General features: G+C 39.8%; 1 protein-coding gene and 1 pseudogene across 3 annotated transcripts; one reads left to right on the top strand and one right to left on the bottom strand.

Moving 5' to 3' along the window:
* Nucleotides 1–771: 771 nt before the first annotated feature.
* fnip1 (folliculin interacting protein 1) lies at nt 772–110,425 on the bottom strand. Of its 3 annotated transcripts, XM_041193263.1 has the most exons (19): nt 110,275–110,407; nt 65,886–66,113; nt 63,281–63,407; nt 49,814–49,954; nt 47,149–47,249; nt 45,565–45,639; nt 40,616–40,704; nt 38,044–38,133; nt 33,160–33,231; nt 32,040–32,175; nt 30,729–30,930; nt 28,886–28,971; nt 26,561–26,707; nt 20,931–21,100; nt 16,421–17,780; nt 6,991–7,159; nt 6,249–6,449; nt 3,520–3,635; nt 772–1,580 (listed from the first exon to the last, which is right to left on the bottom strand). In XM_041193263.1, exons 2-19 carry the CDS (start codon nt 65,900–65,902, stop codon nt 1,502–1,504), a joined length of 3,378 nt encoding a protein of 1,125 aa, XP_041049197.1. In that variant the 5' UTR covers nt 65,903–66,113; nt 110,275–110,407; the 3' UTR covers nt 772–1,501. The 3 variants fall into 3 exon arrangements, with proteins under 3 accessions (XP_041049197.1, XP_041049196.1, XP_041049199.1); XM_041193262.1 differs by lacking the exon at nt 65,886–66,113 and having other exon boundaries at nt 110,275–110,425; XM_041193265.1 differs by lacking the exons at nt 38,044–38,133; nt 65,886–66,113 and having other exon boundaries at nt 110,275–110,425.
* LOC121280957 lies at nt 97,244–97,521 on the top strand (annotated as a pseudogene).
* Nucleotides 110,426–111,020: the final 595 nt, after the last annotated feature.

Raw genomic sequence — 111,020 nt, 5'->3', positions numbered from 1 at the left:
AACAGATCTTAATTTTCAGAGGCAGATGGTTATTTTACTGGATTGCATTTACTTTGGTTTATTGCTTGAATTTCACCCTCTTATTCCAACTTTTCTCCCTTTTGCTCCTGAAAGATTTTACTTGTAGCATTGGTGGACTACTGAAATTCAAAACAGCCAAGACAGCCATTGCAACCTGCCAAATCATATCCCAATATCCCACCTTGGCCTCATTAGGCTGTGAAACCAGTGCTATCAAACTGGGGATATGAAAAAGTAAAAAACTGTAAAAAGTGTAAAATTAATATTATGTACCAAATGTGGACAAAAGAATAAGTTATCAGATTGTCTCATCACAATATCCTATCCGAGGCACATATTCAACAATCCAGACTCTGAACTGCATCTTAAAAGATCAAATGTCCTGTTCGCACCAGAAAGCAGAATTCCCACCCCAACCATCCCCAATGCTTCCTCTGTCATTAGTCCTGCTCGTTATTATGTGGCTCCAGTGCTTGAGCATGCTGTTACAATCAGCACCTTCAGTTGAATACCATACATAAAATTAGAAAACAAAGAGCAATAAAACAAAACTAAGTTAAATTAGAATTTAGGAAACAGAATTAGGAGCAGAATAAAGCCCTCGGTACAGTATTAACTGAGGTAGTACAGTATTGAATTGATTTCCCATCCCCATTAAAAACATTTTTCTTTGAATGATAGGTCAGGGTCAGATCTGCTGACTGAAGAACCGTTACTGATAGAAACAAATGAATGCATTGCGTCCGCGACTGAGGCTTTCCTATATGATTTTATTGACTATATTCCCCATATATTCATTGCTTCAATGCTTAAATGATAGCAACAGCAATCAGAGATAATGATTTCACCAATTAAAAGGCAATGATTAGCATTGTTTACCGCTTGTCAGTTACATCAATGTACTTCCTAAAACATTAAAAGACATTTTTGAAGTTTATTCTTAATAGGGCTTTTGTAAAAGTAAACGTACAAAACATTTCGTTCCAAATACTCTGTCCATAAGGGTACAAAAAAATAAAAACACGTAAATATATTTTCAGGTTCAGTAAGAACAGGAGAGGTTAGTCTGACTTCCCTGAAGTCAAAAAGTTTCCAAATGTGCAAGGTCATGGTTCTAGATTAATCAGAAGACAAAACAGTGATGTCATGCTCTTGGTTTCAAATTGTGGTTGTTCAAACACTCACTCTGAAGAACATTTCACTTTCCCTTTTGGTCTCCTCTTCCAAAATTCTCCATTGTTGTTTTGACCGTGGACAGTTTAAGAGTGTTGAGAAAGGTGACTGTTTTGCCTTGAAACAGAGCCTCTTTTCCCCTGCCATTGTGATTTTGTGTGTAGCATTTCCATGCAGCTAAAACAGATGCTTTGTCGCTTAAGCAAGATTTACAAAATTTGGAGAATGTAGAGAATTTGGTGCTGTCTTCCAGTCTGTGCAATCCTTTCCCTTGCAATGGTTTAACATGACTTGGCAATTGAGCAATTCAAAGCAGAATCTGGGCTACATACGGTGAATGAGTGCTTGCTATAGCTGCCAGCAAGGGCAGGTCACTGGATTCGATCCTAAGATAGGAGAAACAGAAGCAGTAGTTTCAAATTAGAGTTCCGTAAAGGAAAGTAGAAATGGCATCAGCACACTTTCACCTATTTTCTGTCTTCTAATTAAATTTTACTGACAGGCACATTTTGGTTGAAAGAAAATACATAACAACCAACAGCTGGGAAGTCATTATGGACACAGGCATATTTGGTGAGAAATATGTTGAATCTATCTCATGTTCTTTGGAAATCTTTTTTTTAAAGAGATGCCCTACTCTAGAAGTCTATTCAGTGTACACAAAGATCCCCTATTCAACTTCCAGTCTGTGCTGAATCAGACTGTTTTGGGCCATGATATTGAAAGGGACATTAAAATTAACCTCAGTATCTTGGGTTAGGGAGGAATAAAAAAAAAAATCAGCCACAACTTCTGCATGCTATAAATAAATCTGACAAATTTGTCAATTAACATTAGAAAATGACCATTGATTATGACATAAACTCTCACTGATGTCCTACAAGGATGTGAACCTGCCACCACTGCCTGATCTGACATACATGGGATTCCAATCCCACACCACATGGTAGACTTAGTGCCATTAGGCAATTATGGATGGATAATATATAGGTGCACATCCCAGAATCAAATGAATACAAAACTGTTGAAACTGTAATTATCATTTTAGCAAGTTACTGTTGGGTAATCAATGCCATGTAATTGTACCCTTTCATAGAAGGAAACTGTGAAAATACGAGAAAGAGAAACGTTTCTATGTATTTTTGGAAGCTTGCAAAATAAACTGGGGAGAATTTGTAAGCAGCTAAATAAAGGACATCTCAGAGAGCTGACTGAATGGTGATAAAACTGCCAAAAAGGTGGAACAATGTCATTCAAAAGGACTGTGTGGTATGGAACACTTAAGAGTTACTCCTCCAGAAAGGGTCTAGGATTCAGTCTTTGCCAGGCAGCAGAAAGGAAGCAATCTCTGCCAAACATTACCTGCTGGAAGGTGCATCTATGAACACAAAAGCACAGGTTTTAAGTGTGATGAGCTAGGTTGACTTGAATAAGGTACCAGAATAGTATGGCACCATGTTGTCAGACCCCAGCATGAATCAATGTCTTCAGGGGGAAAAGATTTTATTCAGTGCACTGGCTGCTATGTACAAATATGTGCAACCTCTTCTATCCACATCCCTGTCTAAAAGCAGTTGTCGTCATCTTGTGGTACAATTCAACAGGTGCCAGATGCCCTCCCTTACCTCAAAGCACCAATTATTCATGATCCTCGACAACAATGTTGGCAGGCTGTTTGGAGGGAGCATCACAGGGAAGCAGTCTCCTTTATTCTGCTGACATTCAGAAGAGATACCGAATAGTGAAAGGGACAGGCTGGCCTATTGCCCCTCCCTAACCCAGGGCAATGATGTGACTTGTAGCACCTTTGACATCCTCCAGACCAAGATCTACTAAATGAGCAGAGGCTAGGGACCAACTCTGGGGCCTTCCTGGCTTACATGGCTCACGTGAATTGGTGATAAATTTGGTTAAATGTGTTACCAAAGTCAATACACTAATAAATTCGCTTTGTGTTTTGCTGCTGAATTTGAGAATTTTATTCATATATAGACTCTATTTTTAGAGCTTTATTCATTACCCTTTTTTTTGGATATCACCAAAACATGCACCAAAACTCTCAGGTTTGACAGGTAAGTGACCTGGTCTTTGACCTTTGCTCTCACCATGAAGCAACATATAAAAGTGAGTTGGAGTGATGACATCACCATTCCCTACCCAATTATGGCACATCTGGAATTAGGAACTGGGTATTTGTTTGTAGGTGTGAAGCCATATTTCAAGGCTCTGAAGTTGCACTTCAACAAAGTGTACACCACAACATTACAAATTTAGCTTTATGGTCTTCATGAAAAGATTTACACAATCCAAAGATCAGATCCTTACCCCAATACCATGCCCAATTCCTTGACATGTACTCTCATTTGGCCCTTAAGGTATTCTGACAACATCTTGCTCTTGAAATACAGCTCCTGCAGCCGATCTTCAAGGTGCATTATACACTAAACAAAAGAAATTTTAAAAAGCAAAATCAGTTCAATATCTTGTGTAAGAAACCATACATCATCATCTGAATCAATATTTCTCAAGGTAAATTTGTATTCCATCTCCTGCTATACTGAAATATACAACAGCTTTAAAAGTGGGGGAGGGGATCAGCCTCTCTTTTCCATCTAGCCTCAAATCCGAAGGTAATTCAGGCGTAAAAGTAACAAAATTATTTTCTACTGATTAAGACTATATGTGCTGCAAAATGAACTTCAACATTTTCAATTCAGTGCTGTAAAGTTCACCTTACTTGGGGACCACAGTGGAGGAAAAAAAATTTACTGGTACAATCAGTGGTGTGGTGCAAGAAAGGGCAGTGTGGAGTAAAGGGAATTCCAGAATCAATTTCTCAAACCCCCTCAACACAGTCTTCACATGTTGCTCTGTACCCCTGACTCGGTATTATCTTGAAAAATGCTTGCTCTCTTGCAAACAGGGCCCTCCACATCTAGCACTTCATCCTGATAAGTGACATTTTAACTCGATTTGACTCACAACCAGCAACTATTTTCTATTCACCACAGAAGCCCCAATCTGACTACTTGTTACAGCACGTTTATAAACACCCTTATTGTTGTGTGCCACTCACCCACTGGTCTCATCTAAACCTACTCCTACATTTTACAACATCTTTTCTATTTTTAAACAACTCATTCACTTCCAAACTGTTCCTCTTTAGACCCCCATTGTTTAACACCACCTGTCGACACCGCAACTCTTCCTTTAATAAAAAATTATTTTCTTTATCTTATCGAGACACTACTCATCCTTCGTCATTTTACCTGAAATGCGCTGCAACCTTCTCAGCAAATTTTCTCCACACAGAATCATTCCCTTCTTCAGTGTATAAAGTTTTCACAGTTCAGAAATTTCCTGATCTTGGTGGGCTATTTTTCAAAATAACCCATTGAAATTTCTAGCATGAGAGGGAGCCCTTTGGCTCAACTCTACTGGAGCAATCCAAAACTAATCTTGCTACCTTATTTTCTGTGGCCCTGTAGCTTTCTCTGCTTTAAATACTTATCTACACTTCACTTAAAAAATGCAATAGCTTTATTTCAACTATTCCTTGTTGTAAGTATTCCATGCTTCAAACTCTCTAATATAACGACATTTCTCAATCTTCTCCTTCACCTGCAGCAACAATTTTAAAGTGATGATGTCTCATCATTGATTCAGAGGACATAATCTTTCACTATTCATACCTTGCATAATTACAAAACTTTTGGCCTTCTCTGTCAGGGGAAAGAATCCCAATAATTCAAATTTCCCATACAGCTATAATTTATCTGATACCTGCTATAATTCTGATTAATCTACGCTGCATTCTCTATAATATGGCAGCCAAAACTGATCAAAACACTCTAGCTGTGGCCTAGAAATTGTTACAAACAAATTTAAAGCATAGCTTTTTGTTTTTGTGCACTTATGGTCTTGTATATAAAAGCTAAAATGCCATTGTACATTTGCATCTTCGTTCCTCTATATGCGCCAGAATCTTTGAATTTATGTTCCCATTCCTTATTTTTCCTCCCAGCACCAATAGCTTCCCACCTCTCTTCACTGAATTACTTCTGCCTCTTGTCTGCTAACAAGCCTCCTGTGAAACTTTAAACACCTGCTAAACATCCAAATGTGCCACATATAATTTGTTCCTTTCATTTAGTCAATCAGTCCATTCATCAAACACGAAGCAACAGAGTTTTTCTGATCCTTTTTCACCCTTTCCTCTATATACTTTCAACTTAGCACCCCATCTTACACTTCCACAGTTTAATCCCATCTCCTGCTCTCTTGATTCGCTCCCACCTCAGCTTCTGTTAACCTAGTTTCCCCTTATTGATATTGGAAACAGCAGAGTCTCCATTCTTTGGTGCCTTCTCCTTTGCAAACTGGAATCACTGCCTTCTTACAAAATCCATCTCTGATCCCTTTTTTCCATAAGTACCATCCTATCAAGATCTTAATGCAATATTGCCACTCATTTAATATCAAAATGTGAGGATGGAGAATGTGAAGGAGGGAGGAGTGTGAAGTTGTTTCTATTCACCAGTATGATCCTGCAGTAACAGGAGGATTTGATTGCCAAGAAACAGATGGTCACATCAGGTTTGTCGGCAGACTGTAGGCAGGCTTTTCTGATAGGTGCTTTCTAATTTATGGATCACCCACTGGCTCATGAAATGGTCATCATGGGGATAAGTGACCAACCAAAATTTGTGGGGTCAAAGGGTGAAGCAATGCAGATATGAAGCAGGTCAACAGCAACGATGATGTTGATACAACAGTGCCAATCCCAAAGACATTAAAGTGGGATAAACAGGGTTGAGATGTTAGTAGGTAAGTGAAAATTTATTTGAACACATTGGTGCAGATTATGACAGCTGAATGCTAAAATTAAACGTTTCCAAAAATGCTCTCATTTTATGTACAATGGAAACTGATGCAAGGCAGAGCCATTTCCAACACCGTTAGCGTTCAAGTTTTATTTTCAGGAATTATCAGTAAATCTATCTGAAGAATTTTAGCCAGTGGACCCACCGATGCCTTAACAGTATTATACTCACAAAGTTTGGCGAGAGGTTTAGTTTGTAGAGCTGAAGAGTGGAATGAAGCAAGTTAGATACTAAACTGGATACAAGTACTTCTTTGCCAAGTTTGTTGCTGTCTGTAGTGCGTCTCTGGCTACTTGCAACCTGCACTGACCACTTATCCAAGTCCGCGATAATGCAGACAGCTTCTGCTATTGGTTCATCCAACACTGGATGCTGAACAGAAAGAATGTGACAGAAGTTAATGTATCTTCTGATTCAGAGCATTAAATATCAAACATTTTGTATTTCCAAAATAAATACCATCAGAGGATTTAGCAAATCTGCAATGGCTGGGGCCTAGGAACATGTCACCTGCTCTCACCCACAGAGCACAGCATGAAAAGGTTAGAAAAAATTCTAAATAAAGTAACATTTTAAATTTTCCAACATGCTCTTTACTCTAATAAATAATGATTTTTTTCTTGAGTTTTTAAGTCAATACGCTGTCAGTGTCAAGGTGCTTGACAAATATAATGCACAAGAGATATCCATTACACCTTAGTAAATTGTGATTTGATTCTAGTTATCAATAATGAAAAAGCTGGGGTTCAAAACAAACCCCAAAACAACTTCAACTCCCAAGAAATCTCCAATAGGTCAAGCAGATTTATAAATGTAAACTACACTGCAGAAGTTTGGTTACTGAGATAAAGTCGTTGAATTGAAATGCACTTCATGAAATGAACTGAGCAAAATTATAGAATGAGTGACCTACTTGTACAGCGTGCGTTAAATCTGATGCCAAACACTGCTTCAGCTTTTCGTCACTGCCTGTTCCATGCAGAACAAAGTCAGATACATAATAAGGGCAATAGCCACCAAAAAGGGACCTTCCAAAATTTGCCATACTGGGTTTATTGCAGCTTATTTCAACTACATATGACCTATAAAAGAAAGGTAAAAAGAGTGAAGTTAAATTTGAACCCATTAAAAAATTCACAGCTCTCCAAGGTTTTACTTGTCTTTTGATCGGTTGAGGCCAACATTGCAAGAATCAGGCTCCCATTGGCTGGAAAGTGTCTCTTTTATTTGCAGTTGAGCAAGGAAGGAAAGCACAAATTTCAACTCAGTATACAAAGTCACAACCAGATCAACTCTATGACTTTTACATTGGCTATCTTCTTTGGCAATCAAAAATCAGTGATTGGAACAGCCTAAACCCACTTTGACCAGATTGTTTTGTGGCACACCAGTGCTCAGTTGTCTTAGTTATTGCCAGCCCCAGCAAGTATCCATACATACAGTCATGCACTTTGGTAGGAAGAATAGAGGCATGGACCATTTTCTAAATGGGGATAGAATTCAGAAATCTGGAGCGCAAAGGGACTTGGGAGTCCTAGTCCAGGATTCTCTTAAGGTTAACTTGTTAGTTGGGAAGGCAAATGCAATGTTGGCATTTATTTCGCGTGGACTAGAATGTAAAAGCAGGGATGTGCTGCTGAGTCTTTATAAGGCGCTGGTCAGACCACATTTAGAATATTGTGAGCAATTTTGGGCCCCATATCTCAGGAAGGATGTGCTGGCCCTGGAGAGGGTCCAGAGGAGGTTCACGAGAATGATCCCAGGAATGAAAGGCTTAACATATGAGGAACGTTTGAGGACTCTGGGTCTATACTCAATGGAATTTAGAAGGATGAGGGGGGATCTGATTGAAACTTACAGAATACTGAAAGGCCTGGATAGAGTGCACATGGGGAAGATGTTTCCATTAGTAGGAGAGACTAGGACTCGAGGGCATAGCCTCAGAGTAAATGGAAGACCTTTTAGAACAGAGATGAGGAGAAACTTCTTTAGCCAGAGAGTGGTGAATCTATGGAATTCATTGCCACAGAAGGCTGTGGAGGCCAGATCATTGAGTGTATTTAAGACTGAGATAGATAGGTTCTTGATTGGTAAGGGGATCAAAGGTTACGGGGAGAAGGCGGGAGAATGGGGTTGAGAAACTTATCAGCTGTGATTGAATGGTGGAGCAGACTTGATGGGCCGAATGGCCTAATTTCTGCTCCTATGTCTTATGGTCTTATACTATTTGGGCATCCCTGTATAACTAAGCCTGAAGTATAAGTAAAATAATGGAATCCTATTAAAGGAGATAGTTGTAGGTTCGAGCTTGATCAAGTAGTTTGAATGGTTTATCATCTCCAGAATAAGGGACAATTAAAAGTAACGTACATAGGGATTCAGAATATACCACATATCACAAAATATATAATTAAGTTTTATTCAATTGTTAAGGCAACAACAGGTTCCCCATAACTGATGCAAGATAACTTCAAAGTTGACAAGACAAAGTCACACAACTGCAGCAAGGTTAGGGGGATAATTCCACAATTGGTGAACTGACATTTATCCTCCCTAAATTAAGTTCCTCTTTTTGTGTAACTTCCTTGTTTGGCACATAATTCAGAGAAACTGTGTGCAAATCATTAGCAGCATAACACTGTCACCACCTATTGGAATTTTAAACACACTACAGCCACTAAACAGGCTTCAGGGGCAGAATTTTACACTGGCGGGATTTTATGGTCCACCGAAGTCAATGGACTTTTGAATCGCTTGCTGCATTTTACAGCCCCAATGAGAGCAGCTGGGCTGTCGTGTAACCAGGAACTAGACAGAAACCATGGTTTTAAAGGAAAAAAAGTCAAAGTGTGACATCACAGGGAAGCAGGTAGATGATTGACAAGCAACTATTTTCTATTTCTCATCTTGGAAGCAGCAGGAAGAAGCAAGAGCTGCACGAGGCATAAAAAGCAGAAAGAGAGACTTCATTTGGACAGTGGCAGAGCAAGAGCTGGGTAAGGCACAAAAAGTAGCCGGGAGTGCAGGCAGACTTCAAAAGATGACATGAGGAATAAAAATTGTAGTTGGCACAGGGGAAGGAGCTGATTCGTGAGTAGCTGGCGAGAAATTCTACTTTTTAGTCTCCAGTTTATAATAATCTGAAAGTTAAGGCACAGCAGGACAGCTCAGCTGCATGGAATGCACATCTTGTGACGTGAGAGATTGTGGATGCTTCCTGTGGCCTAGGTGGCCACATGTGCAGGAAATGTCGCCAGCTGTAGAAACTGGAGGACTGGGTTTTGGAACTTGAGCAACATCTGAAGTCACTGTGGCGCATCCATGAGGCTCAGAACTAGGTGGATAGCACATTCAGGGAGGCAGTCACGTTGTAGATCAAGAGAGTATGGGCAGCAAAGGAATAGGTGACCATCAGAATGTCTAGGAGGATGAGGGAGATACTGCATGACTGTCAGGAACATACCGTTTAGAATGTAAGGTGTAAAAGGATTTTGCATTTTTAAATAAACTAGACCAGCTTGAAATATTACACCTAACCAGAAGTTAAGAAACACTGTTTATTTCTCCCAAAGATTACTGGTAAAATTGGTACTGTGATAAATTATGATCAGGGAGGTAAAGTCCAAAGAAAGTGAAGCAATGGGAATTTGCATTCAAAGGTGAAAAATATGTAGGAAGGAGAGAAGGCTGTGTGTAAAGGCAGACATTTTAAGATCTAATAAGTGTGAAAAGCCTTCAGCATCTGCGCCTCAAGCTGCTGTCTACAATGAACTGAAGTTAAGAAAACTCATTTTAAATTGGATTGTTCAGGGTAACATCTTTTTTTGCCTGGGTCTTTTAAAACATGTGTCTTACTGTTGCCTTAATGGAGGTGGTGTAACTGGGAGTCATTAATTAGGGGACTTAGAAGTTATTATAGTAGTAATTTGTAGACATATGTGCTTAAAATCATTTCTCTTATTAATAAATGTTTCATCCAGTTTTGTAAACACCTTTAAGGCTCGGTGGTCTTGTTACTACAGAATTCAAAGCCAGCATCTCGAAACATACAAATTGCAAAAATAGTTGTATCAGTTGTCTCAAATTTCCCTCTGGGATTTGAACAACTCAGCATTTACCATCAGCTGTGCAATAACAATGATTCCAAGTGAATCTTGCTCACTAACCTGTTTTCTGATTTGGATACTGGTCAGGGCAATGGTTCCTCAGAGGGATGCAGCCAGAGTTATTATGGGTGGCTCAGCTGCACAGAAGGGGAAGAAGAGAAATGAAAGGACCAGTCGTAGGGGATTCACTAGTTAGGGGAATAGAAGGCGTTTCTGCAATGGTGACGTGACTCCAGGATGGTAAGTTGCCTCCTTAGTGCCAGAGTCAAGATGTCACTGAGTGGCTGCAGCCCATCCTTATGGAGAATGGTGAACAGCCAGAGGTTGTGGTGCACATTGGTACCAACAATTTTAGAAAAAGGGATGAGGTTCTGAAAGCAGATTGGAGAGAGTTAGGAGGGTTAAAAAGCAGGACTTCAGTGGCATTAATCACAAGATTACCCCCAGTGCTATGTGCTAGTGAGTACAGAAATAGGAAGACAGAGCAAATGAGCGTATGGCTGGAGAGATGGTGCAGGAGGGAGGGCTTTAGATTTGAGGCATTGGGGCTGGTTCTAGGGCAGGTGGGGCCTCTATCAAGGAGGACACATTTAGCAGGATTGGGACCAATATCCTCACGGGGAGATTTGCTGGTGCTGTTGGGGAGGGTTTAAATTAGCTTCACAGGAGAATGCGAACCTGAGAGGGAACTCAGACAGGAGAGAAGCAAAGTTGGTAACGGTAGAAAGAAAAGTAATAAGCAAAACTGCAGTGCAAAATTGGAAGACAGCAGAAGCAAAGGCCAGCATCAAACAGGGTTAACAAACAGAATTTTTTTTTAAAAGGCAGTCTATCTGAATGAATGCAGCATTTGCAAGAAGGTAGATTAATTGATGGCACAAATAGAAGTGAATGTAATGACAATTAGAACATGCTCAGAGACTTGGCTGAAGGTGACCTGGAGAATTCAAGGATATTTGACATTTAGGAAGGATAGGGAAAAGGAGGTGCCTTAGCACTGTTAATAAAGGTGAGATCAGTACATCAGTGAGGGGATCTTAGATCAGAAGGTCAAGATGTAGAATCAGTTTGGGTGGAGCTAAGAAACAACAAGCGGCAGAAATCATGGTAGCAGTTGTTTATTGCCACCAAACAGCAGTGGTGACGTAGGGCACAGTATAAATCAGGAAATTATTGACTATAACTAGAGAAATAGAGTAGTCATGGGGGACCTCAATCTGCACACAGATTGGATAAACCAAATTAGCATAACTACTGTGGAAGAAAAATTACTAGAATGTATGTGAGGTAGTTTCTAGGACAGAATGTTCAGGAATCAACTAGGGAAGGGGCTATTTTAGATATACAGTATTATACAATGAGATAGGGCTAGTTAATAATCTTGTTGTAAAGAAGCCTGTTGGGAAGAGTAACCATAATATGATGGAATTTTATATTAAGTTTGAAAGCGATGTAGTTCAATCAGAAACTTGGGTCTTAAATCTAAACAAAGGAAACTATGAAGGTACAAGGGACAAGTTAGCTATGGTAGATTGGGAAACTACAATAAATGGTATGACAATGGACAAAGCAATGGCTAGCATTTAAATAATTTAAAAATGGTTTACAACAAATATACATTCCTTTGAGGCACAAAAACCCAACAGGAAAAGTGATCCAACCATGTTCAACAAAAGTAGTTAAGGATTGTATTAGATCAAAGGAAGAAACTTAAAAAGTTGCTAAAAAAAAAAGTCTGAGGATTGGGATTATTTTAGGACTCAGCAAAGGAGGATCAAGAAACTGATGAAAAATAGAATGTGAAAGTAAACTAGCGAGAAACAAAAAAAAGACGAAAACTTCAATAGGTAAGTAAAAAGGAAAAGTTACCAAAGACAAATGTGGGCCTATTATAGACAGACAGAGAAGAATTTATAATGGGGATAAGGAAATTGCAGAGAAACTAAACAAATACTTTGTGCCTGTCTTCACAGAGGAAGATAAAAATCCTCCCCAAAACGTCTGTCTTCACAGAGGAAGATAAAAATCCTCCCCGAAATACTAGAGAACCAAGGGGCCAGTAAGAATAATGAATGGAAAGGAATTAGTAAAAAGAAAAGTATTGGAGAAATTAATGGGACTCAAAGCTGGTAAATCCCCTGGGCCTGACAATCTACATCCCAGGGTGTTGAAAGAGGTAGCTGTAGGGGTAGTGGATGCATTTTGTCATCTTCCAAAATTCTACAGGTTCTGGAATTCCTGCAGATTGGAATGCAGCAAAATGTAAACCTATTTGAGAGAAAAAACAGGGAACTACAGACATGTTAGCCTGACATCAACAGTAGGGAAAATGCTAGAATCTATTCTAAAGTATGTGATAACTGAGCACTTAGAAAATAATGATAGGATTGGACAGAGTCAACATGGATTTATAGAAGAGAATTTATGCTTGAAAAACTGTTGGGAGTTTTTTTTTTGAGGATGTAACTGTCAGAATAGGTAAGGGGGAACCAGTGGGAGTGGTGTATTTGGATTTTTAGAAGGCTTTCAGTAAGATCCCACACAAGAGGTTAGTTAACAAAATTAGAGCACATGGGATTTGAGGTAATATACTAGCATAGATTGATAATTAGTTAACAGACAGGAAGCGGAGTGGGAATAAACAGGTCATTCTCAGGATGGCAGGCTGTGACTAGTGGGGTACTGCAAGGATCAATGCTTGGGCCCCAGCTATTCACAGTCTGTACCAGTGAATGTGGGGACAAAATGTAATATTTCCAAGTTTGCTGATGACATAAAACTAGGTGGGAATGAGAGTTGTGAGGAGGATGCAAGGAGGCCTCAAGGGGACTTGGACAGGCTAAGTGAATGAGCAAGAACATGGCAGATGGAATATAATATGAATAAATGTGAAGTTATCCAATTTGGTAGAAAAAAGATATTTCTTAAATGGAGAGAGATCAGGATGTGATGATGTCCAAAGGGACCTAAGTGTCCTTGTTCAAGAGTCACTGAAAGCTAATATGCAGGTGCAGCAAATAATGAAAGGCAAATAGTATAAAAACAAAAAAACTGCGGATGCTGGAAATCCACAACAAAAACAGAATTACCTGGAAAAACTCAGCAGGTCTGGCAGCATCGGCGGAGAAGAAAAGAGTTGACGTTTCGAGTCCTCATGACCCTTCGACAGCACTGTTCTGTCGAAGGGTCATGAGGACTCGAAACGTCAACTCTTTTCTTCTCCGCCGATGCTGCCAGACCTGCTGAGTTTTTCCAGGTAATTCTGTTTTTGTTAAGGCAAATAGTATGTTGGCTTTAATATGAACATACGAAGTCGAGGAGGACGATGACAAAGATGAAGACGAGGAGGAGGAGGACGAAGATGACAATGACGAAGAACAAGGACGAAGGATGAGGGCGACATTTGGTCCCTCAAGTCAGCTCTGCCATTAAATAACATCATGGCTGATCTGATTGCAGCCTCAATTCCACATTCCCTTCCCAGAAGCCTTAGCTTTTTGATTAACAAGGCAGTCAATCTATCTCTGCCTTAAAAATATACAATGACTGCCTCATTGTAACAAATTGTAAGAGGATTGAGTACAGAAGTAAAGAAGTCTTGCTGAAATTGTATAGAGCTTTGGTCAGACTTCATCTGGAGTAGTATAACAAGTTTGGTCTCCTTACTCAAGGATATACTTGTCATTGATAGAGTGCAATGAAGATTGACCAGACTAAAGCCTAGGATGGCAGGGTTATCCTATGAGGAGGAATTGAGCAAACTGGGCATATGTTCTCTAGAGTTTAGAAGAATGAGAAGTGATCTCATTGAAACATACAAATTTCTCACAGGGCTCAAGAGAGTAGGTGCAAAAAGGATGGTTCTAGACTCCCCAGCCAGGGAAACAAAGGACACAATCTCAGAATAAGGATTAGGTCATTTAGGATGGAGATGAAGGAGGGATTTCTTCAGAGGGTGGTGAATCTTTTGAATTCTCAACCCCAGAGGGCTGTGAAGGATCAGTCATTGAGTGTTCAAGACAGAGATTTGATACACTTCTGGATATAAAAGACATAATGGGATATGGGGATGGTGCAGGAAAATGGCATTGAGATAGATGATCAACCATGATTTAGTTGAAAAGCAAAGCAGAATCGATGGGCCAAATGCCTACTCCTGTTCCTATTTCCTGTGTTCCTAAATTGGTTGGTCAGCCCATTGGGAAATGTTTTGCCAATATAAATAATCCACTTGGAGTTTTGAGCAGGCATCCAATAAGCATTTCTTTTCACAAAGTAAATGGAGTGCTGATAGTTTCCTATAAGCAGAGCACACTAGGACATTTTGTACTTCAAAATCACAGAAACACACAGAATAAGTGTTTCCCCATGAAAATGCAGCAAAATAAATCTGAGTACCATTTCTGTCCAAATTACATGACTTCAATAAAATTGCAAAAATCTGAGTTGGTCGTGGGAACTAGCACGCTACACTTGGCAACACAAATGGAAATGGGAAACTATAAACAGAAAATGTTAAAATTCTCTATTATGCAGAATATAGTTCGAGTTCAAAATGCTGAAATAACTTGTGTCCAACACGTTTATGAATTCTCCTCTACTTCAAGGCAATAAATCTCAAATTATAAGCTGGTGTTATTCTAAAATACTGCGTTGCTTAGCACACCTGGCAGTATTTGTGGAGAGAGAAACAAAGATTACATTACTGGTCTGTGACCTTTTATCAGAACAGGCAGTTCTGAAAGGTCACAGACTTGAAACATTAACTCTTTCTCTCTCCACAAGTGCTGCCAGACCTGCTGAGAATTTCCATTTGTTAGATTTCCAGCATCAGTAGTATTTTGGTTTTTGTGTTACTTAGCACCAATGGTAATCGTGATCTTTTTCTGCATCTCAACTAGTCTATTGCTGTTCTATGTTCAACTGCATCTGCATAAATTAACCTATTTCTGATACCTGCTGAAATAAAAGCCACAGAAATTGCAATTTAAATTGTGTGAGGATCATTCACAGGAGCCCGTCATTATTCTTTTGCTAAAAAGTGGAGTATATGAAATTGAACATCTCATTCAATAAGGAAAGCTCTTACGTCTGCACATCTTGATCTTGTTGTTGCCACGATGACACAATTTTTTGCTCATTATTTCAAACTGAACAGAATGCACTGATAGTGACCCATCGCATATCTATTCAATTTTTAGTGTTACAACATTTTACTGACAGAGCTCACTTCCAATGTCTGCATTTATAGCAAATGTTGTTAAGCTATACAGTGAACTTCCTTCATATTCAGGGAAGCTTCAAACTCAGAATTCCTTTTCTACTCTGATTAAGCAAATGTTTCTGTGCTGTATATTCTACATAAAAATTCAAGAATTATTTTGAATTAATTGCTGCACAACATTTCTAGCACTGGCAACAGCAGATTGCAGTAGCCTAACTAAAAAGAGATAGCCGTACTCCTTCCTAGAAGGGCACCTTGTTCAAATATAAAGGCACTGTGGAGAAATTGGGAAGCTAGTCCATACTTAAATAGGTTCTGTGCTCTGTCAACACTATGCAGTGGATCACTATTTCTCTGTCATTGTTGCTTCCTGTTCAGTTTGATACAAGCAAGCAGTAATTAAAACAAGATTTTGGATGAGAAATGTTTTTACACAACTTTATTTATATTTTATATTTAATGTGACCCTACTTTCTTCATCTCTCTAACTTTTGCTTTTTTCTTCTAATTTCTTCTCTTTACCTCCATCTTCTGAAGGCAATGAGCCAATTTGAGCATGGTCAACATGAGCATTTTCTGCCGTCTTTTCCCATGCTTCCATTCTTCATGCAGTAAGTTAAAAGAGTAAGCACTGACAGGCTATTAGACATTGTGAGGTATCATCAAGTTCAGTCATGAACTTACTGACTAGTGCAGCAGGCTTGAGGGGGCATATAGCCCACTCCTACTCTTATTTCTTATAACGTGGTCTGACTTTGCTCTTATCTGACATGCATATTCCAGCAGGGGAGTTACTGAACAGCAATCGGGAATGGCCTCCCTGGTCAGTTATCTCCTCCACCTCCTTTACCAATTTCAGATTCTCAGAATATCCTGAAGCAAAGACAGCTGAAGTCAAGGATTAAGAAATCTCACCGTCTACATGGCTCAGCATTGTCCATGTGCCATGTAACATGTATCCCTAAATTCACTACAAGATTTTCTTGTTCAACATAGAGATATTGTGTCCTTACCCTGGGAAAGGTAGCTCCATCTGTTCCAGCCAGTCATCCTGCTCTGTACTGTAGTAACTATGTCTAGACAACTCATGAGCTGCATCTTCATTCTCACTGTCACCCAAGGCACTATCTGAGCTCTCATTTCGAGGGATGTCCCATTCAACTCCAAAGGGTGCTTTTTTCTGAAGACGGTCTTCTTCCCCACAGGGGTCATTAATAGAGACCTTGTCTCTATAGTCCTGCTCAGCAGAACTGAGTACATGTGAATCTAAATCTATTCCATATGCCTTACAAGTGCACATGCAACTGTTCCCATTCAAGTCACGTTGCTGTTCATTGTCCCGAATACAAAGTCCTACTTTTGAAATATCTTGTTGCCCAACTTTCTGCTGACCCTCTTTAGGAAGATCATCGATGGTCTTTGTTTCTATTAAATTATCCTCAGTAAAATACTCATCAAAAAGGCTCATACTTCCTTCAAGTGTAGGATCCCATTTAGAATTGGATGAATTGGTTAATGAGTCCTTTATCCTGCTAGTTTTGCTTTGGTCCAGAGTTATGGGCAATACCTCATCTATCTGTGTTCTTTTGAGCTCCTCAATGCCCTTCTGTAGTGCCTCATTGACCTCATTTCTCTTGGCTTCGGTATCAGAGTCAGGGGACAGTGAGTAACCAATCTGAAATGTAACTTTTTCCATTGAATTGGGACTTTTCTGGAGTTGATTTGCACTACAGGGTACAGAAGTAGACAGCTGTTTATCAGGAGGCAGTTTCTCGATTATAGGCTCTATGATGAGGTTTTGGTCTACAACAGCAGATTTGACAGAAAGCACTGTTTCGGTTTTAGCTTCCTGAAGGTAATTTGTGCTTTCTTTGTATTGCTTGATGGTACCTTCTCCGCTGAGAGCTGCAAGATTTGTACTACAACTGCTTGGACTGCAATTGGCTTTCCAAAACTTCCTGTGACATCGTATGAATGCATCATTTGTTTCTTCCTGCCTAGTAATATCATGTTGCTCTTTAGCAGTATGAAGGGGACACTTCTCACTCCGATAGATACTCGCAGCACTGTCCCGTGAAAGAGAGTTTTGATTTTGCAAAATGGTTGGAAAAAGTGAACTTTTATTCCTGTGAAGCGTAACCACAACATATTCTGACTCTTCCACCTCTCCTTTCTCCAGGGATGTGGTCATTACTGACTCACTCACTTCAGCTTCACCATCTCCTTCTACCACCAGTTGGGTTTCCTGGAGCTCAGAGCATCGAATGAAGTATGTGAGGAAATGAAGCAGCCGCTGAACCAATTCCTGTCGTTTACCAATCAGCACGGTCCGGGCTAATCTTACCGGAGAACCTATTGCACCATGTAGATCGACTATCAGAGAAAAAAATAATTAAAATCAGAAAAATATTTTTGACATGAAGTTATTTTGGTGGAGTGGGTGGGATGGCAATAGCTGAGAGAGGGGAGATGTTTTGTTCGAGGTAAACAAACTTCAATGCTTACAAACAGAGCTCTTTTTACTTTTAGCACAAGGCCCTTAGGTTTACCGTGACCAGATGCATTATTGGAAACAAAGCAACTTTACTCTTTCAGCCTGTTTTTAAATATCCCCACTACACCACTGTGAATTTTCCATTTCCCATCATGGTCTCCAGTCCAGTAGAGCTCAAACAGATTGAATAATAGTACCATATTATGGACAGCTTTGCTCTATGGACGCAAAGCAATGAAGCACACAATTAACCAAACCTATTTTACAGGGGCTTATTACAAGCAGAGATTTCATCCAAGTCTGACCTACTTGAAAACTAAGTCCCAGAAGCAGAAGAAAGTTTATGCTCATTGCAATGCCTTCCTCTTCAATTCTATTAAAATATCTTTAAGGTTCATTTGTGTTTTGGGGTTACAACACCAAGCTATCAGGCATTTAAAAAAAAAATAAAATTACGGTTAGTTTCTATTCAGGGCACACTTGTGTATAATAGTGCATATACAACAATTAATTCAGATCAGAACTGAGACCAACAGCAAAACAGTATCCATATGTAGACAGCTTAATCTTTTGGTCAATGATCAAAACCAGAACCATATAAATAATGACCTAATTTAGTTAACATTCCACGAGTTATAATGGGAATCTTCTTTCAATGGCAAGGGCTTCACAATTAAGAAGCATTAAATCAATAAATTTTAGCAATTATAGTGAGACATTAGATATTATTCACTAGCTCATGATCGACCTAAGGCGTTATTAAATTGAATAACTAAAGGTGTTTTATGTTTCCTTGATTATGGCTGAATGATGAGCAATTCACTCAAATTGACATCTTTCATCAAGCGGAGAGAAGGAAATGCACAGCCACTCGGATCATAGAACTGGAGAAGTAGCCAGCCACACCTAAGTTTTAACAACTTCTGTTCCTAATCGTATACTTGACTTTTTTTTTAAATTAAAAAAAAAATGGGATAGGGTTTCTGGTCTAGGAATATTCAGAAAATTGCACCCAAAATCTGCTTGGAATTGCACTGGTTAGAATGTACATTCAGCTTTCTACTAAAATACATTTGCATAGTCATAACCGTAAAACCTTCCACAAACCAGTGCAATCAGGCAGTGTAATAGAGCAAAATTATTATTTTTGTCTTTCCATTAAAATGTATCCCTTGCTATAATTAAAGGCAGTATACTGGTACGGTTTTATTAATACCCCTGGAAACAAGTTTGTCAGCAAAATTGTGCATTAAGTGTGTCCAGTCCTCCACTTGTGAGTAAGCTGATTTAAAAATCACTGAAAATAACTTTAAAAACTGAACCATTTAATTGTTTCATTGGTATAATCAGTTTCTTAGTAAATTAAATTATTATATACATGAAAAAGTTTTTAAAATTTGCTCACTAGTGCCAATGTATCTAAGAAAATGAACACAATTTGAAGAAACTTCCTGAATCAGTGTAATCGATAGAATCTTACAATTTTAACTGGGGTCATTGCTGGTTTTTCTAAACGGGGTTTGATTTGGGCAAATTAAGATCGTTAGAAATAGCAGGAGAAGGATGCCAGACCCCTCTTGCATGCTCCACCATTCAATAAGATCTTAGCTGATCTTTGACCTCAACTTCGCTTCCCCACCCTATTCCATTTCCCTGATTTCTTTAGCACCCAACAATCTTAATGATTTTATTCTTGAGTATACTAAACAACTGAGCATCCATAGACCTCTGGGGTAGAGAATTCAAAAGATCCACAATCCTCAGCAAAGACATTTCTCATCCTAGTCTGAAATGGCCAACCATGTCTAACCTTTAAATTTTTTTTAAAGTGCGTGACCGATTTGTTTAAGTGCATCGGCATTAACTGGTAACTTAAAGGGGCTGACTTGTTCACAGTCTGTGTGGGTTGCTGCATGGCTACATAATTTGGAGGGAACACTGTCCTTAACCTCTTACCCTGAGAGTGCTAGTGTCTCCAGCTAAAGGGAAGAGCCTCAACATCTACACTGTCGAGCCTTCTAATAATTTAATGTCTTTCAATGCGATCACCTCTCATTCTTCTAAATTCCAGAGAATTTAAGCCCGTTCTACTTGATCTGTCCTTATACGACAACCCTCTCTCAGGAATCAATCTAGTGAAGCTTTGTTGCACCACCTCCAAGACAAGTATATCCTTCTTTCAGTCAGGAGATCTAAACAGTACAGTAGGTGGGGTCTTGCCAAGCCAAAGATAAATGCTGTAAGACTTCATATCTGTGATCTTTCAACTTGTCTGTATTAAAGGCTAGCATACCATTTATCTTCCAAATTGGTTCCTGTATGTGCATGTTTATATTTCTGTGATTCGTGTATAAGTACATCCAGATGGCCCTATATAACATTTACTAGCCTCCTACTACTAGTTTTAAAAAAATTCTGCTTTTCCATTGTTCCATCAAAATAGGAAATTTCACAATTCCCCACATTATACATCATTTGCCACTTGCTTGACCAATCACTTAACCTATATTTCTTTGCAGGCTCTGTGCTCCTCAGTTTACTTTCCCACCTAAATTTGTATCATCAGCAAAGTTGGATGGATATGTTACACTCAGCCCCCCATCCAAGTTATTGACATAGACTAAGTAGCCGAGGCCCCAGCGCTGATCCTTGCAGAACCCAATATTTTGAACGGACAGTGAAAACATGAGCACAAGTAGTTTTGGTGTTAACTCACACTTAAATTCCCTAATCTCTTGCAGTTCTGGAAATTTTGCATCATACTGCAACATTTGTTTGCCACATTACAACCCCTTACCTACACTATAACAGTCACTGCACTTCAAAAAGTACTTAAATTGACTGTGCAGTGCTTTCAAATATCCTGTGGTTGTGAAAGGTACTATATCAATGTAATATTTCTTTATTTCATAAAAGTATTTCTTTACTGTGCCAAATTAATTGGCGAAACTAAATGTAAACTCAACCCCAATCTCTCCATATCACTCAAGGATGCTAAATTTGCACACATACTTTAGAGTAGGACTTACCTAACTGGGCCCATAGGGGGTTATAAGGGTTTGACTTTGATAGCATATCCACGCTTTGAGAGGAATGTTTTTCCAAGAAAATCTTAATAGGTGGTTGACCATTTGGCATTACTGTTGGGACCCAGGCAAGATGATTTGTGAGGACAGCAGTAATCAGGGCTGGCAGAAACCTGGTTAAAAACAACATCAACATTGAGCAATTCACATTCATCAATTCTACTTTCAAATGAAATTTGCACATTAAACAGCAAGTGCAATTTTTTTTATCTTGGAGCAAAGAGGAACAGCATTCCTGAGATACAAATGATGGCATTACAGCAGTGGAATAGAGGAAGTTCAAACCCCAATTTGCCAAGCTCTCTATTTCACTCTAGGGCACTCTATAGTCTCAAGAATTCCTACAAATACTTAAACACTACCTAGCAAGCCACAACTCAAAACTGCAATAAGAAAATCTATAATAAAATTGAATGGACCACCTGATATCAACCAAGGCAATGGATTCAGACAAGACAAAGCCACACCCAGCCTAGTCAATCATATCTGTGGATTTGTGCCAGAATTAGGAAAGTTGCCCAACAGACTAGTGCCCGACATAGTCGTACTCACAGAAATCACACCTTTCAGCCAACGTCTCAATCTTCCAAAACCATCTCTAGCTAGGTCCTGTTTCACTGCCAAGACAGACCCACCAGAGGTGACAATGACAGTGATATACAGCTGGCAGGGAGTGGCCATGATATTCCTCCCCATTGACTCCAAACCCCATTAAGTCTCATGACATCAGGTAAAACTGGCAAGGAAACCTCCTACTAATTAACACCTAGCCCCTATCCTAGTAGTAGGATAAAATCAGTACTCATCTATGTTGAGCACCACCTGGGGGAAGCACTGAGGGTGGCAAGGGCTCAATGTACTCTGGGTGGGAAAATTCAATATCTAACATCAAGAGTGGCTCGGATGCACCACTACTGACTGAGCCCTGAAGGCCATATCTGCCAGACTGGCCCTGTGTCAGATGGCGATAACACCAGGAGGGAAAAACCTCCTTGGCCTTATCCTCACCAATCTACCTGTCGCAGATGCATCCGTCCAAGATAGCATTGGTAGGAGTGACTATCGCAGGGTCCTTGTGAATATAAAGTCCCACCTTCACATTGAGGGTACTTTCCATTGCATTGTGACACTGCCTTTGTGCTAAATGGGACAAATTTAGAACATACCTAGCAATTCAAAACTGGGCATCCATGAGGTGGCGTCAGCAGCAGCATTTTATTCAACCATAATCTATAAACTCGTGGCCTGGAATATTCCTCACTCCGTTACTAGCAAGCCAGGGGATCAACCTTTTGCTCAATGGGGACTGTAGAAGAGCATGCTGGAAGCAGTAGCAGGCATACCTAAAAACGAGCTGCCAACGTTGTGAAGCTACAATACAGGACTACGTGCATGCTAAAACGCAGAAAGCAGCATGCTATAGACAGAGCTAAGCTATCCACAACCGCAGATCAAATCAAAGTTCTGAAGTCCTGCCGCATCTAAATCTTGAATGGTGACGAACAATTGAAACAATTAACAGGAATCATCACACCTCCTTTAACATCCTCATTCTCAATGATGGCCGAATCCAGTATGTGAATGCAAAGACAAGGCTGAAGCATTTGCAACAATCTTCAGCCAAAACTGCCAAGTGAATGATCCACCTTGGCCATCCTGATGTCCCCAGTATCACAGATGCCAATCATTTACATAGAGTCATTTAAGGCACAGAGACAGCCATTTGGCTCATTGAGTCCAGGCAATTTGGTTCACTCCACATGCTTTCAGCCATTTGATATCACTGGTTACAGTAAAAGACATCAACCCTGACAACATCCCAGTGGTAGTACTGAAAATATATTTCAGAATTAGCTGTGCCTCTAGCCAAGCTGTCCCAGTACAGCTACAATACTGGATCAACCTGACAAAGTGGATAAATGCCCAGGTATGCCCTGTCCATTAAAAGCAGGACAAATCCAAACTAGCCAATTACCGTCCCATCAGTACATACGAGCATAAGAACATAGGACTTAGGAGCAGGAGTGAGCCATTTGGACCAACTAACCTGCTCCATCATTCAATATGACCATGGCTGATCCGGTTGTGGTCTCAACTCCACCTTCCTGTCTACCCCCCATAACCTTAGGCCCCCTTGTCTATCAAAAATCTAATTCAGCCTTGAGTAAATTCAATGACCCAAATTCCACTGCCTTCTGGGGAAGAGAGTTCCACAGACTAATGATCCTCTGCAAGAAAGAATTTATCCTCATCTCTGTCTTAAAAGTAGGACTTCTTATTCTTAAACAATGCCCCCTAGTTCTAGTCTCCACCACTAGAGGAAACATCCTCCCGGCATCCACCCCATCAATTCCCCCCGGATCTTGTGTGTTTCACTAAGATCATCTCATCCTTCTAAACTCCAGTGGACACAGGTCTAACCTATTCAACCTTTCTTCATAAGATAAGCCCTTCATCCCAGGAAGGAGTGAGTCTACACTCAAATCACCAGCAAAGTGATGGAAAGGGTTGTCGACAGTACTATCAATCAGCACTTAACTTGATGCTCAGATTGGGTTCTGCAGGTCTATTTAGCTCCAGACCTAATTACAGCCTTGGTCCAAATATAGAAAAGAGAATTCAATTCCAGGGGTGAGGTGACAGTGACTGCTTTTGACGTCAAGGAAGGATTTGACCAACTATGGCATCATGGTGGCATAGCAAAATTGAAATCAATGGGAATCAGGAGAGAACTCTCCACTAGCTGGAGTCATACCTCGCACAAAGGAAAATAGCTGTGGTTCTTGGAGGTTAATCATTTCAAGCCCTGGACATCGTTGCTGAGTTCCTCAAGGTAGTGGGATCTTCAGCTGCCTTATCAATGATCTTCCCTCCAACATAAGATCAGGCACAGGAACATTTGCTGATGATTGCAGCGCTCAGTTCCACGCAACTTCTCAGAGATTGAAACAATCCATGCCCACTTGCAGCAAGATCTGAACTTAGATTTGGGCTCAAAATTGCAAGTAAGATTTATACCAGACAGTTGTCAGGCAATGACCATCTCCGACAAGACAGAGTCTAACAATCACCCCTTGACATTCAATGGCATAACCATTGTTGAATCCCACATCACTGACATTCTTACAGTTACTATGGATCAGAAACATAACTGTCAGCCACATAAATATTGCAGCTATAAGAATGGGTCACGAGTGACTCACCTCCTGACTTCCAAAACCTTTTCACAATTTGTAATGCACATGTCAGGAATGTGATGAATGCTCTTCATCTGCCTGGAAAAGTGCAGCTCCAAGACACTCAAGAAACTTAACAGGAGGACAAAGCTGCCTGTCTGAGTGACCCCATTTGTCACCAGTGCACAGTAGCCGCAGTGTTTACTATCTAAAAGTTGCAGCAACTCTCGAAAGGCTTCTTCAATAGCAACTCTCAAACTTGTGACCTCTACCAAGGAAAAGGGCAGCAAGTGCATTGGATCACTGCCACCTCCAAATTCCCTTCCAACTCACACACCATTATGAGTTGGAATGTATTGGTGTACCTTCGTCACTGGGTCAAAATCTTGGAACTGCCTCCCTAACAGAACTGTGGGAGTACCTTCACCACACGGACTGCAGTGGCTGAAGAACGGCACTCACCATCACCTCCTCAAGGGCAATTAGGGATGGACAGCAAATAATGACCTTGCCAGTGACACCCATATCACATGAATGAATAAAATTTCTGCGCCTGAAAGACAGGGTCAGCCATACAGATTTAATTGCATGATCAAGAAAGAAATTTTAATTCTTGCACAGTAACAGTAAATCACCAAATACAGAAATGAAATTTTTGGGATCGTCAGCATGTAACGTAGACGTTCACCCAGTTGAACATGAATCCAATGACTTTGCGGACCACCCAGGATCCAATCATGCATTGTGGTTTGAAAACCAATGCTCAAAGGAGCCACTCCCACATGAAGTCCATGCGCTCACCAACAAAGTGGAAGACTTCTACCCTGGGTTGTTGGATACCACATTGATTATCTCGAAAACAGGTCACTCATCCAGGTGCAGGAAATTAAGTTCTTCCGCCCTTTCACCCAAAAGGTGAAAAGGGGGCAGAGGTGGATAGAAAAGAGAGGAAGAGTGGAATTGTGGCCATAATTAAGTTAGCAAAAAATCAATTGTTACCCAGCATAATAAAGCAAAGAGAATAATTATTCACATCTGTGTATTACAAAGTTGCATTTCTAGACATAGATAATAAATACAAGATTAAAATAAATCCTTATCTATCTCAGAATTGTTACATCACAGTAGCCATTCAGCCCATTTCTGCACTGGCTCTCTGAACGAGCAATCCATTTAGTGCCATTCTCCCATCTTCTCCCCGTAACCCTGCACAGTCTTCTTTCCAGATAACAGTCTAACTCCCTTTTGAATACTTCAATTGAACCTGCCTCCACCATACTATCAGGCAGTGCAATCCATTTGCTTCATGGGAAAATTTTTTCTTGTCATTTTTGCATCTTTTACCAATTATTTTAAATCTGTGCCCTATCTTTCATGATCCTTTCATGAGTGAGAACAGTTTCTCCCCATCTACACTTTTCAGACCACTCATGATTTTGAATACTTCTATCAAATCTCCTCTCAACCTTCTCCTTTCCGGAGGGGGCGGGGGGAAAGAGTCTGAAATATTCCAATCTATCTTCTTAAAGTACCTCATCCCTGGAACCATTCTCGTGGATTCTACATGGCGAGTTCCCAAACCCAGCTGGCTCCAAGGAATCTGAGGCACTTTCATGGAAAGAAGTGAAGTGAAAATTAAAATGTATGGTTTTCCTCCTTTTGCCTCCTTACGATCAGGTTAAAAGTAGCAAGAAAAGGGGCCAAGTACAAGGGTGTTTCTAACTCCTCTGTCAGCAAACACTGTATAAAAAGCAGAACACCTATGGGGAGTGAGTTTAAGAACAATATAATGTCATTCTCTTTTGAATTCAGAAGAGAATATTTAAGGTTTTTACTTTCCCTCTCATGAATTTTCCCATTTCATTCTTTGGTTAAAAAAGGGAAAACAAGCAAGTGATTTTAGTTTTTAGGCCTTTGCAAATGCAATTCTATACTCCACCACTGGATGGTGCACAAGGGGCATCAGACTCCATTTTTGCCTATGCCTATTGAGAATTATCTGGCCTCCACTTTGTGCCTCCTCCATTATAAGACAAAGTGCAATACTGTAGCCTTTGCACATTATTGTATAACACATACAAATAAAGCATTTGTTATTTTGAAATCAAAATTGAAGTTTCCTGCAAGCAACTAAATATTAACAAATCAAATGTCAGAGAGAAGAAAATTTGACCAAAATATTTAAGAAGCAGTTGAAACCAATAATCTATTAACTGCTTCACATCTTCCCTGCAAACACCACATATAACAACTGAAATAAAAATGCTGGAAATACGCAGCAAGTCAGCCAGCTTCTGTGGAGAAAGAAACAGTTTACGTTTCAGGCCTATGATCTTTCACCAGTACATATTTACTCTTCTCCGTCCCAGCTTATGAAAAATCCTCTCAATACTCAACTGGTTCTTTGATGTTTGTTCCATAAGTAAAGCAAACTCCTTCATAAACTGTTGGCATAGAAAGTTTTTTTCAGGTGTTCCCGACATCATGGTTAACCATACAGGCTCCGTAATCCTTGGCATTGTGTAAAGATTATGTATCGCAGTCCTAATTTTGGGAAGGAGAGGGGGAGTGGGAAGAGAGAAAGAGGGAAAAAAAAATCAAGTTTTTTGGGCACAACAATTTTTCTTTAGAAAGTAGAAATTGTGCCAATGGAATAATATTACTTTTTCTCATATTAGCTATTAATCAGAAAACAAAGACAAAAAGGAAAAAAAAATCAGCCTCTTTGCTCCCTTCTGCTTTAGTTGGGTCGGCATCACAAGCTAATATCCATATTCCATCAACATTTATATGGGCGGCGCTGGCGAAACCAGACATAACCTGCTGAAATTGTTGTGCTAATGAGAACTTTTAAATGCAAATAATCTAAAGATGGGTCTTGAAGACTTATGATGGGTCTGTGACAGTTTCCTTTGGCAGCTTATTCCATCGTGGAACACCCCTGGAGTCACTTAACGTGAGCGGTTCCTGAACAATATCTTCTAAAATTACTTAAGTATACAACATATTAGAAGCATTTGTTGTGCTCAGAAAGCTGATTATATTTCATAGCAAGCAACATGCAACCTGCTATTCTTAACAGTCCCTGGCATAAGCTGCAACTGATACACGTTCCCCTGACAGTTATCAAATTCCACTGGCAGTGGGCCAGTAGACATGTGACTGGTAGAATGGAAAGCTGGATCTCAAACATTTTAAGTCTTCCATCCAAAAAAACCTCACTGGAAAAAAAAAATCAGCCCAGCTGCTGCAATTCAAGTTGTTTCAAAATGAAATATATGTAATAAATTTCTCCTGTTGACAAACATAATAACATAACAGCATTACAGGAAGTGAAAAAATCTTCCACTTAAATATAAATCCCTTTGCTCCAGTAGCTCGCCCAGATGCCAAAGCTCAGTATCTGAATGAAGACCCAGACATTAATTTTTTTAATGCAGCCCATACAGAATTCACAGAAATCCTTCCAGTTAAAAAGCTCGTTGGGAGTTGTAAAGAACTGCAGCAATACATTTCTGGCAATGCTATTTATAGACAAAGTAATAACAGACGTGGGATCTCAGTAGGCTGTGACAGTGGTAAGGTAACCTCTGACTGAAGGACAAAACCCTGAACAAGACCTCAACCAAAGTGTCTGTCCTTAGTTAACATAGACAGATACTTAAACACCCAAATCAGAGCTGTTTAAGGAGATTCCATTGAAGGTGCATGTGTGCTATGTGGTAGATACTGTGAAGAATTTTTCAGAAGCAGCCATTGGCTATAGCATGTTCACTTTTCCTGTAGCTGCTGAGTTATTAAATCCCAATAATTACAAACTTAAGGACTCTGTTCATAGTTGACCTGTAGCCATTAAATCCACCTTGATTTAGCTTTTATGGGAGACTTTAAGAAAACTCTTTCTGCTTTGCATTTACTTTGTGACTGAATCCAGCAGTACTATCAACCATCCCACAAAATTAGCTATCCTCAGTTGAATAAATAGTGCATTACATATATAGTACAAAAAGGATATGCTTCACCCCAGACTACTCTGAAACATCAACACCTACAGAATGACAGTAACAAAATCCTGACAGCAGCTTACTTGTTGAATATCTTGGGTTGCACATCATATGCAACCCAAGGCACAGGTGAAGGGGCAGAGCGCAAAGAGCAAGAGGGAACATTAACATCAAATGAACAAAACATGGCTGTTTTATAGCTTAGAAATTCTTTGAAAAAAGTGCTTGTATAGTATCTTTATCTGAGTCAGTTTACCAACATCTATGAGGCCAAACATCAGAATTTATCATTATGGCTTTCACAATTTACAATTTGCATTTTATCCATATGACAACTTTTTTGGTGGATTACTCTTGATTAAATAAACAAGATACCAGGTGTGGGCTATCATGCCTACACTATAAACATTATGTGGGATATTTCACCATCACAGATTGTTTTGGCCACATGCCAAAATAACTCACTGGCCTGGTGAGTAACCATGACATACCATCCCAATATACTGCCATTAGATGAGTAAGCAGATGTGAAATTTGCTAAAACAAGAGGTTAAAGGTCACAGAAGAGGGTGATCAGGATTCAAAAATTAATGTTTTCAGCATTACCAGGCATTTTACAACCAATTATGTGCGCCTAACAATCTGCAAGCTTTTCTTAAACAACAAAAAGCTTAATAAGACACATTTTCACTGCATATAAACATATCAAAATATTCACCTGAATTCATTTAAAGCATCTACAATTCTACTGTAACCCAGGACACGTTGGTTTGTCTCAGAAATTCTATTTCTCATTTTCATAGCCTAAAAAGAAGAATACAAAACTGTGTTCAGTAGGTGTGCCCAAACATGCTAAATTCCTACTCAAATGTGTCGGGAAGGTTATGGCTTTATTCACGATTGCAAAGTTCCAGAAAAGCCTACTTACATGGTTTTCAAATTAGAGATTTATGCAGTTCTTGAAGAAGGCAAGGGAACACATGTCCAAATCTTGGATTTTAACCAGATCTAAGGTCTGCGAAAGCGTAAGATGTTACGTAACAAAAGTGACTACATTTAGTTCATTGGTTGTGAAGCTTCTTAGGAATTTGAGACATGGCAAAGGATAAATGCCAAGCTCTTCCTTTAAGCTGAGACAGACTCAGCGTCGCTTGCTCTAAGATTTCAGAAATGTGTTGGAATACATCATTAGGATGATCTGGGAATGTGCTTCAGCCATTTCCGTGAAAAACTGTGGGGCTAATTTTGGTGGGTAATATTTTGTCAGCGGACTTAGCAAGGCATTAAGTTCACTACTTCAGCCTGGATACTTCAGGGGCATAATGAGAAGTGGCAAAGGACAATTTTGACTTATATTGATTGGCATTGGAGAAAGACACACACAATGCAAATTAATTTTGGATAAAGACGTGCAATGGATTTGAAGCCAAAGGGAAAAGAAAGTAGTTGAGAAGAAAAAGGGCACTTGCCTTTCAAATACCATGGAAAGAGCCAGGCAAGTACAGCTTTTAGCCAAAGGCACTTGCACCTAGACAGATGTTGCAAGCCAGGTCTTTTTGGAGTTATGTTGGTTCTGAGTTGAAATGCCTGACGGAAATTAGAAGTCTGCTACAAAATTGACAATTCGACATCTGAACTAGCATATTAACTGTCCACCAAGGCATTCTTGATAGACTAGTCAGCCCGGCTAATGGGAACTGGATGAGATAAATCTGTCACTGAAGACTAGAGTTCATCCCACTTTACCTCAGATAACCCTGCAAGCCAATTCACGATTTGGTAGGGCAGTCCTGCAGGAAGCTTTTCAGTGCTATGTTCGAATGGTAGACACGCATAGACAGGGTAAACAAAAACACAACCTTTGCAGATTTATCAGTAGCTGACAATGGTAATAAACCTCTGTGTATGGTAACAGCTGGCTGACTAAAATAATTTTTAAATCCAAGAACGGAGTGGGAAAGTAACAATATTAGCAAAGCTCATATACTTGCCTACTCCGCTCCAATACGTCCGAGATTCTTTACACAGCGAGAGCTGAATTCAGCTGTTTCAGGCAGACATTAGTTGCTTCTCATTCCACATGGAGGGATAGTCAATCTGACTGCTCACCTGCATTGGCTAGCAGCCAGTTCCAAAGCAAGACTGGCTGAGACATTAGAGTATAATGTCTGACTGTTCTCAACAGGGGTATAATGTGCAACAAAGCAGATCTAGAAGTGTGGGAACAGTGTAAACTGTGATTTATAACCCTCCCTTCCCACCCACACCACCTTCATCTCACTAGGCATTTTTTAAAGGATTGAACTATAAAAGGAAATAGCTTTCACTAGAGCACAGATACATTCCAATACAAAGCCACACATTTTACACTTGGAATTTTTTTGCCAATAATAAAAAAGGCTTTCTTTGTCACAGATGTACATACTAAAAAAAAAATCTCAGCATCTTAGCTATTACGGAGGCAACTTAACCAGCAAGTGGCACTCGGTCAGAAATGACTCAGACAAAACCATACCATACGGCATCACTTCCCAAGTAGCAGAAGGAGGAAGCGTGAGTACCTGCTCAATAGCAAACTTCAGTCTGTTGACGTGACTCTCAAAGAGTGGAAAATGAGCAAAGAAGAATTCATGAAACTTGTTATTCTCTTCTTCATCTAGCGACAGTGAAAATATAATGCCAATAGCAATCTTCTTTTTTCGAACAATGGAGGGATTCGAACTGCAGCTTTCATCAGACATATTAAAGCTCTCCTCTACTGACCTGAAAGACCAGAAAAACTTCTGTGAGCACAATAGCTAACAGATGCATGTATTGTATACAAAAAATCTTCAATGAATACTAACTTGAAGTGAAACATGGCTACACAGAAGAACTTAACTTAGTGAAATCTTTGGTGGCAAAAAGCAGGACAAGTGCTTTAAGACAGTAGCTGGCGCTGCCAGGATTGCTATTCCAGTTAAAGCATTAGTTTTTCTGCCAAGGGAAATCACCACTTTAGCTGGTGTGCAGGAAGGCACAGGAAAATGTAGATGATAGGCAAGCAGAATCCATAACATCTGGCTTCAAAACTGAAAATCAGCAGCTTCATAGGTGGTCAGCTGCCTTGATCAGGGATGGTGTATAGAATGTGACTCAGGAAAGAGTCAGGTGGGGTAAAAGGGAAAACAAAAAAATACAATGGATAAAGGGAGATTATTCCAAATAATCTCCTGCTCCCCACAAATTAATCAAAATAATCCTCTGTGACGTACAATAATGATCAACAGTACAATTCAATGCGGCATTTTCACTTTTAAACACCAAGACCAGGATTTATCCAGCTTTGCAGCATTTATTGAATGGGTGGAAGATCACAGGCTGGCTGGCAGGATGAGAAGTACAAAATCTTGACCTACGTTTGAATAATCTCAGTGGTGAGATTCAGTGGTCGAGCCACACCTGTCAGTAATAGTTCCCAACTCCACCTCCTCCAATGAAGTAACCGCAATTAACATAAAAGGTTCTGAAGAAGCGTCATACAGACTCAAAACGTTAACTGTGTTTCTCTCTCCAAGATGCTGCCAGACCTGCTGAGTTTTTCTATCATTTTCTATTTTTATTTCAGAATTTCAGCATCTGCAGTATTTTGCTCATCAGGCAGGAAACAAGAGGAGAAACTCTTCAAAGAATCTATGCTGTAGCATGGGGTGAAAATTCATTGGCTCAATTGGAGATCATTGGGTGTGATATGATGGTGGCTTTTGAGTTTCAGCATATTGGGTGGTGGAGGGGGCAAGACATACAATTTTGTGAAATGTCACTCAATACCTGCACATATAATATGCTGGAAGACAAGTTTTGCTTTTTTGTTTGAACAATTTTGGACTTACCATCTGGGAAAAACTCCATTTTCAAGACTAGTATTCTGACTGCGGCGCCAACGACGATGATAGCTGCTTGCACAACTATTTGGAAGCGAGGAGCTTGGTGAAGGGAATGGAGTGATAAGCAGGCTGCTCAAGGAAGCTGTAGACATTATCAGAAGAAATTTGTGAATTATCTGACAGCTGCTCATATAACTGAATTAAAAAGACAGCTTTGGTCATTTTAATTCACTGATACAACATGTAAAATATCACTATTCACTATTATAGTTACTCCAAAGAGTAAGCCTTTATAAAAAACAAGAATTCAACAACATAACAAGCTTGCTTCAAAATTAGAAAATTGTACTTATAAAATTAACTTATTGGCATTATTAAATTGGTACTATTACACAAATAAAAAAAGTCAGTCAAGTTGACCTACATGACCTGAAATGCAGAACTTTAATTTTGCACAGCGATTGTGTCATTTTATTAGACTTCTCTGAACTGATTCTGGACAATACATGGCACACCTGTGGCTTCAGATAGCCAGTTTACAGTAGTGATGGCTGTGTCCCCAAAGAAGTGGCCTAGTTACAACGTTTAATCTCAATAAAAGCAGTCATCTTGGAAATGTCAAATTACATTAAAACTCTATGGGATAGACATACATTTGCAGCACTGACACTGTTCAAAGCAAAAAAGAAAATTCTGTGGAATTTTTTTTCTCTTAAAATCAATAATAGTCAAGTACTTTAGGGCTCAAAAGGCTTTCTGCATTTTATAGGAAGCCATTTAAATTCGTTTGGGCTACATTTTAAATATTACAGCTAAATCAAGAACACAACTTTCCCATGTCACAAAGTGAAGGATGATTTGTCTGGAACTTGTGCGCTCAACAGAATACATTGTACTCATGGTTAACTTTCAATAACCAGTTGCTCAAATTATATTAGAATTTATTTTTGCTTATGTAGCAGCTATGAAAATTAATTGTGACAAGTGCTTTGAGACATTTCAATGTAATGAGGAGCTATATAAATGCAATTATGTAAAACACTTAAGGCTTGCTTCAGGTTGACAACCATAAGAATTCAATACAAATTATACAATCCAAGTAACTAGTGATGTATTCAATTCTCACCAGATCGTGTTATTCCACTGTCTCGATCTTCATTGATTCCTCTGCTGGGCATGTCCATTGGGGTGCTGTGAACTATAAATATTAGGAGAATGTGAGAATTTGCCCTCTAAACATGTTAACCAGGTCATGATGCAAATAAAATATCAATTTGTGGAACAGGGCAAGCCACTAACTACCACATAATCATACAGTGCCGAGCAGCATACATGCTGGAATCACTACGAAGGATCATGTGCGTGAGCATGCAATTTATCAGCCAACAACAACAATGGAATTTCCAATATTGTTAAATAACCACCACCACTACAATCGAAACAGAGTTGAACTAAATCAAGTTCAGTTATTTTGATAATTTGAGATGACAGAGTTGATAGCTTAAATGGACTGTCACTTGGCAAATTAACAGGCTAATTATGCTTTTGGTTACAAGAATTTTATAAAGCATAATAAAGATAAATCAATAATGACATTGTGCTAACTCCAAGGTTGAAATGCAATCTTCCCTGCTGGATTCCCCACTTTAATTAGCAAATAAAGTTTCCCACAGCAGAAAACAATTCTGCATAACTTGTCTCCTGCCAAATAATTGCAAAAAAAACTAACTTGTGCTTTCTGCTCATTAGTTGAAGGCAAGAAACATATTTGCTTCCCTTCTACTACCCCACAACAGGTTAGCTAACATGTGGCTAGAATACAAGGGAGATGGAGGCATAGGGTTAATGTCACTAGACTAGTAATCCAGGAGCCCAGGCTAATGCCCTGGGGGAATATGGGTTCATTTAAATACAATTAATAAATGTGGAATATAAAGCTAGCCTCAGTAATGGTAACCATGACAACCATCATCCATTGTTGGAAAAACCCATCTGGTGCACCTACGTTCTTGAGGGAAGAAAATCCGACACCCTTAACTGGTCTGGCAACATGCGAATCCACAGAAATGTAATTGACTCAACCGTTTTCTGAAATGGCCTAGCAATCCATTCAGTTTAAGGGCAATTACAGATGGGTAACAAATGTTGACTTGCCAGTGATGTCCACATCCCATGAAACATAGGTACATAGGAACAGGAGAAGGCCATTCAATACGATCATAGATGATCGAACACAAAGAATAACAAAAAAAAGATGCACTCATAGGGAAAGCAGCTGCCATCTTTAGCCGACTCACGAAACGTGCATAGAATATCAGGCTCACCTCTTCGGACCAAGATGTTGGTTTATGAGGCCTGTGTTCTCAGCACCTTGTTGTACAGCTGTGAAAAATAGATGACTTACAGATGTTAAGAAAGGGAGCTCAACAATTTTCTTCACTGTTTGTGGTGCATTCCAGAAGGTCAAAATCAAATACGGCAGTCCTCTCAAAAGGCAAACCTCCAAAGTGTGTTTGCACTCAAGGAGAGGTGACTTCGCTGGTTCAAGCATGTTCACAGGATGAAAGATTGTCACATAATTAAGGATTTTCTGTATGACAAGGTCACGAGAGCCAGACGACCGGTAGGACACCCAAAACTCCACTTCAAGGATACTTGTAAGTGTGGCATGAAGGCTCTAAAGAGATTTTTGCACCAAGGAAAATGGCGACACCATCTTTGGGCCAGCATGCGCCACCACGATAGGCAACAGGCACCGACGTCAAAAGCAACAATGATAACCACTTCACATGTGCACTTGTAGAAGAACCTGTCTCTCTCAGGTTGGTCTCTTCAGCCATCAGCAAAACTGCACCATATGAAGCTACCCCATCCCCAACAGATTTGTTGCATGTCCATCATGTGACATAGATGGAAAGCTGCAATGACCGATATCCACACAACACACTCAAAGACCGAAGATTGGTGACAAGATCTTAGGAAAAATCATTCACTGCACTGTGTAATGTACATAAATGCAGCAACTGCATTTTTTTCTGAAAAAGAGCTACCAGGCTCTGGAAAAAGAGATGAAAACCTAATCTGTAATTAGGTAGAAGTCCTTCAAATGAGCTTCTTCTATCCAAACTAAGTGTACGCAAGGATAAAAACAAATGATTTTGTTGCATGTCACTATCAAATAAATTTTGCTTTTTTCATGTGGGATGTTTCACATCAGATTTTGGACATGTCACCAAAGGAAGTTGGTGATTGGAGATCAAATTCTTGCCAATGAGGTTGGAGAGGGAGAGGCAGAAAGGTCCGATGTCAAAGAGCGAGTTACACTGAACATCCTAAAAGGTAATCCCAAAGAGTGCTGGCAAATCATGTGAATGGGCTGCTAGGATGACATCAGCAACAAAATGGATCATGACATCCAAAAAAGACAAAGAATGAATTGAATAATTGTTTCCATCTAATTATATTTTGTTATTGTGTATTTAAATGCTTAGATTGCAAATCAATATGGAATTGAACTGTTTTACTAGCTAAAATAGCTGGTGTTTAAAGCAATTTCTCTCCTTTTTTGGGACTTATTACTTTAACAGAGGAAGTGCCCAAGGCTTCCAACAATGTTGTTTAAAACCAGCCAGGGGAAAGTCTATCCCCAACATCTGCTAATCAGCCAGGTAACTTTTCACATTTTAAAGTCTCACCGTGCAACCTATCATTCTGGGCAAGTTCAAAGCAGTTCCATTGCTGGAAAGGATACCATGCACTGCAGTGCTGATTATCCATGGTAATCATGAAAAATAAAAGATATTAGGCTTTAAACACAGAGGTGCAAACTTTTTTAAACAATAACACTGGAATTTTCGAAGAGCAGCAATTGGAGCAGCCTTCCCATAAATTGGGTGCTTTCCTTTTCCAGTAGCTGTCGAGAACTATGCACTTGTGCTTGGAAAAGGGGTACAGCAATACATTATAACTGTTCAAACTTCTGTCAGTAGTTTTTCTATTACTATCAATTTTTCTTTCAACTTTCTTCCCTGTAAGCTATCGATTCTCGATGATGTATAGTTCCATGGGGAGCTTGCCCAAGTGACCACACTTAGTGTGTGGGCTTAAGACAGTTTGCATTGGAAGACTGTTCAACCCGTGAAGAATAACTAGCCAAATTTAGTTTATCCTCATCAGCCATCTACCCAGTTTTAAAAATAAAAAGCAGAAATCATGAGACATTATCCTACCCATTCTGAGCTAGTCCCAAAGTCATGGCTTTGAGCTTGGAACTTATATTAGGCAGCAATGTCAAATGCCACAAGGCTAAGCCATAATTAAGTTCCAGTCTGCCACTCTCTATGGTTGCTCATTGTGCTCGTTTCTCATTCAAAAAGTCTAGGATCCTGCTCATAGCAACTAGCATGAACTGCTCAGTAAAGCACAATTTCAGCCTTTTTGCATGATAACTTATCCTCAAAAGCCTTAAAACCAAAACGTATTGGGCCAAGGCTTACTATTCAAGGTGCCATATGCCAGCCTGCCATTACTCAACAGTTGTCAGGAGAAGCACCAGCCTCAAGAAAGAAAGCATGTGGGACTGGCAGACAATTACCACTACCAAATACCACTGCAATATTCTGAAAATTCTACCAGCCACCCTGAAGAAATCTCAGGTGTTTTGACATTTAAGATCTGGTAAATGAAGATTTTTAAAAATGGATTTTTAAAATTGTTTAATCCTTGAATAATATTTACATTCAAGACTGCATTTTCCAAACACTTGATTTGCATGAGAAAGAACAACCAGCACATGCAAAGATTTCCTACAGGTATCTTAAATTATTTATATAACCTATTCCATGTCTGTGGAAATGAGGTTTGCACAAAGCCTATCAAATCACAAGCCAGTTAAGGGCTCGTGGTGCCACATTAGACTTGCAAACACCAGAAAATCACAAGTTTGACATGAGACTAAGATTTCAATCCAGTATTAGTGCTTTACAACTTCTTAGCTGCTGCGCAAGAGAGATGGGTGAAAGGAGTACTCAGCTGTGTTCAAAGGAATGCAGGAAGGATAAAGGAGCAAGAAAACTGATGAAATCACCACCATCCTATTAAATTTCAGGTTGTATCAATTAGATGACACCAAACTGGGTGTATAACTGACATTGAGGAAGAATTCAACATAACATAAGAGGGCACTGGAAAACTTGCAGACTGGACAGTTAAGTGGCAAATTAACTTTAACATAGATAAATGAGGTTTTACATTCTGGTAGGAAACACAAATATCATTTGAACCTTTGAAAATAAGAAATTGAATGAGATAGAAGAGAAAGGAATCTAGGTGAACAAAATCACAAAGCAACATCGCAGGTCAACAAAATCATTAAAAATTATAATTAGCACTGGCATTTACTTCTAGTGATATAGAATTTAAAAACAGTGAATATATGTTAAACTTATACATGACCTTGGTCAGACATAGTTCTGATCTCCATACTACAGATAGAATCACTGAGAAAGTGCAAAATAAAGACAAGAATGGTACCAGAAGAGAGATTATATCTATCAGGATAGACTGAACAGGCTGGAGGGCTTTTCTTGAGAGGAGGAGACCTGGAAGAGGTGTTTATAATTACAAATAGGTATATGTGGAGACAATGTTTCCATTTTTAAATGAAGGGGGTAGGGTGGAAGAGTGTGAAACAAAATGGGGATGGGAGACAGAAGAGGGAAGGGGAGGGGAGACTCAGGGGGCCCAATGTGGTAGGAAGAGGGTAGGAGATACATTTACATATTAGGTGCCATAGAGCTGCACTGATTAAGTTATGAACATATGATCTCCTAACATCATCTTTTAGGAATAGTCGATGGATGATCAACTACTCTTTTTTGGAACTTGCAAAACATTTTTGTTTTGTCAACTTACAACAAGAACGAACCTCATTTCCACAGCTGAAAATAGTGTGCACGTTCAGCTAATGCACCCTGACACAGAGTCCAGAACCCAGAGACACTATGCAAACCTGCAAAGAAAGAAGCGCTCCGGATCAGGCGGAGCGGTGCTGGCTCAGAAACACCTGGTGCCCGCCTAGGGCTGCAAAGCTGCGAAAAACCTATGAAGCAAAATTGTAACAAAAATAGAAAAAAAACACAACACAAAAATGAGATTAGTAAAGCCATCATATATAAAAGCTAGACCACCACATGGAGTCCTTTTTGAAACCAAAAACAAAGCTAGAGTTAAAAAAAACAGAGTAGAATTATTTCTGGGTCAAAATATACTTTTTCCACTCACTCACTCATCCCTTGCCCTTCAAATTACTGGTATGAAAAGAAAAATGACTTGAAATGAAACAATATCTAAACAGGATACCCATTTATGACAGAAAAATAAATCTTTTGAGAAATAAAATTCATCAAGTTCAAATGAACACAGACTTTGGGAATTCCTTAAATACATGGAGAAAAGCAAATATTATGGGAAAAATACTTCATTATTTTCTGTTGAAAACTGATTCAATGGTTACAAGGAAAATGTATTTCATTATGGCCTGGGAACTATGTGAGACTGCTTTCATCAAATATAAAATTGCAATCATAAATTTAAAGTACAAAAAGGCCCTTCCCCCACTCCATCTCTATCCTCAAGATTCCAAGTCAACTGGAAACTACATTCTCCTTCCCCCTACACATCTTTAGCGGTTGTATTTTTTTCCCCAAGAAGATCAGATGGGTCAAGTGTAAAATCTAAGTACCTGACTAAAAGTGGGCATATACAACCAAATAATATTTTTCTTAATAACATTGTATTATTCATAACTCAAGATAAAATTCAGTATTTCTACTGTACTAATAGATAAATACAGTCAACATGTTAACAGAAATTTGGAACAAAAAGCTAGAAACAGGACAACAAATACAAAAGCAATATTCAAGTTACTGCTGTGTGAAATTGCATCCATGTTGATGATGTATTTTTACATTTTCATCCCTTCACTATCTCCAGCTTCAATGAGAAAATACACTAGATCTATCTATCTAGATTCCGGTCTGTACCCTACCCTTTTATTTTTTTGATTAAATTAGTACCAGTTCTCACTTCACATTAAATTTAAAAGTCAAGGTGCCACAGCACCCTGTAGGACCAATGCATGTCACTACACATCATCACTGACATCACTTAGTCTGAAATCTTGTATACTAGTCTTCTTAGCCCTGGCCACTCTAATGTGGAAATGGAGAACTAAGAAATTATAGAGGTGTTCATCCTTGGGCTGCTGTCTCTCAAGTATCAATGGTAAACTCAGAGCGACACAAAAGGCCTGGATAATGTGACTTATCTACCACAACAACCATAATGCCAAGGGCGAAAAAATGGTTCTTTTTTAAATTTGGAGGATAAAACTCAGATGCACCTGCAGCGTACCGTAGAATCTCAAAATTTTAGCACACAATTACCCCAATTAATTCATCTCGTCTGTACTGGCGCTTTGGAATACACACACACACTACTCACACAATGGTTGGATATAAGTGTGAGTGCAGTACCACATATTGGCGAACCAAAACTCTAAAAGCAGCAGAGGATCAGCCATACTCCCACAAGAAGGATGTGGAGGAAAACTAGGTCTTCATTGTGTGCCACTAAGTTTAAGTGTAGGTTGCCACCAGCTAAAGTCCATGGACATCTCTGTCCCCACCCTTTTTGTATAAGGATACTGTTAAGAGTTTAACCAACTAAGACTGTGCAGTTTATCAGAATAAAGAAACAAGTAAACTAGGATTACCTTACTAAACAAGCAATAAGATTCTTAGCAGTAGGACACTGGCTTCTAGGCTTATCTGAGTAGGAAGAATTTCAACCATCAGTGATATGTCCACCTCACCAAATCCTTTTGCTAAGTCAGGTTGCTTGGTCAAACAACAGTCTCTTAGAACACTAAGGACCTGCCTGGTTCAGATATCAGGCTGAAATGGTTCCATATTATAAAGGCATGTCATTTTACTGTAAATTACCCCACTAACTCCCACAGTTCCAGAAGATTATAATGGTTACCAGTCATTAAAAAAATAGAATAGCAAGCGATTCAGCACCTACAAAGCAAATAATAGCTATCAAGAACTGTTCAGGAGCATATTAACAAACAGAATCTTAAAATGCATCACAGACGACTGACTAAATGCCAGTTCCATCAGTTGAAGAAGCAGAATTTAACAGCAGCTGATTGTCAACCTGAAAATGATGATGGTAGCACTGCCCTTAAATATAGCAACGGCATGGACATCCCACCATCCAGGCAATACCTTCCAATAGCAGTCTTGCCAATCTTCAGAATTTTATCAGATATATGACATCTGCAACCATGGTGTATCAACATAATAGATCTACACAGGACTGCATATGATGTTCAGTCACATTAATGATTTAGATACCAAGTCCAGTGTTGTACAATCTTACTAGTTGCAAACTGCCTAGTTCAGGTCTTCAACTAGAACATTATCAGAGTCATAACTGTAATATTAACTCCCTCTAAAAGGAAAACATCTGAATGCATCAACTTTTATATACCTCAAAACAATCATAACTGAACTTACCTATAAGACTGTTCATCAAAACATTTTGATCTGGATAAGGCTTTGATGCAGTAGTGTCCTGATTAATAAATTCCAGGCTGTCTTGTAACCTTAAAATACAATCAAAAACACACACAAATCTTCAGCATCAAAAGACATTAAAATTCACATAAAAGCACAAAATGATAATTATTCCACACTGCTCAGTTGAAAAAGTAACTTATCCTTCTGAATAATTCCTCACCTATAAAGGGCTATTAAGGGAAATGTCAGTATACTTAAATAGGAGCAATATAGTGCAATTTTTCTCAATTTATGCTTTAAAATTGTTGCCTATAGGCAATGTGGGAGGAAGCAGTATGGTTGCATCTCTCCCTCTAACATTATCATGAGGTGCTGTATACAATCTATGAAGTCTAGGGAGATTCCTATGCAACATTTTTACTGCCAAACTGCCTCAAACAAGAAACATGAGATTAGAAAAATCTGAATTTATAAATTGTGGCCCATGCTTCGATGTCAGCTCAATTATGAAGATAGATATGAACATACGAATTAGGAGGAGTAGGCCATTCCGCCCCTCAAGCCTGCTCCACCATTTGGTACGACCATGGTTGATCTGATTGTAGACCATTCAGTTGATAAAAATCTCACCCTTAAGCGACAGTCATTCAGCTATTGCAGGAAACACATTAAATATGGTAATATGATTTATGGAATCTGAAATCTACTCTAAAATCCAGTGTAGAAACTGGAGCCCTTTTTAATGTATGAGTTATCCTCCTTTCCTCTTTATGTGGGAATATGCATGAGAAAGGGAAGTTCAAAAGGGAGTGTATATATTTATCTTAAATGACTTGAGTCTTCACATAGAGTGTGCAATATGAATCAAGGATCAGTCATGATAAGGGAACGTTAATTATCTCCATTTAGGAGACAAAGAGTACAGACCGCTCAGATTTTTTTTGCTCAATTATTCTGCTTCTCCTCTATAGATGTTTATTGTATTTCATTACTGGCCTTGACATGCCTCTGCCTAACTGTAGTACACGCCTCAATGAAACATTAAGTCATAATTATTTTTTGCTGTGTTGTCAGCTTAACGAGTAGAAATGTTAAACAATGTACAAACATCAAAATACAAATCAAGTATCTAAGTAAAAAAGGTGAAAGACTCAGCCATCTTTACAGAAGTTAACTAAGAGCACAAAGTGTCAGCATGATTTCACATTTGAAAAATATGAGAAGAAGGTGCCAAGTTCTGACCAGGCTATTTTTAGTGTTACTTAACTAGTTCACTAGTTACTTAAATATGCAGCTAAGCTCATTGGGTAAAATTAAAAATAAACAAGGCAACTATAGTGAGATTTATTCATTCAACAAGCGAAGGCTCATAGATTGAGATCCTTCTCTGGAGATGGAGGTAAAGGTGAAACCAACTGAAAGCGTTTCATCAAAATTCATGTGATATCTATACATCAAGAGCACTGGCTTCCAGGCTTAGCTGAGTAGGAAAAATGTTTAAATGTTGTCACTGGTTAGTCATTTCAATCAAATTGTCACAATGAAACTACTTGTGATTTTTTTTGAACTATTTGGAAAGAGAAAAGTAATAAGAACTAGAGCAGCAAGTCATATCTTGTAAAAGTCAGATAAATCCACTGAGCAAAATAGCATTACACCAAGGGGTGAATTTTCCCAGTCCCTTGGAGCAAATTTAGAGAGGGGGGGTGTGACTAGGAAAATCTTGAAAACGTGTGTCGGGCTGGCTCCCCAATGTTTTCCCACCTGCGGCTGCTTTTCCAAGGGGCGGGCTGCTGTCCAGATGGCAACCCGTCAAGCAATCAGGTTGGGGAAGGAAATTAAAGGCCTTTACAGCACAGATTAGCCAGCATTTCCCTAGGGCCCTGGCCGTTTATCAGAGATGCACAGGACTCCACGGTGTCTGCAGCTCATCTCCTCACAAGTGGTGACAGCACAGTGGGATGTCAGAGCACCATGAAATGATTATGCAGCTTGAGCTTTAAAGAGGCTTACTGATTTCCTTCAGCACCACAGGCAAATGCTCTCAAGTAGAAAAGTTTCCTTGCAGAATGGTCAACCCGACAGTTCTGGGTGTTGGAATTTTGTCTGCCAGATCCGCATTAGTAGTGTGTCTCCATCTTGTGGCACCCCCTCCTTCACCTGAACAGTCCACACTACTTTTAAACGGTGCTGCCAGCAACTCTTCTCTTTGGCTGCTCTGATTGGCATCCTGTGCATGCCCGCCATGTCTAATTGGACAAACTCACAGCGATGCCTTCTTAATCAGCCACTTCTGGGAAGATCAGATCAGAAGTGCACCACCTGAAAGAGCGGGGTCAAGATCAGGAAAGGGTCAACTCTAGAAAATTTTGAGAGGGGATTGTGTGTGTGTGTGTGTGTGTGTGTGTGTGTGTGTGTGTGTGTGTGTGTGTGTGTGTGTGTGTGTGTGTGTGTGTGGGTGTGTGGGGGGGGGGCGGGTGGGGTAATTTCAAGCCATGGGAAAAAAGTCAGCACTGGAGAACCAGATGGGGATGGCAAATAATGGAAAACAAAATCATAACTTCAACATATTATATAAATTCCGTTTAAAAAGGGTGCTTGCTGCATTGAGCACAGTAGCATAACACAACAGAACACAAATAATAGGATAGAGCAATGGGGCAACAGTCATAGTTTAATCAGCAACCAGAATTAACAAGGCAGTCCATGTGCAGAGTCTGCTGCTTACATTTAAGTAAAGCTTTAAATACTTTGCAATGGTTAATCGACACCATTGAAAAATAAAATGATTTTTAGCTTAAGGTAATAATTGTATTTTGATTCTAACTATTGTATTTTGAAGGATTAATCATAAGCTCCTTAAACAAAGAATCTCTTTTCTCCAGACCTCCTGCAAGGTTGGCTCACGACAGGATGCCCTTGAGATCAAGGCATCATTTGACCGAGTGTGGCATCAAGGAGCCCTGGTAAAACTGGAGTCAATGGGAATCAGGGGGAAAAACTCACTGCTGGTTGGAGTCATACCTAGCACAAAGGAAGATGGTTGCAGTTGTTGGAGGTCAGTCATCTCCGCTCCAGGGCATCAGTGTAATAGTTTCTCAGTGTCGTGTCCTTGGCCCAACCATTTTCAGCTGCTTCATCAATGTCCTTCCTTCCAACACAAGGTCAGAAGTGGAGATGTTCACTGATGATTGCATAATGCTCAGCACCATTCATAACTCATCAGGTACTGAAGCAATTTGTGCCCAAATGCAGCAAGACCTGAACAAGAGCCAGGCTTGGGCTGACAAGTGGCAATTTACATTCTCGCCACACAAGTGTCAGGCAATGACCATCTCCAACAAGAGAGATATGAACCATTTCCCCATGACATTCAATGGCATTACCATCACTGAATCCCCCACTAACAACATCCTGGGGGGTTACCATTGACTAAAAACTGAACTGGACTAGCCATATAAATACTGTGGTGACAAGAGCAGGTCAGAGGCTAGAAATCCTGCGATGAGTAACTCACCTCGACTCCCCGAAGTCTGTCCACCATCTACAAGGCACAAGTCAGGAGCGTGATGGAATACTCTCCACTTGCCTAGATGAGTGCAGCTCCAACAATATCCAAGAAGCTTGACACCATCCAGGACAAAGTAACCTGCTTGAGTGGCACCCCTTTGCAACCATTCACTCCCTCCACCACCAAACAGTGCAGCAGTGCGTACCATCTACAAGATGCATTGCAGAAATTCACCAAGTCTCCTCAGGCAGCACCTTCCAAACCCATGACACTACCATCCTGACGGACAAGGGCAGCAGATAGATAGGTACACTGCCATCTGGAAGTTCCCCTCCAAGCCACTCACCAAACTGACTTGAAAATATATCGCCATTCCTTCACTGTCGCTGGGTCAAAATCCTGGAACTCCCTCCCTAACAGCACTGAGCGCACCTACACTGCAGGGACTGCAGAGGTTCAAGAAGGCAGCTCACCACCACCTTCAAGGGCAATTAGGATGGGCAATAAACACTGGCCTACGTGGTGACACCCACATCCCATAAAATGAATTTAAAAATACATCAGTAGTATTGCCTATGTCCTAAGTAAAGAAGGTCCAAAAAGTGTTTAAGCAGCAAGTAACTTTAATTTCTTGAGTGTGATCAGCATAGTAAAATTCTACACCAAATAGTTGGAAGCAGGTTCAATTTTCTCATTTCTAAATACCTAATCTCTTTGCATATTATTGTCAGGAGGTAGCAAGCAGAAGTATTGTACTTTCCAGTGGGAGATAAAGGTGGGTGGGGACAGGGGAGAAGAGAATAAAAGTATTGGAGAGTAACTTCTAGAACATGTGTATGTCTCCTGAGGGATAGTTCACAGTAACGTTGCAGGCCAAGGAGCAAATGGCATTCAATTTTTCTTTTTAAAAGCTCATTTCTTTCTGGGACAATGAAGCCATTTGATAGAGATGCATAGCAGATCAGTGTCTGAAAATGAGGTTTGCTAATGTTGCAAGTGAAATGTTGCATCAATACTCATTCCAAATATTAACTGGCTTTACATTCAGATGGGAATGGCCCATGATGCATTTCTACCATAATATAAAAGCAAAAAACTGTGGATGCTGGAAATCCAAAACAAAAACAAAATTATCTGGAAAAACTCAGCAGGTCTGACAGCATCTGCGGAGAGGAACACAGTTAACGTTTCGAGTCATACGGACTCGAAACGTTAACTGTGTTTCTCTCCACAGATGCTGTTAGACCTGCTGAGTTTTTCCAGATAATTTTGTTTTTGTTATGCATTTCTACCACTTTGTTCTTGTAACAAATTTCTAGTATTGATTCTTTTCCCTTTTTTTAAGATGGCTTTTTAAAAAAAAAAGCTTAGATCTTGACATTGGGGACATAACATTTATTGTTAAAATGGTTTACTTAATAGAAACGGTACCCACGTATTGAGACTTCCAGTGACACTACCTCCAGTACGAGCTGTGAAAACTTTGCTAAGCATTAGTTGAGGTGGAGACCTGAAGAAAAAAAACAGTAAGATTATTTGGAAAATAACTCACCGAAAATCAAATATAATTTTCAACTAAACAAAGGTGATAAATCCCTTACAATATAGAAGAGGTACCACCATTCATATCAGGTATACAAATGGCAGACTTAATCACAATGAAGGCCGCTGAATACATTTGACAGTTCATTTCCTTGGACCACTAAAATTGAGAGTGGAGGTTACTGTATATGCAAAAACTTTTAACAAGGTTAAATTTTTACACCAAGTTGAATTGTTAGAAAGCAATATGTACTAAACACACAATTGCAAGAACAGTCACACATTTACAAGGAAGATAAGTTCTACTAAATGGCCTCAATTCCTAACTCTTATTAGGTGGAAAGCAAGACACAAGAGGCCTCAAAATTTCTGGGTTTCAGAAAGGCAGATAAAACTACCCCACTCCCACTTCCTCGAGGGAGGAAAGGGAGCAGTCAGATATTGAAGATTAAATCTGCTAGGTTTCTCTTGAGTTCGTAGTTTCCTCTAAATTCTGGGGAGCAAATTTTCCAATCATAATTGCTGCTCCTGACATATGGGACATGTCTGGGCGAGCTATTAGACACTAAGAAATTCCCCCCTGCCTTCCCCCATGTCAGTTGAAAACCTTAAAATATCCCAAATCTAGGGAAAATAGACCTATTCAAAGAGTATTAATTATTTTCACAAAGCCACCTCATTCAATTGAGAAAATATGACAAAGGCAACATTTCTTATCGGGCCCTTACCAAGCCCCTTCCTCAATGTCAGAGTGAATGGCATCACTCCAACATTCCAACTGACCTCTTAGAGCAAGTGCCATTTAAACATTCTTGTAGGTGCAATGTGCTCAGCTCCTCTAAGCACTGACCCTGTCCTTCCACAATTTGGGGTGGGTTCTGGGCCTTTGCACATAGCAGAACTCCTGTTGGTCTGCACTTGAGCTGCCAACAGCAATTTCAGGGCTAGACATTCTCAGTAGCTTCCTTATTCTTCAAATGGCATGGGGACAGTTCCATAATATCATGTGAAGCAGGAATTATGCCTAGGGCCAGTTCTCGCTGTTGTCATTCATGGCGTCACATAGACAGTAAGGGGTGAGGAGGATTGGAGGTTAGAAAAGAAAATTCATCAATATATATGTACACAAATATATGCTGACTGGTGGTTTCTAATCAGCAAATCTGAAGCATTGTAAGAATTGACTGAGGCACTGGCTGGAATGCACAAATCATCTTTTGTAGCATTTATGAATTAAGGGTCAACACAATGTACTATACAATTCCTATATGGAGCCAGTTAATAAACCCAAAGAAATGTTATAAAATGGGCTCAGCTGTGAGCATGAAAAACTCTAAGCTTTGGCTGGGTCAATCTTTTACCCAGTAAATCCAGCCAAATTTTTTTTTTCTTTTAGCTTAAAAGAGCTTCAGAAACTGAATGTGTACAGGTTACATAAAAGATTCAACAATTTTGTTAGAACGCAAAGTCCTCTCACCGTATCTGGTGGATTTTTAACGTGGAACCTTTGTAGCTCATTGCCACGGAGCCAAACATCATTTCACCAAGCATGTTGGCATCCGAGGATGGTCGAGAATTCTGGAAAGTCAAGTTATCAAAAATGAATACCCTGACATCTATTTGAAGATGCCTTAAAAACACAGACTACTGATTAAATATTATTTTAGGGCTGTATGTATTGTAAAATTTATAAGCATCGTGTAAATCAGAATAATGTGCGACTTTATAAGTTTCATGCTGAGAAACTGGAAAATATGTTTTAATAGGATGGTTTAATTTGTAACTCACTTCATGATTGCTCCTGCCTTTTTAAAACAAAAGCTATGTAAAACACAATACATACAGAGCATGGAGAGAAATCTGTAATAATTATTCAACCATTAACCTAACAAAGTTGAGTCAATGTGCACCATGTTCAAAATATCACATGTTGGCAGTCTGTTGGCTCACACATTACTGCAAAAACTAGCTCTTCCTCCCAATGGAGTCAATGCTTTTGGCAGTTAAAAGGAAGGAATATTAACTTGTGTAGTTTGTGTAGATGAAGACAAGTGTACCCAGTGCACAATGGATGGATACACAAGTCACAATGTAGATCAGAGGGAATATGTTTTTATTTGTGAGGATAACAAAATATAATTCAGTAAATATTGATTTAGTCAATAATCTTGGTGCTTAACCAGAATGCTCAGGACAGGTATCAGAATTTATTTTCCTTGTCCAAAAGTTAAATTCTTGCTTCCTTAAGGAACAAACTTATATAGGTTTTTTGCCTCATCGTCCCTTGTAATGATGAACATCAAATTACATCACACATAAAGGCCACTATTATCTTGCACTTTCGCAATGTTCAGCATGTATAGATATTTATAATCAGCAATCTTTGTTCACTTTGGCTGTAAGTAGCTTCATCTAAGCAATTAGCTGATCCTGATATGCCTAGAGACTACAATGGGGCGTGTACATGTTGTACAGCGGACTTGCTTATCATTTTTAAGTTTCTAATACCTGTTATGGGAGGTTAAGTGTCGAGGCTGTGTTTCTATTACTGGCACCGGAGTATAGAAAGAGGACACTAGATTTGTCAAAAATAAGTTAAATTCCCATTGCATATATGGGGCACACTTCAATTTGAGACCTGATGTACAAAGAGAAGCTCCGAACAGAGTTCATTTTATTGTGCCAAATGGGACGAGGGGTGTTAGTTTTGATGTGGCACTTTAGGCATTTAATGTTAACTTACAATGCACTTGAATGAATGACATGTCTTAACTCCAAACTAAGGACAATATCACTAATGGTTTATTCTATCTTTATATTATTTAACATGTGATTTTTAAAAAAATTGTACTATTTCTGTAACTTAATTGTTTCTGGTTTAATATCAAAACAGATTAAAGCAGCTGGTTGCCATTGTCATTTAAAATGTTAATCAGCTCCCTTGGGATATGCCACTGAAATTTAACTTTCTGCAGCTTGGAAACAATGGCCAGAATTTTTAGCTTGTTGGGCAGGCGCTCACCCGACCCGAAGGAACATAAAATGATGCGCGATGATGTCGGGCGAGTATCCCAACGTCATCGTGCAAATACGCGATATTTTGGTCGGTGGGCGCGCGCAGGAGTCGGCAGCATGACTGTCGACAATTAAAAGTTCATTAAAGTAATAATTGTATTAAATTTTGATGCCTGTCCAACCTTACAGTTGGCAGGCAGTTGAAAAGGCTAAGCGGCCTTTGGACCTTTTAGGAAACCTCATCCACCGGCGGGATGAGGTTTCCAACAGCAAGTAAAAATTAAATAGAAATTTTAATATTTCATTAATAACATGTCCCTTCTCATGTGGCAGGGTCACGTGAGGGGACACGTTTTGTAATATTTTAAAGTTCTTCATTTTTAAATGTTTTTAATCTTCATCTCCCCGAGGCAGCTCTGTGCCTCGAAGCTTTTCCTGTTTTACTGTGAGCAGCCACAAAGTTCCCCGCTCACCCTCCTTCCCCCACTGGCAGTGCTGAAGCACACGTTTCACGCTGGGTGAGCCTTAATTGGTCTGCCAGCGCAAAATCACAGTCAGCTTCCCGGCCGTTCCCACCTGCCTGACGAGTGCAAAATCCTGGCCAACAGAAAGAAAACTTCAGCATGTTAGTTCGTTAAAATGACCAGTCATTGACGAGCACTAAAAGGTTATCAGCATGGATTGTTTTTATTCAATGTTGATGGCTGGTGGGTAAACCATGGAAGATAAGTTGTCTTCCCATGGTGCTAAGAACTGGCCCAAAATGATTTACCAATATTATACTCTGTAATTATATAGCTTAGAATACCACTACTCCTGACATAATGATGGGCAAAATCTGATATTGTATTAAAAGGTATTTTTTTCTTTAAAAAAGTTCTATTAGACATAACTGAAAAGCTTCACATCTCCAATAGGATAGTTAGCTGCAATCTCAGTTGAAATGGCCACTATACATCAATAATAATACAAGCCTCATTACAAAAAACTTTGTAACCACCTTCGCAAAAATAAAAAGAATGAATCGAATGAACTAAATTACATTCAATAGAATTTTCAGATTGCAGTTTTCAAAGAATTAGAGAAACTTAAATACCAGGGTTAAAGTTCACATATTCAGGTCTCACCTGGCATTTAGAAGATTGATCCTTAGCATTTGGAGCTGAAGATGATGAGGAAGAGAGGCTGTCTGAAGAGCTGGTACATGTGCTACATTTTGTTTGACAGTATTTCTCAAGAATCTTCACTTGGATATCACTGCAAACTTTCTACAAGTAAGAAAGTTTTAAGAGTTAGCAGAGTTCGACTAAATCATTTAAAAAAAACAGCAAATGGGAGAAAGTGAAGGAAAATATCAAGCTGTATGCCAGAGGGCAGCGATTTAAGGTGTTTGGCAAAAGAACCAGAAATGACACAAAGAAAGGTTTTACACAACAACTTGGAGAAAATATCACAGGAATATGTGGCAAAAACAGGTAAATGGGGTTAACTGGATTGCTCTTTGAAAAGAGCCATGCACACATATGGGCCAAATGACATACTTCTGTGCTTTTATCAGTGATTAATATATATTGAGTATCAAAGACTCAGTATGCTAGTGGTACTCTAAAGGTAACATTAGATGAACATAAATAAGAGTAGACCATATAGTGCATTCAGTATGCTCCATCATTCAATGTGATCAAGGCTGATCTTCAACTCCACTTTCCTGCCCAGTCCACTTATCTCTTGGTTTCTCGAGACACCAGAAATCTGCCAATATCAGCCTTAAATTTATTCAATGATGGTGCATCCAAAACAGAGGTTAGAAAATTCCCAAGAAATTTCTCATCATCTCAGTGCTAAATGATCAAGCCTCTTAACTTGAAATTGTGCCCTCTTGTTCTAGATTTCCCAGCCAGGAGAAAACGATGTCTCAGTATCTACCCTATCAAGTCCCTTCATAATCTTGAATGTTTCAATGAGATCATCTCTCATTCTTCCAAACCCTAGAGAATGCAGACCCAAATTTACTCAGCCTTTCATCACAGGACAACCCTCTCATTTCAGGACCAATCTAGTGACCCTTCGCTATACTGTCTCCAAAGCTAGTATATTCTTGCTTAAATATGAAGACCAAAATGGCACACGGTGCTCCAGGCGGTCATCTCACTAAAGCTTAGTACAATTGTAGCAAGACTTCCTCATTCTTGTACCCCAATCCCTTTCCATTAAAGGCCAACATGCCATTTGCTTTTCTAATTGCTTGCTGCACCTACATGCTAAGGTTTGATGATCCATGAACAAGTACACTCAAGTCCCTCTGAACATTAATATTTACAAGTTTCACTCCTTTTAAAGAATGATCTGCTTTCCAATTCCTACAACCAAGTGAATAACCTCACATTTTCCACATTATATTCCATCTGCCACCTTGTTGCCCATTGACTTAAGCTGTCTATATTTCTTTACAGCCTGTGCCCTCCCAATAACCACCCAGCTTTGCACTATCAGCAAATTTAGAAACATTACTGCTTTGTCCAACTCATTGATGATTTAAATAGTTGAAGCCCCAGCATTGATTCGTACAGCACTCCACTCAGTCTGCCATCTTGAAAATGCCTCATCTACCCCTATTATCGGCTTCCTGTCCATTAACCAAACCTCCATTCATGTTAATATATCACCCCAACTCTTATCGTATATTAATTTTGTGTGTGGCACCTTATTGAATGCCTTTTGGAAATCCAAGTATACCCCATCTACTGGTTCCTACTTGTTACATCCTCAAAAAAAATGAGTTTATCAAACAGTTGCCTTTTTATAAAACAATGCTGACTTGTTCTATAATCATACTCTGTTTCTCGAAGTGTATTGTTAAGACTTGCCGAATAATATTCCAGAATTTTCCCAATGACGGATGTCAGGCGAACTGGCCCATGGTTCGCAGTTCTCTCTCCCCTCCTTTCTTGAATAATGATGCTACATTTGATGACTTCTAATCTACTGGGGCTGTTCCAGAATCCACCATTTCAGCAGTGATCTCTCTTAGAACCCTAGGATGTAGGCCATCAGATCCTGAGGATTTGTCAGAGTTTAGTCCAAGTTTCTCCAGTACTTTTTCCCTGCTGATATTAATCACCTTAATTTCCTCACTCTTTTTAGCCCATAGGTTACCCTCTGTTTCTGGTATGAAACTTGCATCTTCTTCTGCAAAGACAGACATATTTGTTCAATGTCTTTGCCAATTCCTCAGACCCCACGATATTGTTTTCTATCTCTGCTAAGGGACTAACATTTACTTCAGCTTTTATGTTTCTGGCTAGTTTACTCATTCTATTTTTTCCCATTTTCATCAAATTTTTGGTGGCCCTTTGTTGGTTCCTGGAACACTCACAATAAACCTCTTTTAATCTCATACTATCACTAGCCTCCTTCATAAGCCGTGGACGGATCTTTCTTGCTTGGAGTTTGTTTTTCCAATGGAATATATTTTTACTGAACATTTTGAATGGCTTCTTTAAATGTTTCTCACTATTTACTGCCATGCCTTCTTGTCTATCTACCCAATCAACCGTAGCCAGCTCTCTCCTCATACTTATGTAATTGGCTTTAAATTTAAGATTCTTGTTTGTGATTGGAGTATGTTGTTTGCAAACTTAAATATGGAATTCAACGTTATGATCACTATTCCCCAGTAAATCTCTTACTATGACGTTACTAATTAACCCTGCCTCCTTGCATAATACCAGATCTAAAATAACTTTATCCCTGGTTGGTCCAACAACATAATGCTCCAGGAAACAATCTCAAAATTATTCTATAAACTCATCTTCCAGAACACCTTTGCCAATTTGATTAATGCAGCCTATAAGATGATGATTAAAGTCTCCCACAACTAATAAATTGCCTTTGTTACAAGTGTTAGAATCACTTCTCTCAAGACTGAAGTCCTTTTACAAAATGGAAGAATTTGGCATGAACTGTACATGTGGATGTTAACCTGGGGATTTTTTTTTTTTTAAAAGTCAGAAGTTCACCTTGGAACCGTCAATAAGCAGGCCTCTTCCAAGAAATCATCCACATGGTACTTGAGAAGGAGTTGTTTATTTGTGTTGAACTGCAAAGAACTTTAATTAATGAAACTGGGGAAGGCAATCACATGGGAGAGGGGGGAAAAAACATTAGTTGTGAACCTGCTTGATTTGAAGTCAGTCTTGGAGAACAAGCTGAGAAAGGAAGGCTACCTTGACAGGCTCCCTCTCACTACCCTGCCTAAAATTGTGTGGCTATCAATCTGTAACCAGAGAACCCTCACCTGAGTGTAACTAGTCTGCATTTGGATCTGCAAAACAGAGACCAGTGGTGATAACTTCCAGGCATCCACTGGGACCAGGGGCTCGTCTTCACATTAGAGAGCTCCACGTCAACAGCATTGAGACTTTGTGGACTTCATCCATTATTTTATAAATGCCCATCCTCCAAAGCCCATCTGTGCAGAGAGTCTGTGTCTGTCTGTGTTTGTGTGCACATTGGGGAATTCTTTAGGAAGAAGTAGATAGTCATAATTCCCAATTATAATTGTGAGATAATCAGTACTTGCAACTTGTTAAAAGAAGTTTTGTTTCAAAATAAATTAATCATTGAGTTTTTGGAAGATGCCTGGTCAGTGTCTCTTCTGGGTACCAGAAGTACAGGTACACAATTGGCCATCTTGGTGAGAAAATTAAACATTTAAATTAATGTTACGGCCTGCAGAGTAGTGGGGCTTAATAAATTCATGCACTCCTCCCATCCCGGTCGTAACTCAAGCCCCAATAATTTGTTTAATTTTCTGACCAACAGTATAACTACAGTTGGGGGCATATAATCTTACTCCCAAGAGCATTTTCTGACCCTTGCTATTCCTTGTGCAGGTGAAGGAATCTAGCTGCAATAAGGAGTTATAAGATTAAAAAGTGATGCTATGAATTAAACAGTGATTCTATGAAGTAGGGAGCAAAAATTAAAGCAGAGTTCATCTGCTGGACAAGGGTTTGAAAGTTCATAATCATGCCTGGGCATAATTGCATGCTCATGTACACCAACATCCTATGGCACAGGATATGGAATATCCTCCAACACAATCAGGAACTAGCCTCTGTAAACCATGGATATATCACCTCAGTCAGGCATTGATAAATTGTAACCTATCAAAATCGAACAATGGATAACTTTCAATTTTAAGGATGCTGCTAAATCAACTGTCAACTAAATCTGGGAAAATGAGTTCTAATCTTAAGAGACAATTGTGTAGCAAGGAAGTTACCACCATCTGCTTCTCAGTATTCTGTTGGCTCAAAGGGTGTTGCCCAGCATGTGCGCTCAACATGCTTCCTGCTGGCTCAGCCCTTGTACAATACAAAATATTGGAATCTCAGAATAGGACTGAGATTTGTTGGATTCACTCCAGCATCTTTCAAGGTAAATATATTAGCTATTGTGGTGTAATGACAATATTTTTCCCATTAAATTGGGATCGAGGTATCTCATTCAGCTTTCTACTCTAGGTTTTAAGGTAAATAATATCTTAAATTTTGATGGATATCTTCAAGATCTCCCTGTAACATGAGAACAGCCTCTAATAGAAACAAGATTATACTTTCTTTTCCTAGGACTATCAATGTTGCAATTGATTTACCATCAAATGCAAATTGCGTGTTCGGTTCTTTCATAACACTTTTATATAATTTAGAAAAAAAGACATTGGACGGAATTTTCCAGCCCCACCCAAGTCAATAAGGATTTGAATGACCTTTGTGGTTCTGCTTTTTAATTTAGCCCCGAGCCACTCATACTTCCTCAGAAGAACTTTTATGGCATTGGACCACAACAACTGGATCCTCCCTTTCCCATTGCAAATTTCTCCCCAGCCTGGAGGACATTTCCTTTTAGCTCTGCCACCAGGCAGGCAGCACAGCCTTCAGGACTCAGGTTCTTGGCTGCAGAACAGTTTTCCCCCGACTATATGGTCTTCTACTACAACTATATTCCTTTTTATTCCCCTCACTTGAATGGCTCCCTGACAGTTTGCTCGCCCACCAAAGCTACAAGAAACTCAGTCCTGTTGGAAAATTGCAAGAGTTGAGGTTCCTCCATTGCTACCTTCTGGGTCCCCATACCTGCATCACTCAGTTAGACCCTCGTCACCCTGGACATTAACTATAAGGTGGCAGCATACAGTGTTACACCATAGCCTCAAGACAGCAGCTTCAGTAATGTCTAATATGCATTCAAATCTAAAATTCCCACTTATGGTGTCAGGTGAGTTGGCCAGGGTAAATACATCACAAGACACATCAAAATTGGTACTGCCAGTGTTTACCAAAACATTGAATGCACTTATAGACTTCAAGAAGTTTAGTTGGCAAACACACCAACCTTGAAACGTATCGAAAAGGTTTAGCGGCACGTGAAATACTAGCAGCCTGGGACAAAAATAGAGAAGGAAGTAATAAAACACAAGATCAAAGTAAAGCCAAGAATTCACCTACCACTAGTCCTGAAGCTTTCCCATTCACTACCTCAAAAGAACTCAGCACACTCTGAACACTTAAGCAGAAAGAGATCTCACCAACAGACTCTAGAATTACAGATTACATAAGTAGTAAGAAAGAAACCCTACATAGCTAGCCATCACAGACTGCCCTTTCCCTTCATCACATATCTGGTCAACGGCTTTTCATCTAGCCGAGAAAAGATTCAGACAATCACCCACAACACATGATTAAAACCTGCTGTCCCTCTGCACTGAGTAGAGATTGGACCCCCACTAACTCAGCATAAATCAAGACAATACCCCATTCCTGTAAAAGTCATAACCCACTGAGCTTATACCCACCACAAACAAGCAATGTTCAGGACAATTCTGCACCCCAACTAATTAGTCAATGACCAATTCAATATCAAGTATGAAAGCAGGAAATTATCAATATAAAAGTTGAAGTAATGACTCTAGGACTCTCTCAATGAACCATGGTAAGAAATGGAAAGAAAGGGTTAGCCAAAACCTTTAAAACCATACTGAACAGGCATCCCCATCCCCTCCACTGCAGAGAAAATAAGGCTTTATCACTCCTCCTTCTCAAACTTAGTAACAAGCCCCAGTGACCAGAATCTCAATAAACACCCAACCATCACAATGAACTAAAATCAGGGCTATCCCACCATAGGTGAATGAGCAAGCATGACCCCCACCCCCCCCCAACCAGTCCACTAAGAACTACAGATACGGATCTCCTCAGAGCGGAAATCGTCACATCAAGTCCCCATTCTTCCCCTGCAAAGAAATAAGTTGCATTCTTAACAATTATTTGCAATAGCCTTAAAACCTCAAACAAATCCTCACTTGACCTTCAATATTACAGGGCATACAAACCTAATTGATATCTCCTCATATTCTAACCCATGGAGTCCTGGGAACATCCTGAAGTTGCACCACAGTCCTTCCAAAGCCAGTGTATACTGAGTTCTGGCACTCAGAACTGTACACAATTCTCCTGATGTGATCTTACAAGGCTTTGGTTTGGCTATGGCAAAACCTTCTCTCTTTATAATTTTAGTCCTCTAGATATAAAGGCTAACATTCTATTGGCCTTCTTGATTTTTATGTCAACTGTCACATTTTAATGATAAAATAAATGCACTAAACACTCAGAACGTGCATACACATTGTAGATGTATTTACTTAAAACAGGCCGGGGGTGGGGGAGGGGTGGGGGGGATCATGGGTAGAAGGCTCGAAGGCATCAGCAGCAAAGATGTGTTCTGCTCACAGGCCAAAGTGAAATGGAAGCTGGATCACATGATAGTTCTCTAGTGCTTGCACACTGCTATCCCTTAAAAAGGCATATTACATCACCCCCTTTTTTTCTTAGAAGATATCTTCTCCCCTTCCAAAGAAGTGTAACTATTTACAATACATATTCATGTTTAATTACCATTACATGAGTGCATAGTACTCATGAATCTGAGCCTCTAAAAGCGTAAAGGTAGTCTGCTGGTATGCCCAGATCTTGTTATGGTAACCTTGTCCAAGCACCTGTGTGCAAGGACTTTAAAAGGACCTTGGTTCTGAACAAATCCGTGTGACCGATTGGTTGCCACGTACCTTCTTTAGGATGCTGGATGCGAACTTATTGTCCCAACTGTAAACTTGACAGTTCTGTACCTGCATTTTTATCATGCACTTTGGTCATTTTCGCTTGCGATTTTAAAAGTCATTCCCTCATTTTGAGTGTAGAACAGGCAAAAGTAGGTAAATTGGTGCATATTGGTCTGTCAAACATGATGCCCTGCTGGTGGTGGAATAGTTACACTTAAAAGGTCAGTCTCAGATGTAATGTTGCAAATGCGCAGATCTTGCTTGATTGTCTACATTTGGAGAATTATAGATTTCACCGTGCGAATCATTCGTTTACCTAGACCTAAAGGCCTGGCTAATGAGATGAAGTAGTATGATCTATATCCCGCTTCTCACATCCTGAAGTGACTCACGAATAAATTGCAGACCGTTATCTGTAATGATCTTTCTAGGCACTTTCTAGAAAAGTGCTATTTTCAATCTATGTCAAGCACAACTGTCATGCATATTGTATTGTGCAATGACCGAATAATGGGGTACTTGGTGAAGTGGGTCGACAATGACAATGAAGTCAGTACCATGGACACGACGTTGGATGCAGTTTTCAACTGAGGATGGGTAATAACTTCATGTGGAATCAGTGGTTCTTTAAGCTGACTTGGCATATGCTCTTGACATGCCGCACGACTTCATGACGACTTTCATGTCATTGTTCATGCCCGGCCAATAGACAGTCTCACTTTTGAGTCCTCTCATCGGATCTATGTCCATGTGTGACTGATAAAGTTTAACAAGTTCGCAAATATTCTGGTACGATGACCTGTATGCCTTAAAAACAGATCCCCTGGAGATGCCTAGCTCATCCTGATAAGGCCAAAAATGGTCTTGGTGTCGTGGACATACTGAATTGAATCAGGCCATCCTTCAAATGATGGTCTTCCACAGTTCCTGTAGTGTGGAATCTGTCACCGTTTCTTCTTGTAGCTGCTGGCATTTGCGTTGCACAAAATATACCAGATCAGTTGATGGATTTTCATTCTCCTGCAAGCGTAAAATGTTGCAGCTTCCTTGAAACTGCCAATTTTGTCAAAGCATTCTGGATATTTCAATGTTAAGTCATGAACTGAGGCGAAAGAAGTACTTTGAGGTTGATCTGCCATGTGAGGGATCACGGCATGCTGGTATACCTGCGATCATCGGGCCTTAGTCTCCACAATACAGAATATCTGATACACCCAGGAGGTTGCTTGTACTTGTACTCCAGGACTATGGACCCTACACAAGGAGTGGTTTATACAGAAAATTGTGGCATAGGATTTCACCATGGTCTTCAATGTCTGTGGATATATTTCTTTTAAAACCCACAAAGACAGTATGTTGGCACTTACTCCTGTATTAATCTCAGCCAATAACTAATTGTTACAAACTTTCTTATGGCAGAATTTGAATCTTGGCAAACACTTCAAATGGTGTGACAGTATCTATGTTTTCCATTAAAATTAATGGCCTGAAACTGGTGTTCATCCCTCTTCATCTTTATGATGTGCGCAACATGTTTTTGCTCATCAATCACCTCATTTCTGACGGGATACTGGATGGTCATTTTTACTGAAGGTATCAGTTGTGGACGGCCTGTTTGGATCACTGCACGGCCCTTTACAGCTGCAGACTTTGCCCTAGTGCACTGCAGTTGTCAATGGCCCTTTTGCCACATGTCTTAAAAGCTGGGCATTTATTCAGTGCAGGCAGAAGGCCACACCTTCTAAATGTCTTGCTAGGTTTGGGTATTCTAATGAACGTGTCAACAATTGGGTTGCACCTAGGACCTGCAAGCATCGTCGACCTGCAAGGACTGCTTTGTACTTGTGTTGATCTATGAGTAGCTCTTCGATGCTATATGTTTTGGGCATCTGGCAGATCTTGCTGGAATTCTTCATGGAAATGGAGGCGATCAACTCAACAATTCTGGCTGCTAGCTCTGCGTTTGAAAAAAACTCAGATTATTTTCTCTGCTTCTGCTGACGAAGTGGTCTATAGATTCTGTAGGCTATTGTCAAAATGACATGAACTCTGGTCTATGAATACAGAAGTTTAACCTGATTCTGAACCAGTCTTCCAATGTAGCCCATGTCTTTTGGGGATTCTTTAACTTGTCTTCTGTTAACCCTGACATGTTCAGCCTGTGTAGGTCTTCATTCCCAAATTGCTGAGCAATTCTTCATGGCTTGCTTGTTTGTCAGATACACCTGAATCAAGAAACCCTAGCTCTGTACGTTGTTTAAACATTTTGAAATTTGGATAGTAGGTCAGATCCATCCCAATTCAAACTTGGGAATTTTGTGGACATTCAGACAATATCCTTTGGCCTTCCTCATTTCACTCAATTTGTTTTTCAGCGAATCTTGAAGCTACCCATTAAAAATTGGGCCAGGGAAGGCTGTGATTATAATGATGGTTTGGTTTATTTTTTTTTTTGGCTCTCTCAATATTGATCTGGCCATACCCTGGTCACTCACCTTTCCTGACTGAGCTAACCCAGTACTGGTCCTCTTGATGCACTGCCCCACTCACTGAACTGACAGGCTACGCGCCGCACTCTCACCATGAGGGATCCACCTGCTTACCAGCTCTCGACTTGAGCACTAACACAGTCTATATCTTCAATGCTTTTCTGTGCAGTCACCACACTGATTTCAACTATCCCCAACACTGCAAACTCAGTGCAAATCGGACCAGAACATAGAGGGTCATCTCATGCCATGTAGCATGATCTAAGGCTGTTCAACATCTTGTAGCCACACTGTTTGACCACCGCTGAACACCACGTCGTGTTTTTATAATGATATAAAGGCACCACTCATAAGGGATTGTGTAAACATGTTGCGAGCTCATTTATTTAAACTAGGCACATGAAAACATATATACATGGGTAGGAGGCTTGAAGGCATCAGCAGCAGGGCTGTGTGCTGTGCTCTGCTTACAAGCCAAAATGAAGCAGAGGCTAGATCATATGACAGTTCCCCTCTAGCGAAGGCATGCTGCTATCCCTTAAAAGGGATATTACAATACGTGCCACTAATTTTAATGTTATGCACACAGGCCCCTAAAATTTCCTTAGACCTCCGTAATGCCCGGCGTTTCATTATTTATATCTACAAATCCGCTTCTAGTCCAAAATTTTTCCACTTAATTTATTAATGTTTCTTAACAAATGTTATGTGCTCCCATTCACACTACTTACCATGTCACCAGTCTTTGCAACATCAATAATCATAAATATATATCTACTGTCTTATCAAAGTAATTAATATAGTGAATAGTTGAGACCCCGGTATAGATCATTGTGGGACAGCATGAGTTAATTTCTTTCAGTTTTGAGTACATATCCATAATCTCTACTCTGTCTTCTATCACCTAAATCAATTTCCTAATCTGGTCAATAACTAGCCTTCAATTTAATGGGTTTTAATTTTGGCCAAAAGTCTCTTATATGGAACTTTATTGAATGCCTTCTGAAAGCCCATGTTAACGACATCCATAGATATTCCCCTGTCTATTCCTTTTATTACTTGCTCAAAAAAAATCAGTTAGGTTTGTTTGACAGAGCCTACATTTTACAAATCCATGTTGGCTCTCTAATCAGGTCAAATTTTTCTAAATGCTAATCAATGTCCTAAATTATAGGTTCCAAAAACTTCCCCACAGCAATTTATCAGATATATATATTTCCTGGATTTTCTCTCTCCTTCCCTAAATGATGGAGTCACATTTGACATATTCTGATCTAAAAAGGGGCAATTCTTTCTTTAATTGAGAGCACTTCGGAAGATTATGGCTGAAGTATCAGCAATTGCTTCACCTGCTCCCTGAGACAAAAACCATCAGTTTTGGCAACTTCATTCTTTAGTACCACTATTTTTTCTAATACGTTTTTGTTTCTTCAAATTTTATTAAATTCCAGTCCTCGATACATCATTAGCTTCCCTGGAATGTCAGGAATAATATCCTCTTCACCTGCTGTGAAGACTTACAAATTAAATTGTTCAACAAGTCTGCCCTTTCCTTTCCCACCCCCCCCAACCATTTGCAATATTATCCACATCCATTTTCAAAGGGTCCACATTACCAGAACATGGTGTTCAGCAGTGGTCAAACAGTGTGGCTTTTCCTTTCAATAATTGTTTAAAAACAATGCTAGTCTTGATTCCCCTCAAGTTTCTTTGCATATTTTTGTTTTAAACTGTGCTATCTTGTCTTCCTATGCTGTTTCTCTAAACTGCATCAGTGACCACAATTCACAAGTCCTTCATTGCTGTGATGTGCTTTGAGATGTCCAACAATCATGAAAGATTCTTCATAAATGCAGATTCACTCCTTATTTCTGGCCACTCTATTGAGCATTATTTCAGATCCTAACCAATAGGTTAAATCCCATCAACCCCATTGTATGGAAAAATAGTGTTTTACCCATCTCTTTACTCAGAAGCAACTCAGCACCACCTTCCACTCGTCTACAAAAAACTAACTTAATGTAACATTGCCCCTTGCCCTCCACCTTCTGAAACCAAAAGTAGTCTCTTCCAACTAATGATGAAATTGGGCCCAGACAATTTTGCAGCTGCTACCCACCACCACCCCTCAAAACCACAAAGGGTTACTGACCTTGTGACAACCAATCCTTCCCTTTCCACTAGTGCCTCATCCTATCCACCCTGACCCCCCTCTTCTGCATTTCTATCTCCTCCTTCCCCAACCAAGAAATGGGCCTTAGCCCATTTTCATTGACCCAATTGCCTGCCCTCTATTTCCCTTTCTCCTCTTCCCATCTCTCCCTTCTTCCCCAACTTTTCCTCCACTGTAATCTTGTTATTCTATCACCTTCTAACCTGAATAAGAAGTCTCAACTCTCCATCTGGAACATGGAAAATTCAATCATAGCTTATTGATTAAAAAATTTACTGCATAACAGAAGTCTTTTGACTTTGGAATGTTATGCCTTATTTTCAACTTTTATATCCATATTGCTAACTACTTGCCACACCTTAAATGATACTGTTTAATAAGGAGCCAGGAGCCACAATAAAGGCAGATGGGCAACTTAAAACACTTTTCTGTACAGAGGCAAACTCTTTGCATGCATGGAAACCATATTTCATATTTTTCAACAGACATGCAACTATATTTTTGCTTGAAATCCCAGGTCATTTGCATAACTTCACTTATGAATACAAGTAGTGCAGTCAAATAATAATCACGTCTTCTTTAAGAACTCGTGAATTAGGAAGGCGCTTAGATCAGAACAAAATCTCGTGCATTGCAGTATCATGTGATGAAACCACACATGCACACGCACAAAAGAAAAAAAAAGTGGAACTAAGCTTCCAGTGCATAAAAACAGGTTTGTGACACTACCAAACTTTTGCATTTCCACCCTCTACCCCAGCACCAACACTTCCCAAAAAATTGAATTTTACTGCTTTTTTTCCTTAGCAAATAGGTGGTGCAGTGGAACACACAAGCAGATTGTGATCTGAGGAATTGCTTCATTTTATTTAATGCACTGAATCAATGCCATAAAACTTTAATTATGAACCTGTACATTAGATCGCAAATTTCCAGATATATCAAAACTAGTCTAGTCAAAATATATGTCTTTCATATCCTTAGGCTTCCCCAAAATGACCATTGTTTCACCAACCTGAAATGATAACTCTTATTTCTCTCTCCACAGCTGCTGGCAGACATGCTGAGTTTTTCCAAGCTCTTAGTTTTTATATTTCAGATTTCCAACATCTGTAACATTTTGCTTATGCACACAAAATGGTTCCCGATTCAGGGCACTGGATCTTTTGGGGGGGGGGGGGTGGAGAATGCAACACGTGCATGATTTGGAAACTTCTGCAAGAGCCCACAATTCTGGATTATCTTTCTAAGGTGATATCAAATCGTTACATTTCATAATGAATGTTTCTTCCCAGTTTTTACTCCAACCTCAATGCAAACAGCTTATCCCATAAAGGATATAGGTTCCTGAGCCACTGGTCTTTTCCACAGCTATGGTCAATTCTTCTCCATATCTGATTAGAAGCATCAACAGTGCATAAAGTGAAGACTTTTTAAATGTTTTCCATTCCCTAGGCTCAATAGAACACCTAGATTCCACACAGCTACTAATAAAAATCATACAACAATTTCAAGGGAGGGTAAAGTGGCAGCCGCCAAGATCTGGCACATATAATATTTCTATTAGAAGCCGACATTGTCTCAAGTCTGGCTTTTGTTGCCTAGAAGACTTCAGATGTAACTTAAAAATGCAGGACCACATATTGCAAGGTAGCTGGTTTAATTAATTCTTTCTCCTTTCTTCTATCCATTTAACCAATAAGCCTAGAAAATGTTAAGACAAATTGAACCAATGTAGGGATGATTTTTCACACTGGCACAGATCAGACTAAACAGACATCCATTTGACAAAAAAAAATTTATGACTTACTGAAGCTGAATTTTCCTCAGTTTTCTTTGTTGCTTTAGAGTCAAACAGAACATTTCTTCCTCGTCGCTCACAATCTTGGTAGACAATAAGTCTTACCTGGCTGGGATTGAACTCTGGAGCTGGCCAGCTTGAAAGAAGAAAAAAAATGGTGACAGTGAACGAAAATTCCCAAGTAAAACAAAAACTTGCATCCACAACCTCTTGCCTTGATGCAGTCTCTGCCCAAGAAGATGACACCCCAGAGCTCTTGGCCCTAAGCTCTGCAAGCATATCCCAAAACTCACTGAAAACCAAACCAAGATTAGGAGGGGATGTATGAGAAAAGAAAATCAAACATTTTGACACAAGCCTTCATAGATACTAGTTAGAGTGTCAAAGAGGGCTTCATCATACAGCATTGCATGGAAACTTATTAAAAAAATTGGAATGTTTATTCCACACAATAATAATGATTTGCTACAAATGGCTAGCTTTCCCTCCTATCCCTTCTTCCTTTAGGCAGTGCTGACCATTCTTCAGTTTACCACCAGGTGGGGTCTGTTTTGGCACCATGGTACATGAGGGGACCCCAGAATGCCTAACAAAGAGAACACTGCTCTCAAAAATGTGAAAGGGAGCTTGCATTAAATGAGTTTTTGCTCTTTAATATTCCCCAAAATTAGTTGAGAATTAAAAAACACTTTAAAATCAAAATTTTCATAGTTAAGTTAAAACTCTATGTTTACATTTATAAAGCCTCTTTTTTAATAATTGTTTTTAAATTCATCTCATGACCGAATTTTTATATTTTACAAAATGAAGGGACATGACATTATCTGTACATTTGAATGCTAACCTGGGATTTTTCTTTTTAAAAGTCATAAGTTCACCTTAGAACTGTCAACAAGCAGGCCATTTCTAATAAAACACCTGACCTTTTTGGTACTTGAGGAAGATCTGGATGTTTGTTCAGAACAGCAATCACTAATTGATGTGGAAAAAAGCGAAAAGGCAAAGGTTGATAACTTGCTGGAAATCACATGGGAGAGAGAGAAAAAAAACTTTAAATTGTGAACCTGCTCATTTTGAAGGAACAAGCTGAGGTAGGAAGACTACCCTAGCTGGCACTCTCTCTCTGCCTTGCCTAAAATTGTGTGGGCTATCAACCTGTAGCCAGAGAATCCCAAATCTGAGTGTAACTGGTCTGCATTTGGACCTGCAAAGCTGAGAACAGTCGGTGAGAACTTCCAGATGTCCACTGGGACCAATGGCCCGTTTTCACGAGGGAACCCCCCTGGTCGACAGCATCGAGACCCTGCAAACTTTATCCTTTATTTTACAACGTCCATCCTCTAAAACCCATCTCTGCAGAGAGACTCTGTTTGTCCTTTGTGTGCGTGTGTCTGTTTGTTTGTGTGCGTGCATGTGGGTGCAGGTGGGGGTGTACACTGGGGAAATTCTTTAGGAAGAGATATAATTATGCTTCCTGATTACAACTGTGTGCAACTTGTTAAAAATAGAGGTTTCATTTTATAATAAACAATTGTTCTAAGTTTGTTGAAAGAAGCCTAGTTCAAGGCTCTTTTATTCTGGGCACCAGTAGGGAAAATAGGCAATTAATTTTCTCATCATATAACCAAACTTTTAAATTAATGGTGCAGCCTTTGGTGTAGTGAGCCTGGATCATACAGGCACTCCTCCCATCCCGGTCTTAACATTGTCATTAGTGATTAGTTTTTAGTTAAATTGAAGTCACTACTTTTTAAAAACAATGAATCAAATCTTCATGTCCTTTGCTTTACAATTAATATATGTACCAGAAACCTGTAAAATGAATTCTAAATCAGAATATTCAGCAACATATGTTTTTCTCACTTTGCGTAACTTATGGATGTATGAAAAAGATGGAAAAGCAGCCACTGGTCAAACAGGCCTGTCCTACAAATTTCTACTCAGTAAATGCAAACAAAAAAAGAGCAAAATGTTCTTCGCATAAATTGCAAATGTAATTGAACTTTCCATCAGATTGTACATTGGCTTTGACCAAGTACCAACTTGCCACAAAATGAAATACACATTTTAAAACCAATGATCCTTCCTAACGAGCAATACTTTTGTAAAGGTATAAAGCCATGAATCTGTTATTTTAGCATTTTCTTGGAAAATACTTTATGATCATTGGCTATAAAGTGCTTTCAGATGCCCAATGAAGTACTATTGTAGAGTAGGCACTGCTAGAATGTAGGGAATGCAGGTGGCCAACTTGCACACAAGCTCCACAGAGGGCAATGCGGCAATGGCCAAATAATTTTTTTTTTGCGAGGTTGATTGACAGAAATAATGCCCAGCACATAATTGCCCTACTTTTCTTCGAAGTAGTGCTAGGGGGTCGTTTACATCTACATGAAAGGGCAGAAAGGGGCTTTAGTATAAAATCCCATCCAAAAAGACACTACCTCCAGAAATGCTTCACTCCCTGAGTACTGCACTGGAGTATCAGCCTTGATTTTTGTGCTCAAGTCCTGGAGTGGGACTTGCACTCAATCTTCTGACTCAGAGGCAAGAGCACTACCAACCGAGCCTCAGTTAAAACAGAGCAACAAGCTACTTTCACTAAGTTGCTTACTTCAGCCTCCATTGCATGATTCACCGAGAAAGATGTTGTGCCAACACGTTCATATGATTTTATCAATACATTTTCATAACCATTACTTTGAAGTGCATGAGTACTATTGCTTGGTCAATCCTTCAATTTTCTCCATGCTTCTTCAGTTATAGGAAAGAGAGAGATGGATTAAATTTACTTCTGCTTTGCCAACATTCTCCAGCAGAAAATGAAAGTCAAGTGATCACGCTGTGGGGAAAAATCAGATTGCTTCATTAATTCTGGTGCATTGCTTCCTGTTCATTATAAAAAAAACTTTATGGCTGCATATTTGTCCTTTTTATTGCTAAGAGGTCATCCTCACTAACTGCTGAACTGAAGAAGTTTTAACTTGGTTGCATTTACATTATCTCTAAACAATGAGCAGTGCCCAGAGTCCATATCACTGTACTATAACATTCCCACTGCTATAAGACAAACTATTTTTCAGTAAAACACCAATAGTTTTGCAAACAAGGCAGGAACAACTAGGCAACTCCTACACTTTTTCACTCAACTTATTGGAAACTGCTTTTTTTTAAAAAAAATAACATATGGACTAATTGTGTGTTGTGTGTTAGATATTACTTTTAAATAGATATTTAAAAACTGCCACAGCAACTTACCTTTGTATAGCACCTTTAACCAAATAAAACATCCCAAAGCATCACAGGAGCCTTATAAAGCAAAATTAGGTATCAAGTCACATAAGGAGATATTTGGTCAGATGGCCAAAAGTTTGATCAAGAGGCAGGTTTTAAGTTAGGTCTTAAAAGGGGAGAAGAGAGAGAGATAGAAGGGTTTAGGGTGGAAATTCCAAAGCTTTGGATCTAGGTGGCCGAAGGCATAGCCAATGGTGGAGCAATTAAAATCAAGAATCCTCAAGAAGCCAGAATTATGAGCATTCATATCTTGGAGGATTCTGGGGCTAGAGGGGATGAGAGAGATAGGAAGGGGCGAGCCATGAAAACAGGGATGAGAATTTTAAAAGAGGCGTTGCTTGACTGGGAGCCAATGTAGGTTAGTGAGCACAGGGATGATAGGTGAACCAGACTTGGTTCAAGTAAGGCAGTGGTTCCCAACCTGTGCCCCACAGCCCCAATTGGGGTCGTGGAAACATCAAACAGGATTGAGAGAAATAAAACCTCATGGATATGCTGTCCCATTCCTTTGCATTGTCCTGGCAATGAATTTTTTCATCCAAACAGCTCAGCAATGTGACTATTTCTCAGTGCTGATTGGCTGTTCCCTTGTACCCTATCCCATGACTTCTTGTTGCCAAAAGCATCAGCAGGGAAATTAGCAGTGCACTGTTAATTTAAAAGGAGGTAATTTCACAGCCTTTGTCTATCAATCACTCTACTCTCCATTCAGTCAATCTAAAAACTATATATTTTTAAAGTTTATATCAGAGAAGGAAGGGTTTTGGCCTGGTGTGTCTGATCTGGTAGAATCTAAATTGGTGAGAGTTCCTGATTTTCACAGTTCTTGATTTTAAAAAAAATAAAGTCGTCTTGTATGCAGACAACACTTATGCTGGATTGTAGCCATCTCCGGTACCTTGCCAACTGATGGTTCATGAGAGTTTAGATGATTAGTATTTATAGCTCGCTAATTATGAGAGAAATTAACCCAGCAGCACCTAATCCCCACTTATTTCTGCAAATTGTAAAAGTGCAATCCAGTATAAAGCACTGTCTGCCTACAAGTCAACATTATTTTAAAAAATCATGAAAATCAAGAACCATTATCAAGTTGGATTCTACCAAAAGGGCCAAATGCTTTCCTTCTCTACATCGAGTCCAGAATTTTCACCACTGATTTTCATAGTTATATGTTGATATTAAATGTGGGTCTGGAATTTGCCAACTTTAATAATTATATCAGTGTCATTACACTGCTTTATTTCTGACTTGTTTTTGTTGGCATCTGGGGTCACTTTAATTTTCAGATGTTAAAATGGGATCATGTTGGAAAATGGTTTGAAAAGCACTGCAGTGAGGACAAAGGCAGCGGGCTTTGGATGATCAAGTTTACAGATGGTAGAGTACGGGAGACCAGCCAGCAGCATGTTTAAAATCAAATCTAGGGGTAACAAAGGCACGAATGAGGGTTTCAGCAACAGGTGAGCTGAGGCAGTGGCGAAGTTATGCAATGTTATGAAGGTAGAAATAGACTGTCTTAGCTATAGCTTAGATATGAGGTTGCAAGCTGATCATGGGGTCAAATATGATACCAAAGGTTGCAAACTGTTTGGTTCAGACTCAGACATGGAGAATCAGTAGCTAGGGAAAGGAGTTTGGAGTGGGGACTGAACATAATGGCTTCAGTATCCCCAGTAGTTAATTGGAGGAAATTTCTGCTCATCCAGTACTGGATTATCAGACAAGTTGTCTGATAATTTACCAACAGCAGAGTCATTGAGAGAGGTGGTGGGGAGGTGGATCTGGCAATTAAGGGTGGGCAATAAATGCTGGCCTAGCCAGCGGCTCTGACATCCTGCAACTGAATTTAAAAAAACATGTGAAACCTAAAGTTCATCATATGATAAGGGTGTGAGGCAGGAGAGAAAAAGGAAAACCAATAATTCAGGAGTGTTCACTCTTTTGCACTCAAAAACTGTACCACAATGCACCATTGGAAGCTAAGAAGCAAATTATTTTTCAGCTCTATTGATTCCAGTTCTTGCCTGGTTCAGGAAGTATAAGCTCACATTAGTTCTGCTTTAAGTACTGAACCAGAGAAAACAAGGGGCAAGAAAACCAGAGAAAGTAAAAAAGAGCATATGGAATTAATGGGCAATTTCTTCAATTAATGATATATAAACTGCTGATAGCATGAATTTTCCTTTAGCTATTAAATGTTCAACTTAATTAAATATGAACATTGTCACTTGTTGCATTTTGCATTTTTACAGATCAGGTTTGTACAGTGTGTTCATGCTGTATATCATAAATTGATATCCCAGTATATTGCGTTAACTGCCTTGGTAAACATATACAGTTCCATTCCTGCAAAGCCAAGTGGTTATGGTACTGGGTTTGTAACCCCAAGATCAAGAGTTCAAATCTCACAATGGCAAACTATGAAACAATGTAACTTCATCTGAAACAGATGGAAATGGGTTTGTACTCGAAAGAGTTACAAGAGGGTTGGGAAAGTGTTAAAAAGATTATTGGCCCTCATCGCCATACCATAGCCAGGTTATTCCTTAGATGTGGGTCAAGGGCTTCGGAGCATCCTCGCAGATGATCAGTCCAAATTAGATAAGGCACTTCCCTAGTTACAATTGGTGGCCGTACAACGTCCTGATTGTGTTATATGTCAAAGGTACTTTATTCACAATTATTGAAGGAGTAAACATATTTCACCATAGAACACTGTAGCCTTTTGCAAACAGATGCAACATGTGTCCAGCAACCATGGAGGTGGATCTAAACAGATGGGCAGGAAAGATACGCGCAATGTGTTGGAGGACCCCTTAGCTGAAGTCTGGAAAAATTGCAAGCTGGGCTTAACAACAACAAAAAAATCAATGCAACAGTGTATCCATTTAGCCAGGGCATCGTCTATATTCCTCCAGCAGACGTGCGGAATTTATGAGTATTTTTAGTGGAAGATTTTGATTTGGCCCTCCTACATTCTGCTGCATGTGGATCTGCCTCTACTTTTCTCCTGTTCCTCTTTTGCTATATAGTAGACTAGGCCTTATTTCCTGGTTTACAGAATGAAAAGGGTTCTGAAGGAGAATACTAGTTTGTGCTGAGAAAGATCATTTTGATATCCCAATATTCTTAAATTCTGGCTCCTTGATGTGGTACGGTATGGAGTGCACAAAATAATAGTGCTCTTCTTACACCGTAGGAAATAAAATACATTTTTTCCCAAATCGACACCAAGATACTGAGAGTTATTTTGGAAACAAACTTCAAGCATATTTCAGAATCCTTTCATGACAATCATTATGAACATGTATTCATTCAAAAGTAGAATTGCAAAACACCTGCTTATTTGCATTATCTACTTCACCATTTTGACTATATCAACATTTTAAGTGATAATCTCTGTGCTGTTCTGATACATTATCCATCGAGGACCTGCACTTTAACGAAAGCAACAATGCAGCAAATAGTATGGGCATGGAAAGGCAGGCGGGGGGAAAAAAAACTTCTAAAAATAGTGAATTTGGGGTGTGGCACCCTGATTAAGTTTGCTTTGCAATTACTGCATGCTAGGGAGAGATGGTGGCATAGTGGTAATGTCACTGGACTAGTAATTCAGATGCCCAGGGAGTTCAAATCTCACCACTGCAGCTGGTGGAATTTAAATTAAATAAATATGGAGTAATGGTGACATGACAACTACAGTTGTAAAAAACCCACCTGGTTCACTAATGTCCTTCAGGGAAGGAAATCTGCCATCCTTACCTGGTCTGGCCTACATGTGACTGCAGATCAAAAGCAATGTGATTGACTCTTCACTAACAATCAGGGACGGGCAACAAATGCTGGCCTTGCCAGCACCACCCACGTCCCATGAAAGAATAAAGAAATAAAATCAGTAAATATAATTGTGTGAAGTGTTTTAAAACATTTCAGTGATGTAATAAAAGTGCCTGATTAGTGGTACATCAGACAGGTGTTTACTAAAATATGTATTTTTAGTAGAACCAAAAAAATGCTTATTTTAGTGGTTAACATTTCTCTGCTATGGATTAAAACAGATGCAGAGGGTTGCATGCTCAGGAAAGTTGAGGAGAATAAACAAGTATATTGTATTATACGAATTCAATAGATACTGGCATAGCACAAAGCTCAAGATTCAAGCAGCACAGAGCACTACTTTCATAGTTAGCATTTATAGATTTCCTGCCCACTCATCTACTTTATCCCTTACAGTGTTACTTGCATTTTTCCATTCAGAACCAACTACAACATCCTACAGCTTCTTAAAGATAAAACTTGGGGACTGGGTTGTAGAGATATTTCAAAACCAGAGTTGATATAAATCAGAGCGATAGGAAGATGCTTTCTCCATCAGCCTGCTGTCAGCATCCAATGAGTTAGGGCAATTTGAATTCAATAGAGTGTACTATTCATCTGAGTGCACAAACAATGCAAAACAAACCGTTGATGGAAAACGTCACATTGAAAGAGGCACTCTTCTTCGATTGGGGTAGAATGGATGGAGTTTTAAGCTGCTTTTATAATACAGCACTGCCTCCTGAAATAATCTCAAAATACTAGTTTTGGATTGTGGGGTAGTTTCAACATAGGCTGGAATCACCAGCTCATATATGGTGCACTGCAGCTCATACATGGAGCACTGCAGCTATCTGTGGCTAATAATCTATTCCTGGTCAACTAGCATGTCATTCTGGAAGCCAAGATGTTAGAAAGGCAAAACATCTCATTTGGTTTGTGTTACCCTGCCTATAGTGGCACCAAATTCAGTTAGTTAACAACTTCAAGGTATGCAGTGACAAAGCAAAGACATAAATTATCTATTGACTATGATAGATAGTAGTGCCTGACACTGGGTTCCAAAAGTGGAAAATGTTTATTTCTCAGCATTGTATTTATCTAAATAGGGCATATCAAAGATGCATATGTGAAGTATTTCAGTTCCAGTACAATCAGATTAGATCCAGCAAACCAAATTCTATCATAACCACTATTCAATATGTTAACCTCAGATAAATGACAAAACCTACAAGCAAATTAAAAGACCCAAGTAAAGTCCTGAGAGAATTAGCTGATGAATCAAAGCAGAAATGTGGAGTTGTGCACAGCAAACACTCAGTGCAATTAATCCTCTCAGGACCCTTTTCCAAAAGAGCTTAGCTTCATCAGCCTGGCACGAGCTGTCTATTTAGCCTTAGATGCTAACTTTTATCTGCATTATGCAAACCTGACAACAAATCTCCTGAGAATCACAAATATTTCCAGTTCCTTATGGCTCAGAGTAAAACACAATTTCAGTAAATAAAATTTAAAGGGCAACATCTTCTACTGTTGGTTATTCAGCTTAAAGTGTCAACCTCATTCCCCTTTCCAAGATGGAAGAATTTTGAAGGGGTATTTCAGAAGTGCACACATTCAGTACAACCGAAGCTTTTGTAAACAATTTTAGCTTCTGTTCCAACAAGAAAATATTTTGTTAAAAAAGATTGCATAAGAAGCTCTAGCAAAACAAGGAGAGAACATTTAATATACAAGTTCTGAATTAATACTTTTTTGAAAAATATTACCTGGGTAACATCGTCCTGTTGGTAACCCCGGCTATGTAATCCACAGAAAGGTTTCTTCGCTTGCTAACCCTTCCTAATAATAGCTCTGTATTAGGTTCATCCTGAAGCACAAGGCTGTCAGGTGACACACACACAGATATGAACAGCACTCTGTCAAAGGTAATTCCATGTTCAAACGCATAAACTGCACAGAAGCTTATAGTTGTCTAGATCCTCAGAGACTTGGTTACAGCAGATATCATTTAGTTTAATCTCTTTACTAGCTAGAAAGCATTACTTGTTTCCTGATTAGAACACTTCATAATGTTGCTTAAAGCAGCGGACTCTAGTTCCCAAACGGTCAGGCAGTTCGAGTTATTAGCAGCAGCAAAGAGCACCTCCCCCAGTTCTCTCCTCTTCTCCCCCTCTCCCCAGCACATTCCTTGATGCATCAGGATGCCTTCAATCTACAGCAGTGATAGGCAGCTTCTGTTGACTGAAAAACGGGCAGGAAAAAGCAATCATGTGACTTGACTCAGTGTACCACCTGGGTCTACAGCAAAGCCTGCCAACCAATCTCTGCGCTAGCAAGCTCCCTAGAGCCTGCACTCTTCCAATCGAACCCTGTACTTTCCATCATTTTACTGAGTAACAAAAACCTTGTACATTCACCCAGCTGAACACAACAACACTTGTTCAATGTCCTTTGTCTAACACAATGCAATAAATAAGCAGCAGCTTACCAAACAATCCTATACAATACTGGCTGGTACTGAGTGTTTTTTCCTTCTTTCACAAGAAACCATTAAAAAAAAACTATACTTCAATTTAAATTAATACTTCAAACTAATACTTTTCTTTTCCTTTTTGTCAAATTAACTATTAATTGGCCATTGTTACTAAAATCATTTCAATCTCTCTGCTCTGGACATTTATTTAATATTCATTTGAGCGGGTAAGAAGCAGAAGTTTTCTTTCCCCAGTTAAAAATTTCCTCCTTCCTACAGACAACTCCATTCAATGGTACAAGTTGTCCTCTAAAAAATGGCACAGGATTAGTAAATGAGGCAATTGACAAAATGTACATGCAGCTACGATGCACACCACTTAAAAAGGCACAAGGGAAACACACTCCATGGTCTATATTAGAACAAATTAGGTCATCGTGATTTTTTACAGCAGAATTCTTCAATTACATAATCTAGGTTAAAGTAGGAATAATGCTGCTACAATGGAGAGTTGCACAGGCAGGCTCAGATGTTGGAATAAAAACAGAAAATACTGGAAAAAACTCAGGTCTAACAACATCAGTGGAAAGAAAAACAGTTAACATTTAGAGTCTGTATGTTTGTTTCACAATTACAGCACCTGCAGTATTTTGCTTTTATCAGATGTTGGAACATCCAGGTCTCCAAAGACATTAGAACAAATGAAGTATAGTTGCAGTGGTCACACCACATCAGTGTTGACATGGAGTCCATGAGGCGAGAGTGGCAGTCCTTGACATCAAGGCAGCATTTGACTAAGTGTGGCATTAAGGAGCCCTAGCAAAACTGGAGTCAACTGGAATCAGAGGCAAAACTCTGCTGGTTGGAGTCATACATTGCACAAAAGGAAGATGGTTGTGGTTGCTGGAGGTCAATCGTCTCAGTTCCAGGACATTATTGCAGGAGTTCCTCAGGGTAGTATCCTAGGCCCAACCATCTTCAGCTATGACCTTTCTTCCATCATAAAAGATCAGAAGTGGGGAGGTTCGCTGATGATTGCACAATGTTCAGCACCATTCATGACTCCTCAGATACTGAAGCAGTCCATGTCCAAATGCAGCAAAACCTAGACAATATCAGGCTTGGGCTGACAAGTGGGAAGTTACCTTTGTGTCACACAAGTGCCAGGCAATGACCATCTCCAACAAGAGAAAAATCTAACCATCTCTCCTTGAGATGGTGCATAGTGGTACTATCACTGACTAGTATTCCAGGGACCCAGGGTAATGTTCTGGGGACCTGGGTTCGAATCCCACCATGGCAGAAATTTAAATTCAATAAAAATCTGGAATTAAGGAGTCTGATGATGACCATGAAACCATTGCGGATTGTCATAAAAACCCATCTGGTTCATTAGTGTCCCTTAGGGAAGGAAATCCGCTGTCCTTACCTGGTCTGGCCTACATGTGGCTCCAGGCCCACAGCAATGTGCTTGACTCTTAACTGCGCTGTGAACAAGGACAATTAGGAATGCTGACCGAGCTGGAGGTGTCCACATCCCATGAATGAATATTTTTAAAAAATTCAATGGCATTACCATTACTGAATCCCCCACTACCATCATTTTGGGGGTTGCCATTAAACGAGAAACTGAAGTGGACTAGCTATATAAATACTGTGGCTACAAGAGCTAGCCAGAGGTGAGGAATCATGTGGCAAATCGCTCCCCTCCTGACTCCCCAAAGCCTGTCCACCATCTGCAAGGCACAAGTCAGGAGTGTGATGGAATACTCTCCAATTGCCAGGATAAGTGCAACTCCAATAACACTCAAGAAGTTTAACATGATCCATGACAAAGCAGCCCGCTTGTTTGGCACCCCATCCACAAACAAACATTCACCTTCCACCACCAACACACAGTAACAGCAGTGTGTACCATCTACATGATGCACTGCAAAAACTCACCAAGGCCCCTTCAGCATCACCTTCCAAACCCACAACTGCTACCATCTAGAAGAACAACAGCAGCAGACATATGGGAACACTACCACTTGGAAGCTCCCCTCCATGCCACTCACCATACTGACTTGGAAATATATCGCCGTTCCTTCACTGTCACTGGGTCAAAATCCTGGAAAACCCTTCCTAACAGCACTGTAGGTCTACTTACACCACAAGGACTGCAGTGGTTCAAGGGGCACCTCACCACCAGCTTAAGGGCAATAAATGCTGGTCTAGCCAGCGATGCCCACATTCCATAAGTGAATATATTAAAAAAAGTCAACGTAGACTGCTCAGTGTTGACTTAGAACTCAAGTGTAGTTGCAAGTCTTTTTCATGCTGGATGTCATAGCCACTTCAGTACATCTGTTTCCACTACATGGGCAACTTCAAGGAGCTTTAATCACATTAGGATGGGCTGCGGTGCATCTGATCTTTCATCAACAAAAACTTGCAATTACTGTAGTAATACGATAGATTGGGCAGGCTGGGCTTGTTTCCGCTGGAATTTAGAAGGGTGAGGCGTGAAGTAATTGAAGTATATAAGATCCTGAATGGTCTTGAAAAAGGTGGATATGGAAAGGATGTTTCCTCTTGTGGTCGAGTTGAGAACTAGGGGGTTCTGTTTTAAAATTAGAGGTCACCCTTGTAGGACAGGGAGGAGGAGAAATTTCTTCTGGGGGTTGCACGACTTTGGAACTCTCTGCCTCAGAAGACAGTGGAAGTGGGGTCATTGAATATTTATTTTTTTTAAAAAGGCAGAGGTAGATTGATTACCTTGCGCAAGGGATTCAAAGGTTATCAGGAAGTAAATGGGAATATAGAACTTGAAACACAAACAGATCAGCCATGATCTTATTGACTGGTGAAGGCTCGAGGGGACAAATGACCTACCTCTGCTCCTATTTCATATTCTCGTATGTTGGCAAAACATCCAAATGTTTTGTAGGAGCATTAACAAAACTTGACAAAGCCATATTAGAAGATATTAAGACAAATGACTAAAAACAAAAACCTGTCAGAGAGGTGTAGGTTTAATAGACAGTGTGTCTTAAAGGAAACAGAGGTACACCAAGGATAAAGTAGACCCAAAATATATTATGACCAAATCTCAACTGTTTAATATAATTTTTTGGGGTGAGCCAGTTGTTATATTTTTGTTCTCAACATTCAAAGTTGATCAAGTGAAATGCGGCACAAGTTGTTGCACACCAAAGAATGAGATGAGCTCAATTTCTCAAATTCTACTCTAAAATTTGCATTAGCAGAATGCTAAAGAATAGCACCTCTCAGTGCCGTGTCTAGATGGGTCCCAGAAATTACAGGAAGATATAATGCAAAGAGAGACCCCTTTGCTGTAAGTTTAAAACAACGAATCATATATTTAGTCCAAAAATATGTATTACAATGGCATTTTTCCTTCTATTCTACCAAGGTAATTAGATCTGTTCCTGTGCCAGGCCCCATATCTCCTATATGTAGATTAATCTGTAGACAATTATTTCAGACTTGCAGCATCCGCAGTATTTTGTTTTTACCTAGTGGGCAGCCTGCAACTCTCATTGCATTTCAGTGGCCACTAAGGAACAATTTGGTGCAGGTCACCCATTTCAACTTTGGTCTCCCATCCAGCAAAGAGACACTGTATTGAAATTCAAATAAGCTACCCCTGCATTGGGAAAGATGGATTTCAACCTCTCAACACAGTGGTTCGTTCAGTGCTTTAATTTTTGAACTAAATAGTATTTTTAAAATCTCCAATGAAGGCCCCACATTTTGCATTATCTCCCTGTAATTTCTGGCAATGCTGCACTGGGAAGTGGTATATTTTCAGGACTCTACTAATGCCATATTTACAGTGGAGTTGCAGAAATTGAACTCTTCTTATTCTACGGTGCTGTGTCACAACCCGTGCCCCATTTTACTGTTGATAAAAAAACATCCAGGGTTACCATCCCGTTACGCCGGTTTCCATAAGTCATTGCTGAAGCAGGATGAAAAAGCAACCCTGACTACAGAGTACCTCCTTCCTTCCATTACGTCAACCTGCAAGCAAGACACTCAAATGAAACCAGTTAACTAGTGTCAGCTTTTTTTTCCCCCCCTCAAGATAAGACAATTTACTTCAACCTAAAATTCCTGAATGGTTTGACTGCTAAAAGGACCAAAACACACAAAGCTAAGTAGCATTTTAGAGAGAGGCTCTAGGATTCTCCAACTATTGTTAGACATTAAATGAAATCACTTATCAATGCCACCAGACCAGACATTTGTTTTAAAAATAGTACACTGTTATTTTTGGTTATAAGTACACAGAATGTTTGGCTATGAATACACCAATTTAACAAATATTAAAAACTGAAATTTACTTGGAAGATTTTGCAATATGTTTAATTAATTTGCATTTGCTGCAATTTGTTAGATTGCAGTAAGACATTTGCCATAAAGAAACTTTTTTAAAAAAATACATTCCAAACAGCATTGTAATTAAAGGTGTGTTGTGTCTATCCACCTCATGTGACTCAACTCATGTGATGTGACTCAATGTCACAAGATAGAGACCAGCTGTGGAAAAAAAAAACAAGGATACAGGTCCTGAAAGTTTGATTACGATAAGGTGTATATGTTTACAGCCCAGGTGATGTATTTTTCATTGTCTTTAAACTACCTTTCAACATGATACATAACGCAATAGTTAAAAAAATCAGGTAATAGAATATCTTTTGCAAAATGTTTTACACATTTTCTGCTAAGGTACATATTCATTTTTAACTGAAGGTAATGAAGTAGCTCCTTGGGGAGCTGAATGGAGATCAGGAACTAGTGTTTAAATTATATTCGGGCATAGCAAACCTATTTATCCGCTTTACTCTGAAAGATTACTTTGAAAGGTTACTGGGGGGGTGGGGGGAGTTGGAGAAGGCAGTGGTGAGGAGAGTGGAAGTCCTTAACATTGGAAATGTTCACCTGTGGGTGTTGCAAAGGCTCTGATCTACTTGGCAGGTGGGCAAACTGCCACTGAGTAATTACATATATAAAAGAAAACCCACACACCCACACAGTACTCAAGGCCCCATCTTTGCTGTGCAGTGCCTATAATCTGCCTCAAGGTAAAAATACTTGGTTGAAACATTAGCCTGAAGACAGTTGTGCAGCTTTTAGGTCCCACTTTCAAAGTGATACTGAGCCATCTTTCCAACTGGGGATGCGGGTCAATGCTATGCCACACATGAAAGGAGGTGCTTTTTTTAAAAAAAAATTATAAACTGAACTTAGTTGTTGAAAAGCAGCTTCCATGAAATAATGTTTTTTTCATAATTGTAACAGTCTCCCTCCTCCTTCCAAGGTTCACATGCCTCCTGCATCTTAAAGTCATTTGATTTTACTCCATACTCAGCCATTGCCTGCGTCATTCTAGGTTTTATTTCCTCACCCTATTTTTTCCTTCCTACCTCCACCTGAAAAGGTGGACATAAAACCACTGAAGTACAGCAAGGGCTGTGCAAATCTAACATGCAACACTATTTTCTAGTTTCCCCCCCCCCCATATCTCATTTATACTACAAAAGGCCTAAGAAGTTCTGAATTCAGCCACATGGTACAAACCATTTTGGTCCTGAAAAATACATAACCAATACAGCTGGGTCTGATTTGGAAGTGCAATGTCTACCTACAGTTTCACTGTCAGAGTTCTGAGTCAACCCATGAGTGCAGTTAAACAAAATCTACAGATCAATTTAAGTAACCAAAATTTAAAAATCTTTTGATGTAGTCAGGCCAGATTGGAATTACTTTAGTCACATGAACTAATAGAAACATAGTACAGTTCCATTGACGCCAGCAACACCCCCATACCCACCCCCACATCAGAGGTAGAAGTGAGGAAGTGGTTGAGCAAATCAACATCCCCACAAGCATTGTGGTATAGTTTTGTTTGACTGCCTTCAAGCGTTGGCTCAAATTGCTTGTTTCTATAGCTTTGTGGAAGCGAATCACTAAATATTCCTATCGAGAAGGAAACAGCAATGACTTGAATTTTGCACCAGGATAATGAGCCTCTTCACCACCACCAATGTGAGCAAGTACACATTATTACTGTATCATTAAACATTTAACTGTTTCAAATCTTCACCAGACTGACTTGGCAGACCCATGGGTGGAATTTAATGTCCTCTCATGGCGAGTTTGGTGGTGGTGGTGGTGGGGCATTTAACCAGGTGGGAAAATGGTGGGTGGGATCCCCCTGCCTTCTCACCCCTGCCTTGACTAAATCTAATTTAATGCCCACTGAATGGCCTCAGCATACCGCTGGTATTCACCCAGCGGCAGGCAGGGGCCTTGTCATGCTGGAAGCCCAAAAAACCCTGCTGGGGTTGCTTGCCAGACTCCTTGGTGGGGGGGGTGTCCCCCTCATTCAAAAGGCTGACAATCCTGATCAACTTATCCTACATTGGGGGGGCAGGGGGCAGTGGGAGGAAGGCTCTGAGCCAGCCCCCCTGCCCTTGCTGCTGATCCCCGTCCCACCATTCACCTGCTGTGCCCATCAGTGGCGTTGCCAAGCAATGAAGATCTGCCAGCCTCTGATTGGCCAGCAGCTCTAGGGAGGCAGGACTTCCCTCCTAGTGTCCTTTATCCTGGGGAAGGCCTGCTGCTACCCAGTTATGTGTCTGATTGGCATTTCACCAGGCCGTCCCAAAAGAGGCAACCCGGGTCTCTGTCCAGCTGGTGGGCAAGATGCTGCATCCCTTCGATTAAGTACCACCCTACATATTCAACCGCTTTCAAAAAAGTAACAGCTGTGTGCAAGAAGTTACCATTAGCTGCATTACCTGCCAGCTTGGTGACACTAAGTTACTACATTCTTGTCAGCATACCCAGAATTCAATTATCTATAAAGGCCTTTAAGTTACACTGGGCAAACGATGCACATAGTGATACAAATGAACATTGATGTATAAGGCCACTTATCTGATATTTTGAAAAAAAGACACACAAAACCTTTTTATTTTAGCTAGGTTAAGGCTGTTAAAATAATGGATTGAAGGTATTTCACATTAATATGTTAAATTTACCAGAAGGCTGTGGTGTTTTAAGTTAGGTTAATCATGGTGGCCATTTTCACAAAACCAAAACAAGAGCAGCTTCGTTAAAGGAGTGAGGATGTGAAACCAATCTTAAATAATCAACGCATGCTTGAGTTTTTGTGGGCGAATGAAATATGAGGCAGAACTTGCACTACCGGGGGAGGTAGTGCATGACATCATGGATGCAAACAAACTGCCACTCTGTCAAAATCCAGGAACTCCCCAAAGAGCATAGTATGGGGTATCTTTACCGCAAACTGCAGCTGTTAAAGAAGATGGCATCTTCTGCAGGAAGGCTAGACAAATTTGCCAACACCACCCAGATCCCAAGAATGATAGAAAAACAATTAAGAGTGCACAACATCTTTGAGCCCATGAAGTAAACTGTACTAAATTATTTGTTTGAGCTACTTGCTTTTAGTTTTTGATTTCAACAAATAATAATTCACACTTGTGTTAATACACTAGAAATTAAACACAAAAAAAACAGGCATGATTCAATAATGTTAGTAAATTACTGATATCTGCAATTAGCCATGATGTTATCTTGATAAAGTTGTAGTTATTGCCAACATACTAATTAACTTGCATGAATTTGATCAGGTAGAACAAAAGACAATGGAATTAACACAATTCCTCAAGTTAGAACTGTAAATATTGCAATACTCAGGATCAATATCAAAACTCTGATCCAGTCTTGAATATATGATGGGAATACAGACTAGTTTCTCTCTTGTGCTTTATGCCGCCACATGAAACCCTCTAGGAGATTCAGCCCAGGCATCCATATTTCCAATGTTGACAGAAAAGGCAACATTGAGATAATAATCACAATAAACCAGAATATTGTGTTGTAGATAATTTCTGCACCAGTGAAATATGTTCATGACACAGTATAATATATTGTATGTTATGCAATGAATTATAATCGCAGCAGCTGTTTCCATGAAGCAGGACTGATATCAAGAGGAGAACAAATAGGATCCTTTACATTTATCTATAAAAGGGAACAATAAACACAAGCAGGAATTCACTAATAGTGTCCAGGAAAATATGTATATAGACCTGATATCAAAAGTTAGAGTAAAGAACATTAGAATCAATTTCTCATTTGATGAAACTAACATGATAGATATAATGGGGATAACACGGTACATTGAAGCAATATTCTCTGATGAAAACTAATGTAATTGAATCATACAAAGATGGAGACCAACATGTAACATTTAAAAATGAGCTTCAATGCAATTAAGATAATTCATTGGAAGGCAGTTGAAACAAACAAACAATGTGATCAGAGTCTAGTTGATAACCCTGAAACAAAGATATGTATCATCACAAAAGACTGACAAGATACAAGACTAGCAAAACCATGCTAACAGTTGTCGTGGCTGGTGTCTTATATGTAACAAACATTCAGGACCGGTTAGAAGTGAAAGTGAATTCCCAAATGTTCCTGTTTATTTCCCTTTTGAATTGGTGTCCAGTCATCCTTGTGATAGCATTTCCATTACAGTGGGTTATGATTAAAGTTCTGTTCATTTCATATTTTTTTGCTGGACGTCCTGAACGTCAAATGTTTGTTGCTTAAATCTAAAATTTAAATTGCAAATTGAGATCAATTTATGGGTATTTGTTTTTAAAAATGGGAAATGTAATAAATTTGAAATGATCTTCTTGAAGCACAGACAGATAGGGACAGACAGACAGACCCTCTCCCAGCCCCCAATTGCTGCTCCAAAACCCAACTTTTCATGGGATCTCAAGTTTCGAAGGCATAGAAAACGAAGGTCTTGCTTTATTAGCTCAGATATGACTGGAAGCACAACTGAAAATGGTTGCATATAAAAATCGGCCAAAGCAATTAACTCAAAACAGACAATTCTTTTTAAAAAGTCAACTTCATTATCATGAAAGCCTTAGAAACCCAAGTGCTCCAGGTCGGACTACCGAAGGTCAACAGCAAGCATAAGTGTTTAAACAGCAAGCACAAGTGTTTAAACAATGTTACTGCCACAAACGTGCAATGCACAGGTCACTAGCAGCAAGATAAATGCGTTTGCCAGATTTGTTACTTCACTGGGAACGGGTGACAGTTAAGGTGGTGAGAGATGTGAGATTGGACCTGTATTGCAATTAACAGGATCCTTCTTTACAGTCAAGACGACCCTCATCACAGACCCATCTGCTGCAGATGGGTAACAGAAACTTCCTCCAATATTTATATAGATCTGTATTCATTAACGCCAAGCATCTTTTTGTATTTGTGAAAGAAAGCAATGATTGTAAATCCTAACAGCCCATTTTTGCCTGCGCCATTATCCTCCACTTCTTTCAATCAACCTATGCTGACATATGCTTCCAGTGAACTAGAGTACTGGGTACTTTGGAAGCAAATATTGATAGACGTCTCCACCAAGAAAAACATCACATCTAAACCTGATTGACACTTCATCTGAGGGGTGCGTGTTCATGTAAACTTGGTTTCCAATGATAATTGCTAATGATTGCAGTGTTCAGTACCATTCATGACTCTTCTGATACTGAAGCTGCAGCAAGATCTGGACAACATTAAGACTTGGGCTGATATGTGGCACAAATATTACTTGCCAGTTGTCAACCAATGACCATCTTCAACAAAAGAGAATCTAACCCAGTCCCCATGGCATTCAATGGAATTATCATTGCTGAACCCCCATTGTCAACATCCTGGAGGTTGCCATTGACCAGAACCTTAACTGGGCCAGCCACATAAATACAAGCGCAGTGTCTGACCTGCTGAGAGTAACTCACATCCTCACTCCCCAAAGCTTGTCCACCATCTACAAGGCACAAGTCAGCAATGTGATGGAATACTCTCCACTTGCCAAAATGAGTACAGCTCCATCAACATTCAAGAAGCTCGACACCATCCAGGACAAAGCAGTCCACTTGACTGGTTTACCATACACAAACATTCACCGCCACCACCCCTGGCACACAAAGGCAGCAGTATGTATCATCTACAAGATGCACTACAGAAACTCACCAAGGCTCCTTCGGCAGCATCTTCCAAACCTGTGACCTCTACGTAGAAGGACAAGGGTAGCAGACGCAAAACACCACCACCTGCAAGGTCACACACCATTCTGACTTGTAACTCTAATCGCCATTCCTTCACTGTCACTCAGTCTGGAATTTCAGGCCTGTGGGTGCTACTACACTAGAAGGACTGCAGTAGTTAAAAAAAAGTGGCTCGACACCACCTACACAATGCTCACATCTGATGAAAGAATAAAAAGATTGACTGGAGAGAAATGAAGAGTGGGGACAGTGGCTTCCTCCCCAAGTGTGCATAAGTGGAGACCAACAGTATCATTCCATTTCAAACATTAAACCTGGTGCAAATGGATAGTGGAATGGAGACACAGAAATGATGTATAGAAACACACACCATTTCCTTCCCCTTTATTGTTATGAAATAACCATATACCTTCAGCCTCAAGATCTAATCAGTTGCAATGTTTTGTTCTCGGAAACAATTAACTTGGAAGCAGCATATCCAATTTATTTCCAGCTTTTCTTTTTAAGCACAGCTTTCCTGGGAAACCAGGGCAATGCCCAGGTTTTTCTCTGCAGCTCAGTCCCTTTGCCTGACAGCTTTATATCCACATGATCTGATGTCAAGCCCTCATAACTCAATTACAGGGGGTACAAGGTATGACTCTCATTGCCACCCCACAGCCCTGTTCCAATTTTTTTCTCTCCCAACTGGGAATGTGATCTCTTCACCAAAAGTTCAGCCGAATAATAACAGTTCAGAACAGGAAGTAAAATTAACTGTATATTTTTAGTTAACAGGCAAGTTTAGTGACCGTTCAGAAAATGTTTTCAATCAGAGATAGTAGATGGGAAGACAGGCCAATCAGTTACATTTCAATTTTGGGTAAGGTGACTAATCAAGTTTGACATCATGAAGTTATTGTTTAAAAACACAAAAACCTCATTCCTCTTGTCATTACTTCAGGACAGGATACTACGACCTTTAAAATAAGTCTATTCTAGAACTCTAGAAGCTACACTTGCATATTATCGTTCATAAATCATGGTGCAAACAGCCATTTCTGCATAACACTTAGATGATTTCTCGTTATATACAAACATATGACATTGATGGGCAGAAAAAGGCCAACTGGATCATCAAGGTTACTCCACAGCATGATCGCTGGAACTTCACATAGCTTTATGTCAGTTAAATAAATAATGGTACTTTGATTCGAGGGTTAAGTTAAACGTAGGGTACCACGTCCTTCAATCTCTTTAGGAATTATCCCCCCAAAAAAGCTGACATTGAGTCACCAAACATGTTCACAGCACTCATCTATTACACACAGAAGGTAACATTTGAAAATTCTTGCTTTGACCCAAGCCCCCAGTAACACTATTGTCAGATAATGACATGCTGAAACATCCATATTTATGTCTGGTTATATTTAGAAAGCGCCAACCATTGGTTTAGTGGGTACATGAAAAGTGTTACAGGATACTGAGTAATATAGGTCAGGATGGTGACAGGTGTGTTCTGTGCTGAGCTAAACTACCTAGACCCAGCCACAGAAATGGGACCAATGTCACAACTGGTCTTAGCATGCCCAGACTAGGAAGGAGTAGACAATGTTATTGGCCAAACTTTACACCCCCAATCGCTATTGAGCACTTTTGCTGTTCATAAATGCACGCGAGTAGGTTGGCTTGAGTTGAGTTTCGCTCTCAAGATCAGTCCCAAGGTTTCAGTGAAGAGTGATGGTGGAACACTGCACCCGCAACGTCTAGCTACAGCTACCTCCAGTCGTAAGTAAAGCCAGGTTTTATCAGATTGGAAGCAGAGAGAGTGATTGTTGTCAAGCACAGCAGTTTCATTTTTATTGAGCAGCATAAAGTTCATCTCTATTGGCATAAAAATGATTTTCTCAGCTTATATAATGCAGGACAGAGAAAGATTAATTGACCCAGAATTGTAATGCACCACTGTTCAAGCTGACACACAGCTGGTGGGTTTATTAGAGCAAATTGAATTACAACTATGATTGTAATGTCACCAATAGTTAGCCACAGACCAAGCTTACGCATGAAAAATAGTTTCTTCAGGAATGCACCAGAGAGCTGCCAGCAGCCGTAGAGCTGCAGACTATGAATCACACTTTCGGGAAAGGAGACAAAGGAGCAAAAGTAAGAGGTAACTCCCAAGTTTTGAAGTGCTTCCCTATAAACTATGTACTGTTAATTACTGGTGCCTGCTTCTCATTTGCAGAAGGCCAAGGGGAGTGCCTCAACACAGTCTTCGTCATGCTTCTTAGAACTTGTGACAATACATGTGACTCTGACAGGAAGACTGTTAAACCAGCACTTACAGCAATGTTTGATTTAGTAATTAAAGCAGGAAAGAGACTTATTCTCGTGATAAAAGAGGAAAAGGCAAGTTGCTTCATCAGTTCTTCAGCTTTTCTGTGAAGCTGCTGCAGCACTACAAGCAAATAATGGCAATGTTTTAGCATGCCAGAATTAGCAGAAAGAACATAAATCCTTTGTGTAAATACTTTTAAATGCTCATTATAACTACAAACATTGAACATTTCACACTAGAACCCAATTAATGTAGGGATTGCTAAATATCAGCAAATGTCTTCCGCTATAATGAAAGCAATTCACAAATGTAACAAAATTTAATTTTGATTTCTAAAATAAGGAATACAAAACTTCAAACTTTTAGAAGTAATTGGACACAAGCGCAAGCATGAGAAAACAAGAAATGAGACATCAAATCTTAGTGGAAAAATAAACAAAAAATGCATGAGTTCAAAAAAAGGCAACACGTACCATTATTACAGTCTGCAGAAGAGTCTACTACATTTGTATGAAATTAAAAGATTTATGTTCAAGATCAGGGAAAAAAAGAATGTTAAGGCTACCATTTGGCAGGCTGGCAGATGTTAGCTGCACATTTCCACTCACTCAGCCTGACCCAGATTGGCTGGCAAGTATCTTGGAAAAAATGTTGATACAACAGCTAATGTGAGTTGAAAGGTGAGGAAGTCTGTACTTCTGATTTCCTTAATTCAGAAATTTCCTTCACCAAATATTGGGAAGACTTTGATGCCCACCACAAACTGCTCCCTAGCTACAGACTCTCTCCCTGGAAACCGTCTACATCTGAAGGAGACCATTGCAACCTTGGTGTCTTATCTGATTCCAATGTGAGATTCTAGCGTGCACCATTCTGTACTAACACCACCTATTTACAACTCGTAACATCGCCCGATTCCATCCCCGCTTCAGCTCACCTGTTGCTGAAACCCTCATCTGTGGCTTCGTTAGCTCTAGATTTGACTATTCCAACACACTTTTGACCAAGCTTCAATGTTCTAACCTCTGTAAACTTGAGGTGATCCTAAATGCTGCTGCTTGTGTTCTTACTCACACCAAGTCTCATTCACCCTATCGATTGTGACTCAGTTGGTAAGACTCTTGTTTCTGAGTCAGAAAGTTTTGGGTTCACATCCCACTCCAGAAGTGAGTGGAAAATTTAATACTGCACTGGAATGACAGACTGAGTGTGCTGTACTGTCATGGTTTAACATTTTATCTGAAAGACAGAAACTAAAAAGGTCTTGTCTGCTTTCAGCTGAGCATAAAAGATCTCATGCACAGCAGTGGAGTTATCCCCAATGTCTTGGCCAATATTTATCTCTCAATCAACATCACAAATAAATTATTTGGTCATTATATTGCTGTTTGAGAGAGATTGCTGTGTGCAAATTGACTGCCATATTTCCTACATTACAACAGTGACTACACTTCAAAAGCACTTCACTGGCTGTGAAACACTTTGGGGGACATCCTGCTGCATTTAAAAAAAGCTTTTAATGGTAAGCCTTTCTTTACCTTTATCCCTATGCTCACTGACATACATTGGTTCCTGGTTAAGCAATGCCTCAATAAATTCTCATACTTGTTTTCAAATCTTTCCATGGTCTGGACCCTCCTTATCTCTGTAATCTCCTCCAGCCCTTCAACCCTCAAGACATCTGAACTCCTAAGTCCAGCCACTTCAATATACCCAATTTTAAACACTCTGATAAAAGCAAAAAAACTGCAGATGCTGGAAATCCAAAACAAAACAAAAATACCTGTAAAAACAAGTCTGGCAGCATCTGCGGAGAGGAGCACAGTTAATGTTGAGTCCGTATGACTCTTCAACAGAATTAAGGAAAAATAGAAAAGTAGTGAAATATAAGCTGGTTTAAGTGGGGGGTGGCTGGGATAAGAAGAGCTGGATAGAGTGCCAGTGATAGATGGAGATAACCAAAAGATGTCACAGACAAAAGGACAAAGAGGTGTTGAAGGTGGTGATATTATCTAAAGGAATGTGCTAATTAAGGGTAGAAAGCAAGATGAGCAAGGTACAGATAGCCCTAGTGGGGGTGGGGTGGGGTGGAGGAATCAAAAAAGGCTAAAAGGTAGAGATAAAACAATGGATGGAAATACATTTAAAAATAATGGAAATGGGTGGGAAAAGAAAAATCTATATAAATTATTGGAAAAAACAAAAAGGAGGGGGAAAATCAGAAAGGGGGTGGGGATGCAGGAGAGCGTTCATGATCTAAAATTCCGCAGGGATCATTCCCTCCGGGACACCCTGGTCCACTTCTCCATCACCCCCTACACCTCAACCCCTTCCCGTGCAATCGCAGAAGGTGCAACACCTGCCCCTTTACTTCCCCTCTCCTCACCGTCCAAGGGCCCAAACACTCCTTTCAAGTGAAGCAGCATTTCACTTGCACTTCCCTCAATTTAGTCTACTGCATTCGGTGCTCCCAATGTGGTTGCCTCTACATTGGAGAGACCAAACGCAGACTGGGTGACCGCTTTGCAGAACACCTTCGGTCTGTCTGCAAGCATTACCCAGACCTCCCTGTTGCTTGCCAACTCAACACTCCACCCTGCTCTCTTGCCCATATGTCTATCCTTGGCTTGCTGCATTGTTCCAGTTAAGCTCAACGCATGAACAGCACCTCATCTTCCAACTAAGCACTTTACAGCCTTCCGGACTGAATATTGAGTTCAACAATTTTAGATCATGAACTCTCTCCTCCATCCCCAACCCCTTTCTGATTTTCCCCCTCCTTTTTGTTTTTTCCAATAATCTATATAGATTTTTCTTTTCCCACCTATTTCCATTATTTTTAAATGTATTTCTACCCATTGTTTTATCTCTACCTTTTAGCCTTTTTCAATTCCTTCACCCCACCCCCACTAGGGTTATCTGTACCTTGCTCATCCTGCTTTCTACCCTTAATCAGCACATTCCTTTGGATATCACCACCTTCAACACCTCTTTGTCCTTTTGTCTATGACATCTTTTGGTTATCTCCACCTATCACTGGCCCTCTATCCAGCTCTTCTTGTCCCATGCCGCCGCACCCGCAACCCCCCCCCCTCCCCGTTAAACCAGCTTATATTTCACCTCTTTTCTATTTTTACTTAGTTCTGTTGAAGAGTCATACAGATTCGAAATGTTAACTGTGTTCCTCTCCGCAGATGCTGCGAGACCTGCTGAGTTTAAACATTGACACTGGTGGCTCTGCCTTCAGCTGGTAAGGCCCCAAGTTCTGGAATTCCCTTCCTAAAGTGGTTCTCCATCTCTCTCCTCCTTAAAGACGCTTCTTAAAGCCTACCTTTTTGACCAAGCTTTTGGTCATTGGCCTCAATAGCTCCACCAAATGACACTCCTGTAAAAGCTGTTGGGACATTTTACATCATCAAAAAAGTGCTACATAAATATGAGATGTTGAATAGTGCAGGGTGTTATACCTCTGGTCACCAGTCACAAAAAACAGGATTATCTGGTTACTTGTCTCATTTACTGTTTGTGGGATCTTGCTACGTGCAAAGTTGGCCAACAAAACTGGGACTACCCTTGGCTTCGAAGCACTTCAGGAGATGAAGATGTAAAAGGTGCTACATTAATTAAAACCCTTCCTTTCTATCTGCAAATCTGACAAACTTGCAAATGACATGTCAGTAATTTGAATACTGAAACATGAAAAACCAAGGTTCAGCCACTGGTGTCTTTATACCTCAACTTAAGGTCTTTCTCTCTCTCAGGTGGACAATACACCTCTCACTAGTAGTCAGATTCCTCACCTTTAAATCAATATTGTAACCAAACATGGTGTTTATACTTGATTCCAAATGCTTACAGTTTGATTTCTTTTTAAAAATATGCTGAATCTTGTCAAAACCTTCAGCAACTGCAAAGAAATTATATTGCAAGGAATTCCACTATTTTGCATGTACTCAATGTCAAGGAGATCTGTCAAACATTCTTCCCTATTTTTGTTATTTCTATACAGGTATCGTCCAGCCTGCACCCTCAAATGGTTTCCATTACTTTACCAGGTATACAGGTTGGACTAATGGGCTTGTAGTCATGTTTGCTCCATGCTTTCAATACAATCCTGCTTCTTAATATCTCATGTTTCCTCTTTAAATTCCCTCAGTACCCTAGGACAAATGTTGGGCCTGGCTCTGTGACAGTATTCTCACCAGAGTCATAAAATTGTGGGTTTATATCCCACTCAGACTTGTGTGCATAATTTAAGCTAACACTACAAATGCAGTACTGAAGTGTTGCACTGTTGGAGGTACCATCTGCCAGATGAGATGTTAAGCCAAAGTCCCATCTTCCATCTCAGGAGAGCATAAAGGTTCCTGTGGTACTTTCCAAAAAGCAGGAGTTGCTCTTCCCAGTATTCTAGTCAACACGTATCCCTCAACTGACACTGAAAAAAACCCAATCATTATCTCACTGCTGTATGTGGGACCTTGTTATGCATGAATTGGCTGCTCAGTTTCCTACATCGTGACTATACAAGTTAGTTTATTGGCTGTAAAAAATCTCCTTGGAGCAACCCAAACCTTTAATGTCAACCACTGCAGAATATACAAATAGGTAAATTATAAATATTTCCAATTCTACATTGTTACAATCCTTGGCCAGCCCCCAGAATATGTGGGGAGATTCGGCTCAATGCCAATAATGTTTAAATAAAGGTCGAGATCCAAGACACCTTTTAGGAGTCACAAGATTCCATAGGTTTTGAACAAACAAAAACAAACTTCACTATACAGGTTCAGAAAGATAAACGAATATCTTATACTTTAACATTCAAAGCAAGTATGAGGTACACGTGAATCAACAGACAAACTGTGGTTGAATACACCACACTACAGAGTAAATGACAGATACAACCAAGACAGATTCCATGGATTTCTCAGGAACCCACACAGACGTCAGTAAACACCAAGTCAAACAATCTCTCGAGGGATTCCCAGCTTCACCTTTGAAAATCTCTCCTCGAAATTCTCTCCCAAGTTGCTCTTGCTCTCACGGCCTTAACAATGGCCCATCTCACAGGGTTTCAATCTCGCATTCCAAGATTCCTTCTCACTGGATTCCTGAGTACACTTAAACACTAGCTAATAAGCACACTTTCAGATCTATAGCCATGCCAAGTAGAACAAAAACAAAAAAACTGCGGATGCTGGAAATCCAAAACAAAAACAGAATTACCTGGAAAAACTCAGCAGGTCTGGCAGCATCGGCGGAGAAGAAAAGAGTTGACGTTTCGAGTCCTCATGACCCTTCGACAGAACTTGAGTTCGAGTCCAAGTAGAACACCCTGCTCCAAATGGGTACCTTTGCCTCAACGGCCCTCTTTTCTTAAGTCTGCTCCCCACAGCTCTTTCTTTACTTAACTGGGACCCATTTCTGTCCTTTTTGTCTGAGACACTTGTGGGCTAGCAGACAGCCTCAAACTGACTGCCTCAAGAAGAGCAGCTCACTGACCCTTGGACTGATCAGAGGACCTATCAAAACATTCTCAAAGGGCTCCACCCTTGTTACTAGGCAGGAACCAATATAACAAGCATTGGAACACCCTGTACCTTAAATGTTACAATCTCCAGGGACTTCTAATTTTGCACCCAGGGACACTAAGATTAATGGATTTCATGACAATGTCTACAAATATATTCAGTTTATAACAAATCTACATATTAACACATATTTAAAATTAATTGCATTTATAAATTAGTTATTTAAATTCACTAGAGGATGTCCAATGTTGAGGTTCACAGGAGTTCATGATATCATGCTTTTTTAAGGCAGTACTATTAATTTGCATAATCCAAGTAGTACCCATCCATTGATAAAGTAGAAGTGCTTTATGGCCTCTGAAGACCATTAACTTCAATTGTTAAGTACAGTACAATCTCACGTTATGCCATGTAGTTACATGGCAAGAGTTCAAACATGCTTGTCAATTTCAGGCTATATAGTTAAGAACAACACAGCACTTATTAGATTGCAAAACAAGTGCAACATCTCCATACAGATGCATCACTTATTACTTCATTTCCATGGAATTGCTAATGGGATTGCTCAGGAGGATAGGACTTCCTTTACAAGCAAGTGGCACTTTTTATAGAATTGCACATAGTAAGGGAATACATTGATTGGGAGAGGATGACAGAACTATAAGGATGTGGAAACTTAAATGAGGTTGAGGAAATGAGCAGTTACGTGGAGAAAAAGCATTTAATTTGTAAGGGGGAGAGAGCTACTTTGGATAAAGGTGAGAGTATTTGAGGAAGGTATAAAGTATTAAGCAGTGAGTTTTTCCTGAGGATTAAAGCTAATAAGTATAGCATTTGGGGGTATTTTGTGGTTTATTGGGTGGTGAGAATTCAGGTTGATAGTGATTACAAGTTAAAAATATTTTTGTTAGGGATGAAGCTGACATTTACAAACAGGAGCGAGTATCATGGGTAGTGGCTGTGGAACCAGTTGAGGAAAATCAGCAAGTATTGCGGAAGCTGAACACTGACCTTTAACAGTCAATGTAGAAATTAACTTTTGGATTTGGAGGATGTGGGGGTGGGGGGGGTGGAATATAGGAACTGAACTAAGCCCTTGGGCCTATCGAGCCTGCTTCACCATTCAATTAGATCACAGCTGATCTACCTCAATGCCACTTTCCTGTGCTATCCCCATATCCCTTGATATCATTAGTATCCAGAAATCTATTGACTTCCATCTTGATGATTGAGCTTCCACAGCCTTCTGAGGTAGAGAATTCCAAAGATTCACCAACCTCTGAAGAAATTCCCCCTCATCTCCATCTTAAATGTCTTGTCCCTTATTCTGCGGCTGTGTCCTTTGGCTCTAGACTCATCAGCCAGGGGAAACATCCTATCTACATCTACCCTGTCACGCCCTGTAGGAATTCTCTAAGTTTCAATGAGATCACCGCTCATTCTTCTGAACTCTGGAGAACAAAAGGTCCAGTTTCCTCAATCCCTGGGATGGTGGGATTGTCTGACAAATTAAGCTGGTGAACCTGCTTTGCAGTCCGTCTATGGCAGATATTTCCTTCCTTAGATAAGGAGACCAAAACTGTACACAATACTCCAAGTGCAGTCTCATCTAGGCTCTAAAATTGCAGCATGACATCCTTGCTCCTGTGCTCAAATCCCCTTGCAATAAAGGCCAACATACAATTTGCCTTCCTAATTGCTTCTGCACCTGCCTGCTATCTTTTTGTGACTCATGAACAAGGTCACCCAGGTCCCTTTGGACATCAACACTTCCCAGCCCCTCTCCATTTAAGAAATACTCTGCCTTTCTGTTTTTTCCCTATCAAAGTGAATGACTTCACAAGCATTCACATTATATTCCATTTGCCATGTTCCTGCTCATTCACTTAGCTTGTCCAAGTCCTGTTGCATCCTCCTCACAACTCACATTCCCACCCAGTTTTGTGTTATCAGCAAATTTAGAAATATTACATTTGGGCCGCACATCCAAATCATTTATTTAGATTGTGAACAGCTGTGGTTCCAGCACTGATTCTTGAGATACCCCACCAGTAACAGCCTGCCATCCTGAGAATGACCTGTTTATTCCTACGCTGTTTCCTGTCCATTAACGAATTCTCAATCGAAACCAGTATATTTCCCCCTGTCCCATGTGATCTAACTTTGTATACTAACCTCCCGTGTGGGGCCTTATCAAAAGCCTTCTGAAAATTCAAATACACCACATCCACTGGTTCTCTTTTACCTATGCTAAAAGTAACATCCCCAATAATCTTCAACAGGTTTATCAAACATGAGTTCCCCTTCATAAATCCATGTTAATTCTGCCCAATCATATTCTCTAAGCATCTTGTTATCACATCCTTTACAATGGATTCAAACATTTTGTCACCTACTAACATCAAACCAATGGCTCTTTGTATTTCTCCATTTTATCTCTCCCTCCTCCCTTCTTAAATAATGGGGTTATATTTGTTATTTTCCAGTCTGCAGAAAGCTTTCAAGAATCTATGGAATTTTGAAAGATAGCCACCAATACATCCACTATCTCTACAGCCACCTCCTTCAACACTCTGGGGTGTAGCTCATCAGGTTCAGGGGATTCAGGGGATCCCCCTTCAATCCATTTATTTACTGATTGGTTACTACCTCTTCATTAATACCAACTTCTTTCAGTTCCTCATTTTCAAAAAAAAACCTTCATGGCCAAATGTGGCTGGAGCAAAGGGTTTCCATTCTCACTGGAATCTTGGTGTACACAGCAGCAATTAATCAATAATATTTCTATTTGTCTATCAACAAATCGCAGGTGACAGTAATGAAAGCCTTCATAAAGACAAAGTCCAAAGGATAAGCCTGTAGTAAAATTTACTCTCATTGACCTCTCATGCACTAAGTAGAACATGTCCATATTTTGTGGAGATAACACAATTGAGGGCTATAGAAGACCAAAAACCAAATTGACTTTGGATATTCATGCAAGGTGGTTCAACTCCAAATTGCACATTTATAATGTTCATTGGTGCAACACAAAGAAATAGAATACTTAGGGGAACCAGGAAAGTGCAAATTTTGATGGCATTGCTTATTGCATCAGCCTAATCACACGGCTAATGAGGAGAGCTTTAAAACAAATCATGATTGAAATAACTAGATTTAATTCCACTTCAAGGCTGAATTAGGTATTTATTTGACATTTCAGTTTTACAAATCAGGATGGGGAATTCTTTCACATATTAAAGCAAGGGATTGAGGAATAGACCACTTTTCAATCCACTGCTGTCAAACATAAAGCACTTTCAGGTCAGATTTAGTATGCCTATGCAGTGTAGTCTGTCTAGTTCAAAGTTTGATCACTAAACCGCGTTGACTGAGTTTACCTCAGCCAGGTAAGCAACCATATCAGTGTTAACTGGTCTTGACAACCTTGCATTAGAGAGTCAGAGCAAAAGGAAAGTCCAGGATTCCAACTCCTAATTGATATTCAAGTGGTTGGTATTGCATCGAGCACATGTGGTCATCGGGTGAGGAAGGATCAGGCCCCATTACAACGTTTTATACAATCAAGTGGTGCATTAACATTCACAATTCTAGTTTCACACACTGAGAATGTCTTGCAAAATCAATAAGGGTATGGCACCTATTGACCCATACCGTAAGAATGTTAATTTTCTTCTCTGCTGTAGGAGTTAACAAAATGAAAATGTAAAATTGGAATGGTTTAGGCAACAATGGATAAGAAAAAACAATGGCAAAGTTAAATTTTATAGGGGAGGAAAAATACACAAAAAGGATGGGTAGAACTGAAATATTTACTGTTTTGTAATATTGTGTTTTATTTTTATGGTCAACAAAGGTAATAAAGCTACTCCAGTGTTTCAATGCCATTGTATTAACTGAATAAAGTAACCATGCCCAGCAAAACCATTACTTTGCTGGATTTGTTTTTAGTCCAAGAGGTTAGTTCATATTTGTTCAACTTTTAACAGCTCTAAATTACGAACTTAGTGCAATTTTAAAAAAGTTCAATTGTACCATGCCTGCTCAATTTCGGTTTCAAGTGGAGAGGAAAAGAGATATTTGAAGATTATTCCCCCCAGGATTCATTTTAGATGTATGATGGCAACTGATTAAAAACTCATTGATGACTCCTACAGAATGATGACTATGTTTAAAGATTGGCTAGACAACTATGCAGCTTCCGAGCACAAGATGCAGCCCTCTCACCCAATGAATGTGGGAAATATGAAAGAGGCCTTGTAGGGCCAGTTAACTCCGCTGGTTAGAGCGTGCTGCTTGATAACACCGATAGCACAGGTTCTGTCTCCGTAACGACTGAAGTCATTCTTGGGAGCTGCCTCTTCTACTTACCCCATTGGGATATCGTTGAGCCATGATAAGCAATTCTTAGATAATGGGGGAGCTACATGAAGCGAGTGAGAGAACTGATAGACAAACATTCTATAAAATAAACTCTTGATCACAAAATTTGTTGAGACCAATATGGCTCAGCTTCAGTGAAGGCGATCCCAGGAAATGAATCTATCCAAGTTTCCAATGCTCTATTGTGGGCAACGTAGTGATCTTCCAGCAAATATGTTTTTTTAAAAAAACATATTTCAGCGTTGATTTGATGGTAAGGATATCAATATGTACACGATATTCTGAATACAATACTTAACCCAAAGGCATAGATAACAGGCAAGGATAATTTTTTTTTATAAGTATCATCAATGGGTTAGGAGAGTTCAGTGGTGGAGCATGTTGTGGAACCAACATATGATGTCAGAGCTTGCAGAAGAACTGTGAGCTTGCTTCTATGTTGCAAAGTTCAGCAAATCTAAAAAGGCAGAAAATATGCAAATAGCAAGCTTTAAAAAGAGATAGCTGTAACTACAAAGCATGCACGCTCTTCTGGATGGAAAAAGAAACAGAAAAAGAATTTTGAGGTGGTCTCAAAATTTACTCAGGTTAGAGGAGACCATTGCCTCTGAAAACACTCCTAATTTTAAACATTAGAAATTGAGTTAAATTATTGTTTCTACAGCCACTAACATTTGGTTTGAAGGTTGAAGGGCAGGAGGAGATTAGTGATAGGGAGGAGACAATATCACAAAAGGACCTTAAAACAAGGATGAGAATTTTAAAAATCAAGGCATTGACTGGGAGCCAATGTAGATCAGTGCATACAGGGGTGATGTGCGAACGGGACTTGGTTTGAGTTAATACATGGGAAGAACCGCCACATCCTGAGTGCAAACAGATTGTAGGAGCTAAGGGGAAGACACATTAAATGTACAAAAACAACAGTCGTGTGTATGTATCCCCATTCTTGGTGTATTCCAGGGATAGAATGGAGTGGAATACTCTTTCACCATATCAAAACATAAAATAAATACATCAAGAATTAGAATCAACTTTTAGAACCATACATTTACAGCACAGAAGGAAGCCATCTTGAAAGTGTCAGTTCTTGGCTAGAGAAATCCAAATATAATCTCACTGACCAGCTCTTTCCCCAGGTATTCTCCTCCGCTTCTTATATTTATCTATTGTCCCCTTAAAATGATGCAACATTCTCCAGCTCAGCCAGACAGTGGCAAAACATTCCATACACCCACAACCCTCTGCACAAAGAAATTTCTCCCAACTTCTTTCCCCACTCTGATCATTTTAAATTGCTGACCATACACTATCATCGATTCCCAGGGTCTTTTCTTATTCAGCATCAAGACAGTTCATATTTGCTAAGACCTCTTAAATCTCCCATTAGTCAATTCTGTTCCATTAGCAAAGTTCAGCATTTCAAAGCTCCCCTCATAACTAGTTTCCCCATCTCTGGTATTATCCTGATGAATCCATGCTGAATCATCTCTAAAGTCTTAATGTCTTTATATAATGAGGCCTCCAAAACTATACATAATGCTGTGATCAAACCAATGTTTTATTCAAATATATTACTTAATTATTCTTGTACCCCTTCCCCCTATAAAATTAATAAATGCTGTTGACCTCTGACTTTATTGATTTACACATTTACAAAAAGAGTTGTGTATTTAAGCCTTATGGTTTCTGTTCATCCATATCTTTGAGCATCCTTCTAATAAATGTAAACTCCCATTCCTTGCTTCTCCCCAAAAATACGTAGTATGTTACGGTTATCCACATTAAATTGTAACTGTCACCTGTCTTCCGATTCCATTATGTGTCCATTCTTTCCTAAAGTCTTTTACAGTCCTCCTGCCAAATCTCCTACTTTTGTCAGCAAACTGAGTGACTGTGTTTGCTACATCTAATTTTAAAGGATCTATATATACTGAAAACAAGCGGAGGCAACACTAATCCAGCAGAATACCACATCGATAACATCAGTTTGACTTAACCCTTTTCCTGTACATCAAGATGGTGCCTTTGACCAAGAGTCTGCTTTCCCTGTCCGGTTGAAGCATTCGTCAAATTGCAATAAGACAAGTTCACCACAAAACTGGTCCTGACTTTCATGACAAGTATGGAAATGCTATCCTTCTGGGAGAATTAGCGTTGTGTTGCAGTCTGGAGTTATGTTGCGACACAGACTGGGGCTCACATGGAACGTGTCTCCTATTGGCAAGATCACCCCCCAAAATTGGAGAGTTGGAGGGAAGACTAGAGGAATGGATCAAGTGTTTGCAAGAAACTGAGTACAGATGGACTGGATTGCAAATTTGCTTCTAGGCTCATGGCTTCTATTGTACTGATTACCTCTGTATATTGGGTCTCATAGTAAACCAATAAATTATAGAAACTTTAAAAAAAATAACTTTCTACCAATTCCACTTAAACCACACCATTTTTTAAACAAACTTCGTAATCTTGTAAAATGCCTTTTGAAAATACATTAAAAACATCTATTGCATTCCACTTACATAGTCAACTATTTAAAAAAAAAAAGCTCATGTCAAACTCAACATGCATTTAACAGGCCCTCGCTGGCTGTTCCTGCTTACATCAACTTTTTTGATGATTTTTTTTTTTTTTAAGAATTCCTGCGTACATAACAAGTAATCTAAAATACTTCCCAGCTAATGGAACATCCCAATATCATTAATAGCAAGCTTGTTCATCCTCTTATTTACGATTCTTGATAGGTGGCGAATATATTATCACTAGCATCAGGTGCTTCGGCAAGTATAGCATTTTAATCAGTTACCGTTTGTCTCAAATCCTCAGTAAAACTTTAAAAAATAGTTGCCCTTTTTCTCCCCTATTTCATTAATGCTCGTTAAATTTCAAAAATAAAGAAGCACAAGTATTTAAAGTTCACATTTTATAACCAACTGAAAAAAGAGACTAAAATGCAAAATGATCTGATAATCGTCTTGAAAATAAATCGTTCACCAGATTTCCTTTTCAGACTGATTTAAACAGCAGTGACATGTGTCACAAATACTCTGAATGGGAGCAGACTCATGTAGACCCATGATGCAGTAACCATCAGCACAGAGTTGGGCCAAATGGCCCGTTTCTGTGAAGCACCTTCTATGTAGTAATGGAAGTACTGGTCACATCACAAACCTGGTTCCCTGTAGTGACAATACGCTGTAACAAATGCAGAGAGGATGTTAGCATGAACATTGCTTTGCTGCTAAGCATTCATGGTTCAGAACAATGGTCCAGTCATTGTAAGACAAGGTTATGCTGTTCTCAGTTTGAGCACATTGTGCTCTTTTGGTCTATTACTGTAGCAGCTGAATATCCAGCACTTGCTGCTACAGAAACGGAATTTGGTACAGCACAACTGAAAATTCATGTACAAAAACAGAAAATGCTGGAAAAACTCATCAGGTTTAACAACATCTGTGCAGAGAAAAACTCTTCAGAGCTAAAGAGAAGTAAAAATGTGATGAAATTTACACTGTTTTGGGTGGTGAGTGGGGGGGCACAGTGGAGCGGGTAAAGCTGGATAGAGGGCCAGTGATAGTGGGGGCAGAGGAGAGACTGACAAAGATGCCATGAACAAAAGGACAAAGGGGGTCTTAATGGTAGTGGTAAGGGCTAAAGGAGGTGCTGGTATTAAGGTACAAAAGCAGAATGAGATAATAGCAGGACAAGGGTAAGCGCTCTGAAAAGAACAATAACATGAACAAGTGACAGATGGCCCTTGTGGTGGTGGGGTGGGTGGAAGCAGTGGTGGGAAAAAGGCCAAAAATAGGATAAAAAGATGGGGATAAAACAATAAATAAATGAATTAAAATAGAATAAAAAGTGGATAAAAAGTAAAAATTAAATATTGAAAAAAGGGGGTTAAAAAAAAAAAGGGGTGAGGGTAGAGGAGAGAGTTAATGGTTTGAAGTTGTTGAACTCAATGTTAAGTCCGGAAGGCTGTAAAGTGTCTAGTCGGAAGATAAGGTGCTGTTCTTCCAGTTTGCGTTGGGCTTCACTGGAACATTGCAGCAGGCCAAGGACGGACGTGTGGGCATGAGAGCAGGATGATGAGTTGAAATGGCAAGCAACAAGATGATCTGGGTCAGGCTTGCGGACAGGGGAAGGTGTTCCATAAAGTGGTCACCCAGTCTGCGTTTGGTCTCTTCAATGTGGTGGAGACCACAATGGGAGCAGCGAATGCAGCAGACCAAATTGAAGGAGGTGAAGTGAAGCACTGCTTCACCTGAAAGGAGTGTTTGGACTCTTGGACGGTGAGGAGGGAGGAGGTAAAAGGGGTAAGTGTTGCACTTTTTGCGATTGCATAGGAAGGTGGCGTGGGAGGGGGATGAGGTGCTGAGGGTGATGGAGGAGTGGACCAGGGTGTCCCAGAGGGAACAGTCCCTATGGAATGCTGATGGACTGGGGGGGAAACATGATCCTTTGAATGTGAGGCTGGTGGGGTGAAAAGTGAGATCAAGGGGGATCCTATCATGGTTCTGGGAGGGAGAGGAACTTGTGAGGGCAGAGGCACGGGATATGGGTCGGACACGGTTGAGGGCCCTGTCAACCACCGTGGGTGGAAAACCTTGGTTAAGGAAGACATGTCAGAAGTGCCATTTTGGAAAGTCATATCATCAGAATAGATGAGACGAAGGTGAAAGAACTGAGGGAATGGGATGGAATCCTTACAGGATGCAGGGTGAATAGCTGTAGTTGAGGTAGCTGTGGGAGTTGGTGGGCTTATAATGAATATTGGTGGACAGTATATCACCAGAAATTGAGACAGAGAGGTCAAGGAAGGGAAGGGAAGTGTCAGAGATGGACCATGTGAAGGTGATGGAGGGGCGGAATTTGGAAGCAAAGTTGATCAATTATTCCAGGTCCAGATAAGAGCATGAAGAGGCATCAAACCAGTCATCAATGTATCCCAAAAAACGTTGTGGGAGTGGGGCCCCTGAGTAGGACTGGAACAAGGAGCGTTCCACTTACCCCATAAAAAGATACAGGCATAACTGGGGCCCATGCAGGTACCCATAGCCACACCTTTTATTTGGAGGGAGTGAGACAAGTTTAAAGAGAAATTGTTCAGTGAGAGAACAAGTTCATCCAGACAGAGGAGAGTAGTGGTGGATAGGGATTGTTCGGGATTCTGTTCAAGAAAGAAGCAGACAGCCCTCAAATTCTTGGTTACTAGGCTACAGAGCAAGTCTGTTAGATGGATTCATTCCTCCTCTACTCCCTAAATACACTTCTGGAGGCTGTATTCAGTTAAGTACAGGCTATCCCTTAATAGCAAAGTTCACTTCTTCAGGGAGGAGGAAGGGTTGTGATCATGAGGTCAGTTATATTAAGCATGAAATGCCAACTGGATGCAATGCTGATCACATTTCCATTGTTGATATCCATTCAAGAGAAAAAAAATCTTCTACTTCCCACTCCTGAGAATTGTCTGCTCCATGCACATGTTTGGCTAAATGATCCCAGGTTGTTGATCATGATGTTAGCTAATTAGCAATTACAACTTGAGGGTTAATTTTTGATCCACCACTGACAGACTTTCTGGTCTCCAAATGATGGTATCATTGAGGTAGGGAGCTGTGTAGAAAACAGAGGGCACAAAAATCACATTGTACTGGTGTACTAAAACTGGAGAAAACACCCTACACTATTATCTCTTCCACATTTGCAATATGTACATAAGGGTAGGAGGTCATTTTTGCCCTTCAAGCTGGGTCTGCCATTCAATACAGCTCATCTAACTCAAACTCCATCTTTCTGCATTACCCCCATAGTATCTATACCCAAAGTCTGAACACCCTCAGCCTCTGGGTAGAAAAATCTGAAGGTTCCCTACCCTTTGAATGATGAAATTTTTCATCTTAATCCTAAATGGCTGATCTTTTATTTTGAGACTGTGACCCTGAGTTTGAGACTTCCAGGAAGCAGAAACATCAACCTTGTCAAGCCCCTTAAGTATTTCACATCTATTTCAACTGGATTACCTTCCATTCTTCTAAACTCTAGGGCATATAGAGGTAGTCTACTCAGCTTCTCCCCATTGGTCAATCCCTTCATCCCAGGAACCAGCCCCACGAGCCTTCATTGCACTCCCTCTCGGGGAAGTATAACCATCCTGAGATACAGAGACCAAAACATCACATAGTATTCTACTGGTCGCATAATTGCAGTAAGACCTATTTACTCATACTCCATTCCATTTGTAATAAAGGCTAACATGCAGATTCAGCGAGCAATTAACTTTGTGATGTGCACAAGAACACATTGCTCTCTTGGTATATAAACATTTTCCAATCTCTTACCAGTTGAAAAATATTCTGCTTTTCCATTTTTCCTACCAAGTGGATAGCTTAAATTTGTCCACACTGTACTCCACCTGTCATGTAACTCATCTACAACCCTTTCCAGCTTCTTTGCATCCTCCCAACGACTTACTACCCCACCTCTTTGTATCATCAGCAAACTTGGATACGTTTCTCTACATATCTCTGCATGAGTCGGCAGCAAAAAGGGAAAATATTTCTGCTTCTGGACAAAACGTTAATTTAAATTACCTTGTGGAAAAACATTCACACCTGGTTTCTCCAGATGGCAAGTTGCCCTTTTCTGTCAGTACAACCAGGAAACATGGCAGAAGTTTGTGGGTCCTGCATCGTTGCACGTACCAAAGGTTGAGATAGATTTTGAGTTACTCAGGGAAATCAGTGGATGTGGGGAGTGGGCAAGGAAGTGGAGTTGAGGCAGAAGATCAGCCATGATTGTATTCACTGGCTGGACAGGTTCAAGGGGCCAAATGCTCTACTCTTAAGGCCACAGCAATGATACCAGTCAAGCCAATAGTTAACTGAAGATCATGGCATGGAATTTGTTGGTTCGAGCATTCATTGTTCTTCCCCATTTAAATCAATGGTGATGTCCAATTTGGTGCATAAAAGCTGCTTTGATCACTTGGACTGAATCAGAACAGTGCTGGTAACTCGGCGGCATGACTTATGTCGAATCATGAAGAATGCAAAATTTCACTAAAGAACTTTAAAAGCTGGAAAAGTCATTGACTTAAGTCAATTTCAAACATACTGGCAATTATGTGGAATAAAATAAATATAAATTGAGACATCGATATGCAGATAAGTGAACTAGTCAACATCCTTTAATTGAAGATGTTGACTGATCCATTGGCAAATATCAAGTCCGTTGGTAATTTTTTAAAAAAAAAAGACAACCTAGAGTTGTTTTGTATAATGGTTCAATCATCCTATTTAGGAACATAGGATTAGAAATGATTGGAAGTAGGTGTCCAGGATATCCTAGATGCCTGGTTACTCAGTAATTGGACTCCTGCAATTCCCTACAGATTCTCGATCATCCCGCCCTCTTTAATCGCTTATGCTTGTATATTTAAATCTGGCAAAACCACCCCCCACCAATATTTAGACCATAATAAGACCATAAGATGTCTGAGCAGAAGTAGGCCATTCAACTCATCGAGTCTGCTCCGCCATTCAATGAGATCATGGCTAATCTGATAATCCTCAACTCCACTTTCCTGCTTTTCCCCCAAACCCTTGATTCCCTTATTGATTAAAAAGCTGTCTATCTCAGCCTTGAATATACTTAACGACCCAGTCTCTACAGCCCTCAGTGCTAAAGAGTTCCACAGATTGGCTATCCTCAAAAAATTTTTAAATGGATGCCCCCTTACTCTGAGATATGCCTTCTGGTCCTGGACTCTCCCACAAGGGAAAACAACCTCTCAATCTACCCTGTCAAGCCCCCTAAGAATCTTATATGTTTCAATAAGGTCACCTCTCATTCTTCTTAATCCAGTGCGTACAGGCCCAACCTACTCAACCTGCCCTCAAAAGAAAATCCCTCCATACCTGGGATCAACCTAGTGAACCTTCCCTGGTCTGCCTCCAATGCCGATATATATCTTTCCTCAGATAAGGGGACCAAAATTGTTCATGACATTCTAGGCATGATCTAACTAGTGCCTTGAATAGTCTTAGCAAGACTTCCCTATTTTTTACACTCCATTCCCTTTTGAAATAAAAGCCAACATTCCATTTGCTTTTCCTATTACCTGTTGAACTTGTATGCTAGCTTTTTGGGATTCATGCACAAGGACTCCCAAATCCCTCTGTGTTGCAGCCTTCTGCAGTCCTTCTCTATTTAAGTAATATTCAGCTCCTCTATTCTTCCTGCCAAAGTGATTACCTCACATTATATTCCATTTTCCAAGTTTTTGCCCACTCACTTAACCTGTCTATACCCCTCTGTAGACTCCTCGTGTCATCCTCACCACTTGCCTTCCCACCTATTTTTGTGTCATCTGCAATCCTGGCAATAGTACATTCACTTCCCTCATCCAAGTCATTACTATATATTGTAAATAATTGAGGCCCCAGCACTGATCCCTGTGGCACTCCACTAGTTACAGGCTGCCATCCCAAAAATACCACCCCTTATCCCAACTCTGTCTTCCATTAGGTAGTCAATCTTCTATCCATGCTAATATACTACACCAAAACCATGGGCTCTTATCTTAAGTAGCCTTATGTGTGGTATCTTATCGAACGCCTTTCGGAATTCCAAATATATTATGTATACTGGTTCCCCTTTTATCTATCCTGCTTGTTACCTCCTCAAAGAACTCTAATGAATTTGTTAGGCATGATTTCCCCTTCATGAAGCCACACTGTCTCTGTATGATTAGATTATGTATTTCTAAATGCTCTGCTGTTACATCCTTTATAATAGACTCCAATATTTTCCCAGCGACGGATGTTAAGCTAACTGGTCTATAGTTACCTTTTTTTTGTCTCCCTTTTTGAATAAGGGTGTTACATTGGCAGTTTTCCAATCCTCTGGGACTTTTCCAGAATCTAAGGATTCTTGAAAGACTACTACTAGTGCATCCACTATCCCTGCAGCTACTTCCTTTAATATCCTAGGACACAACCCATCAAGTCTAGGAGTCTTATCGGCCTTTAGCCCCATTACTTTCCCTAGTACTTTTTCACTAGTGATAGTTATTATACTGTGCCTCCCCCCCTTTTTGCCCCTTGAGTATTTGGTATTTTTGGAATGCTATTAGTATCTTCTACCACGAAGACTGATGCAAAGTGTTTATTCAACTCCTCTGCCATTTCCTGGTTCCCCATTAGTATTTCCCCAGCCTCATTCTGTAAGGAGCCTATGTTCACTTTGGTATCTCTCTCTTCCTTTTTATATATTTAAAGAAGCTCTTACTATCCGTTTTTATATTACTTGCTAGCTTACCCTCAGTTTATTTTCTCTTTAGTTTTTTGGTCATCTTTTGTTGGTTTTTAAAACTTTCCCAATCCTCTGGCTTACTATTAATCTTTGCCACATTGTATGCCTTTTCTTTCATTGTGATACTGTCCTTAACTTCCTTGGTTAACCATGATTGGTTTATCCCCTTCCTTGAATCCGTCTTCCTCACTGGGATATATCTTGTTGAGTGTCATGAACTATTTCCTTAAACATCTGCCACTGTTCATCAACTGTCTTTTATGCTAAACTGCTTTCCCAGTCCACTCCAGCCAACTCTGCCTTCATTCCATTGTAATTACCCTTATTTAAGTTTAGCAGTTGTTTCTGACCCAGGTTTCGCACTCTCAAACTGAATGCTAAATTCTACCATATTATGGTCATTATTTCCTCAGATCATTTATTAAACCTGCCTCATTACACACTACCAGATCTAAAATAGCCTGATCCCTGGTTGGATTCACAACATATTGGTCTAAGAAACTGTCCTGAATACACTATTAATTCTTGCTTGTGTCTACCTCTGTCAATTTGATTTTCACAATCTACATGAAGATTAAAGTCACCCATGATTAATGTACTGCTTTTTTTTTTTACATGCCCTCATTATCTCCTGATTTATTCTCTGTCCTACAGTACAGCTGTCAGGGGGCCTATAGACTACTCCGTGTCTTCTTTCCCTTGTTATTTCTTACCTCCAACCAAATGGATTCTACATCTTCCAATTCAAGATCCTTTCTTGCTATCATATTTATTCCATCACGTATTGACAAAGCTACCCCACCACTCTCCTTCCTGCCCTTCAAAATGTCACATACCCCTGAATATTTAGTTCCCAGGTTGATCTCCTTGTAACCACATCTCCATAATGGCTATAAGATTATACCCATTAACCTCTATTTGTACCGTTAATTCATTTATTTTGTTCCAAATACTACGTACATTTAAGGGCCATTAATGTTGCCTTTCTACCATTTTCCCCCTTTTGACCCTATTTGCTGCTGTTTTTACGTTTGCACATGTCCCTTCATGTCAGACTTCGGGTATCATTACCTAAATAGCTGCCCTGCAAGGCTGCCATATCTTTTTGCTTTGCAAGCCTATGTATCTCTTTCCACAACCCTCCCCCACTCTATTCAGTTTAAAGCCTTCTCTACAGCCAGAGTTGTTCAGTTCACTAGGACACTGGTCCCAGCATGGTTCATGTGAAGGCCGTCCCACTAGAATAGCTCCCTTCCACCCCAGTATTAGTGCCAGAGCCCCATGAACCAGAACCCATTTCTGGTGTGGACACAGGCACAGGCTGTAGGGAGGATGAGCAAACTGACCATAGCACCATGGTACAGAGCACCATTCAAGTGGGGAGAGAAAAGAGAAATGTTGTAGAAATAGGGGGTAGTTTCGCTAGGGGGATAAATACTGTTCTATGCAGCAAAGACAGAGTCTCGAATGCTGTGTTGCCTATCAGGTGCCAAGGTTAGTGCCATTTCTCCCATGCCAATCTAATCATGTATTTCCCTCTCCAGTCTTATTTATCCTATGCTAATTTGCATGTGGCTCAGGTAGCAATCCAGAGATTACCACCTTGGTGGTTCTGCTTTTTAAATTTAGCCCCGAGCTGCTCGTAGTCCCTCATCAGAACCTCTTTCCTAGTCCTATCTACGTCATTGGTACGTACATAGACCACGACTACTAGATTCTTCCCCTCCCACTCTAAGTTTCTCTCTAGCCCAAAAGAGATGGCTTTAACCTTGGCACCTGATAGGCAACACAGCCTTCGAGACTCTGTCTTTGCTGCATAGAACAGTATTTATCCCCCTAGCTATACTACCCCCTATTACTACAACATTTCTCTTTTCTCTCCCCACTTGAATGGTGCTCTGTACCATGGTGCTATGGTCAGTTTGCTCATCCTCCCTGCAGCCTGTGCCCATGTCCACACCAGGAGCAAGAACCTCATACCTATTGGACAAGGGCACCAGCTGAGGCTTCTCCAAAGCTAAATTCTGGATCCCCATACCTATCTCACATGCAGTCACACCCTCCTGTCCCTGACCATGGACCAAATTTAATGTAATTAATCTAAGAGGTGTGACTGCCTCCTAAAACAGTGTCCAGGTAACTCTCCCCCTCCCTGGTATGTCGCAGTGTCTGCGGCTTGGACTCCAGCACATCAACTCTGAGCCGAAGTTCCTCGAGCAGCCAACACTTGCTGCAGATATGGTCACCGTGGATTACACTGGTGTCCACCAGCTCCCACATGCTACATCTGCAACACATCGCCTGCCCAGCCATCTCTATTCTACTTAAATTAATTTGGTTGTTAAATATTTTAAAAATGAATTGAACTATACTCTTCAGTTTTAAATAACATCTGAGTTAAACCACTTGGCGAATTAAAGAGACAGGGAAGAGATACCCACCAATCACCTGTTTTCCTGTAACATCACACTTCGGCTCTAACAGGTAGAAAGGGCTCTCTGCCGCCGGTTTTTATCTCCTGCCGCCACTGCCCTTCTCACGCAGATCCACCCTCTGTGTGAACTGTTTTAAATCATGGCTCATCTCTCGCTGCTTTAAAACTATCAACTATTAAAGTGTTAAACTTGGCACACAACACGATGGAGGGTTGTGAAAACGAGACTTGATCTCCAGAAGGACTGTGCGGTGGTCAATCCTACCAATACTGTCAGGCAGATGCATCTGCACCAGGTAGATTGGTGAGGATGAGGTCAAGTAGGTTTTTTCCTCCTGTTGGTTGTCTCACCACTTGCTGCAGATCTAGTCTAGGAGTTGTGTTTTTTAGGACTCAGGCAGCTCGGACATGAGTGGCACTACCGACGCACTCTCGATGATGAACATTGAAGTTCCCCCACCCAGAGTACATTCTGTGCCCTTGCCACCCTCAGTGCTTTCCTCCAAGTGGTGCTCAACATGGAGGAGTACTGATTCATCAGCTGGGGGGGAGGGCAGTGGTGGTGGTGGTGGTATGTGTTAACCAGCAGGAGGTTTCCTTGACCTGAAGCTATGAGACTCCATGGGGGTCAAGAGTCAATGTGGAGGACTCCCTGGGCAATTCTGTCGGTGGGACAGGACAGTGATGGTGCTGTCTGGGGCATAGTCATACTCATGGGATCATACATTTCAGACTAGACTGTGGGACAGCTCTTCCAATTTTGGCACAAGCCCTCAGGTGTTAATATGGAGGGCCTGGCATATTCGACAGGGCTGAGTGTGCCCTTGCAGTTTCCAGTGCCTAGGTCGATGCCAGGTGGGCAGTATGGTTTCAATATTCCTTTTAGACTTCATAAGGAGATCTGAATGGTTTGAAAGGGCATTTATGAATCAACCACATTGCTGAGAGTCTGGAGTCACATGCAGGCCAGACCAGGTAAGGATGGCCGATTTCCTTCCCTAAAGGACATTAATGAACCAAATGGGTTTTTAATGACAAGCGACAATGGTTTCATGGTCATCATTAGAATTAAAAAAGTTATTAAATGAATTAATTGAACGTAATTAATTGAATTTAAAATTCCAATAGTTGCCCTGATGGGATTTGAACCCATCTTACCAGAACATTCGCCTGGGCCTCTGGATTACTGGTCCAGTGACATTACCAATGCACCACTGCCTACCCTTTATATTCTAAGGGTAGATTAAACGGTATAAACCAACATACATTCCAGGCTCTAAATATAGAATAAACCAACTCATTCAAGAAGCACTCATCTATACATCTTCAGATATAAATGAAAAACATTAATTTCAGCCATAAAAGATACAATTATGACAGTAAACATGAAAGCTGTTAAGTCTGACACAAAGGTGATCAAAAATTAATACATATAACGCTGCAGATTTAACATATTACAGTCTGAATTGTAAATTTAAAAATGCATTTAATTTTCTCAAACTCAGTGAAATACCACCAGAATATGGTTCACATTCATCACATTTACAGCCTTCAAGGAAACAAAAAAAAAAATTCCTGAGGAAAGACTTCACTCCAATTTTATTAACTAGCCTGTAGAAAGGTGTTTTGCCTCGACTTTTGGGGGCGAGGGAGGGGAGACGAGGTAAAGGGAAGACAAGGTTAAAAAAAGGAGGAACAAGAAGTAAAGATAAATAAAAAGAGGGATGGAAACATCTCAAACAACAAAGGAGTAATGCTAATAAAAACAAAAAGTGCTGGAAATACTCAGTTGGTCAGGCAGTATCTGTCGAGAGAGAAGCAGAGTTAAAGTTTCAGGTCAGTTACTTTTTATCAGAACAGATGAAACGTTAATTGTGTTTCTATCTCCACAGATGCTGCCTGACCTACTGAGTATTTCCAGCATTTTCTGTTTTTAATTTCAGATTTCCAGCATCCAAAGTATTTTCTTTTTGTATAAAAGGATTAAAACTCTGTTTTACCAGGCAAAGATCTTGGCCTCCTTAAAAAGGAAAATAGCTAATTTACAGCAAAATAATTACAAGCACTGATCCATAGTCTGTTAAGGTTTTTACTTCCTTAGATTATGTCATTAGGTACACATACTGATATGAAGGCCAATTGTAATGTTTCTACCACTACACTAGCTGAGATCTACCAAATCAGCACAGGCAGAAGATTTAATCTAGGCCCCTTCTTGTCCACATAATAGTATGAGAAAAAAGTGTATTTTTGGAAAACATTTAGCATGTACATTAATTCCCACCCCCATTTACTCTTAATAGGTCATTTTGTGAAAGTTCTCCTTTATTCACTGGGTCCTTCTGGCTGAAGACAAGGTACAAAATGCTGGATTTTACATCTGAAAACATTACTTCATTTAAATACACATTTCTGTTAAGTTCCCACCTTAAAAACACACCGAATTTTCCACTTCACTACAACACAAATCAACATCAGGATTACTATGCACTGCGTGTCAGTATTCACATTCGTTCCAATAAGATTGTTTATATAATGCAGCCCATGCGACTCCATTTAATTATCTACTTTCAGTCTGATGCAGCTTTAAAAGGGATCTCGTACAGCTTTAAAAAAGAAATAAACAGTAATAAACCACGATATGTCTTGATGTGAATGCTGAATTGGTGCATCATCAGGGGGAAAAAAACGTTAACCATACAAAAAGGTATTCAACATAAAAGCTGTATTATTTGAAGATGTGCATTTTTAGAAGAAACAATCCTATAACAGATCAAACATCCGAAACCACACCGACCCACAGTGATCAGCATCGTGAATAGTTTAATGTAAAGATGGTTCAAAAAGGCTGATACGAAGCCGAATTCAGCGTTTTTCGCATTCGTTTCTATTCGGGATTCAAGGCGTTTTTTTTTCCATTTTTGACTTTCAGCCAAGTCTTTATCTCAACAATTGTCACAAGATGAAAAAGCACGTGTAGGTCCACCCAACCACTAAGAACGACACGTACAAAGACGTTCTTCCCCAAAAATAAGGCAAAGAACAACAGACGCCCAGTGAAGCATTCTCAAAATGAGCACGAATTACAGCCTGTACACGGGCGAAACTCAAAAAGATATAAGCAACACAAAGAATGCATCAATTCCTTGCTGGAATACACTTCCGTATTTTGGATACATTGTATCTGCCAGCGCTGCGCTTCACTTTCACTCACTGTATCATTTCCAACTATCGATACTCTTTGGTGCAATTCTTCTCTTGAGAGGAGAAAGGGTTCACAACACGTAAATGCAATTCTTACCTGAAGGCATTGTCCACCTTCGAACCTTTGGGGGAAATTAAGCCATTCCGCTTATTAAAGAGTTTCTGAAATAAAGTCGGTGGCATTTTTTGTTCCTTGTAGATGTGAGAATTGGAGTGTAAGTCACTAACCCATCGAGCTCCACTGTCATATGACTGAGGCTGGCTCAGTGCCGCTGCTTCAGGAAAACTCCAAACGCTTTCCTTCATTGGGCCCCTGTCGATTGACCTGCTCTGTACCGAATGTGCTCATTGGCTGCTTCGTGTCCTGTAACCACATGCTTAGTGAATTTTTTTCAATGTTTTGGTTTTGTTTAGGGGAGTGTTCAATGTGTGCAAGGAATTAGTGTTCTTTGTGTTCCCGCATCGCAGTAAATACTTTTCAACTTCTTAGCATCATTAATGGCTTATACGTCAACATGCATTACGAAACAGCAATTTTCTCCAATCTACTGTTTTTGAACTGCAACACATGCAAATAAATTAAAATACAACTTTTAAACGCATTTATTTCACAGACCAGAGATGATGGTGATCGTTATGTGCCGCTCTGTGCAAAGCCCAATAGTGTTATCACTAATTAGGGCTGGCTATAGGAGATACATTGCAGCAGCAATTTTAAAGGGGAAAATATTTCAACTTACAGAATTTTACAACGCAGAAGAATAACACCCAAGCGAACACTTATCCACTTAATCGCCTTCCCATATAAGTTTTTAAAAGTTGAACCATTTAACTCGTCCTTTT

This window comes from Carcharodon carcharias, chromosome 8 (assembly GCF_017639515.1).
Source record: "Carcharodon carcharias isolate sCarCar2 chromosome 8, sCarCar2.pri, whole genome shotgun sequence".
NCBI classification, from domain to species: Eukaryota; Metazoa; Chordata; class Chondrichthyes; order Lamniformes; family Lamnidae; genus Carcharodon; species Carcharodon carcharias.
This window is presented reverse-complemented; position numbering and strand designations above follow the sequence as displayed.

What these genes read in the sequence shown, in the direction of transcription:
- fnip1 (XM_041193262.1), bottom strand. Translation starts at nt 110,360, where the DNA reads ATGCCACCGACTTTATTTCAGAAACTCTTTAATAAGCGGAATGGCTTA. An exon ending in AAGGTGGACAATGCCTTCAG is followed by an intron (nt 63,408 to 110,274) that starts GTAAGAATTGCA and finishes TCTTCTTTCAAG; the next exon opens with CTGGCCAGCTCCAGAGTTCA. An exon ending in CTGAGGAAAATTCAGCTTCA is followed by an intron (nt 49,955 to 63,280) that starts GTAAGTCATAAA and finishes TCTTACTTGTAG; the next exon opens with AAAGTTTGCAGTGATATCCA.